Raw genomic sequence first — 144,179 nt, 5'->3', positions numbered from 1 at the left:
GGCCGCCTATGTGACCGGACTGCTAAGGCAAGGTGAGAACAGACAAGCGCTGGCCGGGAATTTCCAGCCCTGCAGACAGAGGGGCAGCAATAGCTGCGCTCCCCACACAGCCTTGCAAAATGATCCTTCCCAGCAAAATACAACTGATTCTTCTTCAAATGAATTATAATGTATGTTCCCTGCTATCTCAATTGACTTCACAAAGGTTTAATAAAGGGTTATGGGTAAAGGGAAATGATTAAGAATAAAATAACAAGACAGAAACCTTCTGAAAATAGAGCCAAACAAGAATGTGCAGCCTTGATCGAACCAGGCAGAGCTATACTGGATAGCCAAAAGCATGCCAACTGAAGGGATTAGAAGACTCAGAAGGCATTTATTTAATATGCAGAGGCACTATGGTGGGGGAAGGTAAGGTGAGGATGAGCTGAGAATGTAGGTAGGCAAAGACTGTAGAGGGAAGTCCTTCTAGCTGCAGATAAGAAGGTAAAAATTAAAAAATACAGGTGCTAAACTTCTCACAGCTAGTTTTGGTTGGTAAAATGGGGGGGGGGGGAATTGATTGAACAGGAATCAGAACAGTTTTGTTTTTTCCCTCTCCTCTCCTGCCCAAAAGAAAGTCAAGCACACCTGTCCTCAACTGTAGATGCCATATTATCTTTCATTCTGCCCCCCACGTGTTTAAAAGATTCCTTCATCCACAAGTCACATCACTCTCCATTTCTGTAACTCCTATCATAGGCAGGAAGTCACCTGGGATTATGTAGCAACTTCCATTTCCCATGGAATTGAATTTCAGTGCACCCAAGCAGAAAACAAACAACTTGGAAAGTTGGCCAGTGGTTTAAAACCTAGTGGCCCTCCCACATTAGGGAGAGTGGCAGTGTAACTTTGCAGACAGCCTGGTCCTCTCATAGTAGCTCTCTGTGTCTCTGACTCACATAAGCTTTTCTGCGTCTCTATTCCAAAGGAAGAGACAGACAGACTTGCCACCAAGGCCAAAAACAAACAACATCACAAAACTCACAGTGTCAAATGAAATAAAGAACAAAAAGTAAGCTAAATGCTAAAATTGTAATAAAAATTGAGTTAATTCTGATTTGTGTAGCATTTCTTTGTAAATTACATATAAGCAGTCTAATATTTATGAAATACCTACCTAAATGTCAGTTTCTTATCAGGGGTTGGGTGTTCTATAGTGAACAAGGCACAGATCTTATACTCAAAGAATTGTCACATACAGGGAACCAGACCATTGGAAAAGAGGGTCAAAATTCTACAGTCAGGATTTTAGCTCAAGATGTGATGTCAGTTACAAAATCCAGTGTTGGTGACTCCTTTCCTGGTAGAAAGGACACATGAAATGGATCTTCAAGGATGGATAGAATTTTGCCATTACAAAAGAGGCAGATGGAAGAGAGGTAAGAGAGTGGGTGGGAAAGACATAAGATTATTCTAGACTGAAGGACCATCATTACACAGGCCTGAAGGTGAGAGAGGTCAGGGCACATTCAGATAATAACAAACTATTAAACTTGACCAGAACTTAGAATGTGAGGAAGACAGTGACAAGCCACAAGGCTGGAGAGTCAAATCAGAGCCTTGTAGGAAGTTTAAAAATATTTGGACTCAATTCTGAGCACGTTTTCAGAACCACAGATGGGTTTAAATAAGGTAGTGATGTAATCAGTGTTGACGGTGTAGGGAATGGGTTGGAAAAGGGCAAACTTGAAACGGACCAATTAAAAAAGAATGTCCTAATCAGTTCAGGTGGCCTGATCTCAGGTGCTGGCAGTGGTGATGGGGTGAATAAAAGAGAGGATACCAAGGTGTGTCTCAAGGAGAAGCCATGTCCCTTGAGAATCTATCTCAAGAGCATATGTCTTATAAATGGGTTCCAGGAAGAACCCCACATGTCTTTGATGCCCAATAAATTATTAACAAATAATGTGTTAAGTAAAAACTTGCTCTTTCGGTAAGTTCTGGGAGGTGGACAACTCCAGGAGACAAGAAATAATAGGTATCAGGTTCGTCTTCTACTTAGAGAATACCACCAGACTATAAAGGGGAAGCTCTATAAGACTCAAGAGAAAAATAGAGTCACAAAACACATGTGAAGAGCTGACCATGCCAGATGGACGCAAAGTCACTTCAGTGGTGTCCCTCTCCTAACCACCGGCTGATGAAGGCAAACTTGCTTGTGCTTGGAGATGAGCAAATCATTTCCCGCAAAACCAGTGTTTCAATATTTTGCTTGGCACTCAAGTCAAATTGGACTGAAGAAGAATGCACTTTGGAAATAGGCTGAGATTTAATAAGTGAAACAGTCTGTGAGAAGTGCCAGTGTTTCCAAAATACGAAGCATGGTCTTTGATAGAAATATTAGTTCTTAGTGTCTTTGTTAATAAATTGAAAAGAGGGATTCTCCTATTGATGCAAATCACAGATGCTTCTAAATTAGGCAGCAATGTCAACACCCAACAGATCACAATGTCCCCACAGAGGTTAGATATGAGGAGCAGGAAATAATAAAGCAAGGTTAAATTTGGCTGAATGGAAACTACAACTGAGGAAAGATAATTTAAAAAGCAGATATTCATTGGGCCAAAGAGATCTGTACCACACTGGTGCCAGAGGAGACCCAGGTGCTACACCAGATGGCAGATGAGGTGGGAGTTTAGAATATGCTAGGACGGCCTGAAGCCCTTTTGGTCCTGGCCTGCCACATCTGATAAAGAAAACTGATAAAGACTAGGTCTGCCCCAGTCTTCCATGCTTGCAGGCCATTCACAGAAGAAATTCAATCCATTCACTGCTTTGACTGTAGTTACTGAGGTAAAACAAAAATTAGCTGTTAGAACTATATATTTATATAAGGCCACTCCCATTATTTCCAGTTCATAGCCAATGCTTTCCAGTTAAAGAAATAAAGCCATGGTGATCTGCATATAGAAACTTCATAGTAACTGAAGATGTGTCCCAAGCACCCTCTCATTATTCTCCCATTGTCTTTTTGTAAAGGCCTTTCAGGTAGTGGCTAGACAGTCATATGGTCTATCTCTGATTTACATGTTAAGCAGCTGAGGCATGGTTGCCAAGGGCATTCAAGAATGCCAGTCATTGGTCTCTCTGCCAGGTGCTTTGTTCATGATAGGGACATGTTTTTTTCTAAATAATTTAGGGTTCTGGATGGAAATAGAGAATTATTATCAAAGCCATCACAGGTCTAAAGGGGGTATTATTGGATGACTCTGTGGGCAGGTGAAGTATGTGGCTTAGGTACTAATTTTAAAAATTAATTGACACATAACAAAATATCAAATAGTCTTCACAATAAAATTCAGAACTTTGCTGGACACTCCTTAGTTTAAGTTTCACTATTAATCTACCTAGAATCATAAAAGGAAATCTAAATACAGCATGATCATAATACTTTCAGTATCTTAAGGTCTGCATCAAATCCAACTAGAAACCTTGGCAGAAAGGGAGGCAAGAAATGAAAGTAAACACTACAATTGCAAAAAAAAAATTGTTTTATGTATATTATTTCCTCAATTTGCTTTCATGACTTATCAATCACACTAAGAGGATATAAATGTTTCTGGAGCAAAAACACAATCTCACCCACCTGTAATGGCTCAGTTTTAAACAGACCCACTGGCTATGTACGTGTTTGGGCACTTACTGACAGGCATGCCCAGAAGTTCTCCCCCAGAAATAAAGTGAGATTTTGACCTTGACTAGAATCAGGGCAGTATGGTTTTGGAGCTTCATTTGAAGTCAGATTCATTTCAGTCATATTATCTGAGTGACAACTCATTACTGCAATTCAAGTAAGGGATACATAGTTGTGGTGTGGGTTTTAGTGAAGGATAGTAAATTTTATAGTGTATATAATTTGAAACATGTCTGTGTTCAGCCCATATGTGGAAATCTGCCCGGGTGCTTATTATTATGCTTTATCTACAAATGACCAGATGGCCTTGCCCAAATGTAGAGAACAATTTAGTGCCATTTTAAACCATTAAGGCTATTAGCTCGGACTCAAGATAATCCTTTGCCCAAAGGGAACTAGTTTTGCTGTCCTTCAAAGTCATCAAATGTAATAAATGCCATATTGAGGAGTAAGCATTAATGGATTAAGCAGACAGCACTGTCAACCAGTGCTGGGTCAACCCAGGCAGAGGGAATATAGAAATAGATCAGAAAAATTATGTATTAGGTAATGTACTGGCTAAGCTGCTGTAACAAAGAATCCCAAAATACAATGACTCAAAAATTCAACTCACTTTCCTTTTCAACAACAACAAAACAGGGATAGATGAGAGGTCCAAGATAGGCAGCTTTGTTCCTTAACATCAACTCAAGATCTATTCTCCTTCTACCTCTTTACTCGGACATCCCTTATATGATTTTCCATATTTGCATGGTTGAAGCTATCTCACCAGTGCCTATACATCCCTATCAGCAATATGGAGAAAAGAGAAAAAGAGGATAGCAAGCCATCTTGTTTTAAGGAGTTGGCATTAAAATTGTACACATCACTTCTGTTTCTAATTCCACTGGCAACAACTTAGTTACTAGAATATTTCATCACCACTAACTTCAAGGAAGGCTGGAAAATGTAATCTTCAATGGGATGGCCATGAATTCTGCTAAAACTCAACAAGGTGGGAAGCTCTACTTCTAAAAGGAAGAACGGGAGGATAGTTACTGTAGTCTCTGCTACAGGTGGTTTTGTTTCAGAACATTTAAAAGCCAAAAATAAGAATTGGGCAACTACCATAATAAGGAGTAAGAAACTAAGAGGAAGCCTGCAGCCAAGAAAAGATGGCACCTAGTCAATGCCACATGAGCAGGACCAGAGATTGTACTGTCCTAGAAAATGCAAGACTCTTTGTATGTATATATGAGGTCATTTATTTGTCAAAGCAACGCTATGAGATAATGTGGTAGCCTACAGCCTCCAAGAAGAGGATATCAAGACAGGATTAAAATGAAGGAATTTATTAGGGGAAATGTCTGTGAGAAAAAAATCCGAAGGGAGTGAGGGGAAGCGAGGAGAGCATGTATAATGCTGAGTGAGGGGGAGAAGGAAGGAAAGAAGGTTGGGGCAAAGCATCTTAGAGTGCAGTGCAGGCCTAAGGAAAGTGTGGAAGGTCTCTCAGGGAGTACCTGGGCCCAAATTGCCCATCAAACGAGACCCACACCATTTATGTCTTGTGTTAAACTATATCAACCATGCCCTACCACACTCAGTCATTGGCCAGGAGAAGCCCATGTGAGATATGGCTTCAATGTGAAGATGGTGATCAACCTCAGAGAGCACCGTCTGCCATTCAAGATCCCAAGGCATGTTTTCCTGTCCACCATGGAGAGGTAGTGCGTTTTTCTTTGTCTATTTTTATTCCAGTACAAAAAGGTTAAGACATATGTCCAAATTTAATAGCTGGTAAATGGCAGAGATGAAATTGAGTACACAACCTATCTTTAAACTACTCAGTAGACACACTACTTTCTAAGTTTATTGGGAGCACATAGTTCATAGTATACAGAAGTCATATCAAAATTACCAAAGGAACAAAAGTGGACATGAGTTCCCCAAATCATAAGCTTAAAAGTGAGGAAACTCCTCCCTCAGGGTGCCTACTGATGGAAACAGCAGGACCAGGGTCCCTGGACCTGGATGTGAGAAAGGGAGGGCTGCACAGAGGATCTGGTCTTTTATAGGGATCCCTATAGCTACTGCCCCAGGCCGCTTTTGTAGACAAAACCACGATCATAGGGCCATGCCCTAAAGTTTTGACTCAATCTCTTGTCCTTTTCTAGGTTCCCCTTGTACACTGATCGCTTCCTAAAATGAACTTCTTGTCTTTCAAACGCTGAACAGTGAAGGGTGTCTGTTAGAATGTACTTATTCTTTCACTAAAACGAGGGAGATTGGGCATCATTTAACTGTGCCTTTGTGTGAACTGTATAAAGGCGCCCCCTAGAGGCAGATGTAGATGCTCCAGGGTGAATGGCTTAGATAAGCAGAAGGCAGTTTGGGTTCCAACTTCTACTCATTCACCAAGGAATATTGGCCACAACTATACATGGTGACCTTGCTTAGGGCCTTGTGATCTGTCAGGTTTAGAAGTCGACAGAAATCCCTAGACTGTTAACATGAAAATTAATGCAGGCAACTTTCGGGGCTAGAATGCCCATAGTAAGCTGTCCCAGTACCTGAGCAGCCTTCATTCTGATTCTCCCTCTCTGAAAACACTGTTTAGCCCTTTCCTTACTGTCTTGCAGCCATCTGGGCTCGCCTCGTCCATCCCCGGCTCTTCACTCCTGTCTCTATTTCTGGGTGGCTATGAGGACTTCTTTTCCTGGTCCATAACCAAGTTTGCAATACCTTAATTTAACAGATTTTAACTGAGCAACAACTAGGTTTATAGAATATAAAGAAAAAATTCAGACCCTGCTCTCAAGAGCTCAGTCTAGTGAGAGATCTGCTCTAACACAGATTTGTTTGTAAAAGTCATATAGAGAAAGGACATGTCATCATGCCCAAGGGAGTCATGAGAGGCCCTGATGAAAGAAGAATAAGAGAGGAAATAAAGAGAGGAGTCATTCCAGGGGAGAGAACAGCATGTGCAAAGGTCCAGAGGCACACAAAGCTGTGTGTATTTAGAGAGCTGGATGATAAAACCTCAAGCTATCTAGAGCAGCAGAAATGAGAGGTAAGGCTAATGAGATATAGAGAAAGAAACATGGTCTTAACCTTCACCTGGGAGACGTCAGTTCAATGTGATATACCCTGTGCAGAAAGGGATCATGGGAGCCGACATGCCCTCAAAGTGATACCAGAAATGTTGACAGGAAAAAACAAAGGCCCACTGTTTTGTTGTTATTGTTGTTTTTTCCTTTCAGGACTAAGACCTCTTCTACCTTATTTCCACAAGGCTGTTGTTGGCTCAGCTCTGCCCCAGTTGTGCTTGGCTCAGAAGACACTGGTCTCTTTTCATACTCCTTTTAATCCCAGCTTCCATCTTCACAGACAATGTCTTCAATGGGGGTGGATCCTCCAAGCCCTCCTCTTGAATGGCTACGACAATAGAGCTTGATGATTTAATCATGTATTTGCCAGGCTGCTTCAGAGACAGCTGGCCAAAGTGAGGATACAATCTGTGGCTATGGAACCCAGCCAAGTAAACTGGGGTTGAAACTATGACCTTGGCCTCCTGAGGATGAATTATAAATCAACTACATTAACTGGCCACATGGATAGCAAGACTGTTATCTATGATGATGATGATAATGATAAAAAGAATACATATTGCATTTATAGACTACTTACTAGGCTCCTGCTGAGTGATTTCATGGGGATTGCCTCCTAGGAGTCTCTCAATTCCCTGTGAAGTAAGGGTGCCTATCATCATTTCCATTTTACATGTGAGGAAATAGAAGCTTAGAGAGGCTGAGTATATTTCTTAAGGGCACATAGCTACTAAATAGTGAAAACAGGATTCAAACCCAGGCAATTTGATAGCAGATTTTACACCAGTCCTATGAGGACTTCCCACATTGAAGACACAACAGATGCAGAGAGGCTGTGTCATTCAAATAAACTAGCTAGCAAGGAAGAGCCTCCTGATTTTTCAATTTGAGACTATTTGTTAGCCTTAGAGCTTTTGATTTGTACATTAGGACATCATTGTTGTTAATATTCCAGAATCCCATCTTTCATACCGGATAATGACAGGCCCAAGAGGAAGTGGCTCTCATTAAACATGTTCACACCAACCACACTCTGAAGAAGAATTTTATGAAAACCCACATTTCCAAAGAGTAAATATTTGATTATTATTAATATTACTTAAACACTGCTAAGAGGATTATAAAGTGGTACTACTTTTCTGGAAGGTGGCTTGGTAATAATGTATCAATAGCCTTAGCTAGGAGTACGTATTTAATTAAGGCATTTCCTTTGGCAAATTTATCCAAAGGAAATAATTTTTGGGAAAAATATGCAATGATGAAATCAACTGAGAATTTTAGTTACACTATTGTTTGTAAACATAAAAAGTTGCAAATAACCTAACAATCTGTCAAAATGGGATTGATTAAATAAATTTTGCTAAATTTTTAATAAAGAAAACTACTTAGCCATTTCAAACAGAAATGTAAATCTACATTTAGGCTTGTGATATGCTGGCAAATGAAAGATGCTTGTGATATACTGATAAACAAAAGAAGCAATCATTACACAGTCTGGATAGTACTAGTTTCCCTGGTCTCCCTTAACAAATACCTCACACCAGGTGACCTACAACAAATTTATTCTCTCAATGTTCTGGAGGCCAGAAGTCTGAAATCAAGATGCCAGTGGGGTTGGTTCCTTCTGGGCTCTGAGAAAGAATCTGGTCCATGCCCCTCTCCCAGCAATCCTTGGCATTCTTTGGCTTGTAGATGCGTCAGTCCAATCTCCACCTCCATCCCCACACATGGCTCTCTCCCCTGTCTCTGTGTCTTCTCATTTTGATCATTAGATTTAGGGCCCATCCTATTCCAGGATGATCTCATCTTGAGATCCTTACTTCAATTACATCTACAAAGACTCTTATTCCATATAAAGTCACATTCTGAGGTTTGGGATGGATATAGCTTAGGAGCCACAGTTCAACCCATTACATATGGTTCTATTTTTGTTTTATTAAAAATATATGCATATACATACATATATAAATATACATATATATATGAGTTTATTATAGTCATATTGGACTTTGTAGTCAGACCAATGCGCTTTTGATCATGGTTCTACCTCTGGCTGACTGAATGCTGGCCACATAATTTGCTGACCACAAGCAAATTATTTTAACTCTAGGGGAGTCAGTTTGTTATGGGGGATAATTCTTATTAATACCTTAGGTGAGCCATAATATTTCACATGGTTATTATAAATTTAAGAGATAACATACAAAAGAGTGTTTAACATAGTGCCTGATTTGTAGAAAGTTCTCCATATATAGTAGTTGTGATAAAAAAATAATAGTTCTGGAAGGATAGGCCCCAAAATATTAACAGTAGTCATTTATGATAGGGGGTAACCATTATAGGTAGTTTTTATTTTTTTAAATTTATTTCTATATTTTATAAAAATTTTTGACCGCACATATATTACTTTTTTAATTCCGGAAAAGGAACAATAAAGCTATTCCTATTTGAAAAAAGAACAAGAATTATTAGGTTCTACATTCTTTGGATACTTACATACACAAATGAATAAGCCAGACATTATGAAATAAATTAGCTATGCAACTAACTTTTTCTTTTTTAATTCTTTCCCAGCCTTGGGAGCTCCTTCCTCTCTCTCACTTCACATTTTTCCACATGCAAAATTCGTGTTGGTTTCACTGACATTCTTCAGGGCTAGAGTTACAATAACGCTGACAAACATTTAAGAACGGCAGCACTTCTGAAAGGTCCACAGCGCACAGAGTGATGCCTGGCATGTTGGGAAAGACGGGCTTCGTCTCAGAAAGGAGTTCTCTTGGAGGCAGGATGAAGGGAGGGACGAAGATAGTAAAATCAAAACCAAAAGGTTAGGTCAGATGTGACATTGTCTGATGGATTTGTGTCATATTTGAATGTCCATTTTTAAGATTAGCTAGCTGCTCTCTGAGAAAGGAAATACCTCACCTGAAAATATGTACTTTTTTTAAAGATTATTTTTTTATTTATTCATTTTAGAGAGGAGAGAGCAAGAGATAGAGTGGGGGGAGGAGCAGGAAGCATCAACTCCCGTATGTGCCTTGAACAGGGAAACCCAGGGTTTCGAACCAGCGACCTCAGCATTCCAGGTCGCCACTTTATTCACTGAGCCACCACAAGTCAGACTATGTACGTTAAAAAAAATTTTTTTTCATGTTAAAAGTAGTATGTGGAAAAAAAGAAATATAGAACACACACACACACACACACACACACACACACACACACACACACACGTCCCTGTCAGCACATGCAGTGCCTGTATGTGAAAAAGAAAAAGGCATCTTACTTTGGGGATCAAATTAGAAAACGATGACCCCACTGGGCAGATGCTACCCGTGTAGCTGCATGTTTTGACAAGTAGAGAGGACTTTTATGCAAATTAGAAAAAGGGCACCTTTTCCTCTGACCTGTAATATTCTCTTACCGGGACACCTCTTGTGTAACCCTGTCAGGCACAACTGGTATAACAGCATGTGGTGGCCCTGACAATGAGAATATATTGCACCTACAGTTTTTAGTGCTTTATTATGTAACATTTGATACCTACAAAACAATACATGTAATGAAAATAAAAGTTAGCAGGTAAAATTTTTTTAAATGGGCCTATCAACCAACTTAAGAACAACATTATTTCCAATCCTACTGCTTCTCCTTCTATGGTCTTCATTATCTCTATTTTGAATTTTGTGTTTATTATCATCTTGACATTTTAAATATCTCTATAGCTGTCTATCTATCTATCATCAATCCATCTATCATCTATCTATCTATCTATCTATCTATCATCTATCTTATATCAGATTGAATCTAGCCAGGTTTCTGACTTGCTTTTTAAACTTTTACTATTTTGTAGTCTAATCTATCATTTAATTTAACAAGTAGGTTTTATGCCATGAAATTTAATTCTATGGTATTGTACAAACTACAAAATATTTCATTATGAACCATAATTTAACTAATTATGTTATTACGATAGTTAAATAGTAATTATGATAAATTAACATAATTTAACTAATTAAAAAAGCTGACATTTATGTTTTTTCCAATGTTGCTACAAAACTCTTCATGATGGTCTAAAAGAAATCTTGGACAGCATCACTGATTATTTTTCAGAACAAAACCTTAGACACAGACTTGGTGTGTCAGGAGTGCACTGGTTGGAAGGCTTCCCCTGTGTATTAATAAAGACGATATTGTTAAGGTAACGAAGAAGCCGCCTAACTGAGAAGTGATATCTAACCCAAGGAAGTTCAGGGTTAGCAGGAACATACAAACACTTTCTAGATCTGTTGATCTCAAAGAAATCCACTGTGCACAAACCCACAGGTTTGTGCTGACTGTTCTGATTCCCAAAGCTCAAAGTGGATCATAATAATCTGAATAATGGTGTCAGTGTGGGGATGGTCATTTGGCGGGGGGGGGGGGGGGGGATTCTCGAGCAAAAATTGATGAGCATGAAGAATCGCAAAACCAGTTCAGGGAACTTCATTCCAAGAGAACCACAGAAGAAGGCAAAAGCATCTGTTTTTGTTGTGGTCAAGATGAAGGTTAACCCAAGAAGAAAGATTTATAAGGAGATTAGAATGTGCATGTTAAAAGTAAAGAGGAAGAGTCTTCCCTGGCCAGGATGCTCAGTTGGTTGGAGCATCTTTCTGAGGCACAGAGGTGGCGGGTACGATCCCCAGTCAGGGCACATGTAGATAAAGATCATTCTTCCTGTTTCTCCTTCTCTCCATTCTTCTCTAGCTAAAATCAATAAATAAACAGTTTTTAAAATACTTGAGGAAAAAAAGCTTAAAGAAAAGTAGAAAGGAGGAGTCTGAATAACCTACCATCACAGCCCAATGTCATCCCACAGGGAGCCCTCACCATATTGAGCGAAGAGGTGAAGACTTTACAAGGGACAGGAGCCACCAATATCAGCTTCAGGCCCAGAAAAGGAAGATGAATAAGTTCTTTCTAAGAACAGAAGAACCTGATTAGCAAAGCCAGCTAAAGTTTACACCAAGAGACCTTCTTCCTTAGAGGACAATGGTTGACTCAGTCATTGCCTAGTTTGGCCTTGATAGATATTTCACAAACGGAAATACAAATTACATATTAATATTGTATATTTGTTGTTTTAAAGAACAATTTTTAAAAGCTCTTTCTTTTTTTCAGGAAGCATTTCTATTTTTCAACTGATTAAATTATTCGAATACTTTGCCTAAAATCTTTACAATTGAAATGAGCACGGCTTCCTTTCTATCATGTCTGGAGATCAGAAATTAAATTTGTGTGGTAAGCAGATTGTCAATAATGCATTTCAAAGGTCATAATGTCTGGACTTAAGCAAGATTATGTTTTTATATTGGGAAATGTCTTCTCTTCTTGTCAAAGGACATGCCAATAGTTTCTTTCTGTTTTAGTTTGTGGTTTGGCCTGCTCTGCTATTTGTTGAAACAGGGTTTGCTCAGAACAATCGAACAATAGCAGCAGTTACCACTCATTGAGCATTTATTACATCTCAGGCACAAGCTAAGCTAAGTCCTAGGTATGTATAAAATAGTTTAATCCTTTTAACAACCCATGAGGAAGCTGTTGACATTTATCAGAGGAGTAAGCTGAGAGTTACTGAAGTCACCCAGACCGACTGGACGCAAGGTGGAGGGAGCATCAGCCAGATCTGAACATGGGATGGGGGCAGGGACACACAACCCTGGTGGGACCTGAGCTGTCACTTGGGAGGGAGGAGTCACATTTTCAAAGCTCAACCCTCAGTTTCCTTCTCTATATGTCTCTCAGTGTTGCTGCCCACTGTTTTCCCTGCAGAGCCTTTCTTTAATCAGAGTCTTAACATTGTCATGTCAATACACTTACCTTCACCTTTTTATTAAAAAAATAACAACCACCTTCAGAGAATATACGTGAGGGAAATGACTGCTCACCTCACCACCACTTTGCTTTCAGTTAGACTTATGATCCAAGTTAGAAATGAAATCAAGCTCTTCCCACCCCGAGCTCTGCACTGGAACCTTGAAGAGTACATCTATGAAAAGTTTTCAGCTATCAGATTCACTATAAATTGAATTTATGGGCTTTCTAAGTTCTGTCAAGGTAGCTTTGTCTTCCTGAGTATTTCATTTTTAATTTAGAAAGAATCCTTGGCCATTCACTATATGCCAGGAACTATCCCAGTTGCTGGGAAGACAAAGACGGATCAGGCACTGACCCAGCCAGAGAAGTGAGAAGACTGTGAACAGAAGTAAAAAGGTTACAGCAAAGCAGGGGCTCTGGCTGCTTTAAAATCATCTGAGGACATGATTTTACAAAAACAAAAACCCCGATGGATCCCACCCTCAGAGAGTTTCATTTAACTGATCCTAGGTGGGCCCAATCATTTTTATAACTTCTCCAAATGATTCTGTGGTACAACCAGGATTCACAACCACTGAAACTGAGGCATGTCTAAGGACGTTGATCTAGAAGGGTCTGAGGAGGTAATATTTGAGTTAGATTTGGAAGGACTGACAGGAACGTGCCGGGGAAGAGCTGAGGAACGATACTGTGTGAGGATGAGAGCATGGACAAGACTCCAACACACGGCTCAGAAGGTGACTTTCATGGAGAGGCTGAAAGCTGAGTCGGTCAGAGCTACGTGGGGAATGGGGCTGAAAAGGTGAAGTGGGCAGGTGGAGGGGACGGTGCAGAGAGGGGTCCGGTAAGAAAGTCGGCATGCCAGGCTGAGGCAACAAGACAATTCTAGAGGAGACAAGTGTCCACCAACAGTTTCACATAGTTCCCAGTTGCAGTGTGTGACATAGTAACATGTAGCATGTGTGTGCGCGTGCATGTGTGTGTGTGCGTGTGTGTGCGTGTGTGTGTGTGTGTGTGTGTGTGTGAGGGAGAGGAGGAAATTTGGTTAGAATGTCCCTATAGTAAGTAAGTGAGCCTGGAGATAGAAAGAAGTCTTTGAGTAGGTTCTTGCAATCTCTCTGGTAAGATTTTATTCAAAAATAAGATAAAAGAAAATAATTAAGGCCCTGGCCAGTTGGCTCAGTGGTAGAGTGTTGGCCCAGTATGTGGATGTCCCGAGTTCATTTCCCAGTCAGAGCACACAGAAGAAGCAACCATCTGCTTCTCCACTCTTTCCCCTCCCCTTTCTCTTGATCTCTCTCTTCCCCTGCCACAGCCAGGGCTCCACCGGAGCAAAGTTGGCCTGGGTGCTGAGGATGGCTCCGTGGTCTCCACCTCAGGCACAAGAATGGCTCTGGTTGCAACAAAGCAATGCCCCAGATGGGCAGAGCATTGCCCCCTAGTGGACTTGCCAAGTGGAGCCTGGTCGGGCACAGGTGGGAGTCTCTCCGCCTCCCTTCAGAAAAATACAAAAAAAAAAAAAAAAAGGAAAATAATTCATAAATTTTTTGTTTGTCCCTTCCTTGGGACTACTGTCCAGTAACTATATCCTATTAAAACAACACGTAATTTTTTGAGATCCTACAGACACTGAGTGAGGCACTGGGCAAACAAAGGTTAATAAGACAGCTGTCCTGTTGCTTCCAATCTAGGGGTCAGTAGAGATGCTGGATTTTCCAAAGACATCTTGAAAGACACAACTTCAAGAAGTGAAGCAAATTAAAAATCATATATACTTATGAATGAGGGATTTGGAACCATGTAATGTAAGGATACTCTTGGGTTATTAAAGAGAAGTTAGAGACATTTGAGACACTTTAAAAGAAAAACCTTTTGTAATTGACATTATGGAGATTAATTATGTCTCCCAAAAGACATTGCTTGGTGCTCATATGAAACACAAGACTCTTGGTTGAAGGGATTGTTAGATACATCCTTACATAAGATTTCTTATATTTAGAATATTTTACTTTAATCATGTGGCTTAAACCATTTAAGAGACTTGAGTTAACCAGACTTCCCCATCATAATTATAAAGTGTTAATTTACCTAAATGACCATTGCAAGTGTCAATGAGAAAGCACTTGGATACACTACCAACTACTTCCACACCTTGTAGCTTCACAGAACCATTATTCCTCAAGTGAACTAAAATATGCAGGAGACTTTTTACCCTCAAGTACTGTGGAATTGATCTTGAATAATAAAGATGCAGATGATAGGTTTATTATGATTTAGTAACAAACATAAATTTAAAATCCACTTACAAATATCCATTTGTATGTAAAAATCGGTGTTCGTTATAGTAAATAATTTTTTGACATTAAACGAAATTAGTGAAAGATTGGGAGAAATATGGAATCAATCAGCAATTCCGTGCCTTTTTTTTTTTTCAACTCAAGCTCTAAAGCTGATGAGGTGTTTTAATTATTTCGTTTCACATGTGGAAAGAATAAATCTGAAGGAAATAGCTTAGGATTCTTTCCAAGTTTGAATTACAAATTATCCCAGGACCCTGGAGACAAGCAACAGCAAACATGATTTTAGGTGGTTCCTTCCCAGGTCAGCCCTCCGATCAATATTGAAAACCTTGAGGACCTAATTTTTTCCTTGTGCTGTTTCCCAGGGTTGAGAGAAGTTTAATCTTCCTTCTGATAGGTCAAGGATATATGTTATTCATGCTATGTGGCTGGTGTCCCAGGCCCAAATCCTGTGAACACTATTTCCTATGGCCACCCCTACCTCAGCTGAGTCCTACGACATAAATACCCCATTACCCCTTTAGCTTGAGACCTGCACCAGAGACAGGTGACATGGAGCTGTCCCTGTGTCCTGTTCCTTGGCCATCTGGATCTTCACATTCAAGACAGAGGAGGCTGGTGCTCCTGTCGTACTCAGAGCAGAGCTGGCTGTATGCCACCCATGGCAGAACTCCCATATCAGAGACAGATTCTCTGATGACCCCTGTCCTAAACTCTACTCTGGACCGGCTCTGACTTAAAGGAGAGAAGGTCCACCTGATGAGAATAACCACACAGGATAGAAGTGTTCCAGGAGACGGAAGACAATGTTGTCCCAATCTAGTTTTATTTGCGAACCCATTAATTCTCTCCTGTAAACTCCAACCCCCATCTTACGGGGGGCCAATTTGATAGCCCTGAGGACTCCTCTGTACCTTTGATTCATAATGTAGACATGAAGGGAAATCTTGAACTTTTCATAAGAAACCTACTTCAGGCCCTGGCGGTTGGCTCAGCGGTAGAGCGTCGGCCTGGCTTGCGGAGGTCCCGGGTTCGATTCCCGGCCAGGGCACACAGGAGAAGCGCCCATCTGCTTCTCCACCCCTCCTCCTCTCCTTCCTCTCTGTCTCTCTCTTCCCCTCCCTCAGCCAAGGCTCCATTGGAGCAAAAGATGGCCCGGGCTCTGGGGATGGCTCCTTGGCCTCTGCCCCAGGCACTAGAGTGGCTCTGGTCGCAACAGAGCGACGCCTGCCCGGGATGGGCAGAGCATCGCCCCCTGGTGGGCAGAGCATCGCCCCCTGGTGGGCGTGCTGGGTGGATCCCGGTCGGGCACATGCGGGAGTCTGTCTGACTGCCTCTCCGTTTCCAGCTTCAGAAAAATACAAAAAAAAAAAAAAGAAACCTAGTTCAAAAATCACATAACTTATTCTAGATGGTGTTAGGAAAAAACAACACAAAAGCTAACATATCACTAAAAACTGTCTATATAGCATTTCCCCCCATAAAAGGCAGTAGAAGACAAAGAGAATTTCAGACACTAACTCGGCCAATGCTTAGGAATTTGTAGCATGGGAAAATCAAAACAAACCCAGACAAGGACCTAGTATTTGAATGAAGTTTGATCTGATTTCTATCCTCCATACTGGTCAGCAGGAGAGGTATTTTTTTGGTGGTAGTTTTCTAAAAGTCTTCCACTCAGAGGATGTTCTTTCCCCCCATTTGCAGGGATGTCTCTTGACTCTAAACTTTTAGTCTGGCACCTCCTCTGGCGCTTCAATTGCGGAGGGGAAAGTCTCAGGCATCCCGGAATACTGTTTAGTCAGAGTCGGTGCCTGGAGCCGCGGTGCCTCCCCGAGCGCCTGTGAACTCATCTCTCTCTCTGCCTGAGCGATACCTCCCCTCGGCATTGACAGAGTCAATTGTTTCCTCTTGTGCGGTGCAGCTTCCACAATTGATGCCCCCAGCGTTCTGCTGAGAAACAGGAGTAAAAGGGAAACTAGCAGCTAAGTGACTGTATCATTTTTTAAAATACTAATTGACCTTGTCAAGATAATTACTGCAGATTGGAAGACACTGACTTTCTCTGGCAGGTTAGATGGAAAACTTACTGATTCTGGGGAGAATATTCTAAGAAAAAAGTTTGCTGTGTTGAATGCGAAGCCTCAGGCTATTTTAAAGGTAAATCATTCTTATTCAGAAATCATGAAGCTGAGGGACATACATTTGCTGTAAATCTGTAAGGAAACTAGATGCTCACATGGATGTTTTTTTCTCAGAACCTCAAAGCACTGCAGTCATACAATCCTTTTTTTTTTTTTTAAAGGAGGGGAGATAGAGACACAGATTCCCACGGGTGCCCTGATCATGATCCACCTGGCAACCCCCGTCTGGGGCGATGCTAGATGCTCAAATCAACCAAGCTATTTTTAGCTCCTGGGGTGGCTCTCAAACCACTGGCTATGGGAGGAGAAGAGGGAGAGAACAGGGGGAAAAAAGGGGGAGAGAAGCAGATGGTTGCTTCTTCTGTGTGCCCTAAGTGGGAATTGAACCCGGGATGTCCATAAATGGACTAACACTCTATCCACTGAGTGAACCGGCCAGAGCCCTACAATCATTTTCTGAAGTGGATAGTATTCTTTTCTATCTATATCAGCTCAGCGATTCAGTCATTAAATATCCATTTATTGAGCATCTACTTTTTAAAGTGCTGTATTAAATGCTATAAGCAATGCAAAGATGAATCACATATAGTGCCTGCCTTCAAGAAGCTTATATTGTCAAAGGAAGGTGTTACATTCATAAATAAATAGAATACAAAATGGAAAAGTCTATAATCAAATAAAAATGTTAGTCTAAATTTTGGAAGGGGTTATATCTGAAAATGACTTTGGAATCATTGAAACCAACCATTTTATTGGAAATTTTAGGCAAATTCACCAATATTTTTCATAAAGTCCTAATCCATTTAAAAATCATTGATACAAACTATGATAATTAGGTTAAGATACATTTTATCAAAAATTGGGTTGCCAAAATAAAATTATTGCATTGGTTTTTCATTGTCAGATTACTTTGTCATCAAGTATACAAACCATATTCATTATATAACCATATTCATCAACCATAGACACATTGGTTCATATGCTCAGTATTCAGTCTGGAATTGGTCAAGGTCCCAAATGGAGAGAGGCCTTTATATTGTTTTCTTTCTTTCTTTCTTTCTTTCTTTCTTTCTTTCTTTCTTTCTTTCTTTCTTTCTTTCTTTCTTTTTCTTTTTCTTTTTCTCTCTCTTTCTCTCTCTCTTTCTTTCTTTTTCTCTCTCTTTCTTTATTCAGTGAGAGGAGGGAAGGTAGAGACAGACTCCCACATTTGTTCCAACCAAATACACCCAGTAAGCCCACTAGGAAACAATGCTCTGCCCATATGGGGCATTGCTCCATTGCTCTGAAACTGAGCTCTTCTTAGTGCCTGAGGCAGACGCCATGGAGCCATCCTCAGCTCCTGGGCCAACTTGTTTCAATTGAGTTGCAGGGGGGGGGGGAAGAGAGAGAGAAAGAGTGAGAGAGAGAGAGAGAGAGAGAGAGAGAGAGAGAAGCAAGAGGAGCAAGAGTGGAGAAGCAGATAGGTGCTTCTCCTGTGTGCCCTGACCGGGAATCAAACCTGAGACATCCACACACCAGGCTGATGCTCTACCATTTATGTTGTTTTCAATGATAATTTGGTTTCCTTATAAAGCAGCTTCTCTTGCCCTGGCCTGGCCGGATAGCTCGATTGGTTATTAGAGCATCATCCTGAAGCACAGAGGTTGCTGGTTTGATCCCCAGTCAGGGCACATACAAGAACAGATGCATCTCTCTCTCTCTTGCTCTCTCTCCCTTCTCTAAAATCAATAAAATAAACATTTATTTTAAAAGAAACTTCTCTTGAAATCTTGTCCTATTCAACATTTATCATAAGCTGCCCAAGGATGTAAATAACATGCTCATCATAGCAGACAACCTCAACCAGCTATAACAATGTGTTTGTTCTAACAGGATGAAAATAAATAGTGAAAAGAGCCTGTATTGAGTCCAGAAAACAAGTGAATGAATTCAGATGTCAGAGATATGGCTGAAGGGCAGCAGGTTACAGACATGACCAACCTGGGAACCATAATTTCCTATAAGCTTATGTGAGGAGGCATCCAAGAAAACCAATAGATGTTTAGTCTGCATTAATAAGGAAAGGCTATTTTTAAAAGGGGGCTGAAACCCACTGTATTCCAAGCAAGTCAGAAACTGTGCTTGGAATATTTTGCCATACTTTCAGAAGACCATAAGTGAATTATAGATCACTAAGTTTGGGAAAGGGAATTGAAAATCATGATACCTGTGGACTGTGTAAATTAATAGAGCATGCAGAGTCTAGAGAAGCATGTCGATGGTGAGAAGTACATTGGGATCAAGGAACAGCTGCCATGTGGCAAATACATTAGGGTATTCTAGGTAGCTCTGATCGGCAAAAATGGGACCCAGTGAAGGAAGCCAAAGAGATAACCTCTAGATCAGTATAAGAAAGAATTTTAAAACACTCAGAGCCACCATATAGAAAAACCTGATAGTCCTGAGTCAGTAGACACTTTGCCACTAAAAGCATTCAGAGAGCATATTTAATGGGGAGATTAGTGTAGGATCACCTATCAGACAGGAAAACAGGACAAATGACTGTCAATGTCCTTGATAATTTGGAGATTATGTGAGTTTATATACATGTTCCTGAAGCATTATCTTGTCCGTATTCATTTAAACACCTACATTCAATCACAACAAATCACCGAGAAAATCACTGAAAAAAGACATTTATTTGTAAAAAGTGCATAATAGAGGACCTATCTTGTCACCATGGCGCATACATAGTCACTCAACAAATACTTGTTGAATGAATGAACATGGCTCATAGTAACAAGCAAATGAAAACAAAACCCAAAGCTTTATGAATAACACAGTATTGGAGTATGTTAATTAGAGGCTACTAGTCACAGTTTTTATCTGTCTTTTCCTAGACAAGAAGCAAAAATGACAAAATCTTACTATCCTTGCTAATTCTTTATTCACTCTTTTTTTTCACTTAGTGTTCCCTCCCATCCTTCCTTTAGGAATTCATTTCTAAACCCTTAAGCATCAAACAACCTTCCCCCAACTGAAAAGAAATTTCTCTCAGTCACATAACCTTGCTGACTGATAGACAGACAGATCAGGTGAATGATTTCCAGTTCTTGTGTCACTAAACCAGGCCTGCGCCTTTAAAGTCTTTCTTAATGACTGTGGCACAAAAGCTCACGAAGTAAACTAAGACCTCAGCAAGAAGGAGGATGAGGCAAAAGCTTAGAAAGGACGTTGGGGTCATTCAGACCTAACCCAAATTTCTCAGGGCTGTAGAAAACTTCTGAATAATGGATCTATAGCGACGGATGTTCGAGGAAAGTAAATAAATCAGCTAGGAAAATAATGAACCATAACTACAATTCTACTTGTTTTATTACAGTAAAAATACACATATACATACATACATAAAAATAAATCACAACCTTTTTTTCCGAGAGAGAAAATTATAACTAAGACAATCTATGAGAATTATGTCTTAACAAAGACCTACTACTCTTGCATCCCAGTAAACTGTATTTTCTTCTTCCCCCAATTTTCTTTTTGGACGTGGGGGGAGATTGGTATTCTCTGTGTGTATGCGTGTGTGCACGTGTGTGTGTGTGTGCACGTGTGTGTGTGTGTGTGTCTTTGTCATTTCAACCTTTGAAATTAGAAATAAGAGTAGCAGAGGGAGAGGGAGCCCCTGTCAGCAAGGCCAGCCCTGAAGGTCAAGCTAATTCTGTCCTTTGCACAAGGCTCAGAATGAATTTTCCCAGCTCTTCCCACTTAACGTGAGCCAGTGGTGTGCAGAAGTTGTGGCTGCTTACAGCCTCTTCCTAGATGTCGGGGGCTGAGACATCCGCTTGATGCCCGCTGACACAAGCTGGCTCTGGCCCTTCTCTCTGTCCTCAAGTTCTTCTTCCTTTCTGAAAGCGGTCTCCAAAGCCTGCAGCCATTGATCTTTCCTTGTCTGTATAGGCTGGGCGCCCCCTTCTCCCAACCTGAATCAATCCCCTTCCCTTTGACCCAAGAGAGTCAGATGCATGTTTTACATTTCCAGCTCATTTGTCGTTAGCTTAACTAATTTATTTTTATAACTCCCTCTTTCTGACATCCGAAGTGCCTCCATGTGTCTCTGTATTACTTCTGCTCCGGCTAACGTAGTTTCTGGTATCAAAGAGGGTACTGCAGTGCATGCTCTGCAATTAGTTGAAGTTTCACTCTATTAATACCAGCCCATCCTCGGACCTTTCAGGACTTCATGCATCCAGGAGAGAGAAATAAAGCTGCAGGGCACTTCACAAACAGCCTTTTGTAAATTCAGAGCATTAGCGCCACAGCACATCTGAGCCCAGCCCTGGACACTGGGGAGTAACTGCTGTAAAGCAGGAGTCATCCTTTCCAGGCACACAGAAGCCCAGAGGTAGACAAGTGCGTGCCAGGTCTGGTGAGCATAGAAATTTAGTCTTTGGTTTCAGGATCAACCCTGCTGCAGTTCTCAGCTGCCTTACCCTAATGATCCTTAATGTCATTGCTATTGCAAGGAAGAAGGCATGCGCTGACATGAAAACATTAAGTATAGAAAAGACTCGGCAACAGCCTTCCCAGCTGTGAGGTGGGCTGGCGAAGTATGCTGTTGACCTGGATACTCACATCTAATAACACAGGCTGATGCCTGGAGTCTGCACCAGAAAGAAGAATAGAAAATTATGTAAAGCTCTGGACATTGGAAATGGAAGGGGGAGCATGCCGACTGAGGCATTTTTTCAAGGCAGGTGGTCTGCATTCTGTGCTAAGCATCCTCTTTGATCATGATCTTTTGATGACCTGCTTTTAGGAGCCAAGGCCACCTGTGAAGTCGCTGACAGAGAACAAATAGCTGAAGAAGCAGAGAGGAAAATTTGTTTCAGTGAGAATGGAATCACATTCAACATTCCCACCAGGCTCCACTTCCCCAGGGACACGGTCCGTGCCTGGCCACATGGCCTTGGCCCAGACACTGCTAATGCCACAACAAAAAGCACGCTGCCACTGAGGGCTGAGGCAGCTGCTGTACATGGACTGAATATACTGGGGCTGAGAACTAGGCTTTCCAAAAATGAGGTGACTTGTTTAGAGCTTTGAGAACTCCCTCCTATTGATTTGAAGATCAACTGCTTGATGTCCAAACAGAATTTTCCCCAAACTTAGTTCAACTGCTGTGAGTCTTACATGAGGGTGTCTATTCAAAGTGGCTTTTGGGTTTGTGTCTGGGGAGTCTTTTGCTCCCACATGAACCCCAGAGAGAAGGCCCTGGTTTCAAGTTCTTACCTCAAGGAGACTTAAAAAAACAGGTAAAGAGATTACCTATCAACACACCTGTCCTGGGAAAGGGTAGAGACAAATAAGATGGAGAGGGTAGATGGGCAAGATTCATTTTCGCCATTTCTAGTTCTTTTCCTAGGTTGTGAGGGAATCTGAGCTATTATAGTAGGATCCTGTTTATTTTTGCTGCAGTTGTGGAGAGTTGGTTACAGAAACTTAGTCAGTCTTCATGAGCCATTACTACCAAAAATATAGAGAAAAAAGCTACTGGACTAACGTAGCATTAGCAGGAGGCATAGTTTCAACACTGGTTCCAGAGTCAATAGCGAGATGGGGAAATCAACCCTCCTCATCTCTAGGTGTGAGAAAGTGAGTCTTGCCATGACATGCTCCCTCGTCTCACACAGGGTTGCACACACAGGCCATCTGATAGTGAAAGAGCTGAAGTCAGAGAAGTAGAATAGCAACAATGGTGTTGTAAAGCATTGACAATTGTAGTGCTTCATGTCTAATGTTCTTCTGTGCCTTATTTCTACACCTCTCCTGCCCCTATATTCAGAAAAGAAAAACCTCTTTCCCAAAGAGTCTGAAGGGTTAAATCCCAAATCTCAACCACAAAATTGGGATTCTCTGTCGATCCTCTTGGAAACTGGCCAGAGTACCTTCTTCCAAGGCAAGTGCAGTCACCCTGGAAATGGTCCACAAATGACTGTCACATTAGTTCAATTTTCCCGGTAGCCATAAAGAAGATCAGTGCCCTAGTACCAGAAACAATAACGTTCAGAGCCAAACCAACCATTCATTTCTTTGTTTATCCCTTTTGGACACCCTCATTCAATCTGACACTTTGAATCTTAAAGCTTGAGATCCATTTGTAATGAGACTCATCAGGTATTTTCAAGAACTATGTGTGGCCAGTTTAGCCAATTGTGATACTACTACTGGACTATAAATAATGATACTACTACCACTACTAACAATAATAACAACAATAATGACATTGAGCTTTTGTCCTCTGCCAAGCAGTATTCAAACTCACTAGGTCTTCATAATTGTCAATAGAGAACATACCTATTCTTTTCCGGCTGATATTTTTGCCACGTGGCTTTATAGGTTTGGACAGAAATGATCCATGGTAACTAATATCAAATTTTTCTGCGAGCAAGGTTTTTTATGAAACATTATATTAGATTAGATTTATTTCTTTATTTTGTTTTTTTATTTTTTATTCAGGACTTGGAAGACACCCCTGTTATCATTGAAGGAGAAGGGCTGACAGTTGACCTTTTACTATCTGCCAGGCACAGGGCTAAATACTTCCATATACATTATCTCATTAAATTCTCATAACAATTCTACTAAATTGATATTCTTATATTCACTTTACAGATAATGAAATGGAGTTTCAGACAGATTAACTACCTTAGCAAAGATGACTCAGTTATCAAGTGGTTGGGTCAGGATTCCAGTCCAGTTCTGTTGGAGCCCAAACTTCATGCTTTTCCCCATACGATTTTTGTGTACTACTCTTGAGCGCAGTCAAATCCTGCCAGATCATTTCTTGTTTGCCCTGACCTGTTTTTTCTCTACCCTCTTCTTTCCTCCCCAAGTGACAAACAGAAATGAGAAGGTGATTGAGTCAACAGTAATACATTACTACTTCCATGCTTTGGAGCTTGAGAGCATTATGCTAAATGATGTAAGTTAGAGAAGAAATATAAATATTTTATAATCTACCTTATATGTGGATCTAAAAAACAGAAATCCAAGCTCATAGATACAGAGAACAGATTGGTGGTTGCCAGAGGCGAGGTGGTGGGAGTGTTGGGGGTTGGGGTCCACAGGGGTGGTGGGGATGGGTAAAGAAGATCAAAAGATACAAACTTCCAGTTATAAAACAAATGTCATGAGGATGTTCTGTACAACTTGGTGACTAAAATTAATAATACTGTGTAGCATATTTGAAAGTTGCTAGTGGTGATGGATGTTAAGTTGACTTACCACGGTGATCGTTTCACGGTATAGGGAGGGGCAAAAGTAGGTTTACAGTTGCGAACATGCAAAACCTCACATTTATCCTTGTATTATTATTTGTTAATTATTATATTATTTTCCATATGAATAACTGTAAACCTATTTTAGCCTCAACCTTTATATACAAATATCAAATCATATTGTTGTATACCTAGAAATAATATGTTACATATCAATTAATTGTACCTCCATGAAAAAGGAATTACAAAAATAAAAGAATCATTCCCTCTGTGTTTATATTTCAGGCCTAGGCCGGGCCCTGAATGCTGCTCTGGGGCTCTGAGACAGCAAACATTTGAGAAGGTCACAATAAGCACTGGGCTTACTGTGGAGACACCCTCTCCTTCTCAGTCACATTTGTATATGGTTGGTCCACCCTAGCCTGGGAAATTCTCATTTGTGTTTTGCAACCCTGTGTGCACACTAAACTGTGTCATCATTAAAAAGAAATAACCCTGATTATTTCCTACCGGTCCCCTGATTTACCAAGTTGACTCATAATTTTGATCATAGATGCCCCCATTTCTGCCAGTTTTCAAGTACTTGTGAGTCTAAGGAGCATTTGTTTAGTGGGTAGTAAGCTTTGGTCAGGTCCTCTGCGCTGCGCCCCTCCTGATGGGTGATCGCACGTACAGTCAGTCTGGTCAATGTCATGCATAAGCAGAGTAGAACATATAAGTGAAATGATTAATCATTATGTTACTTGATGCAGAAATGGAAGAGTCAGCTAACATTGGTTATAAAATTATGTGAGGAACCCAGGCTGTATTTCATCTGACATGTCTTTCAGTCTAAGGGGCTTGGTATAAGCCCTCACTCTGAGCTTCCGACAGGCTGACAGTTCTTCCCCTTGAACCAGCAGAATCCACCAACTTCAGCACATCTCCCATAAGGGATTGAGGAGACTCAAGAAGCTGTGCTCACAGATCAGACTCTGTGGAACATGATAGTATCTTCTAATCTATATCTATTTGGCTATTAGATGCACACTTGGCTGAAAATGCACCCTTTGAGAGTATGATCAAGACTATAACATTTATAGGAAGGAGTAGTATGTACCTGAATACTTTTTTTTTCCCTCACACAAAGCTCCAAATCTCACCTGACCAGGTGGTGACGCAGGGATAGAGCACTGACCTGGGATGCTGAGGACACAGGTTCGAAATCCAAGGTTGCCGGCTTGAGCACAGGCTCATCCAGCTTGAGCATGGGCTCACCAGTTTGAATGTGGAGGCACCAGCTTGAGTGTGGGATCATAGACATGACCCTGTAGTTGCTGGCTTGAGCCCAAGGTTGCTGGCTTGAGCCCAAAGGTCACTGGTTTGAGCAAGGGGTCACTGGCTCAGCTGGAGCCTCTCCCCCCCATCAAGGCATGTATAAGAAAAAAATAAGTGAACAATTAAAGTGATACAACTGTGTGTTGATGCTTCTCATCTCTCTCCCTTCCCGTCTGTCTATCTCTATTTGGTCCCTCGCTCTGTCTCTCTGTCTCTCTCTCTCTCTGAGAGAGAGAGAAAGAGAGAGAGAGCACCAAATTTCATCTTTTGTAAGACAATTTCAGACTGTTAATCCACCTAGGCTAAAGTAATCACCATTAGCACTCCAACATCTGAGCATTACCTTGTGTTTTTCAGAACATTCTGTGTAATGTAATAGAATATAATACAGGAGTGGGCAAATGTAGGTTTACAGTTATAATACAAATAAATTATATAATAATTAATATATAATAATACAAGAATAAACTGTTTTATGTATTCACAATTGTAAACCTACTTTTGCTTCCCCCCCCCCCCCCCGTATCTGTTCAAAGTTTTCTTTCCCTCCCATCCTGTGGAATGAGGACACCTTGGCACCTCATGTCATTGGGCCTGGCTATGTGATTTGCACTGGCTAGTGGCAGGTGGACTGGAGTGAGTGTGTCACTGTCAAGCTCAGGCTTTAATAGCCACAGTAAGGTTCTTACCTGGCCTGGTCTCTTGCATCACAGTCAACATTCATGAGACGGGCATAACCTAAGTGGCCGTCACATCTTCAGCCTGGGTTGTGGAATGAGAGACACCCATGGAGACTGGAGCCCAAGCTCAGCCATGCTCAGCTGAGCCGCAGCTGATCTAAAATCCACGAGGGAGAAATGAATGTTGTTATAAATTACAAAAATTGTGGGATTGTTTGTTTTGTAGCATTATTACAACAAAACCCGAATATACATGTCTATGTATATGTCTGTATTATCTCTTATTTTTTTCTTACAATGGCTCTGTAAATGGGTTGGGGAGGGTCATTATTCCCACTTTATAGAAAAAGCGACTGGCGCTTAGAAAGGCTTTGCATCTCATCTAAAATCATGAAAGTATACAGTAACTTTGGGAGGCTATGGTCCAACCCAGTTGTCCTGATGCAGAGCAGTGCTCGTTCCATTTTATGTGCTGCCTCAATAATGTGGCTCTCCGTGGGAAGGCTCTAACCCATCAATAATCATTTTCTCTTCTGGTCTTCCAGCTAACTAAGCACACACCTAATAGACATGCAGTTATGAGGTAGAAAGATTCTCTGATATAAAAATGAAGATTCAATTTGGTTAAGTTTTATAGGAAAACATGCTGTGAAGTGTTATAAATTATTGAATATTTCCCATCTCAATTGATTCTCACAGTGCACTGCATTTTTCTTCATTTTCTTTTGTAGTTGTTGTTAGAAATGGAAGGATTAGCTTTTCAAATGCTGCCTAGGAAACTCTACTCCTAGTTCTTTTCTTAAATCTTCTTGCTGGACAATTGCATCTCCCTGCTGGGTACTGGGCAACATTACAAAGTGTTCAAGGGCTGTAGCAGCTGCAGTCATTTCTTAGCAAAGATCAGACTGGGTACCAACTGGCTTGCATCCAGCTGTCCAACTGACCATATTAAATAGCTACCCAGGCAGGAGGGTGTAAACACAATGCCATTTCTTTAAGATGTGTCTTATTATTATAGTTATTGACATGTATTAAGCACTTAGCCTGCCCAAGTGCTTAATGCATGTTAATAACAGAGTACCCCATATATGTGAATCAATTTGGCATGTACCCCCTTTCTCCTTCCCTGTCATTTTATCCACATGCATTCTCTGGGTCTGTTGAACTTGCCTTTGGCTCCAAAGCGGGGAGGGGTGGAAAATGATGAACCAAAGGACTCTACTTTGGAACACAGTGAAGGGATGTGAGACCCCATTCTTTGTACCTATAGGTGACAGTGAACTGGAGAATATGGTGTCACCATCACTTTGGGCAATAGAATTATAAATTTAAATTGAATAAGTGATAAGACCCAGATGAAATGAAAGGCTGTAAGGGCAGTGTCTCAAAGTCTGGGAAGCAGATGAGGAACACAAAAAAGAAAAGAAAAGAAAAATAAATGAAAGGCTAAAACAAAATGTATGGAGTAGGCACCATGGAAAACAAGAACCAAGTCAGTGATACTGACCTGCAGAGAAAGAAATGTAGACCTGAGAATTCCGTCCTCCTTCACTGATCATTTCTGATCAGAAAACTATTCTGTTGGCCCTGGCCAGCTGGCTCAGTGGATAAAGCATTGGCCTGATGTATGGACTTCCCAGGTTCAATCCCCAGTCAGGGCACACAGAAGAAGCAACCACCTGCTTCTCTCCTTCTCCCTCTTCCTCTTCTCTTTCTCTTCCCCTCCCTCAGCCAGTGGCTGGATTGGTTCGAGCATTGGCTTCAGGCACTGAGGATAGCTCGGTTGGTCCGAGCATCAGCCCCAGAGGGGTTTCCAGGTGGATCCTGGTTGGGGCACATGTGGGAGTCTGTCTATCTTTCCTTTTCTCACTTAAAAAAATAAAAAATTTAAAAAGCAATACAATCCCATACTCTTCAACTGATCACTTCTGATCAGAATATAATAACCAAAAAGAAAGAGTTACTTTTCACAGATGTAACAGTTCTTTATTGAGCTTATTGTCTTCCCCAGGCTCAGTGCTGAGCAATATTTGCATAAAATGGTGACCGAACAGACAAGATATTTGCATAATTGCTTGATTGGATGTTACAATGTTGTGGAGATGATTCTCACAAAAGCACCAATATAATTGAGTATTGAAAATACACATAATATTAGCATGAACTACCTGATTCACCAAGAGATATAAAACCCAAATCTAGGAGGCACTGGGTTTAGAACAATAAAAAACAGGATTCAAGATAAACAGGAGAGATTAGGTTTGTGACAATGGCTGTTAACGCTGGAGTTACTGAAGAGGTGGTGTTAGTTTCTTCTGTAAAATAGAATAGTCTCACCTGTTTGGGAGAGCTTGAAGCTGGCTTTCACAAACTTCAGTAAGCATCGCAATCGTCCAAAGGGCTTGTTAAAGCACACCCCCTCATCTTCAGATTTAATTCAGATTCAATTTTGGATTCAACAGGTCTGGGGTTAGGCCAAAGCATTACTAAGTACCCAAGTGATACTGACGGTCTTGAGATCACAGTTTTTAAGAGGCACAGATGTAAATTTTTGTTTCCTAAATTTCCCTACTGATGAGAATCACCTGCAAATGCTGAGTTGGGTCACTCTTCCTTTATGTCTGTGGCTAAGCGGGGTCCCCTGGGTCTGCAGCTTTCATCTCTCCCTTTGGAATTGAAGCCATGTCCAGCAGCCCCAGAGAAGTCACGGGCATTCAATGCCCAAGAGGGAGAAGCTGTTTCAGAACCCATTTCCTGGGTACTTCCTCTGGGTGTTGATGTGTAGTAGCTCTCAGGTGGGGTGCAGAAACCTGTGCTATTCTCAGATACTTCCAGACCTTTACAATCAGGTCGGTCTGGGAAACAGTAGCAGATGAACTCTGTAGTTTCCTTCCCATGCTTTTATAAAAACTGGCTGTTATTTATGTAGTATGACAGAATCAAGTATTCTGCAGCTAAGTGTATGAAAAAGATAGATGGACTTGGAATCAGAGACCTAGACAATATTTACCATGCCTAGGCCTTATGACTATGGGTAATCTAAATATCGGGATTTTCTGTAAGATACAGTGTCATCTATAGAAGAAGTCTATAATGCTCATCTCTTCCTTCAGCTCCTACAGTGGGCCAGGTGGTTACCAAAGTGCGCCAAGACAGATAAGGGTCTGTCCTCACAAAACACACAGTCTAGACAAGCAGAACATGAAATAAGTGATGACAGTGATGTATGGTGAGGGGTCCCACTATTGTTTGTGGGGTTCTTGTGAGGTATGAGGAGATAATATAAAAACACCGGAATTATAAAACAAGGGTGGGCATAGAGGACTGTACTTCATCATCATTATCATTAGCAGGGGACTAAATACTGTTAAGGGTCATGGAGGTACGGGTAAGGGAGACCAGACAATGGACAGTGTAGGGCCAGTAGCCACGGCCACCATCACAGCACCTGGCCAATGCAGATTTGCATTTAATCTGGACAGATCATAATGAATCAACAGAGCCGAGAACTGGTGGGTCATTTTCCTTTATTCTAGGCTCATACCAGCCAACAAGTAAAAAACAAACACAGGGGCACCAAACCCATTCTTTCTGTTTTGTTTTGTTTTTTTCTAGAATCAAAGGCTCCCACCTCTGCTTGCCTCTATTTTCGCTGCCTCCTCCCCTCCAACCACATGGCCTCTGTCCCCTGGAACAATGTGGTCTCCTTCTCTCTACAAGAACGTGGTCCCTCCTAAAATGGCCTCCTAGCTTCTCCTTTTGAAACTTTTCTGTGCAAAAGCCCTCCCCCAACACACATTAGCATAACCAAGCCCCTTCCCAAGCATGAAAGGCGATTAGCTGTATCATGTGAGAGCATCATCACATGAGAGCAGCAGCCATCTTTAACAGAGTGAACATAAAATAATTTATCTCCCCAACAGACAGCCTAACCTGAAAGTGTTGACAGAATAAATAAAAGGCCAAGATGGGGGGAAACAGGGAGCCTAGCATTACAGAAGCCAGAAGGGGACAGAAATGTAAAGATTTTTGAGGAGAGGATGGTAAGTAGGGCAGAGGGATCAAGGAGAATGAAAACTGAGGAAAGGCATTTTAAAAGGCTGAGCTAAAAACAACTAGTGACTCAGGAGAGGGATCCAGGAAGACGGTTAAACAAAACAGGTTCTTTTCCATTGATTTTATTGATCAGGACAATGAGGCACAGAGAGGTACCCCCAGGTAAGTCATTTGCAGAAATCAGATCAAAACACTATGCCTTTCCAAATGTCAAGTTATATCGTGTAAATTAGAGTCCCTGTCACTTGTCTGCAGCTTCCACTGCCGCTACCAATGCCGGCCGGGCAGTCCTGGGGCACCAAACAGGCCAAATAACTCTCTTTTTGGAAGTGGCTTCTTACAGGTCTGGTAGCTTTTTTTTTTTTTGGTGCGAGGCAGGTGGCCTGACACTCTTGCGTATGCATCTGTAAGGTGCTTTGAGGTTGAGGAGGCTGGCACACTGTAAATTGTTATATCATTAATAATAAATGATGCTCTGCAAGAAACCTGCATTGCAGACATGCGAGAGCTACCATGAGAGAGAGATCCACAGATGAACTTCCTAGGAGGTTGGTCGAAAGGATGAATTCATGGGGGCAGGAAGACTTAACACAGGGGGCATGTGTTGTTAGTGACATTTCAATATAGACGGACATATATTTTAAAGTTTGGGGAGAAAAAAAATCTGTCTCCAGGCTGGCTCTTCTAATAACGCCGGGCTGGTTCACAAACCTGAGGCAAAGTCCTGAAAAAGTCTGACGCCAGCAAAATGTAGATGAACTGCGGGAACAGACAGGAGGCCACAGTGGCAGATCAAAGAGGCGGCTGAGGGAGCAGGCTCAGCTAAATATGATGAGACATTACCATAATGAATTTTGTGAGTAAGCAACTCGCTTTAAAATCGTTCCTTTTGATCTGTTAAGAAGGTGTTTACTGTAATCAGGAGAGGGTTTACTTGGCAGGGGGAAGAAAAGGGAAGGAGGAAGCCAGAGAGACAGTTTTCGATCTGGTTTTGAAACAGTTTCCTTTGCTCTTTCTGGTGTCTAAGACCCTCCTCCTAGATCCTTTCTTTCTCTGATTTCCTCATTCTTCTCAGAAAAGAAAACTTAATTTTAACTTAAGTATTGGAGATTTTTACTGGGGGAGGGGGGAGGAGCAGATGGATAGGGGATAAACATCTCACTTGAAAAAGTGAATTATGGCTTTGAACCAAATGAAATTATGCCGCTCCTACTTGCTGATACAATGTGCAAAGATAGATGAAGTGTGTTAAGAAAAAGCAAACCTGTGCTCTGGTAACTGATGAGGCTTCCTGGCTTTTAGGGACTGCTGGGCATCTGGGAACGTGTCAGTGGAAGAATTGCTTTTCTGCTTCCCTCTCCTCCATCACAGACTGATTTTACCCTCTTGTTTCAGGGAGAGGTAAAGGCCCCTGCGAAGCTGAATGTGCTTTCCCCTGGGGAGGGAGTGCAGCTTTCCCCCCTGCTAAATTGGAGTGTGTGTAGAAGCCGTTTGTACCATGAATGAACGCGATTAAGACTCACTTTGCCAGACTGCCGGATCAAGCCTCTCTTTTTCCTTTAATTTCTCTCTCTCCTCTCTCTTTCTCTCCCTCTCCCACTCACAATCTCCAGGGACCTGAAGGGAAGGGGCTTTGGTAATAGTCAATTTTGTCCCCAAATTGTTCATCACACACTGTGTCATTAGCCATCTATGTCCCCTTCCCTGCCTCCCTTCACACTGTTACTGTGCAAGGATGACATGGCAAGCTGGAGGGTGGGGACAGCAGATTGTTTCCTGTTTCCACGGGGACCTGGTCTGGGATCTGGGGACAGCGGGTACGAAAGACCATGAGCTCAGAACCAGTGATTATCTGTACACTCAGGTCATGTCAACAGAAGAGGTTCCATTTTTCACTTCTTCCAGAAAAATCTCTTAGGGGAAGCTCTAAGAATGTTGAAAAGTTGCTTTGACAAGACAAAAATCCCTTTTCATCCTCAGAGGATTTTGATAAAGAATGCAGGAGTCTGTACAAGTCCAAGAGCAAAAACCCAACCTCACACCCTGCGCTTCAAGTGAGCAGGCGTGATGGTGGCTGTCACAGAGGGAACTTGAGGGGGGCAGCAGCTGGGTCCAGCCATGTCTCAGCGTAACGCACGCTATGGCACGAGTGACTCTATTTCACATGAAACTCCTCAGAAGGCAGACATTTTGAAGTCCCTAAGTGACCTTATCCCAACATATTTAATGCCTTCCTCAAGAAAACATGTCCGGGGACCCCTATATCTTTTAGCACTTTCCTAAGAGGTGTTTGGCAAGGACCCTGGAAATGGGCCCTGGCCAGGTAGCTAAGTTGCTTAGAGCGCTGTCCTGACATGCTGAGGTGACAGGTTCAATTCCCGCTCAGGGCACATGCAAGAATCAACCAATGATCACATAAATTGGTGGAACAAGTCGATCTCCCCCCACCCCCTGCTTCCTCTCTCTCTAAACATCACTTTAAAAGAAAAAGAAAAGAACCTGGACATGATGAATACTCATATTTTCCAAAGGAATGCTAATGATAAGACCGTTAATCAAATTTCAACTGGGAGAATGTTTTTCCTTAAAATAACTTAAAAATAATAAACTTTAATATTCACAGTAAATAGTGTCTCAAATTGAAGTCAATAGCCTAATTTTATTTTTTTTATTTATTTACTTCTATGTTTATTTAGAGAGAGAGGCAGAGAGAGAGAGAGAGAGACAGGAACATCGAGTGGCTCCTGTATGTGCCCTGACCAGAGACACGAACCAGCGACCTCCGTGCTCTGGGATGATGCTGCAACTCACCATCTAGCCAGAGCTTCATTTCTTCTGATTTCTTGTTTCAGAGAGACAGAAAAAGGAAGGGAGTCAATGGCATGACTTTAGAGTCTAATTATGAATTTACTGGCTTTTAAACACTTTAAAAACAATTTTACAGCAAATTTCAACCACATACAAAATAAAATCAAATACTGAATCTCTGTATGCCCATCATTTAATCTTATTAATGATCAAAATAGCAGTATTTTTGTATCATCTATACCTGTACCTATTCCTTACTTTTCACTTGGTTATTACTAGTATTAGTTACCGTTTCTGCTAAAACTTATGTGCACTGAAATGCACAAATCTTAGCTGTACAATTTTAATAAATAGATATACCATGAAACTCTTATACCTATTATAAATACATTTTTATCTCTTCAGAAAATTCCCTCATGATACTTATAAGTTATCTTAGATATATTTGCTTATTTTAAAACATCATATAAATGGAATCATACAGTGCATATTTTTTATTTTTTGTCTTTTTCCTTCACTTTGTATAATTCATTATTTCTGTATGTATGTGTAGTTCGTTACTTTTTTTTTTTTTTTTTGGCTGAGTACTATTTTATTGCATGAATATACCACAGTTTGTTTATACATTCTTTTCTTGATGAACACTTGGGCTATTGCCAGTTGTCAGCAATTGTAAAAAAAAAAAAAAAAGCTGCACTAAATATTCCTATACGTGTCCTTTAGTAGATATTTGCCTTCATTTCAGTTTGAAAAATAATGAGGAATAGAATCATGAAATCAAAAGATATGTAGGTGTACATACAACTTTATAAGCAACTTTCAAACAGTTTTCCAAAGGGGTTATACAATTTCACATTCGGCCCAGCAATGTTTGAGCATGTTTGGTATTTACCTGTCTTTTAAATTTCAACCATTGTAGTGGGTGCGTAATAGTATCTCATTGTGATTTTATCAACTTTTCCTCTATGACAACGATGATGAATACTTTTTTGTGTGCTTATTGATGGCTTCTTTTGTGAAGTAACTGTCTTTGCCCATTTTAAAAGTCAACTTTTTAACTAGTCTGCACACAAGGCCTTTGTCAGAGGTAAGTTTTGTGAATATTTTTCTCTAGCCTATGGATTGTCAGGTCATTGTCTTAACAGTGCTTTTTTTCCCTCGTGAGCAGAAGTTTCTAATTTTGATAGTGGGTAACTTATCAGATATTTTCTTTTTTGGTTACTGCTTTCTCTTTTAAAAGAAATATTCACTTATCCCTAGGTTATGAAACTATTCTATTTTTTTTTCTAAAAGTTTTTCTTATAAAAGCTATCACTTTAGCTTTCATGTTTAGGTATACCATCATCTAGAATTAAATTTTTGCTATGATATGAGGAAGAAATTGAAATTCTTTTTTGCTTTCCATGTGGATGTCCATTTGTTCCAGCACATTGGTTAAAAATGCTTTCATTCCCCCCACTAGAATTGCTTTGACATTTTTGTTAAACACTAATTTATTGAAGGACATTTGGTTCTGTCCAAAATGTTCCTAGTGACATTTGGACCATGCCAAACAGTCCTTGATATTTGGTCCTGTCCTGAATGTCTACACTTAGAAAACGTCCTGGATTTAAATAGTACATGAGGTTGATTTCTACTTTGGGTTTACAGAATTCATACATAAAAATATTGTCTGGTATTATTGGTCAACAGTTGTGTTGTGACTGTATCGCCAATAATAAATAACCTTCCTTGTCTCTGTACCCTGTCTGGTAATGGCACCTAGGATTAGGTAGGTGGGTTGAGGTTTGAATCATGCTGAAGAATGGTACTGATATTACCTATAGACTAAATGTCTCCATGGACCATGTGGACAAAACCAAATGTCAAGGCTGTTTTGGCGTGGGCCAAATGTTTTTGTGGATGTTTTGGGCATGGCCAAATTTCCACTAATCAATTAATTGACCATATAAGTTCTGGTTTGTTTCTGGATTCTCCATTATGATATATTTGTCTATCTTTATGCCAATACCTACCTCATTGCATTTATTACTGTAGCTTTGTAGTAACTTTTGAAAGCAAATAATATATATATATACCATATTTTTCACTCCATAAGACACACCTGACCATAAGACACACCTAGGATTTTAAGAAGGAAAATAAGAAAAAAAATATTTTGAACCAAATGGTGTGTTAAAATATTTAATAAAATACCATATTTTTTTCTCCATAAGGTGCACAGGCATTTTCCTCTCCACTTTTGGGGGGGGGGGGAAATGTGTCTTGTGGAGCGAAAAATACAATAAGTCCTTGAACTTGATTTTTTTTTTTCAGAATTGCTTAGCTATTTACTCTAAGTCATTTACATTTCATACAAACTTTGGGATCAAATTTTTGATTTCTACAAAAAACTTGGTGATATGATTTTTATTACATTGAGTTTCTAGATTTATTTGAGGAAACATGGTATCTTAACAATACTGAGTTTTCTAATCTACAAATTAGCACATCTATTCATTTATTTAGATCTTTAATTTCTCTCAGTTTTAATACTTTTCAGTACACAGGTTTTGCTCATCTTCTGTCATACTTATTTCTAAGCATTTTAGGTTTTCTAATGCTTTTATAAGTGAAATTAATTTTAAATGTTCATTTTTTCCTAGCATGTAGAAATATAATTGATTTTTATATGCTGTCCTTGTACCATGAAATCTTACTTATTCCTCATATTGATAATTTGTGTTTTCTCTTTTCCCCTTTAGTCAATTTTATTATGGGAGCATTGATTTTACTAATATTTTGAAAGAATTGTCTTTGGCTTCTAATTTTTTCTCTATTTTTCTTCTTTCTATTTTATTGATTTCTATTCTTCATTATTTTCTTTGTTCTGCTTACTAAAGATTTATTTTACTCATTTTTTTCTAGCATCTTAAAAACCATTGAATTCAGACTCTTTAACATAAACATTAAAAATCTTACATATCATCACCCTAAGCAGTGCTTTAGCTACATCACATAAATTTTTTACTTGTTGTATTTTTATTATCATTCAAATAAAAATTATTTTATCTCTTGTGATTTCTTCTTTGATCTATGGGTTATATAGAAATTTATTGTTTTATTTTCAAATATTTGTGGCTTTTCTAGATAGCTATTTTTATTGATTTAATTTAAATTCTTTGTGATCAGAGAACATATTCTATAAGTTTTCAACCATTTGAAGGATACTGACCTTTTAAAAGTTCAGCCTATGGTCTATTCTAATGACTCTGTCAGGTCTCTGAAAATAAATGTGCATTCTGCAGTTGGAGGAGGTAGGGTTCTACAAGTGTAATGAAGTCAAGATGGTTAACAGTGATCCAATCTTCCTTACCCTTACTAATTTTTTGATCTAGTTGTTCTATCAGTTACTGAAAAACAATCGTTAACAATCCCCTATTGTGTGCATTTGTCCAGTTCTCCTTCCAGCTCTGTAAGTTTTGGCTTCAGGTACTTTAAAATCAAATTACATCTATAGACATTTTAAAACTGTTATGTCTTCCTGATGAATTAACCCTTTTTTTTTAAACATATGAAATATTATACTTTATGTCTAAATAATTCACCTTGTCTTGAAGTTTATTTTGTCTCATATTAACATAGCTGCTCCAATTTTCATATGGGTAATATTTTCATGATAAAATTTTTTCCATCCCTTTATATTTAACTTATTTGTACTTTTGTATTAATGTGCATCTTCTATAGACAGTATAGAGGTATATATTTTTAAGTTCATTTTTTCAATCTCTGGCTTTTATTGAAACACTTAGTCATTTAAGTTTAGTGTAATTATTGATATGATTAGATTTATGTCAGTGGTTTTGCTATTTGTTCTCTGTTTCATATGTTTTTATTTCTCCTTTCTTACAGTTCTTGGTGGCAATAGAGTAGTAGTATGTTCTATTTTGTTTCCTCTGTTGACTTTTTAGCTATACTTTCAGCATTCTTTTTTACTTTTTTTGTGTGATTGCTTTTGGGATTACAACATGCATTGTTAGTTTTCATTATCTACTTAGTATATTACTTAACATAAAATATAGTTAACTTGAGGCCCTGGCTGGTTGGCTCAGTGGTAGAGCGTCGGCCTGGCGTGCAGAAGTCCTGGGTTCGATTCCCGGCCAGGGCACACAGGAGAAGCGCCCATCTGCTTCTGCACCCCTCCCCCTCTCCTTCCTCTCTGTCTCTCTCTTCCCCTCCCGCAGCCAAGGCTCCATTGGAGCAAAGATGGCCCGGGTGCTGGGGATGGCTCCTTGGCCTCTGCCCCAGGCGCTAGAGTGGCTCTGGTCGCAACAGAGCGAGGCCTGGAGGGGCAGAGCATTGCCCCCTGGTGGGCAGAGCGTCGCCCCTGGTGGGCGTGCCGGGTGGATCCCGGTCGGGCACATGCGGGAGTCTGTCTGACTGTCTCTCCCCGTTTCCAGCTTCATAAAAAATTCACACAAAAAAAATATATATATAGTTAACTTGAAACACTACAGGTTAATTACCCCCTCATTGTTTGTGTTATTTCATCATTTGTATTAATTTTACATAAGTTGTAAATCCTGCAGTTATATAATTTTATGAAGGATAACATCATTTGTAATTTTTAATTGAGAAAAAGAATATATATATGTATAGTCAATTCTGATTATTCATAGTTTAGTTTCTGTATTTGCAAATTCATCAACTCACTAAAATTTATTTGTAGCCCCAAAATCAGTACTTGTGTCTTGTTCACAGTCATCTGCAAACATGCATAGAGAGGAGACAAATTTGAATCTCCTGTAGTCTACCTTCTTAGCAGAGACCGAGCAAGGTGATACCCTGCCTTCTTGTGTCAGCTTTCTCATCATTTGCATTTTGTTGGTGATTTTGCTCTTTCAAATGAGTCCCCAGTGTAGGACTAAAGTTCTGTCCAGTGTTCATAAGCATAAGGCTGTGAGAAAAAAAAAAGTGTTAGATAAACTTCATTTGGACATGAGTTATAATGCTGTTGGCTGAGTTCAACATTAATGGACCAACATTATATATTAAATAACATGTCTTGAAACAGAAACACACATAAAAAACAAAGTTATGTACTGATCAGTTGATAAAAAGGTTGTGACCAGAGGCTTGTGGGACTAAGTCTCTTAACTTGTGGAGCCAGCACTAATTCCCGACAGTTAGTGTCTGAGAAGTGGAAAATTGAATTGCTGTTGGAAGAGACACCATTTATTGGTGTTGAGCAGGAAATAATCCTCATTTGGTGTCGGAAAGAACCTCTCAGTCACATTTTCCTGCATGTTCACCTGTTTAGTGACTTCACATATTTAGTGACTGGGCATGACATTATTAATGATTTGTTATAGAGACCCTGGATTCTATTTTGATCCTCTGAAAAGGGAAATTTGTTCTGGTTAACTTGGCTGGACTCAACCTCCAATTTCCATCTTCTCTGTGTAGAACAGCAGCTAGAATCTCTACTTAATTTTTCAGTGTCTCGATGCTGGTGGTTCTTTCTGGACTCCCCTAAGGTTTCCCCTTAAAATGAATGTGTTAGTCTACAGCCTAGGATCTGGTTAGATTTTTTATTCAGCTTTTCGGTCTCAGCCTGTGCCTCCCCTGAATGACCCTCCCTGACTTCCCCTGACTCTTTGGTTATTCTGTCATCCACAGACCTGTCAGGCTGTGATTTTCTGTCACCTGAGTCTTTTGTAGATCAGGCAGTACTTTTTTTTTTTTTATAGAGACAGAGAGAGGGATAGATAGGGACAGACAGATAGGAACAAAGAAAGATGAGAAGCATCAATCATTAGTTTTTTGTTGCGACATCTTAGTATTCCATTGATTGCTTTCTCATATGTGCCTTGACCGTGGGGCTACAGCAGACCAAGTAACCCCTTGCTCAAGCCAGTGACCTTGGGTCCAAGCTGGTGCTGGTGAGCTTTTTGCTCAAACCAGATGAGCCTACGCTCAACCTGATGACCCCGGGGTCTCGAACCTGGGTCGTCCGCATCCCAGTCCGACGTTCTATCCACTGCGCCACCGCCTGGTTAGGCAATCAGGTAGTACTTTTAAACAAAACACCAAAAATTTACAAATCTCATCTTACATAGTTCCTTTTTCAATGGCACACTCCCCTCCACTTTCTTACTTTTGATCACTTCTGAGCTTTCAAACAGTTGTGTGTATACGTGCACATGTGTGTGTGTGTCTAATTATTATTTTCCAGAATTTATAAAATTTTTGTGAGAGTTAATTTGACAAACACACTCCACTATTACTCAGTTCACTTGTTTACAATTTGAAAATGTGGTAAGTTCTTGAGAGGAAAGAAGCAGTGTTTATGCACACCAGGTGTGCTCACCCCTCAGTGCTCCCCCCTCTCCACCTGTGCTGTGCCCTTGGCCTGAAATGTTCCTCCCCAGGTAGCCTCATCACTAGTTTGCTCCTTTTTTCAGACGTTTGCTCACAGTTATATTCATCAAGTAGCTTTCTACCTCCAGTCGGTAAAATCACAACCCTTCCCCCCTAAACCTTTTAGTTTTACTTCCGCTAGCATGTATATCTCTCTAACATAGTTTATAGTTTATTTCACTTGCTTAGTTTCTCAATTTATTTATTAGTTATTTACTAGAATGTAAGCTCTACAAATACTAAAATGTCTCTCTCTCTCTACCTTTTTTTGTCGTTGTTGTTCACTATTGTATCCCTAGATACCTCAAATGATACCATACACACTGTAGGTGATAAATAAATGTATTGAATGAATAAATAAACTCCCTGGATATTCTCTGGAATTCTATTAAACATTCACTAACAAGAACTAACTTTCTCAGTTGACTCATATACAAGCAGCTTTTGGTCTTATGGAAGTTTCAGAGCCTCACATTTGTATTTTCAGCTCTGTTCCTATATGGAGAAATGTTGCTTTTTTATTACACAATAGGGGATTTGCACATTATTACTACTAGACAAATACTATTATTATGAATACCACTGAAACCCAACATTTGGTCCAATGAAAATATCTCTATGCTCTGACCAATGGCCCCATGATAATAATACCTTGTTGGTTTTGTTATACTAAAATTTTCTCATCTATATTATGTGTGTGTGATAAATATATAATCTCAGTACAATCACTGTTTTTTCCAGTCTTAGTAGCTTGTAATGATAAACAACATCTAACACTTGAGTGTATGGCATAATACAAACTGGAAAGAAAATATAGCACAGTGGCTCTAGCCAGTATAGCACAAATAAGAAGTAAAATACAATTTTCCTAATAATACCTGCAAGGGATTGTAATTGGTCCAGTTCTCTGGGGATAGGGAAACCCAAAAGGTGAATATCAGAGGGGAAAGGGGATTGGCTTCTGCAAGAGTGCATTTCTGCCTTGAACTGCATGCTTGGACAACTTTAATGGACCCAGGAGGGAGGCTGGCTCCTGCCTTATTTTATGGCCAGTCCTTGACCTTGGGAAAATGCCCTAGTAGCTTACTGGCAATGAGATTTCGAACAATGTTGATTGCAGTAAATTCCAGCCCAGTAAACGATCTTGTACCTTTTTAAAAGTTTTTCATGATGGAATTTGACTCATATTATTTTTACAGATCACTATAATTGAGCATCAAGGGGATATGTGACTTGCACAGCAGGACTGGTTTTTTCTGATTATCTAATCTTTGAGAGCTGAAATTACTTTTCATTTTCTCATACTCAAATGCCCCAGGCAAACCAACCTCCCCTTCCACTACCACTCCCCACACACCCCTGCAAAAGAATTCCCTGGGTCCCAGGGCTCCCTATGCCCTCTACTTGTTAACCAGTTCCTGGACTATAAAAAAAACACCCCCAGGTTTCTAACTTAGTGTCGTACCTAGTTCACATATCAATGTCACTCTACTTTCTTTATCAGGGAACATGAGCATGTAGCATAAACTACATGCTACAATATTCTTACTTGTCTCCTTTTTTATCAATTCACACAGCATGTGTGACTTTATTAAAGGGATTTAGCCAAACCATACATTCTAAACTGGTCAATAGAAATAGTGAAAAATTAATGGATTGACCAGATAATTGAAGTCCAAGATCTGTAAATTGCCACTTCACTTCCCAGCCAACACAATGAAATTTGGTCTCTCTGATTAAGCCTTCTTGACCATCACTCAAATTCTACCCCCTTCCTCAAAACATTGTTTTCAATATTTACTCCCTTTCATCTAGAGGGATTCATTTCTTTCATATTTTTCTTCACCCTGCTTCTTTAATTAGTTACTTAAATATCCCACTCTGCCATTAACAAACATAAGAGATTTCAAATGAAAATAAGCACATTTATGGTATAAAATATGTAATATCCAAAAAGAAAGATATATTTCTATCACTCAAAGATGGTTACATGTATTTTTTTGAAGTACTTCATATATATAATATGAAATAGGAATATATATAATTTATATATGATATAGATATGAAATACTAATGATATAGGAATATATATATGAAATATTGATTATATATGTATTGGTGATAAGATCGTATACATATATCACCACATACATTTTACTTATTGGGTTTCTTTTATCAAGAAAGATGAACAGAGAGAGAAACGGAGAGAGAGACAGATAGGGACAGACAGACAGGAAGGAAGAAAGATGAGAAGCATCAATTCTTCTTTGCAGCACCTTAGTTGTTCATTGATTGCTTTCTCATATGTTTTTTGACTGGGGGGGGGTCAGCAGAACGATTGACCCCTTGCTCAGGCTAGTGACCTTGGGCTCAAGATAGCAACCTTGGGCTTCACACCAGTGATGTTTGGGCTCAAGCCAGCGACCATGGGGTCATGTCTATGATCCTACACTCAAGCCAGCGACCTTGCGCTCAAGCTGGGGAGCCCATGCTCAAGCCAGCAACCTTGGGGATTCAAACCTCGGTCCTTTGTGTCCCAGCACGACAATCTATCCCAGCACTGCGCCACCACCTGGTCAGGCTCATCACATATATGGATATTTTAACCTACTTTCAAATATAATAACCTAATGCCATCTTTACATGAAATTAAATAACCATCTATACCCTAATTTTTAATGTCTTCTTAGAGAGGTAGCATGACCTCTGAAGCCAGACTGCCTCTATTCAAGTCCTGCTCCCATTAGTTACGAGTTTCATTGTCATGGGTTAATTACAGAACCTCTATGTTACTCCACTTCCTTGTTTATAATATGGAAATAATAAAAGTACCTTCTCCATAAGGTTCCTGTGTAGATTAAATCAATTAATGCTTGTAAAGCACTTAGAACTCAGCCAGATATATCATATAGGCATCTATTTGCATCAGCGCCAGCATCATCACCACTATGCCATTGGGGAATGTATTAGTCTAGTGGGGCTGCAGTAACACAATACAGCACACTGGGTGGTTTAAACAACTGCAATTTACTTCATCACAGCTCTACAGATAGAATTCCAAGATAAAGGTTTTGGCAGGGTCAGTATCTGGTAAAACTTTGCTTCCTGGCTGGCAGACAGCAGCCTTCTTGCTCTGCCATCACATGGCCTTTTCTCTGTGAGTACACACTTCTGGCATGTCTTCCTCTTCTTAGTAAAGACATCAGTCCCACTGGTTTAGGGTCCCACCCTTATGACCTCACTTAACCTTAATTACCTACTTAAATCCTCATCTCCAAATATTATCACATTGGGGTTTAGAGCTTCAACCAAGAATTTCAGGGGGACACAATCCAATCTGAAATAGGAGATGTTTTCTAATTTAGTTATTGTTAGACATTTAGGTTGATCTCTGGTTCTTGCCACAAAGATATTCATACTTCAATGAACATTATCCATTTTCTAAGTGTAAATTCACATCAATTGAAATAGCAGAGAGTATGTAGAACTTTAAAGCTTTTGAGATATATTGCCAAATTGCCATTCAGAAAAGTTATACTAATTTCCCCTAGCCACGTAAGACTTTTTTTTTTCAACTTATTGCCAGAAATATAGACTTTTTAGATATCACTGAAGCCTGGTTACTCCCCACTATCCCAGCACCTCCATCTCCCTTCTGCCTTAACACACACACAAGTTACCCCCTTGGAAAGTAATGTAACTGAGGACGAGTTGTGAAGAATACATGTTGGCCTACCAAATTTGCATGAAAAGATTTACATCAATAAGCATCTAATTTCCTAATATAAACCTCAGCAACTTAAATGAAAAGTGCAGTTTCAGAAAACACCAGGGCCAAAGCAGGCCCAAACAGGAGAGGAATCTGAAAGATAAACAGTAAAAATTAAAACAAATGTGTAAACAGAAATGCCAGCTCAATACCCCACACTCATGGGCGGGGGTGGGAGAGGCTTAAAAGGAACACAAAATTAAGCAAATCAAATTTTAAAAAGAAAGTGGAAGCTGAAAACTCAAAATTTCACCAAAGTCAAGTAATTTTTTAATGGAAAAGTAATTTAAGATGTGTAAAAGCCTTGCTATGAAAATCTTCAAACTTACAAAGAAATAGGAAGTACTACAGTGAACACTCTCATATACCCCCAGCATAGATTAGAAAATAGTTAACATTTTGTTAACATCTTTATCTATATGTATGTATATAATTTTTCCTCAATTATTTGCAAGTTGATACTTCACTGCTAGATACTACTATATGCATCTCTGAACATAAGAAAGCTCTTCTAAATACATTATTGAAACATTATCACACCTTAACAAAATTAGCAAATAGTCGCCTGATACCATCTAGTGCCCAGCACATATTTAAATTTTTCAAATTTTCATCAAATACTCTTTATAGCTGTGTTTTAAAAACCAATGTTCCTTTGGATCAAGGATTATTTAGTAAAGACATTATCAGCTTAACATGGTGCTAGCTGTTGTGCAATACCACAAATCATTAAAACGTCCTTGTTCTTGAAACAACATTACTACTGGGAGAAGTAACAAAATAATGGCAATGACAGCAAGCCTTACCATAGAGTGCTTTGTTTTTCCCAGAGCGCCTTCATAGCTTGCTTCTCACTGGCTGTCTGATGGGATAGATGCAGTAAGCGTTATTAGCTCCATATAGCAGGTGACGATATAATCCCAAGGCATCAGATGAATAGCTCAGTCACATGGCTAGTCATCCATTCGTGGTGTTTATTTTCAGCTTTCTCAGGTTCTGTTCTCTCTGTCAAGTACTTACTTCAAGGTTCTGTGTAATACTCAATTTTATAGCCTGGTAGATTTCTTTATATGTATCTATAACAATAACAAATATATTGCAATGCTTTATAGAATATAGAATGGTGGAAATGAAAGGGATCCTGGAGCTATTTTAAAGCCAACCTCCACATTTTGATGGCTGAAGAAACTGAGGTACAAGTAAGCTCACTGATGTGCATAAAGTCCCCTAGTGGGCTTGCAGCAGGATTATAGGAAATACTCTCTGCTATCTGTATCCCTATCCAAATCTTCTCTGGTTTTTAATTCTATCACCGATTTACCAAAAGTACATGTGTTGTCTTCCTGTCTTAGTGTTGGACCTGAAATCACTCAGCAAGTATGTGTGTTCCTATGGTTACTATCCTGGGTGGCTTTGTTTACTCCCCTATTGTTTGAGAAGATTGGGACAGAACTGGCAACACTGTTGTCTTCACATTGGCAATGATCTTTAAGACCCATAAAAGATTAATTACCAAGGGAACCCATCACTTTGCATGATCAAAGTAAAAATTCTGTTTTTATGGCTCCCTGTGTTTTATTCTCTATAAATTTTATAATAACGATTAGCCCCAAAGTATGAACATAATTTACATGCATCAAAACGTCTTAAACCATCATTACAGCCAACAAAACACCTGCAGCAAGTATGAGGAAGCAGAAAGCTCCCGAACTCTCTGAGGCATTAATCAATGGAGCTTCTTTAAGGGACATAAGGGGAGAGAGAAAGAGAGAGAGAGGATGTGACAGTGATGGTGGCCTCCAGTCACCACAGTTGTGTGTCTTCCAGAGTTCACGTAGAATAGTGCAGTCGACATTTGTCAGAAATGCACTTAGTTCAGTTTTTTAAAATCCCTTTCCAAAGTAATCAGCCTTATTTCCCAGAAATGCCTTTTCTCTTACACTGACTAGAAACTCGTTAGAAGTATCAGCACAGGAAGGACTTTAGAGAATGCTGCTATTTCCCACAACTGGTTTCTCCCACCTGTGTCTAGAATAGGTTCAGGTCTGTAGATGAACACAGTGCGCTTCCCCCCAGCATCTGCAGCCCCCTCCCTCTCCTCAATCCTCCCACTTAGTTCCATCTTGGATTGATTTTGCCTCCTAGCAAAGATTGAAAGGTTACCAGGCAGAAATTTAAGTCCAGGCACGCTGGCAGACGTGTACCAAGGCAACGGCAGCTACAAAAATTGTATGGTACAAGCTTTCAGGGTAAACATCAATTTCTCCAATTTGCTATAGCCCAAGAACCTTATAAGCCTAGGGAATGGATTGTGAGTGTGGGTATTGTGCTGGCTGAGTGGAGCAGGGGTTGCTTCTATAACGCTCTGTTAACGTACACCGAGTCTTCAGTTTCAACATGGTGACGGGGCAGAAACTCACAGCTGTTACACTTGCTGCCCTCCTGACGTGTGCCAGTTTCATTCTTCTTGGACAGAGGCTGACTTGCCACCTTTCCCCTGGGTTCAACTTCACCCTGACAGGAGAGGTGGCCAGAGCATGCCCCGGACCCTCGCCCCTCACTCTCTGCCTGTTGAAACCCCATCTCCGCCTTTGAGTCCTCTACTTAGACTTCAACTCAATCTATTATTGGCTGGAAATTGATGCATGAATTGTGCCCTATACTTGGGAATATTTTCTGTTTCTGTGAGAGTCCACCATCGACCATCATAGGGATGGAGAACTTTCCACGTGCTAGGCACTTTACCTGGACTATCTTTTTAAATACTAATTCATCTTTGAGATAGTTGCCACAGTTATCCCCATTTTATAAATGAGGAAACTACACCTGCAGTAAAATAAGTTGCTCAAGGTCATAGGACTTCTAAGCACTAGAGCTGAGATTCAGACTCAGACAGCCCCAGTCCATTCAGAACTTTCACGTTTCTCTCTGGGCCTTGCCACTGGCTATAGCTCCCCAAGACCTGGATGTTAGCTATGTGCCTTTGTTACCTTCCTTCCACGTATTGTCTCTAGAACATTTAAGTATTTGTCAACTTCAGGATCAATGCAATCCTAGGAAAAGCCAGAGAACAATCCGAACTTATAAAACTAGCAGGTTTTGGAATTACAATTCTTCCAAAAGAGACCCAATCATCGTCCTTCTGATGATGGTGAAAGACTACAATCTGATCATTTAGTTTAAGGACAACCTCAAATAAACATTTCATTAATCAGAATTGGAGTTTCCAAAATAATGAGCCCTGGGTTGAATTTTAGAACCCTCTTTATGTTTTGTTAGTAAAAAACTGTTACAAAAATAATTTGATGGGACAGCCTCTTGCAATGGTGAGACTCAACTGTGTAAAAAAGGTCCCTTAGCTTAGTGTCTGAGCACACCCAACTTATGCAACACTAACATAATGGATTATGTATGTTGTATCGAGTTAGAAAGGAAACCCAGTGAAGTATTACAGTAATTTAAAATATATATATCGGGGCTTGTTCAGCACAGATATTTAAAATTTAAAACTGTTTAAATATTCAACTGAAACTAAAATAAAATTCTGAAAAATGGAATTCAATCGAAAAGCTCCATTAAGAGTAAAAATGCTTCTCAAAACCCATTTGGTTCTAATAGAAACCTATCAAGTGAGGTTTTCATTGTTGCAGCATCAGCCAAGGGAAAAATTATACATCCATTTGGGTTGAAGAGAATCAGTCGGTTTCTTTGTGGCATGAGCTTCCCTTATAAAAGTAAGAAAGACAGAGCCTCAGACCAACACTCAGATTAGGCCACAATTTGTTTAAATGGTCTGGAGCTCTTTCATAAGTAACATCTTCTTATTCATTCCCTTGCTTCAGTGAAACCTCATTTCACCTTCTGCATCAGATGTAATTCCAAAAAAAGAAAGAAAGAAAGAAAGAAAAAAAAAAGGCACCGTTTGTTGTAATATCAGGAGACTGACCAATTTGCCTTCTGAGAGCCAAGTTCTATTTCTCTGATAAACATCCTGCAGGATGTTTTTATTCAATTAATTGGAGTGATTGCTTGCACAGAAATGTACCACTTTATCAAGGTCTGCTTGAATATCAGGCTTGGCTGAGCTGCAATTCTGTTGCTGAGTTCTTCTGACGGCAGATGCATGAGGATTCTGAAACAGAATTAAAACCATCAGGAGGACTCAGCCAGCCTGGTGGCTGTGCTCAAACAGCCAAAGCAAATAGGGAGGTGTACGTGTGAGTAAGTAAATGGGGGGATTCCAGAGATGGAGAGAAAACTGTTAGGAGGCATAAAATGTAGGGTATTATGAGAAGAAATATAGGATAATATAAACAGAGTCTCTAATCCAGAGGACTGTAAATCCCTTTTTCCTTAATTGGTTTAGAAACTGTGGTCGGTAATGTGAGAAGGAGGACTCTGGCTGCCTTTCTTCTTTGCTGCCCGGAATCACATTAAGTAGAAAACAATAGCTGGGCTGACAGCTCCCTTTCTGTGGGGCACTTAGAGCTAATCTGCTATTGAGACTAATACAATTACACGGGATTAGAAAGCTGCCAATGATACACAGATTGGGGAATTCTTGGTGGAGGGAGAGTTGGGCTCTTTCAAAGTAGGGGAGGGGGTTTAAGAGGGACAATGAATCAAGTCTACACTGCTCCTAATTATTCTAAAATCAGGAGTAAATAATCATGATTTTGTAATTCACTTAGGATCTTAATTATAAACGCTAATCCAAACAAAATTCTAGTTTGATATTTCTTTTCTGGTGCTTTCCCTTATTTTGCTTATTTTTAAGATGTGTTTATTTAATTTTAGATTTCAATAAATATTTATTCCCTTTGCCTTCCTCCAATTTGAGTAATGGCAAAAAGCCTTTTGAGATGCTAGCTTTATAATTGAATTTAGAGATTTCCTTAAAGAGTTATAGTTGAATTTAGTCCACTTTTCAACTTGTTCCCTGTGTGTGTGTTTCCAGTTTCTCAAGACAGAGGGAGAACCTATATTTAGGAATTTAGAAATCACAACTGGCAGAGAGTCAGTCCTTGGTATCCATTTGCATTCCTCTTGTAAACTTGATGGACAACAGTGTGATTTTCACAAAATGATTATGGAAATCTACCAGCACTAGTGAGCTAATTCAGGATTTCTGTAAGTGTCCCCGAGAACCTGACATTAGTCTGACGTTCACTACACAAGAGAGATATGTGTTACTTGTCAAATGGATACACGAAAATAACACAATACTTTTTTTTTAAATAGCAAGTTCTTTTTTAATATTCCCAATTTCCTTTTTGTGAGCTTAAAATTATCTCCAAAAAACAAGCACTCATATTAGCTATCCATGACTGTATTTCTCAGTTATTCAGTAAATAGTTCCAACTATGTTTATACTTATATCCAATGAAACCCACAACATCAATTCAAAAGACTATATGCACCCCTATGTTCACTGGAGCATTATTTATAATAGCCAAGATTTGGAAGCAGTCCAAGTGTCTACCAGTAGATGAATGGATAAAAAAAGTTGAGGTAGGCCCTGGCTGGTTGGCTCAGTGGTAGAGCATCGGCCTGGTGTGCAGGAGTCCCAGGTTTGATTACCGGCTAGGGCACACAGGAGAAGCGCCCATCTGCTTCTCCACTCCTTCCCCTCTCCTTCCTTTCTGTCTCTCTCTTCCCCTCCCGCAGCCAGGGCTCCATTGGAGCAAAGCTTGCCTGGGCGCTGAGGATGGCTCTGTGGCCTCTGCCTCAGGCGCTAGAATGGTTCTGATTATGGCAGAGCAACGCCCCAGATAGGCAGAGCATTGCCCCCTGGTGGGTGTGCCCGGTGGATCCTGGTTGGGCGCATGCGGGAGGCTGTCTGACTGCCTCCCCGTTTCTGGCTTCCGAAAAATACAAAAAAAAAGAAAAATAAAAAAAAAGTTGAGGTACATTTACACAGGAATAGTACTCAGCTGTAAAAAGAAAGAAATTTTACCTTTGGCCACAGCCTGGATGGACCTGGAGATTATTATGCTAAGTGCAATAAGCAGTCATAGACAAATACTGTATGATTTCACTTATACATGCAATCTACTGAACAAAGTAAAATAAACAAAAAAGAAACTGACTCATAGATCGGAGAAACAGACTGACAGCTGTCAGAGGGGATGGTGATTGGGGGGCTGGGTGAAAAAACTCAAGGGATTAGGCAAAGGAGAAAAAACTTATAGACACAGACAACAGTGTGAGGATTGCTGGAGGGAAAGGGGGAGTGGGAGGTGCGGGGGGGAAGAAAGGGATAGATGGGACGGAGGGAGACTTGACCTGAGTGGTGAGTGAACAATGCAATATACAGAGGATGCATTATAGAACCGAATACCTAAAACCTATATAATTTAATTAACCAATGTCACTTCAATAAACTCAATAAAAAATTTTAAAAATAGACACATCAAATATGGCATGTTTATTACATCCCCCAGCATGATACAACAATAATTATCTAATTTAATTCCAAAGCTGTTGGTCCCAAATAGGGAAGTGCTTTAGTGCTTTCACCTTCTATAAGCTCTATTCAAATGATCACTTTGAATTTTGAGCTGTTTCCTCAAGATCATCCTATAGTATCTTTCTGGTAGATCAGCAGTGTCAAGGAAGGTCTGATCTAAAAATTCATCTGCTCTTTTTGGTTATGATACTTTCTTCAAGAGGCCCATGTTTTAACACTTATGTAACAATTCGGGATGTTAATGGAATATTTTGGTTTGGATCAATGTGAGGCCCAAACTGAATGAGAGTATGGTGATTCTGACCCAGGAGTAAGGAGTGGGGAAGGAAAGAAAGATAAGAAGACTAAAGGAAGACAGAGATTAAGGATTTTAAAAATTAATATGGGTTTTAGCCATTTCTGAGAGTGATATCAGAAAGATTAATTTTAGTTTGCTTTTTTTTTTCAGTGTTCTTGTTCAGTCTTCAGCTTGAACATGATTCAAAGTAGTCTGGAATCACTCCCTTGGGCTTAGAAACGAGCATTCTGAGCTGGGAAGATCCCATTCTCTTTCTCCCCTCGTTAGCAGAGGGCAGGATTTTTATATCCAAGCCTCCTATCCTCAGGCAACCCAAAGACATGCAGACAATTGCAATCCTCATCTGATCACTGAGGAACCTAAAGCTTAGGAAGTTGAAGTAATTTGCCCACAGGTTGATTCCTGAGTTCCAGCAATTCTGTCTTCATTCCACACACTGTTCTGTGCTGCTTCCCACCAACATTGCCATCATCATCACCGTCACCACCACTGTGCCCACTATTTGTGGGGGCTCTCTCCTACGCACTAGGCTCATCAATTGAACATATTGTCCCTTATATACATCACAACTTGCAAGGCAGATAGCTATTTCTGTTCCTACTTTACAGGAGAGAAAAATGAGTTTCAGAGAAGTTAAGAAACTTGCTTAAAGGCACACACCTTCCAAAATATCAAGCCCAGGATTCAAACCCAAGACTGTGAAACTGGAGCTTATTCTATCACACCGTGGTACTTCTTTGGCAGTTGTCTGACTAGTATGAATGTATGATACTGAGTCTATGAGTTTGTCATTACCCGCATCAATTCCTCTGATTACTCATTAGGGAACTCTAACCTCAACCTTAGGAATGGGCACATGACCAAGTCTTACCAGGCAGAACATTTTGTCCCCTGGCCACCATGATTGGAGGGGCTGGCTTCATGGGCCTGTGACCTGTGGAGTTGCACAGGACTCCATCCTCAGAAAGGACCCACCCTTGATTTAATGCTCAAGGGTCACTGTTGACATTCTTAATCATTTTTGAACAAAGTCCTCTGCATTTTCATTTTTCACTAAGCCCCACAGTTGTATATCTGGTCCTGGTGATTGGTCTAGCACTGGACACATTGAACAATAATCCACACCCACGAGACCCAGTTCCAGGACCACGCTGGACTGTTTGAGAATGCAGAGCTCTCTCTGCTGGAGTGCTGATGCCGAGTCTGGAGCTTCGGGGGCCACCCCTGGGCAGAAGCTGCCCGAGAAGGAAGCCAGAGGAAAGCAGATCGGAGCGAAAGAATGTTGTGATTAAATTATTGAAGTCCCTGGGTTTAACTGATTCCCTTTTACTTATTTTGACCAGTTTGGACTGACTGTTCATGCAACCCAAAGAGTTCTAAGCCTGTGGCAGACTGGCTCCTCCAGAGTGGGTTCTGAGACAGGGCTACGGGTGCAGGATGTTTGCTAGGTATTAACATCTGTGAAGGGAAGAGAGAAGAAGCAGAACTGGGCAGAGGAAGAGGTCAAATTGCCACCTCTTGCAGGCTCAGCAAAGCCTCAGCCAAACTGGCCATGAGCTCTGGATTGAATATTGGTCATCTAATATATCCTGTGTCGGGCCTGACATGGAAAGTGTGGGTTTGAGTGAAGGACTTGATGGCCCAGAGTTGTCGCTGACCTCACTCCCTGTAGCTGGGTGGCAAGTCCTTTTTTTTTGAGAGGTCACTGGGCCCACACTTTAACTTGAGTTCTTTAGAAAGCAGAACCCAAGACAAAAGCTTATATGCACAATTCTATTAAGAAGTGCCATCCTCTAGGTAAGCAGAAATAGGTGAGGGATGAGGCAAGAAAGGAGGGCTAGTCAATAATAGGGTGTGTTACAGAGTTGTTCCCTACTTGCTACTCAGCACAACACATTCTTTTTCTACACAGTCTATATCTATACATTGTTTATGGAACTGCCATGGAGATTATGGAACTGCTTAATTTCAGCGTAGTTAACAGTGATCACAGAGCTCTTTTCCTGAAACATAAAACCTCCTTTAAACAATTAAGACTCTCTGATTTGCTGAAAATCTATAATTTGGCTTGCAACACTTAAGGAAAAGAAATAAGTATTAGAAATTCATACAGGCTTGCCCACTGAGAGACAACGGAAGAGATATTCTAATCATGCTTTGTTTCTTCACATGTGTTCATCATATTTCCTGAGTGCTCAAATGTAACCTTTGTATTGAATAAAACACATAAAAAAATGGGATCCTTAAAGATGTTGCTTATACAGGAAATGGGGAATTATAGATTCCAGATCTGGACTTCTGGTTTCTGCCAGAAACTGCACACCTGTAGGTTGGGAAGTTCTGTCGTTTCCAGAAGTTGACATATATGGGAAAGGTTAAGAGGAAAAGGAGATAATTTTCAGAATGATTTCTTTTCCTTTCACATACTTGCTGTGGGTGCTGGCACATCTTTATTCTAGGTGGTCCTGCTAGTTGATGCAGAAACTTTGGTTCATTGGCAGATGGTTTTGTGAAATTATGAATATGACGGTGATTTGGATACCTCTCAAATAGACACTGTGAGAGGTGAACATAAGGTCAAAGTCAGGGATCCGAAATCTACGCCTCAAAAATATTTAGAACGAGACTTGTTTTCTTTGTTGCAGGATAGCAGATTGTAAGGGCCACTTCTGCTAAGTAGTATTCACAGCTGCAGAGGATGGAGCCCTGAACAGCTCATGTCACTCTATTCTCTGATGTAACCCCATCACCTGGTCATTATTTGTATATCATTGGTTTAGAGGAACAAAGAACCAGGCTCTCTACTTCCAGGCTGTGGGAAAGGCACCCCCTTCCTATTTTCATAAATCCCCCGAGGGAAGCCTTCCCTGTATGAGCTATCAAAACCCAGTTTGAAGAGGCCCCCCTCCTCCCACTATGCCATCAGAGGCTGTGTGTGTCCTTGTTCTGTAAGTCACCTTCCTGAGGCAGGGTCAATATTATTATTCCCAGTTTGCGTATTTTGCACAGTGGATCAATTTTCAATTCCCAACAACTGAACTTCCCAAATTTTTATATGATGAAACTTAACTCCAGTCACATGGGCATAAAAAATATGCATACTCACCAGAGCAGTGTTAAATTTCAGGAAGAAATTTTATTTCATCTTAAAAATATCATCTATAGTAGCCTAATTGTGAAAACAATGCATTCTCCATGGGGCCCCTTTTTTGCATATTTAAATATGGAAGAATGTGAGAAACCTTCATATAATTTTTATTCAGCTAAAATCAATCAAGTACAATGAAGAAAACACAACGTTTATAGTGTGATACATACATGCCTTTCATTTGTGTCTATATGAAATGCAGACATTTACAATTACATAACCAGAAGAATAAATTCGAATGTGTAGCAAAACAAGAAATGCATTTTAAATAGCCTTTAGAAACAGAACTGGGGAAGATGTCAGGAGTCCATAGTCATCTGTGTCATTGGTTATTTTGCTAGTTGGCCACTCAGATGGAGACCTGGCAGGCACAGGATTGAATTGGGGCTGATGGGCATGGAAGATGGAGTGAAGGTTTCCTGGAACAGCTTGAGATACAGCAACACAATAAACCAGGAGCACATGGTAAAGCCAGTATGGGAAATTTCTCCTGCCCATGTGAGGCATTCTTCTTTTTTTTTTTTACTTTTAAAAGAACTATTTTATGATTTGACTTAGATTGTTGATCATAGTGCTTTTTTATTTCAAATATCTCCTAGCTGTGTCTGTGTCAAATTTACAAAAGATATAACCATTATTTCCACAAAATATTGGAAGATTGGCCATTTGCTTATCAGTGTCTCTCACTGCTAATGTAACTCCTTTGGGCATGGATTATAGAAGCCACTTTCAAGCCCCAAGTGATGTGTGGGAAAGGGGGTGTGGGAAAGAGTATTCCCTGCTGTGACGGGCAGCTGCTGCTGTTGACTGCCACGCAGCTCTTCCGCTTGTCCTAACGAAACATAGCATTGCAATTGGAAACTTGTATCATGTGGTTTGAGTGGAGATGAATCTGTTCTCCCTCTAACACCAGCCATGGGTGTCACGTGATCCAAACTGGGCCAATGAGGGTCCTCCTAAAAACTTTTCCATGAGCGCTTTAAGGGTAGACTAGTTCATTCCAATAGTGTTACTAAGCTAGGGGGTTATGAGCTGTGGACTGCTGGCAGCCATTTTTATTAAGCACATGGAGGAAAACCTCCTAAAAACTAAAGCCAAGCAGAGCTGAGCTCAGAGATGGAAAGGAACCAAACTCATTACCCAATTTGAGTCTCTAGATCCAGCCAAGCTTGTTTTCAGTAATAAACCCCTTTTTTTTATTTTTGTGAGCTAGTAAACTTCCTTTTTGGCTTGATGTAGTTTTTGTCGAGTTTCTCCTATTACTTGTTACACCCCCAAAAGCCCCAATACACCTGCAGTTTATAAGGAGACAATACATATTGCCTATATTTACCAGTCCTGCTTATAGCCTAGGATGCAATCATACAACTAATTCTTGTCAATAGACTGTGAACAGATTTGCTCAAATGCTGGAGAGATGGTGTGTCTCTTCCAGCTCTCCTTCTTCTTTTGTGGAGACTGAAATGACATGTCCACAAGACCCCATGGCTAGAAGATGACAGGGCCTGCATCAGCCGGCCTCACACAGATTGTGCAGATCAGAACCCACTGTCAACCTTTGCTGTGCTCCACCATTAAGGCTTCAGGAGTACTTTGTTACAGGAACATCGGGGGCTTCTGATAGAAATTAAATTCAGCCTTAAAAAAATTAATATTTTTCTTTATTCCTCTGAGATTGAGCCTAGGATTCATGTCCATCAATTAGCATTTTTAGTGCTTCTTTCCAGCATAAGAAGCAGAGGGAGGAGATGCCAAAAAGACATAAAAGAGCCAAGAGTAGGGAGACAATGAGCATGGGAGGCCTCTTTATTATTGTGCATAGAGAGAGAGTGGGAGAGATCTTAACCTCAAAGGAAACCAACATATACTGAGTCCAACGGTGGATTGAGCACTTTACCTACATTATTTCATTCCATCCTCACCAAGAAACCATGAGATGTTATGATTTTCATTTTATTGACAATGCATCTGAATTCCAGAGAGATTAAGTAGAGCCACAGATTCCTGGCTGGAAAGATGCGGCTTTGAACCCTGTCTGTCCAGCTACATAGTTTAGCCCAAATTATTCTGGCATTGCTATTAATAGTAGTATAAATATTACTTACAGGTAATTCATTCCAGATTCATCCGAAATCCCAGTTTCTCTCTTAAACACAGAGAAAGCAAGATCCAGACATGTCTAGTCTGAGTCCTTGCACTCAACCACAGCAGGGTTGTAGGAGCAATCAGTATGCATACCTCCCAGTGCCCTGACACCGATTTCCCTGTCCCTGGATGCCGCTATGCCATGTCTTTCTCCTCTACACCTGGCCTGGGACTTGTCCTTAGCTTCGTCACTTCTTTGCTTGGGCACACAGTCAATCCAGGCTGCATAATCCCTTGTTTGCAGTTCCCCGTATTCTCTAAGCTATTTCTCTCTGCCTTGACATATTTCCTGAGTTGTTGGTCACCATTTCTAACTAATTTTTCCCCTAACATCCTCCTTTCAGACTAACCTACAAGTTTCCTAATCTAGATCTAATTATTTTTTTTTCAGCACTTATGGAAGACAGCCCTTCACCCCCCCTGCCAATTATCCTTATCTCTTTACAACATTAGCATTCTCAAAAAAAAAAAATTACTAAGCAATCATCTGCTGGGTTCCTAGTATACAAGATTTAAATTTCAATTCATAGTTATTTGATAAAGGAGATTATTTCTTCTCAAACTTCTTATTCTAGGCTCAAAAAGTGTCTCTTATTTTAAACCCTATGTGTTTGTGCCAAATATACACTGCTATCCAAAATGTAAAATAGAAAATTAAAGAGAAAATGGTCATTGTGGAATTCTTCTAAACTAGACACCAAACATAGGAATATCCCTGAAAGTCTGAAGGGAGTCAGTGGGCCTTCAATAATACAGAATCAGGTGACGCTATCCACTGCCTCACTGCCATAAGCTAAAAACAAAAACAAAATCTTGCAGATAATTACATAACTTTTCCAAAAGAAAGTCTGGGGAAGAGACTGGGATCAATTTTCTGAATTCCCATAAAAAGAAACTAGTGCTCATGAGCTATCATGGCATTTATGCAGTCACACTTAAGTAATGTCATTGTGCTGGAGCACAATCAGGGCTCCTTATGGCCTTGTGATCACTTAGATTGGTATTTATGAAGGCTCAGGCTGCAGACAGTGAGCCAAATCTGACCTTTTACCCACCAGCGGCTAAAATAATGCATAAAAGCCCATTTAGTACATCTCTGTGACCATCATACTGTCATGAACTCATCCCCACGACAGTGAATTCTATAAGCATTAATGGGTTTTATTCAACAAACACTCATTTTGTAGCCAGACAACTTTTGCCACTGACACCTGCCAATTTATAGTCTAAGAAAAAAATCACTGAGCTTATAGAGTTGTCACTTTGAAAATGAATATGGCTCATTATCTTTATTTATATCTTTCTGACTGTTCTAAATGATCAATCTGGAAGACCTCTGAAGCTTTCTGGGGAACAAAACTGGTTTTCAATCAAAATCAAACACTGTACTTTGCCAATTAACAATGGGTTTATTTCTGCATTAAGTTCTTACTAATTTTACTGAAGAGGAAAGGAAGCAGAGGTTTCTACCATCTGAACCTGAGCGATATCCCAGCATTGAAAGGTTGCAGAAGGAGATGGATGAGAGAAAGGCACCAGGTTTCTAGTTCCTTTCTGACCTGCCACTCTCTAGCCATCAAGTGATCATAACTCTTTGAATTTCTGTTTTCCTCAACTGTTAAACATTGTGGTTCGATCCAGAGTTTCTCTAAGGTACTGTCCTGTTTTGAAACATTCTTGTCCTCTCTAATGATTTCCTTCCTTCAGTCAGATAGGATATCATTGTTTTCCCTACACAGACTTCTGATGTCTCTAGCAGGCAAACTCCTTTTCAGCCTTTAAATCCCAACTCAAACATCGACCCTTCTTTGGTCCTCACTAGACTTAAGATACCTTCTCCTATGTTTACATTTACTTTATAAAGAGGACACTCTTTACACTATACTATATTACACAGAATAACAGTCCTCTAAAGATGTCCAGGATCTAACCTCCAGAACCTCTTAAAATATTACCTCACAAAATAAAAGAGAATTTTCAAATATGATTAAGTCAAATATCTTCAGAAATAGAGATTTTCCTGGATTATTCAGGTGAAGCCAATGTAATCACAGGTTTTTCTTTAAGAGGGAGGTAAGAAGGCCAACATTGGGAAAAGGAGATCTGATGTCAGAATGACACAATTTGAAGATGGAGGAAGGGGCCATGACCCATGGGATGTGAACCTCTAGAGACTAGGATAGGTAAAAAAGCAAACAACAACAACAAAACCAGAGTCTCTTCTGAAGCCTCCAGACAGAACACAGCTCTTTTTAACACCTTAATTTTAGACTTAAGACCTCCAAAACTGTAGGAGAATAAATCAGTGTTTTCTTAGCCAAAAACTTTGCAGTAATTTGTCACAGCAGCAGTTGAAAAAAGAGACTACAAAGACTACAATAGAAGATATAGTATACTATATTATAACTATTTTTTTTGTTTAACTGACTTCTTACCAGCCAATGAACTTCTTAAAGGCAAGGACCATGCATTTTTATCTTAATGTTCTCAGTCCATTGGCACATGGTAAATAGTCAAAGGCATTTCTTGAATGAATGAATGAATGAATGAATGAATGAATAGAAGAATAAATCTTGTTTTACAAAGATAATGTTAGGATTTAAGGGATAAATGACATGCCCAAGGCTTCACAGTAATAGGAGTGCTGCCCAAAGGCTGTGTTTTCTCTGGGATGTAGTATTTTTGTGACTACTATTTTCACTGAGAGTATAACGCCAAAAAAATTTAAGTATCGTTGTCCCTATCACTTTATATGAAACCACACTACACAAATCTGGACTCCTGTAGAGACTGGCTTTTATTTATTTATTTTAAAGATAATTCTTGTGATTCCCATAGGGAAAGAAAACTATTCAAACATTGGCAGAGTACTTTATATTATACAGTTTTACTTGGAGCTCTTTCAATGATTCCAATTTAATGCTAAGTAGTCCAGATTTTGAGTAGTAAAAATATTATGTGCACTTCATCTGTTTGTTTAAAATGGGTGCTCTAAACAAAAGCTACACTTAGCTGAAAGTTACCAGTGTCAGTGGGTGTAAATGCACGTATTTACACAACACATAACAGAAAGGAGACTGGAGGGAAGAGGGCAGGCAGAAAAGACCACCCACCCCCATCCCTTCCAGAGTGAAGGGACAGCTGAATTCCCGCTGGTCCCTCGTGATGGTTCCGTGCAGGCCATGACAGGAACAAGAACACATTTTTGAGCACAAGTCCTTGGAAGAAAGCACCAATGTGACTGCCATTTAAACTGCAGATGGTCAGAGTTGCCTCAATCTTTGTGCGAACAGCTGCTTGTTGTCTTCTCACTCTTCTAGGAGAGAGAGTTTGTTCTGGTGTCGGAGAGTTCTTTCGTCCAAAATGTACTCCTATTGGAAAAGGATCGGAGTTGGCTTAATGTCATTTTGTACAAAGAGTTCCATTATTTCAAAGCAAATTTCACTGAGAGAGAGAAAAGTCCATACACGTCCATTACAGGGACACACATTAGTTCAAATGGTTTGATTCTGCCAGGATTGCTCAGCTTATTATTTTAGAAGTTCAAATTCTGCTTTTCATCAGAAAATGCATATTTAAAATATCATTTATATTTATATCTAGAAAATCTTTAGGAACCATCAACTCTCAGATTTTTTTTTGAATGCCTATTCCTCAAAGGTGAGATAAAAGAATAGAATTTTGTATGTTCCCACAAATGACCTTCAGTCTCACTGAGGAGATGTCACCCACAGCAGTGAAATATTAGTGTACAAGGCACACACATGCATTACATATTTTCATTAAAAAGATATAATAAAATTATTAATTTTGAAAACAAAATATACATATTCTTTGACCATGCTGACAACCATTTTTGACTATTTCTTGCTTGCCATATGTGATCACAAACAGGAAAGCAACATGAGAAGCAGTATGTTTCAATGCTGCCATTATGACCCACAGTTTGGTTTTTGCTTCTCACATGGTATGGGAAAGTGGCACTCAATATATTTGGAAGTTTATGAATACATTTTTATAATTTAAGCAGTATAGTGGTTAAGAATTTTATTGTCGTGTATTTCTGTGCTTGCTACCTTGTCACTCAGGTCTCAGCTCAAATGTTGCCTCTTCAGAGAGAATTTTTGTGACAACCCAATATAATGTAGCAGTCTTACCTGTCACGGCTATATGATATTGTTTAATTTTCTTCACAGTCCTTATTTCAATTTGAAAACTTTCCCCCACTTATTTTTTTCTTGTGTGTTCTCTTCCAGCCCTCATTAGAAAGTAAGCTACGTAAAGCAGTAAGCTTATCTGCTTTTACAGCTATTCCCCAAGTGCCTAGAACAGGACCTCACAACTAGTAAGATCTCCTCCTCTACCTGGGATTGTATCAACAAAGCTATCTGTCTTTTGTCTAATTCGTGATGAATATTACTCAGAAAAACCCCCACTAAATTGACCATGACTAAATATTGCACACAGTAAAATTTATTATAAGTGAAAAATTTGACTAAACAATCGATTTTGTTGGGTAACATTGAAGATTCAAAGATTAATCTGAGAAAAATTATTTTGGTTGAAATAATAAACATAAATAAAACAGACAGTGGCTAACCACATATGGAAAAATTTGCTCTTGACTAAAGAACCAAATCTTCTAAATAAAATCTATGTCTGTAAAATTTGACTCTGAACAGTTATATTTGGTAGAAGTAAGGGTCATAAAAGAAAACTTAGAAGAGTAGAAGATATCATAGGTAACATTTGATATGTATGGGTGTAGGGGGAAACCCTGAAGGATAAATCAAATCTTCATCATAAAATTCATGAGAAAGAATTGATTTTGAGAAAAGTAATTTTAGTTAAATGAAAATGGAAAAAAATAGAAACTGTTTAAATGGTTTATATAGAAAAATTGATCAAATAATGAAATTGGTTCAATATAGTTTGATTCAAAAAATTCTTTCTCGTCAATGGTGATATAATCCTGATTAAAATGATTGTGTTCATAAATATGAAATCAATATATTTTTATGGTCAAAATGGTGGGATAACAATTTTCTACAATCTGGCTTTAGAGCAAAAGAAATAATAAACCACTAAATTGTCTATCATAAACATCCATGAAATAGACCAGTGTATAATGTGCTAAGAATAAAAAAAAATTATTGTACATTCTCAAGGGAGTGTCTTCAGAAAGAGAGTAGACACTAATTATCTGGCCAGCCTTAGTAAAGTCACTCTGCTCCTCTGGGTCTTTGACATATTTGACAAGAATTTGAAATTCCCATTTAGACTAAAATCAAGTACCGATAAAGAACTGATAAAGGAAAAATGTGTACACTAAGGATGGAAGCAGAACCAGTAAGAGGGTATCTTGGGCTAGCCTTTAGGGGCTACCAGTATTTAGGAGATAAGATGACAAAACACTGGAAAAAGAGGCAAAAGGGTTGCAAATAAATTATAGAATTGTGTGATGTGAGATGGCCTGAGGATCTGGACATATTTGAAAGCAGACGATCAAATAAATGCTACTGGGAGATAAGGAACAGAAAGAAGGCTCTTGAATTTGTCTAGAAGGCCAACTTTGCAATGGAAGCATTGGTGGTGGAGAATCATAGGAGAAAGTGGTCACTGGGAATAAGAGATTACTAGAAGGGTGAAGGGCCTGTTGCTTAGAGCTTTTTTGTTTCCAGTGACAGTATCTGAATTTGAACAAGCATAGGCAATAGTGTGATTTTATTGGCACACTTGTTCAATCTGCAGGTGGGCCATAGGTGTGGAAACCAGAGTTAACCAAAGCTGGTAACTTGAATTCTGCCTGGACTATTTCCTTACTCCATTTCTGTTTCTCTTTGAGTTTTGGCTTCATTTTCTCATATTACAGACTAAGTTCTAATAATCAGGCAGAAAAATTGTGGCTAGGAGTTCTTACACCCCAGCATTGCCACTGAAGAAGTTTCATTGATTCCAATGTTAAAATCTCAGAGCAGAATGACCAATCACTCTGAAGGTGCAAAAGGGCAAGCTATTCTTCAAAGCAAAGAGGATTATTGGTTCCCAGAACATGGAAGAGATATGGGGCAGAAAAAAATGATATGTTCACTGTAAGCAATTAGGAAATGTAAATGGTATTAAGATTGAAAACCAAGAAAAAGAACATGTCCAAAGATAGAGAGGAAGAGATAAAGTTAAGGAGAAGAGATAAAAACAAAGAAGAGATGAAAGTAAAAGATGAGAACACCAAAGTTGATGCTCCTCAACTGAGAAATTAACCAGAATGGGGCCTTGCACTCACAAGTAGCTTAGAGTAGTCCTCTTTTTCTACTTGGTTTCAGTCTTTTCTTGATTTCTCTAATTTCTACTCTTCTAGTGTGGTAAACTCATGGACTAGCCCACCTCCTTCACTCTTTGGTCCAGAATTTATCTTCTCCTCTTCTGTTCTGGCCTTTAATTCAGACTTCTCTTCCATAATGATTCCCTTGGAGCTGCACACCTGGGTCTCTGCCTCCTCCCCAGCTGGGCTCTGGGAAAGCTGGGCAACCACACAGCCAGGTCTCTTAAGACCCAGGATCGAATGAGGCCTGGAGCACAGATGGAGAACTCAGCTTTTGCAAAGAAGGGAGAATGGGCATATTTCTTTTAGACAAACTAGAAGAAATAAATGGATCTATTTCTGCAAAGATGGATTTAGGGAAAGCAGGAGATAGGTTTGAATAAAGAAAAGGGCAAATGAAGGATTTTGGTGTGGAAGGGGGCTCAATCTCTTCAGAAAAGGCAAAATCAACGCTATCTACTGCTAGAAAGGATAGAAAGTGTAAGCGCATAAGGAGTGTATTAGTCTCCCAAGGTTGCTGCGACAAATTACATGCTACAAACCAGGTAGCTTAGGACAACAAATTTATTCCCGCACAGTTCTGGAAGCTGGAAGTCTGAGATCAAATATGGTTAGGGCTGCATTTCCTCTGAAGGCTCTAGGGGAGAATCATTCTCCCCTCTCTGCTGTTGGAGGCTGTGGGCATTCCTTACTGTGGCTGCAGTATTCCAACCTCAGCCTCTGTCTTCACATGGCCTTCTTCTCTGTGTGTATGTTAACTCCCCCTTTGTCTCACTTGTCATTCGGTTGAGGGGCTACCTGGATAATTCAGGATGATGTCATCTCAAGACCCTTAATTTAATTACATCCCCCTCCCAAAATAAGGTAACATTCACAGAGTCTGCGATTAGAGGCATGCATGTCTTTTTGAGGACCCCAATTCAACACATTATAAGGAGAGAGGAGAAGGTTTGGATCAGCTGGTACAGAACGGCAGCCTTAGAGCATAGAATAGGAGAATAACTATGATTACTGAAAATAAATTATGTCCAAGTCGGAGTTGGACGTGGATTTTTCACCAGCCAACCCTGCATGGCTTTCCAGCAGCTTCTGGCAGCTTGGCAGCAGGAGCAGAGCAAGCAGGTAACAGAGGTAGCTCAGACTGGGGCGTCTATAGGTGGGCTTCACCTAGGGGTAAGGAGATGAAAGATCTGCCCCTTCCCACTTCCAGCTGCAGAACATGGCACATTGGAGTGAAATCGTGCCCTTTAAATCATCCTGTAAACCATTTAACAAAATAGTTATCATTTCTATTTGTCCCTTTCACTTGTCCCTATCTCTTCTTCTTATATCCCAGATATATTCTTACTATCCAACTCTACCTTCCTTCCTATACTCTCCCAAATCTCATATAAATAAAGCTTGAAACAAAATCTCTTTTCCGGTATATTCCAACATGTTTTCCCTATGAATGATGCCTGCAGTGACCATAGGACCAAGCACACGAATCACTGATAAAGACTCCCGACATCTCCTGGCTCTCTAACACCCTGGTGGCAGAGTATTGTCTGTATCACAAGGCTCTTAAAAAAAGCATTACAGAATTTTCATTTATTGATGAAACCAGAAATATCTCAAAAACCCAGCCTGTAGGTCATATTTCCAAGGCAGCGCTCGATAGTTCACCTTATCCTGGAAGGCTAGCTGGGGAAGTGAAAAAGCGCAGGTTACTTCACAATCTGCTAGATCTGGGATTTTTAAAGTTCATTTATCCTCTTTATCGTTTTCTGTCTTCTTTTTAAGAAGCAGAGCTCTCGCCTCAAAAAAAAATTATATCAAACAGATAAAAGTAGAGCTGCTGGGGTTGGGGTGGGGGAGGGAACTCACCATTGCCTCAGCCTGCTTCTCCAGTCCCCAGTGTCTTTCCCTGCAGGCCCCTGCTCTGATGTCCTCTGAGAACTTCTCAGGGATAATTTGTGAGTAGCTGCACTAGCTAAGTGTGGAGTAGGCTGAAGAGTGCAGAGAACAGAAGCAGCCTTCTGGTCCAGAGAAGTTCAATGTGTAGTCAAATTGCCAAATAGGTACATTGTGAGTGACTTTAAATAACACCTAGGCCAATTCTGATCTTTTGGGTCAGTTCTGGGGGTATCCAGCAATAACTAACTCAAGTTCAATTGCTCTTCCAAACAGAAACATGGAACTTCTTTTTTTTTTTTTTTCTTTCTCTGTGACCTTTGCAAGAACACCATTAAAAATATCTGGTATAGAAGTTTCCAAGATAAATGGTTCTATTTTCATTCGTGTTGACACCTTATCATTTTTGAGAAGGCTTATAGGTCCAATTAGGCCTCCAAAGAAAGGGTGAGGCCAGGCTCCATTCCATTCTGATGCCTTGTCTCCATCAAGCAACGTTATGAAGAGCATCCTAGACTATTTCCCCGCCCATTTTTTTAAGATTATTTTTTTTCTTTACAAAACTTCTTTCTTCTAATCTGAGGAATTTTTTTTATTACTTTAAACCTATTTATTTCGTAGCCATTTGACATGCTCAAAATAACACAACCCTTGCAAGATCTGCTTTTACTGCTTTACAATCTGTGATGCTCCCTGCTTGAACAAACTTGCACACATTAAAAATTTTAATAGAGGCATGAGGATTGCAAGGAGGTGTTAACAGGGCAGGCCTTCAAAATGAACCAAGTACAAAGGTATTTGTCAGAAGAAAAATAGTTCACTATTAACTTGAAATGGCAAGTGAAACAGTCACTGAAGTTAGATTTAAATGTTATTATTTGATAAAGTCATTCAGTAAGTCCTTTACTACAAACCAACAAATACTTATCCAGGACCTCCTATGTGAAAGAAATTATGCCAGGCTCAGTTATGTGGGCCCAGGATACAATGATAATTAAGACAATCTCTTTTACACAGAAATGACCATGTTACTGAAAGGATTAATCAACAAACGGTGGTTCCACACAAGGAACTAATTTAAGATAGATTTTGAATATTGAGGAGTAAGTAGTTCATCTGGGTGTGAAGAAGGGTGGCTAGCAGTGAGAATGGAAAGAGAAGACATTCAAAACTTGTTGCAGAGGCAAACTACGTGTGTGTGTGTGTGTGTGTGGTGTGTGTGTGTGTGTGGTGTGTGTGTGTGTGTGGTGTGTGTGTGTGTACAGGGGGTCCTTGGGTTATGACAGTCTCGACAAACAATGTTTCAAGTTTATGATGCTCATTCCCATAAAAAGCTTTAAAAAATTGAGACATGTGTGTTTTGGCTTATGCCATTAGTGTCGTACTTACGGACTACGTGGGCGAACTAGTGTGGCTGTGCGTGGTGGAAGAATAGGCAGTGATGTGGTATGTGAGTGAGGAAGACAAGAGACCCCAGAACCCAAGAGATTTACTACCAAGGGTTTGTCAGAAGGTTTTTCTATGGTAGAGGAGGGATTGACAAAATTTCAGGCTGAGGACCCCAGCGATGACAGATTCAGTAAGGTCTACAGAGCTGTTATGGATGCTTTGCAATGCTAAAGGCAGATTTTGGAAGAGAAAAAGTCATCTACCTGCCAGACTAGCCTGGAAAAATTCTTTAAGAAGGTAGAAAGGTCTGCAACAGATCCTGCACCCTCTACATTTGCTGTTTCTCAAGATGAAACACCTGTAGTACAGGTAGAATCACCTCCAGCGTCTCCTGCATGTTCCTTAGGCAACCCTAATTCACCTGACCCAGTATCTCCAGCACCTTCTGCAGGTTCTCCTGCCTCTCCAGCTTCCTCTTCCTAATAAGTCACTCTCTCCTTATTTGAAATGTCCCTTTCAATGTGCAAACCAACCACAGGAATAAAGGTAAGGAATTTTTTTACACTCATTTTTTTCTTTAATACAGTACAGTATATAGTACAGTATATTTATGTCCTTTTCCTTTTTCAGTGGCTTAGTTGTGTTTTTATGTTCTAGATTATGATTTTACAACTATGTTAGGATAGGTAAGTGACTAAGGCTAGGGTGTGTTTTGACTTACAGCAAAATTTGGGCTTAGTCACTGTTGCAGGAAGAAAACTCTATCATATCCCGAGGGCCCCGTATGTGTGTGTGTGTGTGTGTTTGTGTGTGTGTGTGTGTGTGTAACTAGCTACAGACAATTAAGGAGAAAAAGAAATAAAAGATAACTTTATGATTTAAAGCCAGTATTAATGAGAGAGTAGAGTGTCATCAGCAAGGGAGGGAAGGATAGCTATAAAATCATACCGTTTGCTTTGGATGGGAAAAGTTCAGGGGGATCAATATAGTTGCCAATATTGATAATCAAAAGATCAGAACAATAGGATCTTGGGTTCACCCAAAGTAAGAGATCAATATAGTTGCCAATATTGATAATCAAAAGATCAGAACAATAGGATCTTGGGTTCACCCAAATCATCTCATATAGTAACTCACAAAAGAGAAGATGAAATCCTCAAAAAAAATTAACAACACAACAACAATAAAACAAAAATAGAAAAAGAAAGAGGGGTGACAAAGCTCTGGGAGAAGAGAGTTTCAAAAGAAAACACAAAAAATATCCACAGCTACTAGAAAAGGAAGAGGAGGAGGAAGACTGATATGTTATTGGAATTGGTAATTAGCAGCCCACTGGGGATTTTACTGAGAGCTATTTTATGAAGATGGTGGTTTTTCATTACTTCATTGCCCCTGTTTATTCTTTTTTTATTATTATTATTCAGTGAGAGGAAGGGAGACAAAGACATAGACTCCCACATGTACCTGGAAGGATACACTGGGCAAGCCCTCTAGGGAAATATGCTCTGCCCCTCTGGATCATTGCTCCATTGCTCAGCAACCAAGCTCTTCCTAGCACCTGAGGTGGCGGCCATGGAGCCATCTTCAGTGCCCAGGGCCAACCCATTCCAATTGATCCATGGCTGCAGGAGGGGAATAAAGAGAGAGAGAGAAAAGCAAGGGGGGAAGGGGTGGAGAAGCAGATAGGTGTTTCTCCTGTGTGCCCTGACTGGGAATCAAACCCAAGATATCTACACACTGGGCCAGTGCTCTACCACTGAGAAAACTGGCCAAGGCCTGCCCCTGTTTATCCATAAGTTCTGCTACTTCAGAACTTGAGCTTGCAATCGCTTTAACTTGCTCTCTTGTCTTTATGTACCTTTTCAGTTCCCTTTGTTAATTGCTTTTTTATTTCCTCAGAATTTTCAATTCAATACCTCAAAGAAAGAGCTCACTAGTTCTAGAAGTTCATCTTGCTTATGTGCAGGCATTACAAATTGTTGTTCATCTCATGGATTATTGCCTCTTCTGCTGCAATTGTCTTAACAGGGAATGGCCCCCATCACCAGTGTAGGACTGGCCCCCCAGTAGCAGCTGGGGTGAGGTCAGCACCAAAGGTGACATGTCTAGTGTACTATGTCCACAATATGATGCTCTGTGTCAAAATGTTAGGACTCAAATTCTAAATGGTTCTTGAAATTTTAAATAATACCTACCAGGGAAGAAAAGTTCTCTTTACACCAGCATCTAATTAAGTCACAGGTCAATATTAATAACACCTTATGTTTGCATAGCACTTTGAACTTTTTAAATGCCTCTATAAAATGTTATTCTAAAGAGGTTCCAGCCTGACCAGGCAGTGGTGCAGTGGATAGAGCATCGGACCAGGACATGGAGGACCCAGGTTCGAAACCCTGAGGTCACCACCTTGAGCACAGGCACATCTGGTTTGAACAAGACTCACCAGCTTGAACCCAAGGTCGCTGGCTTGAGCAAGGGGTCACTTCCTCTGCTATAGTCCCCTGGTCAAGGCACATATGAAAAAGCAATCAGTAAACAACTAAGGTGCCGCAATGAAGAATTGATGCTTCTCATCTCTCTCCCTTCCTGTCTGTCTGTCCCTCTCTCTGTCTCTCTTTGTCTCTGTTACAAAAATAAATAAGTAAGTAAATAAGTAAATAAATAAATAAATAAATGGGTTCCAAAGGCAGAACAATATGTATAAACATATTCTACAAGTGCAAATGAACTGATAAAAAAATATATGATGACTATGTCTGATCATAACAAATTGTCACAGTGTTAGGTGTTTAACAAAAACAATAAAATCTACCAACTGCCTTAGTTCTCTAACTTCAATGACTCTTCTAGCAATTCTACAGGTCAGCGACAGTAATTATTAATTTGGAAGCCCAAAGACTTCACCTCTCTAAATTCCATTATTACTATAGAAATTGATATTAGGTTGTAAGGATCCATGTCTCTTTCCCTGGATTTGGTGCCTTAAACATAATGTTGAAAGTGGGAAGAAAGGTCAGGCCCATACAAAACAAATTCATCCAGTTCAAAACATAGCAGGTCTTCTGAGGTTTACCGTGGCAACAAGAAAATTGAGGCATCATGAATTAGTTGAGGTCATACCATTGCTTATGGGTAGCAGCTGGACAAAAAAAAAAAAAACCCTATCTCCCAAGTCTCAGCCTTTAGAGCCCTCTCCCCAATACCCCATCATTGAATAAGTAGTGTGTTATTAGAAGATGGAGCAAGAAGAATGAAAGGAAAGAAATATTTTGACTTCTGACCTCCCCATCTCCTTTAATTTATTAAATGTTACCACTCTCCACCTAATTAGTTAAGCTGGAAACATTTTCTTTTTTCTCCACCCATCCACCAACAATATAAAAGAAATCACCAAGTTCTGTCAACTTACCTCCAAAATATACCTGGAAAACATTCCCTCTGCCCTGTCTCCATGGTCACCACCTTCGTCCAAGCCCCACCCCCTGGGACTGAAGACTGCTGTCACAGCTTCCCAGTCGGCCTCCAGGCTTCCGCGCTGGCCTGCCCAAAATTCACATGAACAGACTGGCCAGCGTAATCTTTTTAAACAAAAATCGTATCGTGTTTCCCCCCCTCTATTTTGAATCCTTCATTGGCTTCTAGTTTCTTTTAGAGTAAAATCTAAACACCGTACTCAGGCTCTGCACAGTCTTGGCAGCTATGCTGAGATCACTCACTCTCCCCTCGTTGACAACTCCAGGCACAGCAGCCTTCTGACAATTCCTAGGAAGTGCCAAATCCGTCCAGCCTCACGGCCACCATGCAGTTTCTTCCATCTGCCTGGATCATGATTCCCCAGCTCCTTGCCTGTCTGGCTCCTACTCATCCTTCAAACCTCGCCCTCACGGAAGGCCACTTTGTGACAACCTAATTCAGGTAGCCACCTACTCCCTCCCCCACCCCAATTGTTCTTTGCTGCATGACTCTGTTTATTTCTTTCCCAGAGATCATCCCAATCTATATAGATTTTATATGTATGTGGTTATTTATTGTCTTTCTTCTTCATTGCAATATATCCTCCACAAGCGCCGGAATCTTATTTGTATTATTTTTCACTACAGCCTCAGGGCCAAGCCCAATGCCTGGGCTACAGCCCATGCTGCCACTACTACCTCTGAAATACATCGTACACACATACTTTCTCTTCCCTGTCTCCACTGTCACCATCCTAGTCCAAACCACCATTATCTTTTCCTTGGACTAATACAATACGCTCCCAGTGGACCTTCCTGCTTCAGCTGTAGCTCAGCACTTAATATTTGTGATGGAATAAATAAGCATATTGTTGAGGGGATCGTGATATCTAAAAGAGATGGAAACCCACACCCTATAGAAAAAAACCACTTAGTTTTTTCCAGACTCTGAAAGAACATCAAACAAATCACACTAGCTTTTGCTACTAAGTGAATAACATGAGGCATTTTATTCAAGCTCAGGCACAACTCAGCGAAGAGCAACATGGGAAACAGAGAGCATTCGATTTTTCCATGTGTGAGTTACTCTTCAAGTCATACACATGGGACTTCTAGGCTCCAAAGTAAGAGCCATATGAAAACAAAACAAAACAAAACAAAAACAAAAAAAACAAAACCCCCCACAAATGCCCAGTTTCTCAACCACAAACACTCACAAGAAAAATGGTAACCTAAAAAGACATCCACAGCCCCAACCCTGACCTGGACTACATCAGAAGAAAATAACCCGGAGACTTTTCTCTAATATCTATATACCTAAGCGGTTGGGGGCAGAGGGGTTGTAGGTCCCAGATGAAAATATAGAAGCACAGTTAACTAAAAAGACAGCTCAAAAGCTTTCAGCACAGCTTTGAACTAGTAAGAAGAGAACGGTAGCTCCTGATAGCATTTCCACATCGTCAGCCCCAGAAGCAGCCCCTCAGCCGGGAGGGGAGAGAGCGCAGCAGAGGAAGCACGCAACCCCTCCCGTCAGGGTACCATCCCTATCACGCCAGGCTTGTGCCACCGTCTCAGCTTGAAGCCCACCAATTTCAAGACACCCCAGGCACTCTCCACAATGCACGCTCACAAAGGAAGCGCAAACGTGTAGACATATGGACGCTGCCAGCTGGTTGGGTTGGAGGCGGAGGGTGCTTCAAACTGGTGGGTCTAAGACAGGGAGCACCTGCTACTTGCCTCATTTGAAGGGACTTGGAGGGTGGAAAAATCATCCCGAGGTGACAGAAACAATTATGGAAGTTTGTCTGGAACTGACAAAAAATGCATTTGACTGGCACAAGCAATTAAGGCTGCCTTCTTCCGCATTGGCACCAGGCGACCGCCCCAGGTCAGAATTCAGCAGATGCCACCGCGAATGCCAGCATCGTCTTGATCACACCTTTCTCTTTGCCGGTCCTCACCACCTCTCATGTTAATTCAGTGCAGTCCTGTGACACAGCCTCTGAGGCTCGATTGCATCCTGATGGAATATTCTACATGTCACCAGTTAGCTTCATCCGGGGTCTCTTCCCACCTCCTGCATAGACTTGTAGGCTGGCGCTGACCTGAAATCCTTCCTCGTGGTGAAACCTCAGAGCTTAATCCATTCTAGTCGGTCTGGCTTTGAGCCCCAGAGAAAATGGGATTTCTATAAAACGTTCACTTTCAAGAGAGATTTGCTCCTTCACAGCTCCTTCTCCGCGTCACACACCATTTACTCACAAAATGGTGGCTATCGTCTGAGGCAGAGGCTCGGGCTGGTTATGCGTAAAAGGGCAAACTCCCGCATTTGCTATGTCTCTTAATGAGGCTCCATTGGGTTCACGCGTGCTGGGAGTCTTCGGCCCTAAGCATCTGTATCACAAAACATACCAGTTCACTCATTTCTTGCCTCCTTCAACTATCATAATTTGACACAGTGACAAAAACATGGACATGCCATTGTGAATTGGGCACCCCACCATTTGTCCATGTTGCAAAAGCATCAGGAAGGACCCCCTCACAGCCCAGCACAAGTGCATGTGTGGAACCAGGAGCCCATGCCTTCTTCTCTGGGAGTCTATGCAATGTGCCTAAGCCCCAAGGAGCATTTCAGAAACAGCACTGACTTGACATTGAAGGGCCCTTCCTCTCCACTTGGAGAGTATGGTGTTCCTTTTCTGTTCATTACCTTCCCCCAGTCATTCTCTGCTGTTCTCGGTCCTGCCCCAGAAGAATGACTCTTGGTGGATAGTGTCCCCCAGGCTTTGAGTCAATAGGCTTCTGCTTAGGGGAAGCCCTGTCAGGAGGTTGGAGGTGGGGGAAGAGCCAGGTCAGGGTAGTTCTTCCTTCATTCCCTCTCAGCTTTAGTCTTCAGTCTCTTAGAGTAGCTGTATCCTTCCAGGACTAAAAATACACACCAGAAAATCCTTCCTGCTAGGCTCCAGGTCTTAGGTCTTACACCACTATTTCTCTCCTTGACCTCCAGTGCTAGCTGTGCCTTCCCCCTAGTCTTTGGGTGCCTCACCATCTTTTAATTGCCCCTTCATTCTGTCCACACCTATGCAAGTAGTCCCACCATTAAGGGCTCTGCATTTGAACCTCTGTGTGAATTGTTTTTCCCTCATACAGATACAAGCACCTGTCTGGCTGAGAGGCCCATCCCTGCCCCTGGAAATCTGGTTTTAACACTCAGAGATCTCTGCATCAAGTCACTCTTGCTACTGGTTTGGTTTGTCCTTGGATCACTGCCCTAATAAAACATTTCAGCATTCTTTTGAGCTCATGTTGTGGCTTCATTTTGCTAACTAGAAGTGTTTCTTGTGATTGAAATTTTGGTTCCTGGTCTGAATACCCTGTCTGGTAACTTAGACTTTCTAGAGCTCAAATGTTATTTTCCTCTTGATAACTTCCCCTGCCCCAAATCATGGCACCTGAATTCCTGCTGAAAACTTTGCTTCCTAGTATGCTCACCCAGTTAGATATCTAACTAGTGTTTGCCTTTTGTCTCCATTCTGCTGTGCTTTATTACTGTTGATTGCACTTCCAAAAAGACAATGGCTTACCACATCAACCAGGAAGAACACCTATTGTTTTTTCCATATTCTCCACATTGCATGTACCTAATCTGCTTCACTGAATCTCCAACCCCAAGTCTACCTCCTAGGACCAGGGGTCTCCCCATGTGCACCATCTTGCTGATGTTTATCTACACAACTCCAAAGATAACTGCCTGCCAGGACAACCACTTTCTTTTCCCATGTTTACCGCATATTATGTCTTACCTGCAATTTGATTAATTGATGACAACTCCCCACAATCTAGTCAATAGCTACCTACTTCAATGAACCCACATCTGAGTGCCAACCAATCAGAAACAGTCTCATACTTTTGAGGCCAACCAATCAGTAGTGGAGTCACTCCAGCGGCAGTTCTGAAACCTAACCAATCTGGTTTGCATGACCTGGTCTTTGATTGCTTCTCTAGTCTCAACCAACATTTACAAACCCTCTACCTCTGCTTTTCATCCACAGAGGCTTTCTGTTCCTTCAACCATCTATTCCTCCACCCCTCTTAGTTTTAAGACTTCACATATGTTTTTCCTTCTGGAAGCTTTTCTCCCCAACACCCACACTTCCTCCCAGCTCTTCCCTGTTCCTCAGAGACATCACTTCTCTGGAAAAGCCTCCGTAGGCCCACCAGCAGAGGTCAGACCCTGTTATAGCTCCCTTCACTTAGTAGAGCTTATAGGTATATATCTATGTGTATGATTATTTGACAACTCTGTCTTTCCCATAAGACACTGAGTTCCACCAGACCAAAACCATCTGTTATATTCACCATTGTGTCTTCAGACTCTAGCACGGTGCTTGAGCATATGATAGATTTTCAGTAAATGCTTGATGAATTCATGCTTGAATGAATTCATTCCTATTTTCTGATGCCAGCCTGGACATGGGAAAGGTAACAAAACATTCCTAAATTAGCTCCCCTGCCATGATACTTGAGGAGGAATTTGCAGACTCTCACATGCCCCTGAATGTTGGATGGCTTCCTCAGACCCCCCATGCTGTGCATTGAGGTAACAAGGCATCCGCCATCTTTGGCAGCTTGCATCTTAGACTGGAGAAAGAAGCATTGGTAAAGAATGTACCGATGTATGAGTGCTCTGAAAAGATATATGTTTGCTTAGTAAGTGCTATCTGAGTTTGTTTTCCCCTAAAAGCAGAACACAAGACAAGAACATGTGTAATTTACTTGGGAGATAATCACAGAAGTAGGAGTAAGGAAGCAGAGAAAGTGAGACAGGGGTAATGGAAAAGCCAGTATAAATATGTGTTAGCACTGGCTAGGTAGCACAGTTGGTTACAGCGTGTACTGCTGTGCCAAGGTTTTGGGTTTGATTCCTGGTCAGGGTGCATAAAAGAGTCAATCACTGAGGGCATAAATAAATGAAACAACAAATTGATGTTTCTCTGTCTCTCCCATCTACTCTCTAAAATCAAACATTAGAAAAAAATATTTTTGTTTTATTTTTTAGAGAGAGAGAGAGAGAGAGAGAGAGAGAGAAACAGATAGACAGACAGGAAGGGAGAGATGAGAAGCATCAATTCTTCATTATGACACCTTAGTTGTTCATTGATTGCTTTCTCATATGTGCCTTGACTGGGGGATTCCAGTCAAGCCAGTGACCCCTTGCTCAAGCCAGTGATCTTGGGTTCAAGTCAGCAAACTTGGGCCTCAAGCCAGTGACCTTTGGGCTCAAGCCAGTGATCATGGGGTCATGTATGTGATCCCACACTCAAGCCAGAAATCCTACCCTCAAGCAGGTGAACTTGCGCTCAAGCCGGCGACCTCAGGGTTTGGAACCTGGGTCCTCAGCATTCCAGGTAAATGCTCTATCCATTGTGCCACCACCTGGTCAAGCGAAAAAAAATTTTTTAAAGGATGCATTAGCAAGGTTGCCACTATAGGTAATTGGGGGGGGCAGATTCCATTTGTCTGGGACTTTGGGAAGTATAAAGAAAGCCTCCTAGAATTATCTATCAAAGGACAGAGAGTAGGGCGTTTATCTGCAGGCTCCCATCACCCCTTGGTTCAGAATAACTTCATGGGCGTTAACTCCTTCCCACTTCCAGGCTGCACAACTTCTCAGGCATTAGCCCGAGTGCCACCCACAGACATTCAACATGATGGTAATGGGAGCAGCAGTGAACAAGTGGCTCTGATATGTAATTTCAACCTAACTGCCAGGAAGACAACTTCTAGGACAGCACATTTCATGCAATAATCAGAAATTCGGAATAGAAAATGCAGGCACTAGATAAAGACACTCTTCATCTGTGATGATGATCATGGTTTTGTTCAAACTGACAATTTAAGTTGCCAATGCTGCTAACTACAGAGCAGGCTATCCTGTATTTCTTACCAAGATGCATTGATTTTAGTTCTCCCACGAGCTTCTTGACTTCTTTTTCCTCTTATATCAAGGGGAGTGACAAGTCACAAGCGTCCCTGTGAATAAGGTCAAGAGGGAGAAAGAGAGGCTATTTCCTGCCAAACTTCATATCCTTCATGTGCAGTTGTATGCTGCCGGATGACAGCTCCTGCCAAAATGAGTGCAAGCACACAGCCGGGCTTTAAGAATTACACAATGTGTAATGTGGTTTGAACGTCTTATGGCTCACATCTGTATCTCCCCTGCCTCCCTTAATCTCTCCACAGCCCACTGCCCCCTTCACTGACTGATTGCAAAGGCAGCCAGCCAAACTATCAAACTCTGAGATTTAAAGATCGACTGATGACACTGCAGGTCCATCCTTTCCAATCTGCGCTGAGCCGTCCACCACCAGTCAGGGCGATGGCCGCCCTCACTCTCCGTCTCACCTCCCCACCTCCCCCAAAGCCACTTCAGCCCCCAGGGGACCATGAATCCTTAAAAACAACAACAAAACAACAACACGGGTTCATAACCTGTTTGTGTTTGCAAACACTTCTGGAGATCTCTATCTCATTGTCTTGTGTTACTCAGTTGACAGGTATTAAAACCCACAAACGCATCCTTTTCCCTCGGGTGATTAATGTACTTCTGTCTTTCTACAAGCACAAAGTACTCTTCCTTCAGGCCACAGCATTTGATAAAGAAATAAATCCTTGACATTATTAATTCTCTGGGCTGAGATTTTGTTTAATAACTGTTTTGTCAGTGATAGATCTGAAGAGGTAGGTTGAGTGTGTGCATGAGAGAGAGGGAGGGGGAGGGGGAGAGAGAGAGGATGGGAGAAGAGTGGGGGAGAAAGGGGAGGATAATTTGATTGTGGCCTAGAGAGTAGGCAGGCTGATATTTCAAAGCACCTCTTCATCCAGAATTGGAGCGCTGGTGTGACAAATAGTGGCTTTCTCCCGCTTCCCACCATTCTATCTGATCAGGTCCAAGCTGGCCAATCACAGCACATGATTGGGAAAATATTTTCTTCGTGACATTGAGGAGAACAATCCCTGGCTAAGGGGGGGGAGGGGAACACATTATAAAATAAATGGAAAAGCATCAATCAGCTGGTTGGAGGCAAGTGATGTTTTTATTTAAATGATTTTTTACAGAGATACCAAAGCAGTTCAGGGGAGTATTTGCATAACAGCTATTGCCTTTTCCCCTAGATGGTGGGTTTAAGCAGAAAAATGAGCAATGGATAGTTATCTGTGAGGCAGGTCACACGGCAGCTGATAAATCACTTGTCTAATTTGGTGTGATTTGAATAAAAGTACAAAAGTAGTTTCATCACACAAATATACTCACGCACACTCTTCTGATGAAAGAATGGTCAAATTGCAGAAGAGAAAATAGTTTCCCTTTTGGGAGGAGCCTCATTCAAGGTTTTAGCGATTGGCTGCATGCTTTTATACGAGAAAGGAGACAGGCCTGATTCCTGAACCATCACATGGAACAGACTCTACCAAGACCCAGAGCTGCTCAGTGAGGCCCTGGCATAAACTTCTACCCTCCTGTTGTTCCCAAAGATAAAGGAAGACATGTGTTTGTAGGACTCACAGGTCCACGAACTCAATCCAGATGGTACATAACTCACTGAATGAGTGAGATATGTCATTTCCAGACTATAAAAATAATTCACTGCCTCACCTTTTTCTAAAGGGGCTCCATAATGTGGTGCTTTCACAACTGCCCCTGCAGCTGCAGCCCCTCAGCCTCTGCAAGGCCCCGTCAGCCCCACTGGTGCCTAGCGGAAGACGAAGGGCTTACGCTGCTCTGAATGACATGTGCTTCCTCTTGGATCTTGAAAAAATTTTTCTAATATTTATAAATATATATACATATAACTATATCAATTATATATATATAAATATATTTCCTATTTGTGATACCCCCAAATACTTACAGAGATAATTTTTTCAAATGCACTAATAATAAAATGCAAATATGCTACAGTTTTTGTTTTCCTTTCTTAAAGGACGGAAACTTTCACAACAGAATTCATGGATTACATAGTAACCTGAACTGGACCCGGGTGAAATAGTGCAGAAAGCTACATTGCTTATCAGTTGCTCTTCCCTCTGTCTTTCTCACCTTTCATTCTGCTACCTCCTTACCCCCAACCCAGGGTCACCATGCGCACGAGCACACACACACGCACACACACTCACACTTGCAGACATGCAATTTATCTCTCCAGTTCAAATCACCATTTACCGCTTTCATAAAATGGTCCCTTTGGTTACCTCCCTGAGGTCTGCCCTCCCTCCTAAGACAACACAGACAGCCAGCCTTTACCTGATTCCTTCCATCCACCCTAAGACAATCCAGTTGTCTCTTTGGCTATATTTGCTTTCCACCCCTCACCCCCTGGCCAGGAAAGATTCCCTCTTTCCATTTCGAACTACTTAAAATCCACCCAGATTCTACCTCCAACATTCCAGTTTAAGTACGTTCCCCTCTCAGCACCTTCCTTCTTTCTGCACTCCTCAAGTTTTCAGACAAAAATTGTTTTTATTGTTTTTGCATCTGCATTTTTTCTGCCAGGTTCTAAGCTCCAATAAAGGCAAGACAGGTGTCTGCAATTACATTGAATAACACATACACATACACACACTCCATCCAACATTGTTTCATTGCACAGAGCCAGTACTTTGTAAAATCAGAGACGTCTTCTCACGGCAAGGGATATGAACCTCACTCGTCACACCCCAGCCTGGAAGCGGTGACTTTTTCTGCCTACGTCGGTCCACAGCAGGGGTCCCCAAACTTTTTACACAGGGGGCCAGTTCACTGTCCCTCAAACCATTGGAGGGCCAGACTATAAAAAAAACTATGAACAAATCCCTATGCACACTGCACATATCTTATTTTAAAGTAAAAAAAAAAAACAAAAAAAAAAAAACGGGAACAAATACAATATTTAAAATAAAGAACAAGTAAATTTAAATCAACAAACTGACCAGTATTTCAATGGGAACTATGCTCCTCTCACTGACCACCAATGAAAGAGGTGCCCCTTCTGGAAGTGCGGCGGGGGCTGGATAAATGGCCTCAGGGAGCCGCATGCGGCCTGCGGGCCCTAGTTTGGGGACCCCTGGTCCACAGGCTTCCCAGGGAGGCTTTTGTGTGACTCCTCCTGGGTCTGAAGTTCCATTGCGGAGCTCAGGGCCATAGGGGACAGTCAGGGCTGCACGGGGCCATCCCCAGATCTCAGGGCAGCTGTGGTGTCCACAGCTGTTGCCATGTGCTGGGAAGTCCTGCTGGCCCGAGGTGGGGATAGCTTCTGGAACTTAGCCCCAGAGTGATTTCTGGATCGGTCCTTCCCAGGGGAAGAGAACCGCTGCCTTTATGGCTGAGGCAGAGCAGCCACTTCCTCACCAGACCTGGGAAAACGGCCTTCGGACCGTCTGCGCATGGAGGCTCTACAGTCAGAGGGCAGGCCGACCTTTGCGGTACTTAAGGCCACGGTGCCTGCAGTGCCTGCTCCAGGGCAGAGAGCTCTTTGGTTGGTAGAAAGAGCCAGGTTAGGGTCCCGTGCTATTTGGGGTCGCAGCCGCTGATCAGAGTGAGGTTGGCGTAGGGATTCCGCCCGTGGTTTATACCGTGGGAGGAGCCAGCTGCTCCTGGAGTTCGCTCCCTCCTTCACCCGTGGGAACTTCTGGGTCTCACTGGTTCCGGCTGCAGCAGAGGCTGAGGGGCTCACACAGCAAAACGACTTCTCAGTTACGGGGACAGAAGTCTGAGATCAGGGAGCCACCTCCTAGCATCATCCCGTTAGGGGAAGGAAGGGTGTCACCACATGAATTGGGGGCACGTCAGTCCGAAGCACAGAGACAGCAGACATGGAGAGCTCCTGTCTGGAAAACTGAACTGCAAGATGTTTTCGCTGGTGGGAAGTGCCTGCCGCACACCTTCAGCCTCCAGGTCTCCCCAGACATGAAAAACCCAAGAATAGCCCTCGGCTGACAAGAGGGCTTCCTTCCGCCTGCTTCTAAGGGAGGGTGGCATCTTCCCCTTTAATAAAAAACCCAGGGCAGGCATACAATTACCTGACAGGTGAGACATTCACCACTACTTAATTAAGAGCCCTTAATCCTGCCAACAAAGAAAGGAAAATCTCTCCATTTAAAAAATATTGTAGTGGATCAGTGGGTGGGTGTGAGTATGTGTATGTGTGTGTCTGTGAGAGTACACACACATGGACAGCATGTGGACAGCATATGCAGGGCACGTGACTATCACGGGGATAGCATGTGACCAACACGTGGAAAGCATGCACTGTCACATGACCAGCACATGACCAGCACATGGACATCATGTGACCAGCAGCAGGACAGCATGTGACTGACATGTGGACACCACATGGACAATATCTGACTGTCACGTGAACAGTGAGCAAACAACACATGGTCAGTTTATGCAGGGGTCTGTGAGATAGTCTTTTTACCTTATAGATTTTACATCTAATGTATTTCAATGGTGATCTTAGGATGTAGAGTTAAAAATTGTTTTCACTTATTTGGTTTTTAAATTTTACTCAGAATAAAGATGGGTCTTTGAAATTTCCAAATGAACTATAATAATGTTCAAGTCTTCTTAACAAAGGAATTAGGAAAACTGAATGCAATAAGAATCATTATGGTTTCAGGTTTTTTGAAAGTAAAATATTGACTTAAAAATATAGGCTTAAACTGGTTTCTTTCTTTTTTTCTTTTTGTGACAGGCACAGAGAGAGGGATGGATAGGGACAGACAGACAGGAAGGGAGAGAGATGAGAAGCATCAATTCTTTGTTGTGGCACCTTAGTTGTTCATTGATTGCTTTCTCACACATGTGTTGACCAGGGCGCTACAGCAGAGCAAGTGACCCTTGCTCAAGCCAAAGACCTTGGGGTCATGTCTGTGATCCCACGCTCAAGCCAGCAACCCCACAATCAAACTGGTGAGCCCGCACTCAAGCTGTCGACCTGGGGGTTTTGAACTTGGGTCCTCTGCATCCCAGTCTGATGCTCTATCCACTGCACCACTGCCTGGTCAGGCTTGTTCCTTAATTCTCCAATCTTCCAGTCTCTATGAGAATGAGAGAATTTTTACAGGTCAGCAGTTTTCATGATGACCAACTAGTGAGCTAGCATAGAGCGGTAGGAATGTTGCTTTTATTCTCCTCCACGCATAGCAATCAGGTGCCCTCACAGCCACCGCTGCAGCCTGTTACCTAATTCCTGCAGGAAGCCCGAAGAACATAGTTTGACTCTTTAAATAAGAGTCAGGTTCAGCAAAGCAGGCCAGTGTGACACTGTTTTGATACAGAAACCCAGCCAATTGGATAGTAACGGTGGCCTCTCAGAGTGCATATATGGGTCACTCTGTATTCTAACTGTTGTATTATTTCTCATCTCAGTCCTTTCTAATCTGAGTACAGTAAGTAGTGCACTCTCCAGTGTCTTCAGAAATTATTTTTCATGAAGCACTGGTAAAGTGCATCAGATTTAAAGATTTCCCTTCACATTTTGTGCTTTATTTGATATCCTCAGTTTAGCTTTCTATTCAGAGAAAAGACTAAAAGACTGCATGATTTTACTTATATAGGATTTTAGGGAAGGCAAATCATAATAACTGCAATCCATAGCAGTGGCTGTCTGCAGTTATGGGGGAGGTAGGGAAATGAACTGACTACAGAAAGGCGAGAGGGAATATTGTAGAGTAGATGGAAAAACTCTGAGCATTATTGTATTGAAAATTACAGAATGAGAAATACTGATCAAAACTCAAGAATTAGTACTGTAAGTAGAGGTGAATTATATTTCATATACACTACCTGATAACAAAAATTTTTAATAATCCATTTGAAAGTTCATTTTTACAATTTATAAAACTGCCAGAAAAGGCAAAAAGAACAGCCAGTGAGGCATTCTCTTTCTGTCTTGTGTAATCACATTATTTGGGTACGTAGGTGAATGTTACATGACTCAGATAATGTAAGTAGGTAGGCATAAGCACCTAATCAGCACGTGGACAGCTCACGACTGTCATGTGGACATCACGTGACCATCATGCGGATGGTTCATGACTGCCGTATGGACATCACGTGGACAGCTCACGACTGTCATGTGGACATCACGTGACCATCATGCAGATGGCTCATGACTGCCGTATGGACATCACGTGGACAGCTCATGACTGTAATGTGGATAGTGCAAACAACTCATTGTCAGCTTGTGCAGGGGTCTGTGACAGAGCTGTTTACTACTCACATTACAGGGGAAGCCCAGTGATGCCTGTCAGGCAAGCAAAAACCGCGCCTAAGTAGCTCTCTTCCTCTTTTTGTACAGTGGAGGAGGGAGGGGAAGCACTACTCAGAAGAGCAGAAAACACTGGCCTGTGCATGGGAATGTCTGACCTTCCCCTCAGTATACAGTGTGGGAACTTCCCGGGACCAGGCTGCATCTCCCCTTCTTTATGGCTGCTGGCCAAACAGCTATCTAGCATCTTGGGAGGGAAAAGGCCATGTACAGCATGAAACCCACAGATGGGCAGGACCCCTGGGCTTCGCTGGCCCCTGTCCAGTCCCCATCCTGCAGCCAGTGTCTCCCAGTGGTGGGGGTCCCGTGGGAGTCAAGGCCGAGCAGGACAGCAGAGGGTGGTGGGCTCAGACCCAGCACACCCGGAGCTGCAGGGGCAGGAGGCAGCCCCACATCCTGCTGCTGTCCCTCCACGTCTCTGAGGCTGACCATGTGTAATGCCGGTGGTCGAGGCCAGGCAGGTTCACATTGGATTCAGGCAGACGGTAGAGAAACTGCGGAGCCGGAAAGTGTCGGGCCATACCCGTTTATTGGAGGCTCGCAAAGACAAGTGAGCAAACAAACAACAAAAGGGAAAGAGCTAATAAACAAAGGAAAGCTGCTATTCACAGTAAGAGCAAGGGAGCAAGGAAAACCGCACTTCACAGTGGCGGGAAAGCAATCCGGGAGAATTGCTGCCCAGGGGTAGCACCCACAGCCTTATATAGGCTGGGCACACGTGCCTCTGCCATGTGCTCACGCACTAATCAAGCGAAGTGCTTGCAGCCGGTAAACCCTCAAGCAAGCCTAACAGGGCTGCTCCACACCATGCGTTGTCTCCCTGTCTGCATGTTAATCCTGCACCAGTAAGTGAGAAGGCACAGGCTCTGTGCAGGGGACAAACCCTCCTCCCATAAGGCAGCCTTGAACAAGAGGGAGCCATGGTTGCCGCCCAGGACTCCAGAGGGGCAAGGCCATCTTCCCGGGCTAGAACTCAGCAAAGGGAGGGGATGTTTCCCTCCAAAGATGGGGCATGAAAGCAGGGCCTTTCTCCATAGAGGGTCATCTCCACTTACCAGAAGGTCTGACTCCAGGAAGGTGCGTGTCCAACCTGGCGGCTGCCGGCATTTGTTCTCGGCTTCCCTGGCCTGGACTTTGTCTGGAAGATCATCCATGGACGTAAGTGGGGTGTGAGTGTCCCCAGCTGATATTGTTTATTACCGTCTCTTTCCCTGTGTGTCTGTTAATATTTGCTTCACATGTTTAGGTACTTCTACAGGAACCCAGGCAAGCTTCCCAAAGTAATTATCTTTTTCTATTACTTTTTAATCTGGGCAATTGCTTGACATTCCACAGAACCTGCTTAGAAAAGTGGCAACTGCTCGCTTCTTGAGTGAAGTCACTTCCGGGTGGCTGTGTTCTAGCTCAGCTGAGTCCAGTGCTGCATTCTGGCCCCTCCGGCATTCCCGAGCTCCCGATGTCCATACAAAATACCTGTAGACCATGTGCACTCGGGTCTGTCTGGTCTCATTAGATTTCTCCTTCTTAGCATAATGCTGTCATGGTGCTGTGCACCAGCACCCCAGATTAGTGGCTTGTCAGAATGGTGCCCCACTAATGAGCTAATCCACATAATGCTCAAGTCCCAAATCAAATTTAAGACGATCCAGTCTGGGTAGAATTAGAGAGTGAGAAACACTGGCTGAAAGAAAAATTGTTCATTCTCTTTGTTTTGCCTTAAAATAGGTGGAGTGCTGTGGAACCCGGGTTGTTCTGTTTTTGGGGTTTTTTTTTCCTTTTGCACGACATTAACTTCCATTACACAACTGGGAATAATAAACAGAAAAGAGTACATCTGTATGGATTGGTATAAATTTCCCTTAGAGGATTGGAAAACACACATATGCAAGCTTAATATATTCAGCAGATCTATATCCTTCACAGCTTCTAGTTTTCCTGTGAGGTTGGCCTCAAGACCTTGCAGATTTTGGATCTGATGTATTTCAATGATGACCTTAGGATGTAGGGTTAGGTCAAAAAAAGCTTTTTTTAAAGCTTATTTGTTTCCTTATTTTCCCTCAGGGTAAAGCTGGCCTCCAGAAATCCCAAAATGCATAATAGCAATGTTCAGGTCAAGCCCTTAACAAAAGAGCTAGGAAAACAGAATGTAATCAGAATCATTGTGGTTTCAGGTGTTCTCGAAAATGAAGCCGTGGCTTAAAAATTGATGCTTAAATGGGTTTCCTATTTCTGTAATTTTCTAGTCTCTTTGAGAATGAAAGAAATTATTTCTGTGAGCAATAGGCAGTTTGGGTGATGACCAACTAATGGGCCAGCAGAGAGCGATGGGAACGCTGTCTCCACTCTCCTCCAAGCGCAGTAACTCTGGTGCCCTCGAGCAACAGATTCAGTCCTTTACCTTGTTGCTGTGTGGAGTCTGAAGAATATAGTTTGACTCTACAATAGTCACGTTCAGCAAAGCAGGGCGGTGTGACGTTGTGTTTTGATACAAAAAGTCAGCCAATCTGATGTGGGAACGGTGGCCTCTCAGCATGCCTAGACGGCTCACTCCGTACTCTGACTTTTATATTGGCCCTCATCTCAGTGCGTTCTAATCAGTGTACAGCAGTCCGTTCTCCTGGGTCCTCAGAAATTATTTTTAATGAAACATTGATAAAGTGCTTTAGATTGAACCATCTCTCCTCACTTTTTGCACTTGAATTTGATATTATGAGTTTAGTTTTATATTCAGAGAAGAATCAGAAAGAGGCCAGACTCAACAGGCTATACATGATTTCTTTCTTTTCTCTCTCTTTTTTTTTTAAATTGAGAGGCAGGGAGGCAGAGACAGGCTCCCACATGCGCCCTGACCAGGATCCACACAGCAAGCCCCCTATGGGATGATGCTCTGCCCATCTGGGGCCACTGCTCCATTCCTCAGCAACTGAGCCATTTTAGTTTCTGAGGTGAGGCCATGGAGCCATCCTCAGCGCCTGGGGCCAACTTGCTCAAACCATTTGAGCCATGGCTGTGGGAAGGGAAGAGAGAAAGAAGAGAGAGAGAGAGAGAAGGGAAAGGAGAAGTGGAGAAACAGATGGTTGCTTCTCCTGTGTGCCCTGACCAGGAATTGAACCACGGAATTCCACACGTTGGGCCAATGCTTTACCCCTGAACCAACCAGCCAGGGTGCATGATTTTATTTATGGACAATTTTAGAAAAGGAAAATTATAATAACTGAAATCCAGATCAGTGGTAATTTGGGGTTTGGATGGGGGTAGGGAAAGGGACTGATTGCAGAGAGGCAAGAGGGAACTTTTTTAGGTAGATGAAAATATTCTGAACATTGTTATACTGATAATTACATAAAGGTACATATTTATCAAAACTCAAAATTGTACTCTTATATCAGGTCAATTTTATTGCTTATAGATTATACCTCAATTACAATTTTTTTTTAAAGAATCTCTTTTCAATGAATAAGTTTTTATATTTTATAAAACTGCCATAAAAGGCAAACCCAATAGCCAGTGTGAGCCATTTTATGTCTGTTTTGCCTATATCCCATTAGCTTTGGGGCTGCAGTTGAATTTAAACAAAATTAGAATGCTGTAAGTAGGTAGATATAAAACGCAGGTATAGATAATAATAGCACCATGTTTTGTCAGGCCTCCACAGCCTTCCTACGTTTCTTTACACAGTGCTTAGGGCACACGAACCTGTTCATATTAACTTACTAGAAGCCAATAACCTGAGCTTTCTCTGTTAACTGCACCCAAGGCAGCTGCCTCTGCATTTCTTCTCTCCTTGGTCTACCTGGACGCTAATGACAATAGTAACCGTAGTCTGCCCCCTCAGCTTGCCCTAGGAACAGGGTGCAAATTGATGATCATTTTTCTTTGTGAATTATGACACAAGCACATGGACTCACTCCTGGAAGAAAGCAGCCCCTGCCAATATTCCAAAATAGCCAGGAGAGGCCTGCTAGGTCCTATCTGCTTCCCTGCTGACTCTAATTACCCAGTCAGGAATTTTACAATTCCTCCTCTCCTCCCTCCCCTCCCCCTCCAACTCGAATGGACAGCTCCGCACTCCGCAGACTTTGGCTGGTTCTTTTGTGTGCCCGCTGCTGCTGAGTGCATTGGGCTCCTAATGAGCTTTGACACTAATGGAACTGTGAGACAGTGTGATTATGGATTCTCCCCCCATGCAGCACAGACCTGGCAGGAAATGACCCCAGACTCTGCACCCTTTCACCCTCCGAAGAATTCTGTTGAAACCATCTTCAGCAGCCAGCTGGAGCGCTTCCCCCATCCCTCTCTCAGTTCAGTCTCCTCCTCCCTCCATCATCCTGCAGGTGGCTGGAAATAAGGTTTTATGGCCTGCTGCATGGTGGGTTGGTTGACAACGCTGGGGACCTTCTTTCATTCAGGGAGGCCATGGAGCATAGAGGTGAGATTGGAAATGGGAACTGGGGCCCATAAAAAACAAAGACTTTCCCAACTTGCTTTTAAAAAAGCGTTCCAAGGAGGAAGGGGACTAGGGACTGTATGGTTGTTTTCTATTAGATGCTTAACAACGTGTGTAAGTGGAGGTGATTTAAGAAAAAAAACAACATGTGCTTCTGTAATTTCCACATTGCGTGTGGTACAGGTGTAAAAGACTGGAGCTAACTATTGAACTGTGAGCTAATTATAGTAAGGAACAGCTGTTGTCCTCTAATGAGGAGACGGAGCCGCAAGACGCTGCTTGGCTCGGAAGCCAGAGGGAACCTGTTGCAGGGCGTCTCGGAGATTGCTCCTTCCTCACGGAACCCTCCCTGCCACACACTTGGTCACTGGCCCGTTCTCACATCCGCTCCGGCAGGTGATAAGTAATTTTCACCTCACTGTGTCTGGAGACAGGAATACGTCCCCATTCTATTAACCTCTATGCTCCCCTTATTTTTATTCCCAGCAGTGTGTCATTCCTGACCCCTGGCTGTGTATTAGTGAGAGGGGTGCCCCCAGTCTAGCCCCCTTTGATTTCTTTCGGGCCATTCCCAATTTTCTGTGTTTCCAGAACAATCAGATATTCCCAGATCTGTCAACTATTTATCATGCGATAGAGATGCTTCCCTAGACCACATTTTCTGTTTCTGGGTGTTAGAGTGGTCTCCCCAAAGCCCCTTAAATGTGACTACACAGCCCTACAATGTCATGGAATGCAGAACTCAGAGGGTGTGTTGGTGAGCATAAATCCAACTTCCCAAACAACAATTTAGATCTCATCCCAAACAAACAGGGGTAGTGTTCATTTAAAATGATATTTTTAGAAGTGCTAATCACTGGTTTTCACACTGATAGAAGTATTCAGAATGTGTTAAACCTCAATACCTTGCTGAGACGGAAAGAGTTGAAATTCAAGTAAGCTGAAGAAGCAGGTGCTCTGTCACATTACTCAAAGCCTAAGAATGTCCCTTTTGGGCCACATGAAGAGTACGCAATTTTAAGTGACCCTTCCCCAACCCCCCCCCTCCCAACTGTGTATAAAGTATTATTTACTGTGCAATTGAATTAAAAAACAAGGGCTCACTATAGCAACCACCCTAACAAGAGGCGCTATTCATAAGCCGCCACGGAGGCCCAGGGGCCAGGGGCCCATGAAGCACATTTTTGAAAGCACTTGTGGGCCAACGGTTGGCATATGCGTCTTTTATAGCGCATATAGGCGGGGCTTGTACCATAAAAGGTTTCTCTGCAGACTGTATTGCTTTTGGAAGGGACCGGGGAGCGCCAACAGCTATGTTTTTCTCTGTAGTTTAGGATTAGTGGAAATTTAATTGAAAGTAAAACACAGAGCAACTGTAGTGGCCACTAAAAGGGAGAACAAAGAGTTCTTCAGTGAGCCAGCCCACCACATGGCAGCTGAGTAGGCTGCTGTTGGCCTCATCTGCTTGCTTTCCCGCACCATCCACAGCCCGGGAATGAGCCACTGTGTAATCACCCATCCTGCAGTGCCTTCTGCGACCCAAGCATCCCTGAAAGAACCAAGGAGGTTTCCTGCAACAGGGCCAGAGAACGGTGTGTTTCATTTATATGCTGGTGCATGTGTCCACTTAAGGTCAACGTCTTATTCCTTCTTGTCCAGTAACCTTTCTTATGTCTTCCCCCTGTACATTCTAGAGCCTTCTTTGACCCAATAATATCTCGAAAATCTTTATTTCACTGCCTTTTATTTCACCTCAGGGGAAGTGATCTCTCTCTCTCAATGAGTTTTCAAGAAGATAGAGACTAATTACAACATACTGTAGGCAGAGATTAGGTAGGAATGAAAGGCTGAGAAGAGTTTATCCTCCCCAAAATAGTGACCCAGAGTATCTGGCTAATTGGAGAGGGTGTCTTATAGCTTCCAGGTATTAGAGAGGAATAATTCCTTTGTGCTTTTTTTCATCCCTTTTTATTCCCAAATAACAGCTTCGGTGGTATTCTGGCACAAACTCCTCCAGCGCTGAGCCTCTGTGTGGTGACATAGGTCCAAGTGTCCCTTTCCCTCCGCTTTCTTCTTTCGAGTGACAAAAGTTATCCCACAGTAATGTCACTGCTTCCTGACTGTGGCTAGACGTCAGAGCATCTTCCAGTTTGTGATGTCTGGGGAGCTTGAGAGTCCAGGTCCCCAGTTTGTGTGTCAATTATGTTAGCTGCCCTTACTCAAAGTGGCAACCTCATAAGTATTGCTTCTTCATGAATATTATGGTTGGTAGTTTAAATCCATACCATCCAGTGCTTTTACTCCCTACAACTTCCACATCATTCAGAGGTTATGTCAGAGCCCAGCATGGTGTTTTACACATATTGAGTGTTAAATAAATGTTTTCTTAAATGCCTGCATGCATGCATGCATGAATGAATGAATGAATGGATTGTTTTGCATTGGAAAATAGCAATTTGGTTTAACCTATTTGCAGATGAAAGAAAGCAGCTTAAAAATATAACTTCCTAAAGTGCCAACTAACTCCTTCCAGGAGGTTATATCTAAAGGAGACTTTGATTCACCTTGTCCTTTAAAATATTTCAGTATTGGGAAGTAAGTAAACCAGCACAATACAGCATTTCTAACTGTGACAATCCTACTTTTGGAGGAGAAGGACATATTCCATGCAGAGAACAGGTCCATGCATAGTTCCAGAATCCAAAGAGCAGTGATCAACAAAAGTTTTCAATAACTTATTTGGCAGGGGACCCAATTTCAACTGACATGAGGCTGGTTAAAGCCCTTGTTTATATTTATCCTCCCAACTGGGGCTGTTCACATGTACTTCTGCAGAAATATTAATGTTTGATTATAGGGAGCTCCAGATGTCCCTGGAGTGTTAGGTAATAGATGGCATATTCACCACATTTATTTTCTTTGTAAAATCTGAAAAACCCTAAATTTTAACACATATGGCCTCAAGGAGTTCAGAAAAGAGATCAGGGATCTATTTTAAAATGCTTTAATAAGTCCAGGTTTATTCAGTAACTTGAACAGATTGCCAACAAGACAAGGCATTCAGAGGTCTTAAATATTGTTTATATAAAAAAAATCTCAGTGCCTATGACTTTCCAACATTACAGTTTTAAAGCACAAATTCCTTGTGCAGCATACAGATCATGAACACAGGCCAGACAGCCAGCGTTCTCACGTGATAAAGACCTCAGAGAGGGTGGCTACCCCTCCTGTCCTCAAGGAGCTCAGCCTCCTGAATAATTTTATAAGTAGCAAAAAAATTACTTACTGGAGGCTTTTCAATGTGCTTTCATTGCAGGTCCATTTGAAGCTCTCTTTGCTTTTTAAAATTTTTCTCCATTAAGACTTGCAAAAAATCTCAAAGTGATTTCTTCCTTGCAACCACATGAACTGATACCAAATTTTAAAGTCTGGGACATTTTCGATCACAATGGGGACCGGTCCTGGGGCTTCTATCACACAGTGTTTTTTGTGGACAAACAGCACCACTGATTACTCAGCACACCGACTGGGGACAGCAGATACTGGCGAGGGCTTGGATCAAAGAAACTTTGAAGTCACAGTTCAAGATACCAGCTCTGGCAGGATGCTTTTCTGCCTCCCAAAGGCCGGTGATTCCTGAATGTTAAATGGGTTTGTAAAACTCAGCCACCAGCACCAAGCCCCAAGTCGCTCGTTCCAACATGATTGGGAAAACAAATGGGCAAAAGCCTGCCAGGTGGCGGCGTTGGGAGCCCGGCTCGCTCAGCATATCTCGGACAGAAGTCTTGGCTTCATTTGCTTAAGCCTTCAGAGCCCCACTTATTAATGATTCTGTTAATGCAATAGCTACTTATTTCACTGCATCAATAAAAACTGATGTTAAGCAAATTATGTGTCTGATAGGTAAATGCCAAACACTGCAGCCTGAGCTACATCCATTAGAAAGCATTGTGGCGCCATGGTGCTTAAATGTGAAAAGGATTTGGACAAAGGTGACTTCTGTGCCCGTGTTAAGTCCAAATTATGGATGAGCGTTGCCATAAATTTATCGATTTTGCTGCACTGCGATTCCATGATCTTTTTAGGAAGGGCCTCTGCCAATGTGTTTTCTGTGCACTTCCCTTACAGCAGTAAAAAGGCCCACAGAGCTTACAAAGCAGGGTAAAAAGAATCAAGGGCTCCTCTCTTCTTTGGCTTAGGCACACATTTGGGTCTCCCCATGGTGTCCCATGGATTCTTTGTTAATGGGAATTTTGTTCCAGTCATGGGACCTATGCAGGCTGCTGGCACTCGTATCTCCAAGGGGACAAACTCTATTTCAAGAAAAATAACACCTCTCTTCCAGCAGCTCTGTCACCACTGCAGAGGTGCAGAGGCGCTGCTCACAGCCCCGGGTGGGAAGGGGCTCCCTGAGCCACCGGCCCCACAGAGTGTGAATGGTGCACAGTCATTAGGGTGATGGCTTCCATGCGAAATGACCTGAAGAATCCCAGTAATGAAATTCCACGCAGGAGTCTTGAAGAGCCTGTGAGCACCAATCCATTCTAGAGTCTGAGCTCATAGGAAAGGCCATCAAGCATGAAGTGGAGTATTTCAAAGCACGCCTTGACATGGCTTTAAACAAAGAGGAGCAAGTCCCTGCCTCTGACTTGTATTCATTCGCGTCAGATCTCAAGAAAGAGGACAGACTAATCTCCTTTGTTGTTGCTGTCACTGTATTGAATTTCTGACCAGCCAGAGGTCACTCTGGTGACTTTGCAAGAGGCAGGCAGTAAAGATTCCTAATTCGCGAAGCTTTGGAGAGAAAAGGGGGCGAGGATTCTGACTGTTTTGTTTTGTTTCCCAGGAAGGCGGCAATCCAGACTTCTGCTGTAAATAAACGTTGTGACCAAAACCAACCGCAATTGCATAATAGTCCTTCCGCTGGTTTTCTGTATCCTATTTTCTTAATTGGGTGGGCGGGAGAGCACATTTTCACATGGCACAACTTGGTGGGCACAGGCTGTGTGAGTCCCATCCTTGCAGTCCTTGGCAGGGACGCAACTGCCATTGTGCTTCTAAATGTGAGCTGAGGTGGAAACCGGTTCCAGACCCGAGAGGTGCCAGACACCTGCGCTCTCGGCTCCAAGACTTGTTTCTGTGAGTCGGTCGCCCATACACAGCCCTTTCTCAATGCACGCTGGTCCTCTGAACCCAGGAGCAACTTTGAGGTCTATGTATGTTTCTATTCCCCTCTGTTCCTGACACCCACATTTCTCTCCCTCAACTTGTTTTCTGAGAGGAGGCTGAGTTGGGTATCATGCTTTTTAGTTGGTACCTAAGTTCTCAAAATCCCCGAAATACTTCCATGCTTCTCGTTCCGTCTGCTGAGAGCTGTGACCTTTCAAAGGCCCAAGGTCTGCGTGCCTCAGTGAGGCAGCAGCAACTCTGGGGACAGCCTTCCTTCCAAGAAAAAGTTTTAACCTAGAAGATAAGCTATGCTGGTTCACCTGCCTTAAGAAGGCGAAGCCCAGTTCAAAACCCTGGCTTGCCTGGTCAAGGCACATATGGAAGTTGATGCTTCCTGCTCCTCCCCCTTCTCTCTCTCTCTCTCTATCTCTCTCACCATCTCCCCCCTCCTCTCTAAAATAAATAAATAAAGAAGGCGAAGCAATGGGACTGACTAATTGACAGTAATCATCTTCTGGGTTATTTTTATTTCTTTCAGTCACAAGTTACTTTGCTAAATGGTTTTGTCCACTTACTTCTAAAATTGAGTTTGGGTGCAACTAGGTCTAAAATCTAATGAATCCAGCAATTTAAATATAGTTGTCAGTAGTCTGGCACCCAGAACTTTGCTTTTGGATTGTGGATTCTTTGTGATCACTTAAGCCCCCAAATCCATCAAGTTGGGATCTATGGCAACAATAGCTAACATTTATTGAGCGTTTACAATGTGCCAGACATCAATAGATGAAGGGTATCACCCTGATATTCAGAATAGGCCTATTGGGTAGGCAATATTATTCCTATTTTACCAATAAAGACATTAAGAAACAGTGGCAAAGAGAAGTTAACTAACTTACTAAGAGTCACATAGCTGTGTACTTATCATAGCAACATTCATAGAGCGTTGACTTTGGGCCAGATGCTGTTCTAAGTGATATAAACGAAAGCACTTAACATATGTAAATATATTAACTCATTCATTTTCACAACAATCATGGATGTAGGAAGTATTATTATCTTATTTTACAGGTAAGAAAATTGAGGTACAGAGAAGTTGTCACTTGGTAACACAGAAAGTGGGAGGGGTGGGATTTAAATTTAGTCTAGTTCCAAATTCTATACTCTCAATCAGGGTGCTAAATTGCCTCTCCAAGGGTCTTTAATATTGTTACTTTATCTTTATTTTCCTTAATAAATGTTTCATAAGGTTATTATTAGGACTGCATGTACTCTGTGTGAAGAATTTTGCACAGTACAGGGATCCTTGGGTTATGACAGTCTCAACATACCACATTTCAAGTTTACAATGCTCACTCCCATAAAAACTTAAAAAAATTGAGACGTGACTGTTTCGAATTACATTGTTAGTGTCGTACTACAGACTATGTGGGCAAACTAGTTCCAGACTAACCTGGAACAATTCTTTAAAAAGGTAGAGAGGCCTGCAACACATCCTGTACCTTCTACAACAGCTGCTTCTCGAGATGAAACACCTGTAGTACAGGTAGAATCAGCCTCAGCATCTCTGCAATCCTGATTCACCTGACCCAGTATCTCCAGCACCTTCTGCAGGTTCTCCTGCCTCTCTAGCTTCCTCCTCCCAATAGGTCACCCTCTCCCACCTTGCAATGCCCCTTCCAGTGTGCAAGCCAACCACAGGAATAAAGGTAAGAAATTATTTTATATTCATTTCTTTTGTAATTTTTTCTGTTACTATAGTACAGTCTACAGTACAGTATATTTATGTCCTTTTTCTATGGCTTAGTTGTGTTTTTACCTTCTAGATTATGATTTTACAAAGGTGTTAGGATAGGTGAGTGACTTAGGCTAGGATGTGTTTTGATTTACATGCTAATTCAGGTTACATCACTGTTGTAGGAATGGAACTGTGGTCGTAACCCAAGGACGCCCCTATACCTGGCATACAGTAATACCATAATAAATATTAGTTACTATTATTATTAATGGTAAAATTCAGGCTGCATGACTTTTTCCCATCAGGAAACAGAATGAGAAGGACACGTTTTCATCTTAAAGCAATTGTGCAAGAGTGCCCAGATCTTGAGAGTTAATAAACCTTTCTGGTGAGGAGAAATGCTGATGAACAACTATTCACTATCCTTCCTATGACTGTGAAGCTTTGCCGCCATTTCTCTCCTTTGGAGAGCTCATTCACGGCAAGCCTTCAAGTCAAAGAGTCAGGGGGAAACAGTAGGGAAGTTCTATGAGATTTTAAGTAGGAAAAAAAAATTTAAAAATACATCTCTAAAATACAGATGATAACCCCACCTTGACTAGTTCTCAGAGGGGGTCTGAGGCTCCGGTGAGAGAGCAAACCTAAGACCCTTTAGAAAAGGTGCACCCTATTCCCAGCAGTGCCATTAATATCAGAGGACAGCTGGAGCCATCTCAGACCTACGCAAGTCCCAGACACCGCCGTATGGCGATCCTCGTCTGGGGCTCTGACACAATGTGAGAAGCTGCTAGGAGAAGGGAGACAGTTTGGGGGAGGGAAGAAGAGAAGTGGTGGTTTTGGAAACCAAAAGGGAAAATCCAAAAGGGAAACTCCGCGGAGTAACAATAGTAGGAAAAGAGGCCAGTGCGTAGGTAGCAGGTACTGGGAGCACCCCTGCGTTAATGGCGTGCACTTCCTCTGCACAGCTGCAGAGGGGCTGCCCTGAGATGGCCCTGCCTGGCAGGTTGGCCTTCCCTGTAGGGGAAGAACAATACCTCAGGGACAGTTGCTATAGCAAGTCAGTGACAAATCCCTTGTGTATGTGGTGGTGAGGGAGGGGGGGTTCAACAGGCCACACATTCCAACCAGTCTTACCCTGCCACTGGAGCCACCTCTAAGCAGGCTGTGGAATGTGGGACTTCAAGGAAGGATTAATGTGTTTAAAGCCACAGGCAAGCCGGCCACCAGGGGACTTATAAAAGAGCTGAGAAAACACCAAAGAGAACCCACTCGCTCAACCTCAGCAATGGGCCGTTTTCTTTCGGCTTTTCACCAGGTGTCGCCACGTGACTGAGACATGTAGATACCTATGCGACTCCAGTGCTGGCCAGGTCACATGGAGGGACAAAGGATCTGCAGAAGGAGACAATTCAAAAATATTTTCAATAATGTCACCTACTAAAATATCATCCTGTGGAAAACTCCCTCCAGCTCGCCCTTAGAGTCAAGTCTGCTAGAGGCACTGGGTCAGCCATCCCTTAGGGTGTTAGAGGATTGTAAATAGGCTCATTTGTTAAAATGGAAAATTGTGATTTAGTATCCTTGGAACTAGCCAGGTTAGCCAGATTAACAAATGTGAATGCTTTCTAAAGATAGATTGTGCTAATTTAAGTTTCACTGGTCAAGTGAGATGTTACTCTGTATTTTACAACCAAGTCTGACAACAGGAGTTACCGAAGACAGTCCAACCACGATTTTGGGGAGTGTATCTGCCAGGACTCAAAGCCGTTCAGTAATAACAGTTGTCTCAAATTTTATTTTAATAAACAGAGTATTTTGGCATGTTTATGTGTTCCTTGTGAATTTTTGGAAATCAGTTTTAGTTTATTTGGATAAGCTATTTTGTAAGGGCTCAGGAATATCAACACATAGATGATAAACAAAATAGGACACTGTATATCACACGTACTTTTCAAAAGTTGGTTTTTTCCCACTTTCAGGAGAAATACATGCACATTGTAGAAGATCTAGAAATTCGCAAAAGCAGCAAGATTAGTCATTATTTGTTTGGTAGTAACAAAATAACAAAAACCCAGCTTGAATCAACTAACTGGCTCATATAAGGAGAAAATCCAGCTGGAGGGGATGGCTTCAGGAATGGCTGGATCCAGGAATTTAAGCAACGTCTCTTGTGTCATATTTTGTGGGAGGGGCAAACAAAGAAAAACTTCTGGCTGCACAGTCCACTACAGATAGTCCATATTTCTGTCACTCCAAATAATCATGCTTCATATTTTGGTATATTTTCTTCCTGACTCTTTTTCATGCATATTTTACTATATTCATATGTAAATTTTAAACTGAGCTGGCTATTAAACCCTAAAAAGAGCAATGAAAGCAAGAATGCATTTGTATCAGCTTCATCAATATAAGCATACTGACATAGCACTCAGTGCTTGCAAGTAGGGAACAGTGCCTTCCCAGGCTCTCTCTGGCTGCCAGCCTTTGGTGACAGTACCATCCAAAAGCACTTTCTGCAGTGATAGAAATGTTCTCTATCTGCACTGTTCCATGCACCAGCCATTAAACCCATGTGGCCTTGACACATTTGAAATGTGGCAAGTGCCACTGAGGAAGTCAAGTTTTAATTTTACTTAATTTTGATTAACCTAAATGTAAACAGCCACATGTGGGTGGTGGCTACTGTATTGGTCCACAGGGTCCACAGAACAGATACATGAGTAGAAGCCACAGCCTGAAGACCAGGGAGGGGTCCACAAACTACGGCCCGCGGGCCACATGCAGCCCACTGAGGCCATTTATCCGGCCCCCGCCGCACTTCCGGAAGGGGCACCTCTTTCATTGGTGATCAGTGAGAGGAGCATAGTTCCCATTGAAATACTGGTCAGTTTGTTGATTTAAATTTACTTGTTTTTTTTATTTTAAATATTGTATTTGTTCCCGTTTTGGTTTTTTACTTTAAAATAAGATATGTGCAGTGTGCATAGGGATTTGTTCACAGTTTTTTTTTTATAGTCCAGCCCTCCAATGGTCTGAGGGACAGTGAACTGGCTCCCTGTGTAAAAAGTTTGGGGACCCCTGCTGAAGACAAATAACGTGTCCACCATACCCTTTAGGGATAACAGAAACATCCTTGAAGGCTCAGGCCAGAAAAGTCTAATTAGAAGACACTCCAATATGCTTCAGTGGCGGTTCCTTTTTGTTCTGGAGGAGAGCCCTTAGCTCTGGTGCAGAATGAAGCATTGTTCTCCCTGATCACCCAACTGGCAGTCTGAACCGCTTGCCTCTCTCCCTCACGGAGCAGAGTTCTCAGGAAAATGAGCAGGCTTACAGCACTGTCTCTGTTTGCAGCTTCCTTCCTGTTTTGTTCTGAAGAAGGCGAATATGGTGCGGGGGATAAAGATGGTAAAGCAGGAGCCGGTCTGGATCGCAGACCATGTCTGTGAATTCTCTCAGCCGTAAAAAATAGCTTTCTTCCACATTTTCTTTTTGTGCTCATGAAGGTTTGCAGTGTTTTGGCAATTTAAATACAGACCTTATGTCTGTCGTGGTAGTATTTATTTTATCAGCTCAGAGTTGTAAATACCCTAAGCGGTGCAGCAGAAGACTGGAACCTTCAAGGAGTGTCAAACACAGGACTTTGACAGTCCACATATGAGCCAATATGTTAGCCTGGAAAACACAATAGCAAAACCACTTCAGGAAGATCCACGGTAATGTGAAATCTGTTGTGTGCCTTCTGTTCTAGATTTGAAGCTCTGAAGAGGCTGGGGTCCATCTGTCCGCCGCCCGAGATGGTAGGAGGCCTCAGGAGCCGGATAGCAGGGCACTCTGGCTCTGAAGACTGCGCTTTCCCAACACCAGCTGGTCATGTCTCCCGCAGGATGACGCTGCGTTGGGAGAGGCAAAGAACTGAGAATGTTCCCCCAAAGAAAGCAACCAGGGTCCTCAACTGGCCTTGCTCCTTCTCCCCCAGTATCTTTACCCCAGCAAGTTCCTGAAATACAGCATCCGTGAAGTCTATTTAATGAGACAGTTTGGTTTATGGTTTTGGGGTTTTTTAGTTGTAATGTTTCAAGGCTGTCTGGAGGTGCCAGGTTTATGCTAGTTACCTGTACACTGTGTCGTGTTGCTCAGGTTGCCTGACATGCCACAAGTCTTTTCCAGGTGAACTCATGCTTACTTACCTTTGTGGGTGTTCCTGCCGAAAGGGAACCAGAGCACTCAATCTCTCTCAGTCCCTCTAACCCTTCATCTTCCTGTCTACAGGGGATATAGCATACCACTTACCTCTTTCAAGGAGTTGGCGAACTACATCTGTGGACGAAAGCTGGCCCACCAGGGGCCAGATCCAGCCAGGTCAGTTTGTTTATGGGCTGCCTCTGGCTGCTTTCAGAATACAAAGGCAGAGCTGAGGAGTTGTGACATAGGCTGTGGTCTATGAGACTATATGGCCCTTTACAGGAAAAGATTGCTGACCTTTATAAGAATTGAACAGTGCCTGGCACATAGTAAGTGCTCAATAAATATTAGAGGCTAATATTATTGTTGTCAGGCACTCTTCCATCTCAAACCTTTGTTCTTCTTTGTTTCTCTAATTTCGTCCCTTGCTCCAAGTTGATCTTTTTTTTCTCTTCCTCTCCCCCCAACTTACTCCCATAAGAACTAGTTGAACATTCTTCTTGTTGTACGTTTCAATCTATTCTTTCTCTTCAGATCAAAACTGCTTTCTCAACCTGAATTCTCTGACTCCAGTGGAGGATGCCTATCTTTATCAAGTAGGGCTTGGGGTTTCCTCACCTCTGCTGGAGCCATTTCCCTATCCAGCCACCCACTGCTTTGGCTTTACCTTCTTAAGGATGTGCCAGGGCACTCAGGTGTGGCTGTGAAGATTGGACGTTGCTCAGCCATGTGCAAGGGCTCCACGGGGCACATGGCTACCAGCCCCAGGCTCCTTGTTGGCTCTACTTTCACTTCTGCCTGACTTCCTGTCTGCTTTCTTGCTTGGAGTGGAAACCACCATGGCCCTTATGAACTTTCCCCCTTAAAGTTACATCTGCACCGAACAACTGCCATGTTCTCTTTCCCTGTCACCACTCTAGTGTGCTTTTCCCTCCCAACCTGAAAGCCTTCTTAGAAGGAAGTACATCCAGCCTGACTTTTACCTAAGTAAGCATAAGCCATGGAGGTGAAAAGTCTTCCAGAGGAGGTGGGAAGGCAGTGTGAGCCCTTCCATTCATTTTTAAGAGCTCCATTCTCCAAGACACTGCCCCAGTGGTAATTCACGGGCTTCAGCAGTGATAAGAGGTAGTGTCCTTTCCTGGGAGTAGAATGGCGAGAGTAGGAAATGGTAGCCAAGAGCAATATCTGGAGCTAATTTTAAAACCCAACCCTTGGCTTTCCCTATGTTCTATATACATGCAGAATTCTCTATCCTATGGTTTCAAACCATTTCTGGAATGTGTCTCAGTTTAACAGGCAAAATGACATATTCTAATTTATATATCATTGAGTATTCTATCTTTTATTAGTCTTTCTTTCATCCTATTCTCAGAATTCAATTTACATTTTTTTTCACCAAGTGTTTTTTGGGACAATAAAGATTTTGAATAGTGATGTTTCTTCAGTAAAACCAAAGATGGTCTTCACACTTCCAAGTCACACAGGGGCAAGGTTTTTGACAAGTTAACTTTTGGCCTGACCTGTGGTGGTGCAGTGGATAAAGCATCGACCTGGAACGCTGATGTAACTGGTTCGAAACCTTGTGCTTGCCTGGTCAAGCCACGTATGGGCGTTGATGCTTCCTACTCCTCCCCCCTTTCTCTCTCTCTCTCTTTCTCTCTCTCTCTCTCTCTTTCTCTCCTTCTTTCTCCTCTCTAAAGTGAATTTAAAAAAAAGAGGTCAACTTTCACATTAAAGATGTTATTTTGGAGGAGTTGTTTCCAACTGGTGTGTGTTTGGGGGTTGTGGATGGAAGAGGTGATAGGGAATGACTTGGGGGGCTTTTGCAAACTCTGTGGATACCCAAAGTGCTGATGTACGCCTGTCTAAATTAAAAACCCTTATAGATCATGAAAATGCATGGACTAGGAATTAAGTCTGTGAAAAAGCTAAGTATTGTTTGAGCAGCTCTGGGTTATCGGAGGTTGTTTTCAAATCTAATCCGTCAGGAGACTATCCCTACATCAAGGTGGCAGAAGTAGACAGGGGGATCAGAGCTGCACCACAAGCCTGTTTTGCTCCATTAAGGGAACCTAAAAACAATAACAACAACAATAACAAAAATCTTCCAATTATGAAATCCAATTTGGTTTAATTGTGTTACAATTTGTTAGGTGTCAACTCAAACTTAGGCACCAGGAGACAGCCAGAGAAAGTAAGATGTGTCTCAGCCCTCAAGGAGCTTGCAAGCAGATTGAAAGTCATGTCCAGTGGGAGAATGTCCCTCCTCTTCTAAGAGGTATAACTAAACTTGTGGAAAAAAAATTTCTAAATATCCTAACAGTTTATATTAAAGTTTGTTTGCTCATAGAAAGCATTTAAATTGAAGCAATATTTAACAAATTTTTACTAAGGGGATTTTGGCCCTTCAAGAACTTCTAAAACCTGACTCCACACAATAAGAAATTTGACCTAACTTAACATTAGTCTTGACAAACCCAAATCCAATTTCAGTCTGTGCAAGATGTGGCCAATGTTCTCATCCTTCTAAATCCCTGAATAAGACTCCAGAAGTTTAATCAAGAACTGAAAAATGCTCCTCTGGCCACACAAATGCTCTAGTGATTTCCATATATTGACTATCTATGTTTTTTTCTCCAATAAGATTGCAGATAGCTGAGGTGGAGAATTGCATCTTTTAACTCCTTTTATTGTGCACGCTCCTCTTCCTAATATCCCAAACTCTTGGCATATATTTCTTAACGTACATGTAAGTACTGTTTAGCAGGCTTTATGCTAGCTGGTTTACTGGCATTACTGCATTTATTCCTTACAATTACTCTTGAAGATATGAAAACTGAGCTTTGGACAGATTAATTAATTGCACCAAGACATAAAGCTGAAAAGTAGTAGATCGAGGACTTGAACCCAGGCAGTCAGAAACCAGCATCTACGTGTTAGAGCCCCAGGCTGCACAATCTCCTGCAATGCTCTCTGGCTAGGCTGACCAAAATGCCACAGATACGTGATGACTGCTTGCGGAAGGAGAACACTTCTCCCAAGAAGCTTTGAGAGGTGTCACCAATGAGCTTCCATGATGTGACAATGGAGAGGTGCAGCCTCCCTGTGCACCAGCCGAATGCCCCGCCACATCAGTCTCACCTATTCTATTGGAAAGTGCTCAATAGTATTCTTATGGACATGCATTTTCTTTCACAGTTACCCAAGGAGGCAAACCACTATCGATTTTCTTTTTATGGATAAATAAAAAGCAGAGAAGAATAAGTCATACAAGTTTAGGAAAAAAGTCAGTGGGAAAGCCAATGTTTGCCTCTGTAGCCCTTAAATTCTCAGCAGTCTCTTAATCTAGGCTTTTATTTTCCCTTAGAAAAGACCCCCAGGTATGTAATGTTGAAAACATATGGGTATGAGACTCCCAAAAGGAAACAATAAAACCATGAGACAAATAAAGAACAAGATAAAACTATGCTGGAGGAGAAATTACAAGTCTTTTACTAGTAGATTGAAAAAAAATATTTTAATGTTGTTTTCTCTGTATAACATTACTGAATATGAAACATTGCATTTTAATGAGTCAGATTAGTTATTTGTTACATATGCTAGAAATGCAAGGAAATGTATTCAGCCCTGAAAATTAATCCAGGCAGCCAGTCATGAACAGATGAATAAAAGTGACCAAAAGCAAGTCCTAAGAATAATGTTATGTTGAATATTCTTGGGATTCTAATTCCACATTAGTTCTTTGTATTTAATAGACTTTCTAATATATAATTTAAAAGAGACATAAAAATCATTCTTTTTTTTTTTTCTTCCAAAGAAACATCTGTAAATCTGTTTCCAAGTTCCTTCTTGGAAATACTAGATATTCTTTAAAAATGTCCATTACACCCAGTTAAACACTGGTACTTACACACATTCTTTACAACTTATCTTTTGCATCTTATTTAGAGTTATTACTCATAGGGTCCAACCATCACTTGATTTAGAAGGTCTGTGTTGAAATGTAGAATATGGAAATGATCCTAGAAAAGAAATGATATATTTAGGATACTTTAAACAGTGTTAGGTATATTTAGTATAACCACTTAATGCTGTTTTGGGTGATTTATAGTCTGGGCTCTGCTATGCTTCTTAGAAATTATTCTGGTTATATTTCAAATTTTAATTTGAAAAATATCTTAAGAAGTACAAAACAAACAGAGACAGATCCCAGTTTTCTTGGCTAGCTGGAGCAGAGATAGCAAAGATGCTGATCCAAATTCTGGACACAGAGTGGCTGCAGCGCCATCTCTCCTGCCTCATCATTTTTCACCATCTCTGGCCGTAAGAGGGAAAAGACAACTTGCTGAATTTCAAATGTCCTTCAGTAACTGGAACGTTGCATTCTAATGCATTTTGATAAGTCAGATTAGTTATTTGTCACATATGTTGGTAATGCAAGGAAATGTATTCAGCCCGGAAAATTAATCCAGGCAGCCAGCCACAAGCAGATGAATGAAAGTGACCAGAAGCAGATCCTAACAATAAGCTGAGGAAGGTGTTTTTAAAGAGAGGATTCAGTAGCCAAATCCTTTTTAATATTGAGTAATAGGCTTAAGGGGTTGAAATCTCTACCTTTTTGTGAAGAAGGCAGAAATCCTTTCCGTGTTTGGTGGGGGAGGGAAGCAAAGATACTGGAATAAGAAGGCCTATATCCTTTTCTCCTACCCTGACTGTATATGTCTCTCTTCTGGGACACATATGTATGCCAGTAACCTGTGGAAGGAAGGAGATGGGGGAAATCTTCGTTGCCAGCAAGCTGTTTATTAGAGATTAGGGAAGTGCTCGGATTCCCTGACACGGCTGGGTAGGGACCCCTTGCCGTGGAGATCAACAGGAGAGTGAAAAGTCTAGGCTAAATTTTTCTCTGTTGCTGGTTAAATTTCTCCCAGAGCTGAAAATGACATTGCCCTTCCCAGGCTGTTGAAATGAGATAATGTCACATCCCAAATGAGATCACTAGGTCATAATCTCATCCTCAATGTGATTTTCTTGGCATGTGTGAGCATTGCTGGGAGAAGGGGAAAGGATGAGCATGGATTGAACAAAACCATTCTTTTAAGGAAGCTCATCGCCATGTCACCCTCTGCTCTGATCACATCAGATAGCAGCAGCTAAGCGGGGCCGGGCTGGGGGTCAGCAATTACTCTTCATCTGTGGCATGTACTATTAGAAGCTGAAGAGTTACACCCCTGACCAGGTGTGTGCTGCTATGTGAGCTTGCAGAAAAGAACATAAACGGGGCAACAGTCCTAATGTGCCTTGGGCTTTCCCAAAGGTTCGCATGACATAAATGAAGATGGTGCGTTTCAGTGACAACATACTGATTCCCCAGTGAAGAGATCCCTGGAGACAAAGCTTCGGTCTGATTCACCAAATTAGACAGGACCTGTACTCAACTGAAAGAAACTCCAGCCTTCTCAGATGTTAGGAGGGTGGGAACAACCATTAAGATTTAATATTTAGGGTGTTCTCTGGCAAACAAATCCCCAATCTTGCTTGAGAAGATGGTTGAACTCTTAGAGCTTCCATACCATATTTTAGTCACTTAGGTGTGACAGAAACTTGCTGAGACTGACTGTGGATATTGCAAATTCCACTCAACAGTTATTTACCTATGATGAAATTTTGCTGACTGCTTGTCAGGGTCACCTCCTCTTTTAGACAAGGAGTCTTCTGCCACAATCAGCCCTGGCTTCGACCCTGACCCTCAGCAGGAACCCTTGGTGATTGAAGGACCGCTTCTGCTTGGCTTGAGGCAGATTTAGAAACAAACCATGCTGCATCTTACTCCCCACACCTTCACACTGGAATGGAATGTGAAGGCAATCTGAAAAATCACGGTCATCATTGAGGAGAAAAAAGAGTGAGGGAGAGTATCTGTTAACTGCCATCTCTATGTCCTTTATCTCCTCGCTTCTTTTCCATCTCCACATTTCTAGAAGTAAACTCTAGAGTGAGAGTCTATCCTCATAGTTTGATTTCAAATCCCTTTGTTCCGTTCAGGGAAAACTGCAACGGCATTATGGTTCAATAAATATCCTTGCCCTTGACCCTTGCTCATCCTCACAAGAGAAGTGCAGAGGAAGGAGAGGCCAGGAAAATGGGAAGAAAAGGTGGGGTTGCATTAAAGACGCCATACCCCCTGACTTTACTCCCAGTAGTCCACCAACGCCCTGTGCACAGAAAACAGGCAACTAGAAGACACTCTCCACTTCACTCTTCCGCTTAGTTGTTCCTAATCCATTTGGGTCCTGCCTTTCTTCTGGCCTTAGGCCTCGCTCTTGATTTAGCTTTGGCCCTTTGGATGTCATTACCAGAACCAGGAGGGAACTGATATAGAGAGAGGGCTGTCTGATAAAAGCTAGGCCTGTAATATAGGAATTCGGTCTTCCTCAAACTGAGACCTGATAAGCAAGATAGACTCTTATTCTGGAATTTTTATCCCAGGAATCTGGAGAGGTCAAAGGTGAACAGAGATGATGACGATGATGATGATGATGATGATGAAATGATAATGATGATGAAATCAAACAGAATAAATACCTAACCTCCCTCTCTTCTTACTCTCTGATCTTCTATCAGTGATTTTCATTGGCTGAAGCCAACCAGGAAACACAGGGCAGGGAGCCCACAATGCAGTCCCCCTTGGGTGAGGAGTGGAACCGAGAGAGGAGCAGACGGAGACTATCAGTAGAGTCCACACACACTGTGGGCTATTTTGTTAGTTTGATTTTTGAATCTGATCTTAGATTCAAAAGGCTACATTGAAAGCAAACACAATCCAGAACAGGAGGACAGTTTTTATTACTCCAAATAAGTCTATTGGTTTAACACCCGCTCAGTCAAAAGCCCAGTGGAATCGAGGCAGGGAGAGAAGGGTGTACTCTATAAAGTTAGCCTTTGTTCTTTAGAAGTATTCCTTTCTAGTGCAAGTTTGCCTACAAAGCTACTTTTACATTCTAAAAAGTCCCAAATGTCTGACCACTAGCTCCAGATGTGTTAATAGTGCTAAAGCAGCTCACAACAGTCTGCTTGACTTACTGAATAAAAGAACTCAACAGGCAGCTAAGCCTTCCGACCACACTCTTTCACCTTTACGCGCTCTGAGTCAGCTTTCAATAGGCATTACATTCTCCTCTTGTTTTCATTCTTTGCTGCAGCAGCATTAGTGGGGGCACATGAATAGCTGGGCTACAACTAAGTGGCCTTAAATATAGGTATTTGAGAAATCTCTGCGTGTAGGCAAGTTCCATGCATAAGTAATGTCCGAAGAGGAGGTTGCAACACTGAAATATTGAAATAAAAGGCGAGATGTTTGAGTCCTACTCCTGGTCTATTATTTTTGACTAGCCCCACGAGGTCACCTTGGACAAACATCATTTACCTTTCTAGGATTCATGTTTTGCTACTCTGAAATGGAAAACAGAGACCTGTTCCCAGGTGGTCTAGAATAGGTCCACCTCTGTAACCCCGGGCTTTGCCGAAAGCAGGCAGCCCTTCGGGGCCAGGAAAGATGAGTTTGTTAAGGCGTGTGCTTCTAGACAGTTGCTTCCAGAGGATTCATGAGTTCACAATTTAAAAGACAACCAAGCATGAGGATAAAATTTCCATTAAATGGTGCCTGTGTTTCTGCTACTATGACAACCCACTAAGCTGTGCTCCCTGGCTTGGTTTATTAATTTTCACATCTGAAAATTTTTACATTGCTCCATTTCCTACTGCAGTTTTGAGTCTTCCCCTGAAAGTATTTCACGGTGAGTTATTTACTTAGTGTGACAGGAAAGGGATTAAAAATGCTCCGTGTTACAAAAATCACATCCTCCTCTTCTGCAGGTCCATGGAAGGAACCAGAAGCAACAATAACATGATAGCTCTGGGATGGCATCCAAAACAGGGGAACCAGCCCTCCTTTGCCCGACATCCAAGCCTCAAGCTGCCGAAACCCATGTCCTACCCCTCCGATGTTTGTCCGACTGGTGCATTGAGAGACACAACTCTTTCAAGCTATGCTCAAATAACCAGAAGCATTCAGGGGCTTCCTGGATCATTTGAAATTTTTCCTAATTAATTCAACATCTTCTGTAGAAAAGAAAAAAAACAAAACCCAAAGCGTTTATATCTTTGTTTTAGGATAATATTTATAAGTGATTTTGCACTTATAGTTTTTATTTTAACTGGGATTAAAGGTTATAATGATAGATCTGGCATGCTACTTCACCAACTGCAAAAGGAGAGAGGGAGAAGGGATAAAATAGATTCATCTAGTGTTAAATGAATATCAACGCACCTGCCTCAAAGCAGAAGCTGTTAAATAGGTATTCAGTACACCTGTTGTTACACCGCACAGTCTTCAGGAGCTTATCCCCTTTAAGAAGCTCTTATTATTCAAATGATAGCATTGTTTTTATTCATTAATGCTTACCTCCAAAGAGCTTCTCAGCTGAATAGATAGAAGACCAAATTAGCAAGCCAAAAGAGTAGAAACACTTAAGCCAGGCCTTGTGGGGGAAACATTAGAAGGTGAGAAGGGAAAGAAAGCAATAAAAGGAAAAGAAACACTGGAGAGCAGCTTTGTAAGGAAATCTGCCTGACCTTCCTTGTTCCTGTCTGCGGAACAAGAGGGCAACCGTGTTTGTAGTTCGAATTTTAAGGGCAAGCATCTTAGAATAACGTCAGTGGTAAACGTGTTTCCCAGCAATTATGACAGGGCCAGGCTTCCAATAGTTCAATCATGAATTTATTGCCTTCATAAGTTTGGTTATGTGTATATGGTGGTAACCATGAGAATGGGCCCCTCAAATCCCCAATTTCAGGGAGTGCATTGATGGAGCATTCTAGCTGCTGCCTTCTGAAATTCTCAGCCACTTTTGCAATGAGCCAAGCTTTCCATGGGCTCCTCCTAGCCAATGACTAAGTGCACCAAGGATATTAAGGCAGACCCATTTCTGGAGATGCTCCGAGGAAGGTCACGCATACCAGGTGGTAGGTGAGTCCATTTCAGGTACTATGTTGAACGCCTAGTTTTGATACTTGCGTACTTCTTTCTATGGGTGATTTCATAGATGGTATGGTTCAGGAAGGGCTAATCATGGGTCTTCCTTGAGGGCAAGGCAAAGGCTTGGCAGGTTTGCTTGGATAGTATCCCAAGAAGCAGAAATGGGGGTCTGGAAAGGTGAAATAGAAAAAGAAGGAGACTCATGATTGAGTTGACCTTTGTGGGAATTGGGCTTGAGGGATACAGAGACAGCCTTGCCAAATTCTCCCTAGTACTATACTTCAGTCTGATGCAGGCCACAGTATCTCCTTCCCTCCCTTTCTCCCTTCCCTCCTTCTTTCCTATCTTCTTTCCTCCTTTCCTTCCTTCCTTCCCTCTCTCAGGATCAGCCCTGATGTGGCCCTGATGGTTTGTTCCCAGTCTCTCTTAACTCCTTCTCCATTTTCTCATATAGGCATTTCCCCTACTAAATATACTGCACATTTCATTCCATCTTTATGTCTGCTTCTTGGAGGACCTAGATTAACACATAGAGGTAATATCACCTACATAATGTATATAATCATACATAACTATATATATTTATATGCCATTTTGTATATAACATGCACATATTTATAATACACCTACAGTGGCATAAGGGTCACCTCTAGTTCATCATCATTCGGTTTCTCTTGGGCCCACCTCTTACTCTAGTCTAGACACTGTTGTAGCTACTTCCAAATATATAGTTCTCAACCCGATTTGCAAGTACGGGTGGTTTAGCACCTCAGACCCTCTGCCGGAACGACCACTCATGTTCACGTAACCCACCTCATGGGCCCATATTTGATCAGTGGAGAATAGATATCAATGGATAATACTCTCCCCTTTCACTCCCTGAGACTCCTATCGCACGGCACCTCAGAAGGGGCTGTAGATCAAAAGTTAAAGGTCATTTCAGTCATGAATCTGTCTTGAACTCCCAAGAGTCCTGTTTTTTGTTGTTGTTGTTGTTGTTTTTTAAGATTTTATTTATTCATTCTAGAGAGAGGAGAGAGACAGAGAGACACAGAAAAGGGGAGGAACAGGCAGAATCAACTCCCACATGTGCCCTGACCAGGTAAGCCCAGGGTTTCAAACCAGTGACCTCAGTGTTCCAGGTCATGCTTTATCCCCTGCGCCATCACAGGTCAGGCCTAGAGTCCTGTTTTACTCTCCCAACCCTCATTTGTGTTTCTTGTGTGTGACACCTTTCCAAGTGAACTCTCTTTGCTATTTTCAGGGAAACCCAAACTTAGCATCGACTTCAACCATATTATTTACAAAATCACACATAAAAATAAATGCATAAGTATCAAAACTAAAAATATTTAGCACAGTATTTAAAATTAACTCACATGCCACCTGGTATTTGTAGTCCATTTTAGGAAACACTACTCTGTTCCCATGGCTAGAGTTAAAATAAAATCCATGTTATACCATGGAGTAAAACTGTCCTGTGAGATCAGAAATAACTAATGGAATCCAGAGATCCTTGGGATCTTATGCTGTTGTATGTTTTGTATACACTCAGTGGCACTGGGCTTCTCTGTACGCATTTGGTTCTGTTGGGCTTTGTATAATCTGGGTACATTGTGGTTTAGCTTCTTACTATCATTTGGTTACAGCTTAGTTTCTTGGAAGGATTTTCTCAGGTAGCTGAACTTATGGCCCCTGAGCTTGGGTGGTAGGCAGAATTCTAAAGAGGTCTCCCAAGATTCCCAGCCGTGGGTTATTCAATCAAATTCTAATTTAGGAACTGTCAGGGGACTTCGCAGATGGAATTAAGGTTCTTAATCAGCTGACCGTAAGATGGGGCAACTCTCCTGGAATTATCAAGAGGAGCCCAAGGCAATCACATGAACCCTTAAAAGCCACAGAGGAAGGCAGAGAGAAGTGTCAGGAAGGGAGAGTGGACAGGAGATGGGCACAAGGGGAGGTTGAAGGTGTAGTTGCTGTCCTGTGATCACCAAGCGCTGAGCAGGAGGACTAGGTGCAGCGTGGTGAGAGCTGAGGGGAGCGGAGGCCGCAGAGTCTGTCTCCATGATGTCGGGAGGCACTGCTCCAGTCCTCTGCCCCTGCCAGAGTCCCCATTACCCAAGGAAAACAAACACCTCCTTGGCTAAGCCACTCTTAGTTAGGTGTTCTATTTCTTACACATCTCTTAAGCAATACAGCCCCTTCCCAAAAGGGTTCAGTGTTACCCAACAGGAGTCTCTAATAGTTTTGTCAGTAAGATGCTTTAATCTTTGCTTTGTTGTACAAATAAATATAATGGGCAGTGGGTTGCATGGGCCTGTATTCCTCGGTTTGGTTACCACACAAATGAATGACAGGCTGAGTATTTCTTGCTGTGGAATTGCAACTTCCAGCTCCAAATGCTCAATGATTACCCCCATGGAGGAATCACATGATAGATGGGACAATGCAAATCCACATTATACCTTTATTTTCAGAGCTGCACGTATTTACAAATATATTCAGTTCATTTACAAAGGCCAAAAATAGCTGGCTCAAAGCAGAGCTCTGAACCCCTGTCAAATCCCTGAAATCATTTGCTTGCCCATATTGCTATTACTTAATTTATCTTCCCAGCCTCAAGTTTCTAATTGGTGACTGTACTTTATTCCTCTTGCCCCGGTGGTCTGACACCATTAGGACTTGGCCCATGTGCGGGTTACCTCCTGGGTAAAGTGTGCACATTTGGCGCAGCGTTAAATCAGTGCTGCCTCGCTATCTCCAGAACAAAAGCACTTCCCTTTGTGGTAGCAGTCACCCCATGTGGTTATTTGTCAGCTAGCTGCAATGCAGCTGACAAATCCTGAAATCCTGTTGTGAAAGACGACCCTCTCCTGACTTGTTCGGCACTTTTACTTTGCAGCCAAACTGTAAATGCCATCCCAGAGGTATTAGGTGGCTCTTTTTCTATGTTCATGACAAGAAACAAGAAAATGAAATGTTGCACGAAGCTGGGAAATTGCAGAAACCTGGCAGGGGATGACTTTCACCTGAACAATTTGTCAGGTCCAAAGGGACATCTGAAGCAAGTTTTAAGAACAAGTATCCGGTATCCATTCCAACCGGTCTGCCTGGTCATAATTATTGCAATATGGACTAACATCCTCAGCCTTCCAGTGCACCTGTGTAGTCTCCATAAATATAACCAACTCGCAGTATTAATTAACAGTGATGACAGAAGTCAGAGAGGTCCTTATTTATTGCTATATATTCTCTTTTTTAACTGGGGACATATCATATTTTCCTAGCTCCAGCCTGTCAAAATACACTCACATATATACTGCTTTTACCTCAAGAGGAGGAACTCAGTGTCTTTCATACTCCCATTGCCAGACCACCCTTCCCCTGGGCCACGAGGGAACTAGCCCAACAATGGTGCAAAGGGGTGTATGCCCCTCCAATGATATGAATGTTATGGCAGTCAAGTTGCTTGGTAAACACATGCTTTTAGACTGAGAAGTCTAATTTTAAGTTCCCTCCAACTCAGTCCCCTGGTCCTACTAGATTTGTCAGGACTTAACAGATTAAGATAATACCCCAAGTGAAAGGTCAATGAAAAAAAATGGTCGTAGATTTGAAAAGAATTCAGGGTCAAAAATCTACAGATTTTAATCCTTACTCAGTCGCTAGTTTACAGACCTCTTCAAGCCTCTTAATTGTTGTGCATTTGTGTGCAGAAGAGCTGAGAAGATTGCCCTTTCTTACTCCAATGTTCTGAGGATTGTAAATAAGTGCTGGGAAATCCCTCGGCAAATATGAAATGTAAGGTACATAATAACAAGCTACTTGACCAAATAGTACTGAAGAGATCTTGAGCCAACTGGCCCTTCTGACTCTGCTCACCACTTGGAACAGCCACACACACACTGAGACACACACACAGTGGGTACTAAAGGATTTACCAGTGACCACTCTCATGGGGATGGATGACTTGAGTGCACGCTTATCTCATGGCTGCAGCAAACACTGCTTGACCTCTTGAGGTCCTTTCTAGACCTATTAGCTTATAATTTCATGTTGATGGTGCTAAAACTAATGAATATAGAGTGAGGGCCATATATAAATTCACCCATGGCAGTAAGGACATTTATCAGTATTACTGAGCTTTGGTCTTCATTTATAAAGTGTATTAGCATCAACCATTTTACAAATATATATTTCCCAGAACTATGCAAATAAACAAAAGAATTCTGGAAGAATCAGTGAGTATTATAATATATGGCACAGCGCTAAGGGTACTAAAACAGTTGTATAATGATTCCCGCATGACGTGTTGATGCACAAAAATTTTGGCTTCTTCTGAATAGTATCTGTCAATTTACCTATATCAGCATGGGAATCACTGACATGCACAATTTTATCCATCAGTATAATGCCAAATTATTTGAAAAGGGTGAAAATTTTATGCCACTTTCCTACATGATGGGCATAACCTTTAAATACTGGCAATTGCTGAGATGTTTTATGTTGTAAATTTTTTGAACATATTCATTTTCTTTCACCATCAGCTTCACTTTCTATTCAGATTATGAAATATTGACAAAGATTGTTTGCCTCTCTTAAGATTTAAATTTATATCCAGAGAGGATGAAGTCTGCTTTGGGAGATATTTTAAAACAAGAGTTTCCTTCTTGTGCCTGAAGACAGAGTAGAGTGTCGCATGTATTCTACAGTCCTATCTGGATCTGTTATTCAACTTATTATTCTCACTCAAAACTAAGATATTATCACATATAAAAGTAGATGTTTAGTTCCATGTTGGCTTGAAAGAGTTAATAGTCTTTCTCAAATGATATACCAGACTCCCAAAATGTAAATTTGTATAGCAAATAATAAAAGCTGCTTTTTGCATATGCCACATAATTTGAATATGCATTTATATGCTCTGATTATATATGCAAATGAAATTCATTTTAAAATTCCAGGACATGGATGACCTCTCAACTGTAATAATACCCAATGGCTTTTTTTCTTTTATATTCTCCCACTTCTTTTGTTACAAAAACATTTGGTACTCTTCGAAATTGTGTCTACCCTTAGTGACCTTGCACAAACATGGATTCGTTTATGACTCTATGATGGACATTTATTGTTCCACCTATATCTTAATTCCTTTTCTTGTTTAGAAACACCTACTGCACACGTAGTGAAAGCCAAATACTTATTTTCTAGGTCCTGGCAGCGAGGGTAAGGGCACATAACCTAAACTTAGCCAATCAGCTAGCTTATCTAGAACTTTGAACCTGGAATGATAGGTGCAAAGAAGCAAGAGCAGATCAATACCCACCGTGGCGGCTGCAGCACGACCACGAGTATCTGGAGCAGTGTGGCCATGGAGTCAAAAGTTCAGTAGCACCCACTGGGGCAGCTCTAGGGTGGAGGGGGGATCTAAAGCAGACCCTTGGCCTCTTCAACTGCCCATTTTCCAAGCCTGCTTCTTAACCTTCTTGTTGATTCTCTGAACTACCAAGTATACTTCTAATAAAGCTTTTTTAAACTTAAGTTAATCATTTTGTTTGTTTGCAAACAGTAAGTTGCAGTGCTAATTATGTCACTACTCTGCATGAAATCATGTTTCAAATCATGTGCTAAAGTAAATACCTACGCATCCTAACAATTTAGGAGCTTGAACATCTTTCTCAATTGAACTTCTATCACTGTCTTTACATTTTCCGTTCTCCAGTCCGATGAAAGAGTCTTCACTCTTCCTACTCTCCAGTCAACATTCGCTGACCACAATTTTTTTCAGTCAGGTGCCTCCATTTGTATTGAGTTCCTTAGTTATAAAAAGCCTACCTATCAATCTGGGTTCATGTCCATCTGGCTAAAAATCGGGCCATGCTTAAAATCTGCTGTAGTTATAGGTACCAGAGGTTTCAGATTCCTCCCGTTTCCAACTCCTCCTATCAAGACTTCCTCAGTTGCCCACAGCCCAAGGAAAACAGATGTGACCTTGATCTTACTTGGCGTCTTACTGCATTTTACATCATTCTTATGTCAAATATCATATTCCATGTTGGAAAAAAAATGGTCATTTGTTTTGGTGTTCAACATCTTCTAGATTGTGAGCTCTAACTAATGTATTAGAGGATATATCTTATTTGTTTTTGTATCTGTGTATTTTCTAGCAGAGAGCTTGTGATTCATAAATGTCAGGTGAAAAATGGAATACGCATGCCCACATCCTTCTTACTGAAGTAAAAATTAATAGAGTTCTTCAAACGTACCACTTCTTATGTCTCTAAAATTTCATAAGCCCACTGACTAAAAATAAAAAAATGATTGTTTAAAGTATATTTTATCATCTCTACCTAAAAAGGAAATAATATATTGAAAAGTAAAAAAAAAAAAATTAACAGGCGCGTTGAATAAGTATATCAACTATATTTTTTAGAAAAATTAAATATAATAGGGGGACATTGATAACTATTTTTATTTTGACTTATTTAGCTGGCTGTTTAAGGTATTTTTAAAGAGTTGATGTCTATAGGTATAGTTTTGGGGGCACACAGTCTACAGTCTACATAAGTGAGTCAGCATTGTTCTCATGGCAAAAATTTGCCATGATAAGATTATGCCTAGCCAGTAATGTTCACATATTCTTTCATGTACAGAGAGTTTCAGAGAAAGGAATGAAAGGACATTAGACAAATTTAGGAAAGAAAGTCAATTATTCATGTTCATGTGTTTTATTTCTCAGAGGAAATAGATTTGAAGAAAGCATGGTTTTATGCCATCAACTCACGTAGCTAAAATAGAGTTGCTAGAGAGCAAAGAAGAGCTCGAAGCAGAATCCTTGTATCTAAAGAAAATCTTTGCTCAGATGGATAACTATGGCCTGTTTGCAAATTACCATACATATCATGCATTTCTCAACAGTTTTTGTGCAAAAGTCACTTATTTGTGGGTATTTTGTTTTAAAAAGGGAACAGGTTTTTTTTTCTGTCAGTTTTTTCAAACATAAATACATTTAGAAAATATAAGAGGATAAATGCTTTGGGGCACTGTAGACATGTTCAAATCTGGAGGATCTTGTCTGCTACTTCATCACAATACATCAATGATAGCGCGAGGTTAGATGATCTGATCACACGTTGAGAAGTTTCTATAGTGAAACCAGTACCTGCAATTCATAGTTCACACTCTCTCTCTCTCTCTCTCTCTCTCTCTCTGCACTCCAACTGCAAGCTGTCTTTGCTCTTTCCTCTCAGCACTGCTTCTGTCCAGAGCCAATTACAGAAAACAACAGTTCCCCAGCACTATTGCTGACAATAATCTCAAGGAAGGAATTGCACCTACTCAAGCCTGAGAACGTATTCAAGAAGTTAATTATTTTCCTTCCATGGTCTTTGGAGCAACTTCTTTTTAAAAACAAAAAACAAAAAAAAACCTTATTTCACTAGAAATTGCCATGGGGTATTATTCCTGTGGAACATATGGAGTATTATATATATAAAACCAAGTTTTGATGATTTTACTTAAAATCAGATTTTATTTCTTGTTTTATGTCTACTTGTTTACAGCATCTTGAAACATCTCCTGTTTGTTTGCTCAGTTCTTCCATTCAGCACTTCTACCTGGTTCCTAGGTATCACACTTCGGGGCACTACGTGACCCCGCAGGCAGAGAAAAGAAGAAAAGAGGGGACGCCAGAAAGTAATTTTCAAATAAAATGGCAACATGATTGAAATGCATTCCTCTAAATTCAGTATCAATTAAGTTTAATGGTCACAAGTCTTTCATCGATTTATAGAGCTGTGTATATCATGATTTTTAGAGAGAACATTACTCCCGAGACAGCTCTCTAATTGAGAGAAGGATTCTATAGCGCAGAGACCTTCAATTAATGTTCTGTAGAGATAATTTGTAGCTTTTTGTTCTGTTGGTCACTGGGCCAGCCATACGGACACTTCAGTTAGCAGGTTTGGGAAATTTAGCTGCAGCCACTGCAAACAAAGTCTAATGACTATATCCTCCCCGTGACAACAGAAATCTAACAAAGCATTAGTAACTGACAGGGCTTTTGTTCGTGTCTCGTTTTCCATTATGGGCAAATCCTCAAGGTAGTATGGAAATTGCAAATAGAAGACATGGAGTCCTGTCCCAAAGGACAGAGTAGCAAAATGGACTGTGACATTTGCTTTATTCAGTCACATGGAAACAGAAAACAGATTTAGGACTTAGGTCTGGGTTCAAATGCTGGCTCAATGACCCATGCCATGTGGACAGTACAACATCATTGGTTTTGAGGAAGTGACTTAATTTTCCGGATGCTTAGTTTTCTCACCTAGAAAATGAAGGCCTAATAATTAACTTATGTAAAGCTGAAATACCTGTGTGCTCACACTGTTAAACACTGAACCGAAGGAGACTTCTCTGCCTACTCCCTAACATCTGAGAGTCAGATGTTTGCGACGCTGGTGGGATGCAGCAACTGCACTGTGACCGGGTAACCAGTTAGAAATCTCAAGAATGAGTGAGGGTGGGGAGGGGTGCCCTAAACCACCCACAATTACATTCTAGCGCCTCTTGGCTTTCCTGCTTTTATTAATCTTCGGTAGCATTCGTGCTAGTGCTGGACTCAGTGATTGCTTATAAACTCAGCTTCCCCCAAGAACCAACAAGCTAATTTGAGCTTCCCAAGAATACGGGGTGGTGATTAAAATGCCAATGGCAGGAACCAGCCAAGGCTGCAAGAAATCCAAACAGAAGAAAGCAAGAAACTGAGAAAGATGGAAAACCTGGTGACCCCTCAGGACTTCACATATGTTTTTTGGCAAATCACTTCTCCCTCCCCATGTCCCCAGGCTGCTAAAATTCTGCATGGCTCTGACATTCTGCAATATAAGCAGCAAATGGCTTTCTGACCGGGGAAGTTAGACCAGCGACCCACCACACAGCACCCTGGAAAGCTGGTGCTGAGAAAGGCTGTTTGATGCATCAGAAGGAGCTGGCCTTGGACCTCCTCTCTGCCACTGGATAGCTGTATGAACCTGAAGTTATTGAACCTCAGGGATTTGGTTTCCATCTGCATAAGGAGAAGCACTTTCTTTGCTGGGTTGTTGTGGGGCTTATGTGAGAAATGCATTTAAAACAAAGAGCCTAATGATGTGCAAGACATTAAAATTAAGATCATGGGCTTAGAGAGAGACAGAAAGCCTCTCCAAGGTTCCATCTCCTCCTCTGTAAAATGATTATGATAATAGTTCCCACTTTTTAAGACTGTTAGGAGGATTAAATGAACAAGTCTAAAAATAGCAGGCACAATAGCCCTTGGCACATATTATGCTTAGATATTAATATTCTCCTTTTTGTCCCATTCCCTGGACTCTGCCTTTTCCTTTGTTTACCTGTCCCCTAGCACCAAGCACAACTCTTCTAATGTCCAGACAAAGTTCCCCCAAAAGCCGTAGACAGCAAACTTGAAATGAACACCGTGGCTTCCTCGTGAGGTATGCTACCTGTCCCTTTGTCCTGATATTCATGATGAGTCTCTTTGAAGTTAACCTCAGCCTTTCCTAAGAGCAATAGCCATTCTCCAAGTAAATGGGACATCTCAATCTTTTTTATCAAAGTGAAGAGTGCTAACACTATGGCTGGTTATTTCACAGTTAATTGGCTTCCCCTTGAAGAGGTGGCATGCCTCTGTCCTTGCAGGGAGTCTCACGTTCCCTTCTGGTCACCTTGTTTCGGAAGTGGAGTGAGATGGAAAAATACTGGAGAAGGGCCTGATCTCGTTCAGAGGGTGCGGATGATTTATGGACTGTGAGAAGCAGCAAAGAATAGGATTAGCTGAAGATTAGGATGAACTTGATAGCAGGACTCAGTGTTATGAGGGTTTAATATAACAGCAAAATATGAGCACAAGCAAATGTTCAACCATATCAAAGGACACCAAGTGAAAAGCAATACTAAGAAACAGTTATTTGCACAAAATGTTTACTTGTAGGAATCTCTCATGTCCACGACACCTCTGTAACCAGGATGTATTCCTATATTTTAAAAGACTGGACATTTTTGTGCACTAAAAATCGGTGATTATGCAACTACGTCCAATACAGGGAACTAAATTTCATGCTCCAGAAGACAAATTAGTTGTTGAGGAATATCCAGAGACCAATTCTTTAGTATCTATGTCATCTTACAATTAGCCAACTTCCAACTAGCTAGCCTCTTTTCTGCTGGGAAAAGACTCGGGGGGGGGGGGTCTGTTTAGAGGAGCATTTAACATGGCGCTTTCCTTTTCATTGACTCTGAACATCTCTTACCCTCAGTTTGAGTGTTTGCTAGCCCTTGGGGTCTGAGCATATTCTAGGTGGATCCTAAACTAAAAAGCTTTAAACAGACCAGGTTGGTACTTGTATTTATTTTCCAGAGGTGTTTGCTATATCTACCCGGACGTCCCAAACTAAAATCTTAATATGACCCTGGGAAACTTCCATTTTCCCTTAAAGACCTTTAAGCCTGCATGCATCAGGCAGGGACTGTCACTGGGGAGCTCTGATTCGCGAGAATGGAGGTCCAAGAAAAGAGTTGATGATAACTGGATTGTGAGATTTCCAAAGTCTTAGTTACGGCATCAACGAGGAATGCACGTTTTTATTTAGTTCCCCTTTGCTGGAAAAATATACTTCTTCATTAAAACTGGAGAGTGAATTGGGAAAGAATTGGCAACAAGATTTTATTTCCCATGAAGGAGAATCATATCTTTTGAGGAGAAAATATCTTGAGAAGTCTCTAAAATATAGCTATTCGTAGGGGAGATATTGCAGAGATTCCAAACTAATCATGTTTGGTCCAAAAGATTGTGTTTGCAAACTAACTTATACTTATCGAACATAAGTATTAGAGAGTTGGGAAACTTTGAGAGCATGACATTATTTGGATAAATTGCTTCTTCTGGTATCTATGTGTGAATATTATTCTAGAGGGCTGTAAAGGACAGAGCCATTGTCACTTCTGAACCAACTCTTGTTGGTACTGAACTTAGTATTAAACTAAGATTAGTTCTCAGCACCTCATGTGTCCTTCCAGCATTTATTAAATTACAATTCGCTGATTTCTGTGAATATATATATCTAAAGCATACCAAATCCTGTCTGCTGGTGGTCAGATTTGAGATCTTGTCTCATGCGTGTTAAGCGTTACACTGTGTGTGCCCCGCTATCCAGGGAGAAATGGTGGCCGTAACTCCAGCAGTCACAAACGACTCAAAGAGAGCCCTGCAGGAAAGTCAGGGAACATGAGAAAGAATGCTGTTCTCTTTTGGGTTAAGATCTTTATCAAAATCATTTATTTTTTCACTACTGCCCATGATAGGTGTATTTGCCTTCCCATTTTGTGTATGAAGAGACTAAAACTTGGCTAAAATCACACAGCCAGTTAGTTACAGAACAAGAATTTTAACCCTCATATGAATGGCTTCAAAACCCATGTTCTGTTCAGACTCAGATCAGAGCAGAAAGGGGAAAGTGACAGTAACAGATCATATATTCAAAACATGGCCACAGGGATATTTTCCAATCCTCATGTGCCGTTGCAACCTTGCCCCTTTTCATCAAGAGGTAGAGTCTGTTACTACCCCTCCCCTTGAAGGTGTATGGCCCTCTGTGACCTTCTTGAGGAATAGCGGCAACAGAAGTGATGGCCGAGGATTTCAAGGCTAGGCCAGGCAGCCAATCTGCTTTCTGCCGTCGCCCTCTGAGTGAGCCTTCAGATGATTCCACTTGCAGCCTTTGAGCTGCTCCAGCTGACACCACATGGAGCAGAGACGAGCTATAACTGTCAGGCTCAAATTACAGATTTGTGAGCGCAATATACGCTACCCTTGTTTTGAGCCACTGTGTAATGAGATGATTTGTTATGCATCCGTATAATAGTGACAATCGCAGAAAATCTATCAACGCCATACTTAGAATCATGATTTTAGCATAAGGCAAGATCATCTCTGTATGTAGATATGCATATGCATGTGTGCATAAATGCGAGTACACAAATGTGGAAACCCGGGACATAGCACTGGTAGGACTCATGACAAGGAAGCATTAGCATATGCTTCCTCCGCTTGCTCTCCCCTCCCCTCAGCAGGAACATTTCCAGAAGAGTGGAGGAGGAAGGACTCTCTTGCATGTGATTGTTCAGACCCCTTTTTCCTTTACTGGACAGTAAAAGTGATGGTTCTTACCTGCTAAACATGCTTTTTTCACGTCCCTTCTTCTTCCTTCAGAGAATTCCCTCTATACTTCATGTGGTCCTCGGGGGCTATCAGCTGTGCTGTCCTGTTGTTCCAACATTAATACCATCTCCATAAGATGCACTGAATCACTGGGTCACTCAGCTGACCATTTGGGTTATCATTCCATCCCAGAGATTGGGTCATGGATGGCATGTCACTCAAATCAGGTTGATGGGTGTGTCCCCGAGACTGATAGTTAGAATCTGGGAAGGAGAGGTCCTGTATTAGTTCCAGTTCTTCACCTCTCTTTAGGTCCACACCCTTTGCCATGTAACTCTGTAGTTCTTCCACTAGAAAATGTATAATAGAATATTTCCTTGCTGCTGGACTTCAGACTTGGCCATGTGGCTTTTGGTCAATGGGCTATTAGTAAACATGATGCAAGCAGGGGCTTGAAATACACTTGTGCTTTGGACTTGGCCATGTGTGTCTCTGCTTTTGTCTTGAGAAGAGTTTCCGTGGGCAGCTTCTGCCCCTTCATCCCAGGCTCAGGGAGGAACACATGTGGAACAGAGCTATTCTGGCTGCCTCAGACTGAGCCATCTCCTCACAGTCAAACTTCAAATTGATAAGAAATAAATGCTTTGTACTGCATGCTATTGAGATTTGTGGTTGTTATTCAGCAGTTAAAAAAAAAAAAGCAATAGCCAACTAATGTATCTTCTTTCCATGGAGTTGCTAAACCAGGAAAGCATAAATTCAGATCACTAGTGTCGATCACAGTGCAGCTGTGAAGGTGGCCAGGCTGCAGCTAGCTGGGCCAAGAGATGGAGAGAAACAAATCCATTTGAGCCTCTGGATCCAGCTGCTGCCTCGAATGTCTGGATCTACCTCTGGAGTTTCCAGTGACGAGGCAACAAATTCCTTTTTTGGCATTAAGTAGTTGGAATAGAGTTTCCATCGCTTGAAAGAATAGCTTAGACTGGTACATGTGTCACGTAAACCGTGTCTGATATGTTCCCTGCTCTCGAGTTCACTACTCACTGCTACCCACGTTGCCTTTCTAACACCTGAATAACTGACTTTTATCTACACACTTTTCAGAAGGTATAAAAGATTTTACAGTTGAATTTTCCTCAAAAACTTAAATTGTCATATCTGTCCTCCCATCTCCTGGACAAGATGCAGCAGGGCTTGACCTGCAAAGGACATGGCTTGGAGTCCGGCAGCTGGGGCGGGGTTTTGTTGTCACGTGACTCTCCCGGGTGCTTGGCAGGACAGACTGCCATCGCTGAACGCAGGAGATTTCTGGCTTCCCTTCCCGGGGTGGGCTGCAGGCAGCAGCCAGCCACAGTTTAGCACGTGGGATTGGCAGCTTCACGCTTGATTTACAGGTGCTGAGCCTAGCTTTATTTATGCACCAATGGTATACTATTTATGCCTTCAAGGAAGAGCTTTCCAAATCTGTACACACGTCTATTTTTCTGCTCTTTCCCAGCTCTCTGGGTACTTGAAAAATGCAAGCTACAAGATATTACAAATAACTCCACCCCTGAGTGAACAGCGTGGGAAGGTTTGAAGTGCCGCATTTTTCTTACTAGTGCAGAAGATACAGTTTAGCTCTTCCTGGGTGACTCTTTTCTCACACGTCTCTTTCACCTCCCCCCTCATCCCATTGCCAGCCCTTCTATCCTACACCTCCCCCACAGTGGTGGGATTCAGATAATTTAACAACCGATTCTCTGCCCTACCCTAATGACTGTTTTAAGTATAAAAAAATGATATACCAAAAGGTAGTACATTCATTCATGCATTTAATACTTAAATAAGAATAATAAGAGGTATACAAAACTAGATTATAAGAAAGAGTTTTAAAATATTATTGAAAAATATTAAATAATGCCTGACCAAAGAAAAAAAAAACCCAATAAAACTGTTATTTAAAGGCCCTGGCCGGTTGGCTCAGCGGTAGAGCGTCAGCCTGGCGTGCGGGGGACCCGGTTTCGATTCCCGGCCAGGGCACATAGGAGAAGCGCCCATTTGCTTCTCCACCCCGCCCCCCTCCTTCCTCTCTGTCTCTCTCTTCCCCTCCCACAGCCAAGCCTCCATTGGAGCAAAGAGGGCCCGGGCGCTGGGGATGGCTCCTTGGCCTCTGCCCCAGGTGCTAGAGTGGCTCTGGTTGTGGCAGAGCGACGCCCCAGAGGGGCAGAGCATCGCCCCTGGTGGGCATGCCGGGTGGATCCCGGTCGGGCGCATGCGGGAGTCTGTCTGACTGTCTCTCCCCGTTTCCAGCTTCAGGAAAAAAAAAAAAAATCTGTTATTTAAGATATTTCCATATTGCTTCTTGATTGGTGTCCTCACTTGCAGTTTTTTTCACCTATAGACGGAATGAACATTACTACAGGTGCTTAGAATACACTGTAGTCAAGATAAACGTTCAAAAAGAGTAAGGAATATAATTTTGTGATTTCCACCTTGGGAAGCTGCCCAGGCGCCCACCTTAGAGAGAACCCTGATTACAAGTGCCATTTTAACAACCGGTTCACCAAACTCAACAAAAAGTTAGGTGTTGGTTCTACAGAACCGGTGCAAACTGACACGAACTGGCTGAATCCGACCACTGCTCCCCCATGAGGGCAGGAAAACAGTACCTCACACACATATATTTGCTCTATAAGAAGTTGGGGGAGGGGCCCTGGCCAGTTGGCTCAGTGGTAGAGCGTCGGCCTGGCGTGCAGAGGTCCCGGGTTCGATTCCCGGCCAGGGCACACAGGAGAAGCGCCCATCTGCTTCTCCACCCCTCCCCCTCTCCTTCCTCTCTGTCTCTCTCTTCCCCTCCCGCAGCTGAGGTTCCATTGGAGCAAAGATGGCCCGGGCGCTGGGATGGCTCCTTGGCCTCTGCCCCAGGCGCTAGAGTGGCTCTGGTCCCGGCAGAGCGATGCCCCGGAGGGGCAGAGCATCGCCCCCTGGTGGGCAGAGTGTTGCCCCTGGTGGGCGTGCCGGGTGGATCCCGGTCGGGCGCATGCGGGAGTCTGTCTGACTGTCTCTCCCCATTTCCAGCTTCAGAAAAATACAAAAAAATAAATAAATAAATAAAAGAAGAAGAAGTTGGGGGAGGTTGGATCGCCACTTTGGGCAAAGGCCCCAGGCCCCTGCCAGCAAAGGGGGCCCGGCCCAGAAATCAAACAATCAAACGGGACATTGCCAGTGTGGCAGCCACACCACACACTAACGACAGGCCCAGGGAGCTTCTGTTCTGTCGACTTCAATTCTGAAGCGGGAATGTAATGAGACTGTGTGGCCGAGACTGCTTTGGAGCTTGACAGGATATTTTCTCAACATATTATATTCCAGCCTCAGCGAGCCCAGAGGATGAGGCAGTGCTCCCAAACCAGCAGAAGTCTTGGCAGACCCACCCACGGGTGTGCCATTGGAGAGACAGGCTTACCCACCCTGGAGAGGAGAGTCCTCGGGTCTGGAAAAGGGGGTTCGCAGTGTTGAAAGAAGGCATCAGAGTTCAGTGGAGCCCATCAGTGAGTGCTCTATTTCTTTCTAAATGCACACAACTGCGTCTGCATGAGGGATGCGGCCCATCAAAGTCGTGTTGCTAAGGGACCTATTACCAAGCACCTTGGGTGTGTTTGGCACCCTACATAAATGTCTCTTTTAATCTTCACAATGACACTGAACTAGATTGATGTGAACGCTGTTAAGGCCTCCAGTATCCATTCTCAACTTTCTTGTACCTGAACTGACAGCAGGCTGCTTTTGTTCATGTTGACGATGTGCCAGCTAAACAAACAAACGTGATTTCCAGGCTCCCTTGCAGCCACGGGAGACCATGTAACATGGCTCTGCCCAAAGAGCGAGACGTGGGAGTCTACAGAGGAAGGGTCTCAGGAGAGCTATTGTTTTCCTGAAAAAAGATGGGTTCAGCTGGCATATCCCTTTTGCCTGATACCTACCTTTGTCTTTTCTTTCTGCATAGAAGGAGGTCAAGATGCCTGGATAAGCAGCAGTCCTCTCACAAGCAACTGTGAGAGAACGGTAGAGCAGGAAGCTGGAGGGGCCCAGAATCTTAACTAATACTCTAGTAGTGTCTCCATTACACAGGTGGGAAAACTGAGGCTCAGAAGGATGAAGCTATTTGTACAAGGTCGTAGCATAAGTCAAACCTCTACCTCTCTAAAAGTCCTGATTCCATGCTCTTTCCATAAGTTCTGTTTAGAGTGTAGTCTTAAAATAAAAGACTTTAGAGAACATACAGTAGATGCTTGAACTACATGGATTTGAACTGCATGGGTCCACGTATATCCGGTGTTTTTTTTTCAATATATAGCTATACTGTTTTCAATCCACCATTGTGAGTCCCCTGGTGCAGAGGAAGGGCTCATGCCCCGACCTATGCCATTTTATACAGGGGATTTGAGTGTCTGTAGGTTATCTAGGACCCAGGGACAACTTAAGTTTTGGGGTAAGTCAAAAGTTATATGTGATTTTAACTGCAGGGGTGTGGCCCCCTTAGCTCTGCATTGTTCAAGGGTCAACTGTAAGCATGAATTTGTTCTTAACTCTAGTAGAAGGTACAGAAAATATACCCTTATTTTTAGGTGGTGCTAAATCATTGGGAGAGGGAAGGTAATTAATAGATATGAAAGGGAGGACAGTGATCATAGATGGCTCAGAAACTGCTTTTACAGTAAGATTGAGAATTCCAGGGCATGGCCTTGTGATGTGAACATGCATATTAGTACAAGGTTGTGTGTGTGTGTGTGTGTGTGTGTGTGTGTGATTAAATAAAGATACCACAAGAGAAAAGGAGGGGTGTCACTAAGTAGAAGTTATATGTAAATCTGAGGTAGCAAGTGAACTCCTAATGGTGCCCCAGCAATAACAGACAGGATTTTTCCTTTCTTCTCTACTCCTTTCCTCACCCCATTAAAGTTACACCAGATAGGAAAATTAAAAATTGCATTTGTGTCCAAGATACTGGATTTTGATTTATTTATTTATTTATTTATTTATTTATTTTTGCTATTCAAACGCAAAAGAATTCTGTGCCCTTTACACCCAATTGGGGATGAAGTTGTCCTGAAAAGTCACTGTCTTACTACCTGTAAAATGAGGGTTTTAAGAAAAGAAAAATGGGAGAGAATCTTGTCAGGGTCTTCTTTGCCTTTAATGACTGTGGTTTCTTGATACAGCCTGGATCTGATTTAAAAGCTTCCTTATTCGCCTGCACTTGAACTCAAGGAGAATTAAGCAGGTCAAACACAAACAAGTTTTTCAGTTATACCAAGAATAAGTTACTTTCTCCTAGAAGTGCCTAGAGAAGAAAATTCTAAGGAGAGATTTGATCCTAAGCCTCAGCATCTGTGAACCCTGAACTGTATGGCTATTGTTCTTGCTTTGATCACAGATATATGAAAGAAAAGAAGAAAAGAACTAAAGACCCAGTATGTTCTTAGCTGTGTCTTGCCTTTAGATTAGAAAGACCATATTGAGTTTCTCCCAAGAAGTCAAGAGATATATGCCTCATTTAAAGGTATTTTTTGTAGGAATATATGGCTTAGTATCTACTTGCCCCCAATCAGCTGTCTTAGTATCACCTTGTCCACATCAGGTGGCTTAGTACCACCCTATCTCAACAAAACTGCCTGCCAGTAGTCTGAAAATATCCAGTAGGTATTTATCTAAATTACTATAGTGCAACTGGAATACATTTAATGCTATATGAAGAGCAGGATGACTGAAGATATATTATCATATGTCAGGATTTCAAAGCCAGTCTGACCACCAGCATCAGGCACACCAAGGGATGAGGGCCAGAGCAAGCCGATCTATCTGGCCCTTTTCTCCACTGTAGAATTTTTATTCAGGTGAATTCAGGTAAAAGCCAAACACAGCCTGAAATGATGAAATCATGAGTAATGGCAATAAGCAGAAGTGATTCAGAGAAAGGTAGTGGTAGGGGCCACAGGGGAATGAAGGCATGGCCCCTGCTGACACATGTTCATTTGTTCAGACATTTTAATGACAGCACATAGTTGCTGAGCCCTACCTTGTGCCCGCAATGCGTTAAGAACTTTACCTGGAGTGCCTCATTTTGTCTGTTCAAGACTAACTGTGGGGAACCAGACTGTGAGACTCTATGGGGTAATCTCTATGGGGTTCTTATTAGATCCTTTAAGGAAGAGGAGACTGAGGCTTGAAAAAGTTAAGTAACTTGGCCAAGTCATATGGTAGTTAGTTGTTGAACCCTGATTCAAACATGGGCAGTCAGACCCCAGACTTAGCATCTTTTTTTTTTTTTTCATTTTTAGAGAGGAGAGAGAGGGGGAGAGAGAGAGACAGAGAGGGACAGAGAGGAGAGAAACAGAGAGAGAGAAGGGGGGAGGAGCTGGAAGCATCAACTCCCATATGTGCCTTGACCAGGCAAGCCCAGGGTTTCAAACTGGCAACCTCAGCATTTCCAGGTCGACGCTTTATCCACTGCACCACCACAGGTCAGGCCAGACTTAGCATCTTAATGGCCACTGACCGTCATGTCTACCTCATGCCACAGAGTGCTTGGGCATTGGGACTACCAAGATTATCAAGACATTTCCCTCTGGCTTATGGATTTTTTTTTCTACTTAAAGATTTTAAAAATCTAATTAAGTTTTGAGATTTTCCAATGCTTGAAGGCTTACCTTACCTTCAATCCCCAAATTCTGAAGCTGCCCTGAAATCCCCCTGTCTCATTAGAGGTTCCAAAGCGTGGCTGCAGAAAATTCTCAGTTACAATTTCTGGGGGTAGGTAATGAGGTCAGAGTGTCACATGAAGGATGTGGTGATAGGAATGAATCCTTTAGGGGTAGTTCCTAAGCACTTCGTGCATCTGTGGTCAGGGCCTGAGTAACTTTTGTAAATTCCCATGTTATCCAGTGTTTGGCCAGAGTTGGGCACCTTTGCAGCTGTCCACGGGGGAGCAGACCTTCTCCTTTTCTAACTGTGCTTCTATATCTCTGCGACCTTCCTACCCTCAGTTTTATTCTCATGGTAGCTGAGCCATGTCCATATACACAGGACCATTCTGAACTATGGGTTCAATAGAGCCCTGCTCTCTGTTCAGTACATGGTCTGGCAAGGGCCCCAGTATGAATTATTAAAAAGTTAGTCTGGAAGAATTGGCAAGGCCTGGCTCTCACAGTCTGGTTCCCCGCAGTTAGTCTTGAACACGAGCAGGGAATAAGATTTCAGGTTGTTAATAGAAATCCCAGGATTTTACTTCTATTGAACACCCTGGGAAGAACCGAAGAGCCAGTGGAAATGAGATGACACCGTTTTAAAAGGGTCATTTGGTCCTAATGATAAAGATAAAGTCAGAAATTGTTTCCTATTTAGAGAAAGATCACTTGGGTGATCTTGTGAATAGGTCTTTTGAATAGATTTTATTTTTTACTTCTATTTTATCTTTCTTATCACTTTTCATTATAAAAAATAAAAATTCTATGTGGAATATATTATTTCCCTTTTTCAAAAAGCTTTCAGTAGTCACCTCTGACTAGATAAATGAATCAAAGTATGTGTGAGCTTGGGGTCGGGGGAGTATTTTGGTAAAAATTACCACCAACAAAAAGGCTGTGCTTATAAGCTGGAATCTTAGATCTCTGCAGCCCTTTTTTTTTTTCCAATTATCTTACCCCAAACATGATGCCAATGGTCTTCAGGCCTTTAGCTGATTGTCAGGTGCCAACTTGAGCCCCATCACTAGTTATTAAGTGACTGTTCCCTATCGTCCAGTTAAAGACCTCTAGACCTGTGACCTACCCAGCCAAGCTTAGATGTTTAACAGATGCACGAAGTGCTTAGGAACTACCCCTAAAGGATTCATTTCTATCACCACATCCTTCATGTGACACTCTGACCTCATTCAAGGAACACCTGTAGCTATTTCTCAAGGAATTCAGCAAGAACATGAAATGGTCTCAAGTTCAAAGTTTTCCCATAGTTTCTGTTCTTTTATATAAAGCTGCTTGACATCTTGGTCCTATTCGTGTGAATTTTACAATAATTACTAAGTCAATGGCTACATATAAAATGCAGGAGCAGATTCAAAGAGCTGTATAAAGTCTGTGCTTGAGCGGACCCATGTCGTATTATAATAAGGATGTAAGAAGCACGTGAACTATTAAATAATTAATGGCGTTCTGGACGCTTCCACCCCGCAAAATATCAGCGAGTCACTTTCAGACAGCTTTTTGAGATAGAGACTTTCTCAGCCCAAAGAAGTGAGTCTATTGGATACAAATAAAGATATTTGAGAAGGCTTTTGCCAAATATCTTGCTGTTCTTCGTAAGGAATTTGGCATTTAATTCACTAATTATCCATTCAATCCCTAGAGCATGTTGTATGTCTGAGTGCCAGGCCCAGGCGCATCATCAGAAAGTATTCAGTGTGGGGAGGGGGTGCTGGCCAATCCTAATGAGGTTTGGTGGTTTCCACTCCTTTCCAGAGCCCCCGCTCCAATAACAAAGGCTCCTCCCCCTTCCCTATCCGGTATCTCAACAGAAACTTTGAGTTATGTGGGAGAAGGCAGAGAGACAATGAAGGGAAAACGAGGCCTAGGAAAAACAGAGAAAGGAGTATGGATTATTGAACCTGTGGAAGACGAGGCGGCGGAGTTATTTCACAGCCTTCAGCACTCCTCTGGAGCACTCTCTCACGCAGAGGAACACGGCCAGCTGCTCAGCATCTCCACTGAAGACTGACCCGGAGGAAGCCGGTTCAAGCTGCAGCATTAGGGATTTAGAACACAGAAGGATTCCTGACTCTGAGAAATGTTCAACATCGGGAAGAGTTACCCGCAAGGGTTGAGGAATCTCTTTCTCTCGGAGCATCTAAAAATAGGAGATTTTCCTTAGCTGTCTTGAATGATTAAAAGGTCTTGGCTAACACTCGCGGGATGGAGAAGATGTGCCCAGATAATCTTTCTCAAAGTATCTTTTGGTTTGAAAAATGAAGAAGGCAGTTTAAAACTGTTCTCTTAAAAAGATCCTTAAATGTAGGCTTCTATTCTCCATTGAACTTCTTTTCTCAATTTAGTATAAAATTTATGTTGAAGTCGAATTAAAAAAAGGAGAAAACATCAGGACATCTCATTTACAATTTCACCTTTTTTTAAAGCTATTTGTGTTTGAGAAGAGAATTAGTTCAGCCTAGTTTCCTTATCTGTAAATTGGAGCCCAGAATACCTATAATGTATACATCACAAGGTTACTATTTTAATAGTGAAAATAATAGTGGTGTACACATGTGAAACATCATTGTGAAAGCGCATTTTTATTTAAGCGTCTCAATATTTCCCTTTCTCTCATTTCTCTAAGAACTAAGAGTCAGTCCTGACAGAGGAAATCCTAAACTTTCAAGGTACAGCTGGTTGTTCTTGCCACACCTCTGGCCCACTGTCAAGAAAAAAAAGTTTAGAAAATTTTGCTTTGAAGTCTGGCCTTGGAATACTTCCTGATCGTCTAACAAACCCAACGGCTTCCAACTAGAATTTCAAACTTGGGCAAACATCTGAGCTCCCAATCAACCTCCTGGCTGGGTTGGATCCAGGTGAATGGGCTATCATCCCGTTCCAACCATTCCCCAGTGATTTTCACAAGGAAAGCATTGGGGTGGATCACATGGTTTAAAGAGCAGCTAGGGAAAATTGCCAAAGAGACCCCCAGAGCAGGTTCTGGAAAACGGCTCGAGTTACAACATGTCAGTGCCATTTGCTTGGCTGGGAAGCTGTTAGAAGACACTGCAGATGGGCCCTTGGAGGCTCAGCCTTCTCCTCCCTCCTCTTATACTGTTTCCTTAATTTTGTGAGTGTCAGCTAATTGGGAGAGTGTTGATTGTAAACCACATCACTATCTGGGGGCCTGCTCCCTGGGGGCCTGGGTTGAACACAGAGGGAACGCCTCTCTTCCTCCGTGGTGTGTGTTCGCCACCTTCTCCATTCCCCTGTCATTTTCTTTTTTCCAGACTGTCTCCCCTGGTGAGCCAACTTCCTGGAGTCCTGGACTTGGCTGTTGCCAAGGTATCAGTGTTGTTTTACAAAAAGAACTTTGTTGGGATTCTACTCAGGAATGATCCACTCTCGGTCATTTTCAGGCTTTCCCCTTGTTCGTAGAAAATTAATGTTATCTCAAAAATACCAGGCAAAGAAGAGAGAATAAAAAAAAAGTTGTTTGAAGGAAGGAGTTGGCCAATAGCTAGAGAACAGTAATGAGAACTGTCATTAAAACTTCAAGCTAAGGAGCACTCTGCTTTTGAAAAGGTGGAGTAAGAGTCACAGGGCAAGGCCTTGGCCGGTTGGCTCAGTGTTAGAGCATCGGCCTGGCGTGCAGGAGTCCCGGGTTCGATTCCTGGCCAGGGCACACAGGGGAAGCGCCCATCTGTTTCTCCACCCCTCCCCCTCTCCTTCCTCTCTGTCTCTCTCGTCCCCTCCTACAGCCAAGGCTCCGATGGAGCAAAGTTGGCCCAGGCACTGAGGATGGCTCTATGGCCTCTGCCTCAGGCACTAGAATGGCTCTGGTTTGCAACAGAGCTACGCCCCAGATGGGCAGAGCATCACCCCCCTGGTGGGCATGCCGGGTGGATCCCGGTCAGGCGCATACAGGAGTCTATCTGACTGCCTCCCCGTTTCTAACTTCAGAAAAATACAAAAAAAAAAGAGTCACAGGGCAGCATTTATACGATAGCGACTCTGTGACATAACCCACCAGATCCAACAAGCCAGCAGTTAGCGGGGAAGAGCATTCATAACCACACCCCGAAATGGGCAGTAGTATAACTCACAACACCCCCACTCCCCCCCACCCAGGCCCCCAATATCAGAATGCTTCTGCAGCCAATGAATCTCCAAAGGGAACACTACTGAGTATTTTCATTTCTATCACCCAAATAGTTTCACTTTTTCTAGGCCTGACTCTTGGAGTGAGGGGAAACTTTTCTTCTCTTCCTGCTATTATTCCTTGGCAACTTTTTGGGTGTGAGAAGAACCAGAACTAAAACAAATGCTACTTTCGGGGGAAAGCCACATTCTCGATGAATTTCTGTTGTTTAGTTCACTACCACTCTTCCCTTCTCCCTCAGTTATAGAGCATGTGCCCCCGTTCTGTGCATAGTTTCAACTTGACACCAAATCAAGTGTGAGCAGCACAAAACTGTGATTTCTTGAGGTGTGCCATTTTAACTTTTAAATTAATACTTGTAGGGAAAAACAGGATGCCCCCCACCCCATATAGTTAGATATCATAGCAGGTTGTTGGAAGGAAATTACATTGATGAAGCGGTTAGACAGTGATTAATATGCACCATAACTCATCGCAATATTCCTGCTTCAGCATTCTCCTCTTCCCAGAGTGATGTCCAATTACTCACTATTGATCAGCGATTGCATTGCACAGAGTGGAATGGCAGCCTCAATTCATTTTGTCCTATTGAGTTTCAGCCAATAGCAATTGATATCTGGCACATGGTTTCCAGAGACATTTGTCTGCCATCAGGGAGTTGATTAACAGGTTGGCAGTTTGTTTGCGAAAAGGGGAGGAAAAGTGTAAAATCTGCTTATGAATTTGTTCTCATCCCTGATGTGGAGAAAAAGGCAGTGTGCTCCCCTCCTTATCTAAATTTAGCCTCTACAGTTGCCTGTCTGCCCCTGGCAACCTGTTCACATTCAACACTGTTCTGGCCTTATTATTTATTGATAATCATGTGAATAATTAAAGTCCAAGTACATGAAACCCACATAAATCATCTTCAATGGGCATGTAATGGACCTGGGCTCAGCCATTGCTCATGGCATGTATTAAGGCCAAAATATTCATGATGTAAACTAGGCATATCATTGCCTCCTGCAGAATTCATAGTAACCTGATTGTCACTCAAAACCTGCCACCTTTGAGGGAGTCAGCAAGCAAAAGACCCATCTCTCCTCAACCATCATGGGGACCACTGCCTACTTTTGCCCAACGCTAACGTCACATGGATGTTACGTGAGTGGATGATGTGCTATTTGTTTTGAAAATCCCCCACTTGCTTCACTTGGCCATTCCTGCTGCAACCTTAGCATTTGTTCCGTGCTTACTTTTCAAAAGCACCGTCCAGAACTTAACCTTTTGCTAATGTCATCAATCATGTGCTTGGCACATGGGCTCTTGCTAGACAAACCTAACAACATCTGCCACACATTCTGCAACTTCCTTTTGATTCCTCACACTTTATTTTCACCTTTGTCTCTGCTTGTTGGTGAGATTTATGCCTGATCCCGCTCGGATGCCAGGGAGCTGGGAACATGCCATTCTTCCACAAGACAGCATGCCTCGTGAGGCACTGGGTGACCACTAGTGAGCGGTTAGCAGGCAATGCTGGTGCCAGCACCCAACGGCCACTGCAGCATTTCCCAGGGAAACTCCTTGATTCGGAGAACACTGCATCTCAGAAACCAGTCATATGTGGCACATATATGTAGCTTATTATACACATCTTTGGAAAGAATAATTTTATTTGGAATATAGGTTACACATTTCCTGCCTAGACCTAAGAAGCATCCGTGTTGGCCAAAGCCCTGCTCTTTGTTCTTCTGAACCCTCTCCTTTGACACCCTCGGAGCAGAACCCCATCCTCTTTTGCTATCATCATCATTCTTAAGACCAGCCATTGCCTGGCATCACAGGGTCATACCAGCCACCTGCTTGTGGCTTTCAAACACCTGAGAGCACACCAAGCTGATTGCTCTGATTAAAACGTCCAGGAGCCCAAAGATCAGTGGCTGTAGCTCCTCCTACAGGTTTTAATGCCAACCCCCAATCTATTCCCTTTTTCCTTATGGGCAGACATGTCCTCTTTCCAGTGTTCTTAGGACTTTCAATCAACAATCTTAAGGGGGGGGGGGAGGAACAAGGTCTTGAAATATCCATCGGGCTATTATTTTATTAGTCATTTTGTGAAAACTTGTCCTCTGCCTTTTGTGATGGGAGATGAAAAGCCTGCAGAAGAGATAGATGGACTGTTAAATAAAAAATATCCGCTTTCATAAAAATGTCATTAGTAATGAAGAATGCATTGGGAAGTTCTCTACGAGGCATCCAGGGCTATTTAAATGATCAAGGAAAATGAGCACTCATACCTCAAAGGTCTTTTTATCTATTCTTTCTTTTTTTTTTTAATATTTAGTAACTTCACTCTTGGCTTACTTAACCTAATATTTGTCTTTCTCAATGAACGTCATAAGTTGTAACTCTTTTTTTTTTTAAAGAAAAATAGATGTTTATATAGTTTACAAGCCCATTTATCTTCACTGCATCAATTTATTTTTTATGATAAGGCTGTAAAGTAACGGTTCTCATCATCTTAAAGAAGTCTGGAATTGCCAATGTTTGGGCGAAAGAAAAGTGCGAGAGCTGATACAGTCAACACCAGTGCAAGTGCATCCTAATTTGAAAGAGCTCTCAAATATTAAAAAAAGAAAATCCATAACAAACTTAAGTGAAGAAGGCAGGAAGACACACATCATCTAATGCTTGTGATACAGAGACTTATATTATAATTGAGGTCCATGAGAGAGCAGGTGCCACCCGCAAATTCACTGATAGTAAATCTTCCCACCTGGGTGCCCTCCACATGCACACTCCACGGATCCAAGGAGGAATAATCCACGGGCATCCCACTTTCTGGGAAAAATTTTTTCTCTCTCCTAAATGAGACATTTGTTTGTGAAGTTTTATAAGTATTAACTCTTTCTCAGCTGAAATGGTCCTCATAATAGACAGGTTAATACTGGCACTAACAATTAAGGTCATCAAATAAAAAAATCTAGTCAGACACCCTCAATTTCTAGCCACATCCCCTCTTGTCTAAAAAAAAAAAAAAGCAACAAAAAATAACAAGAGAAACTGTGGTTTTCCAGTAAAGCAGAAACAAGAATACTTCAATACTGGACTCACAAAAATATTACAAATAAGAATGGATAGGAGTTCCATCAGACTCTGGTTCTAAGTACTTTTTACTTTGAAAATTTAGACCCAGAAAATTTTATATACACATAAAACTGGCAGTTCACTGATGTGTCTGGATTGTCTCAGTCCCTGGGATGGATGTGACTTATGTTCAAGCTGAGACACCCTCCCCTCAAGTATGATAATTGGGGACATGATATAAAGAATTTCTTAAGGAGCCCCATTCAGTTACCACAGCTAAGAAGAAGGTCTTATGCATTACAACCTTTAGTTATGAGAGGTGGGAAAACAAATCTAAGATAGATTTTTTTAAAAAGGGAAATTTGCTGGTGTATGTAATTAAACAGTTGAAAAAAAATCCCTGTCTGCACAGCTTGATCTAGCTCTCAGACAATGGGATCACAACCCATACTCTAACCTTCATATCTTGACCTCACTTTCTTGCTCTGTGGTCAGGCAGGCTGGTACCAAGGGGACTGACAGCACATCCTCTCACTCTATCATTCTTTGTGGACTACCAGCAGGAAAAAATCTCCTCTTTCCTAGAATCTCTGGAAAAATATCAGTTCTGTCTCAATGGTTGTGCATGGGGTACTTTGTTGAGCCATCATGATGACTAGAGTTACATAATACTGAGTGGCTTAGGGAAGTGCCCTGTTCCACCCCTTTATCTGGGGATAGAGTCAACTCCACCGTCACATGACTGAGAGTAGGTAAAAGAGCTATTTCCCAGAAGATAATCAGAATACTATAAAACAAACAGGGAGAGATAGAAGCTAAGTGGCCTAAATTAAAAAACCAATATTACACCACATTTGGTGTTCCTAAAATATTGTGGTTGTGTTGGCACAAAGGTGATTTAACAACCTGGAGTAGAGTTCTTCACACTGTTGAGAGATCTTGATGAATATTAGCATTGGGTTTCATACTCACTGACAGGTGGTGGGAGTGGACAAAAAGAGACAGGCAGCTTGAGCAGAGAGATTCACCTGGGGCTTTGGATACCTGGGAGGACATCTCCTTGTGAATGGGTAGGTCTAAAGCCACTTGAATCAATCAGAGACCATAGAAGAATCAGTCATAGGCCAGTCAAACCATACAAGATAAAAATGGTGAACTTTAATGTAAAAAATAAAAATTATTTCAAGAAAATATAGGATACTACTCATGCAATCCATGGATTGAGGAGAAGTTTCTAACTAAGACTAGGAGTTCAGAAGCTACGTAAGAAAGGATAGGCATATTTAAGTACAAAAACAAAAAAATGAGAGTATTTGTATGACAGAAACCCAATAAATAAAAATCACACACAAGAATCAGAGCTAGAAAGAGTGTATTAGATTTAAAAGGATTGATATCTGTAACTTACAAAATCCTTTCAAAATAGTCATGAATAAGTTAAGCAACCCAATGGGTAGAAGATACAAAGAGACAAATCACTGAAGAACATATTGAAACGGCCAAATGCATTTTTTTTAATGCTTAAATTCACTAGGAGTCAAGAAAATGCAAATTAAAATAACAATGAGATGTCATTTTATAGCCATCAGATGGACAAATTAGTAAGAATTATCACACCAAGTGGTGGTGGGCTGGTGGGAATGCAAGCAAGGGTATCCTTATATATAATGGTAGAAATGTAACATTTTATAGCTGTTTAGGAAGGCAATTTAGCAATAATTATAAAAATTGAAATTACATTTACCATTCAACTCAGCAACTCCACTCTTGAAAATTTATCTCATAGAAATAAAAGTATCAATGCATGAAGATATTTGTGTGTGTATGTGTGTGTGTGTTTGTGTATCAGCATTGTTCAAAGAGGCAAAAAAATACTAGAAATAATATAAATGTCCATCAATAAGTTAACAGTCAAACCATTATGGAATATTCACAATCTAGAGTTTGAAGGACAATAAATCAGAGCTACATCAATTGACTTGATTGTCTTTGTACGAAGAAAAAATAGTGGGAAAGTCAGGATGATTAAAAATGTATAGTGTAAAATAGAATAATAATATATAAGATAACAAAATATAGGATATAACCTCATTTTATAAAACAATAACAATTATAAAACCTATATTATATTCATACAGAGAAAAATATGAAAGACGCACATCAGATGTTTAAAATTGATTATTTAGGGAAGAAACATTAGGGTATGAAGGGGGAGGTTTGCCTGAGACTACGGGATTTTCTAGGAGGCGTGGTTTTTACTGCTAAAACTGGGAGAGTCTGAAGTAAACTGGGATGTTTGGTCACCCAAAGGGTACCAATATATAAAATCGAGTGGAGAAGAAAAGGCAAGCAAAAAAAAGGGGAGGGAGAGTATGACTAAAATTATGTACTTATAGATACATTCATGTGAAATTATTTATCTGGATTGATATTATAAAAGTAAGCTTTAAAAATACTTATTTTAACAAGTTTCTATATGTATACAATTTGAGGAAAGTTTTAAATCCTGCTCACAGACTCCTGGGTTTCAGAGGAATCTTTGCTAGAGATATGAGGGCTAAAGGCAGCTTCAATTAGCAAAGAAACATCACTTATTCATTCACTCATTAAATAAGTGTCCATTCTGTGTATTAGTTTACTTATTACTAACACAACACCCAGAAGGCAATCTAGAGATGTGTTGAATGAATAAGAAGATGTCTGACCATAATTATGATACATACATGATACTATAATAACCGTAATTATGATACATATATGGTTATTATAATAACCACAACATACTATAACATATATACAACCTGATATTTTACAATAACAAATGTTTTCACAGAGATAAGAACAGAAGCCCATGAGGACACAGCAGAGGGGCACTCACTGACTTTGCTGAGCTGAATCATGGAAACATAACAGAAGAGGAAGATTGAGGGTTTGTAAAAACAGCAGAGAGTTTGCAGAATGGAGACAGGAAAGGAAAAACCGAAAAAGCAAGAACACCCTGTGCAAGGCCAAGAGCCATGCAAAAGCAAAGTGTATTTGGGAAAGAGGAAGACGTGTCCCTGGAACTGATAGAGGGGTCAGGGAAAGGTGGCGGAGGGAAGAGGAGCAGGTAACACTCCACAGTTAGGGAGAGGTGAGACTGTTAAAGGTTCTGTGCATCCTGCCACGGAGTTTGAATTCACTTGGAAGGCACAAGGAAGACAGGAGAAATCTCACATTAGGGAAGAGATAAAATCGAACTTAGTTTTTAGGAAGATAAAACTAAGGAGCAGTAAGATGGCCAATTGACTTTATGTCAAATGCCAGTTCCAACTGATTGACCATGAGAGCTTGAAGGACAATGTTAAGAAAGACTGTGGTCACCCATGTCTAAGCTCAGCAGTCGGCGTGCCATGGCCAATCAGCGATGTCTATTACGGATAAAAGAGAAGGAGAAGAGTGATACAGATGCTGTGTGTTTTCCAGCACGGCCCCTACCAGAAATGAGGCAGAGGAACCACATGGAAGAGACCATAGTCAGGGAGAGCAGGTGATTCACTAATTCATACAAGAGCTGACGGGTGTTACTGACATCCCGGAGATAGAGTGCAGGAACCAGATTCAGGAGAGATTTCAAAGGTTTCAGTAGGAACTGCTGGAGGAATTCAGGCATGGATGAGATCCAAGCACTAAGGGCATCTCTGGCTAACAAGCAAGTTTCAGATGAAAATTGCTTTATGATATTGGAACCAAACCCACTTGGCTTCCATGTATGCCTCAGAGAGAGCAGGATGACTCAGCAGGCCCAGGAGCTGCCAGGGCGCAGCCAACAATTCTTGCCACCAGATCACTTTCCAGTGTCTGTGGCCCCGGCTGCTTACCCCAGCAGTCCTTGTGATTTATTCTCCAGAGCAGCTCTCGGAAGTTGAAAGTTCCTCCTGGAGCTGAAAACAGGAAGCCTCCCCCACTCACCTGGCCACGGGGCCAGGAAGGAATATGTGTGCTCTGACACACCAGTAGGGTTAGTTCCCATTATGTCAGCAGTGTTTACCATCACCAGGCACTTCCTGTGACACAGGAGCATGGCTCAATCTCTAAACCAGCAGAGAGGAAATGACTAACTTCAGGAAATCATCCCTTCACCCTCCACCCGCCACCCCCCCAAAAATGGAGATGCCGTTGGACTTTCACTAAAAATATCAATACTCTCTAAAAATAAGGTTCATCCACTCTGCCCTTGCCCCAGGAAATCCTGACCAGAGCTCATCTTACTTCACTACTCGCCCTTGTCAAAGCAGCCTCTCAGAGGTACACCCTATCTGTCCTCTTAGCTTAAGTTCATTTCAAAAATTAATCTTCACCCGCTTTCTACACCAATGAGAGAGTGAAGAATTGCTGGCCACAACTGTATCCAAAAAACAAGTATCTTCCCAAGGGACAAAAGGTCTTCCAAAACTTCCACCAGCACACGCACTCGAGTGGGTTTATTTCCTGTCTAGTTGACTTCCTCCAGGCTCATTAAGGTTTCAGTGTCATTTTCCAGAACAGGAAAGAGAGTTCAGCAGCATGGCCTGTAGCAGTCCCGAGTGGACACACAGCGGCTGACCTGGAGGAGAGCGAGTCAGGAAAGCCATTTGTCAGGAAACCATTGACAGGCACGTGAAGTATTTGGTAATGGCACTGCTGCTGCTGCTGGTTCCTGGGCCACTTGGTTTGCCGCAGAGTTTACATTCTGTCTTGCTCCAAGAAGCCACTGCTGAAATTGGGCATTTGCCTTTTGGGGAGGGGAGAGGAGGCTCCTGATGGGCAGTACTGATCTAGGGGCAGAATTGGGAAGAAATGTCTGAACTCTAGTCTGAGATGGAAGAATTGGAGAAATAGAAAATAATTCTTGATTTAGCCTTTAACTCCTACATCACTGGAAGATTCCCTAATAACTGAACCAGGTTATTAGTTTTCCTTCCCAAACATGGAGGTAGGAGGATCTCAAACAAGGACCTTGACTCCTAGGGGCAGTAGCAAAGCATGGTGGATAAAGGCTTTGAAGTTTGACTCCTACGTTTTGATTTTGTTGTCACTAAGTACAGCTGTGTAATGTTGAGCTAAAATTACTTAGGTTCTGTAAGACTCCTAACAACAGGGGTTGTAATGAAGATAAGTTAAAATAAGAGCAGTGCTCCATGCAGAGACAGTGGGCCATCAAGGTACCTGTCAGTTTTATTGACCATCTTGCGATACGATGGGTACTCACCTAGTTCAGAAGATCCCATAGAGAACAGCACAAGGAAAGCCAGCACACAGCAGGACACAATGTGCAATTAATGGATCAGGAGTGTTCGGTTGACTGGAAGGATTGTAAACACAGCATCCAAAACCAAACAGAACTGTGCGGTAGAAAACATTCCTTCATTGCAAGTCCTTAGGCCCAGTACCAGAGAGCCCTGCAGGAGGGAGAAGGGAAGTGTGGCGTGCAGGTGCATCCAGGGTAGTGTGCGCCCGTGAGGCCATGCCGGGCTGGGTGATGTCCCCACAGACCTCACTGTCTGCTTGAGCGCTCTCTCAAGAAGGGCTCTAGGGAAGGGTTCAGTGGCCTTAGTAATCCTGGCCCCCAACAACTTTACAGGCAATAGAACCCCAGCCATCTTCACAGCACACCCACAGCAAAGGGTGCCTGGGCCGTGTGCCTCCAAAGTGGTGATGGCGAGGAAATGATGAACTATCAGGAGGCACGCCAACACATGCTAACTTGATACTATCGTTCTCCCAACATCTTGTGTTTTAGGCACGTTTTATGGGGTATAAATGTGTTATTTTCATATCAGTAAATACAGTGTAGTTAAGGTTTCATTTCAAATGCAGGTTGTCACTTCAGACTCTCATTGTTGTCAACAACTTTATTCCTAATATTAGAGGGAAATTAAATTCAAGTCATATGTGTAAAATGTTGCTTTGTAAATTCTAGTGACCCCCGCACTGGTGAAGATTATTATTACTTAACATTCAGAGTGGCCCAGTAGTAATTTTAAAGCTATACAAAACAAACTGTCAGAGTCAAGGGCTCAGCCCCTTTGGCTGAGCTAACTACACACACACTGATTTGGTTCTCAGTTTTGAGGGTCATGACAGAGTTTATCCCCTAGGGGGCAGTGTGTGCACATGTTTCAGAAAAGCAAGGAGCTCATTTTATGGCCTTTGAGGTAATCGCCACAGCGACAGATCTGGGGGTCTGAGAAAGGAAACATACTCTATGAAGTTGTTCTTTAGGTGGAGCAGAATAAAGGCGGCCTGAAAGAATTGCGCAATGGAGGAAAACCTGGTGACACAGCAGAAAATTGGGGGATGGTAACTTTAAAGGCTCTAACCGCTGAATTGCTTAAGGTTCACTACAGGAATGATTTGACATGCTCCTTAACATTTGCTAAAGGGCTTTTAATATTTTTATTTATTACCTTTCACATTTCATGTTTCTGAAATCCATGCAGAATTGTGTTTCATTTTCTTATCTAGTCTGGGTGGCCGTTCAAATTTAATTAAAGTTAACTAGTTTTACTTGAGTAATAATAGTTCATACTGTATTATTGAGGGCTTCTAATGTTCTGAATGTTACCTGACTTTAATTATTTATATTACATTATTTAATGCTCCCACATCCCTATGAGATGAAGAGTATTCTCATTTTATTGATGGGGAAACTGTGGTGTAGAGCAGCGATTTGCAACCTTTTTTATCTCATGGCACATATAGACTAATTACTAAAATCATGTAGCACACCAAAATATATTTTTGCTGATTTGACAAAAAACAGGAATGGTTTTGATTCATTGACACTGAATGGCTATCAGTGTGTTGGCTGTTGTCATTATTTTTATTTGACAATCTAAGGCAGGGGTAGTCAACCTTTTTATACCTACTGCCCACTTTTGTATCTCTGTTAGTAGTAAAATTTTCTAACCGCCCACCAGTTCCACAGTAATGGTGATTTATAAAGTAGGGAAGTAACTTTACTTTATAAAATTTATAGAGCAGAGTTACAGCAAGTTAAAGCATATAATAATAATTACCAAGTACTTTATGTCGAATTTTCGCTAAGTTTGGCAGAATAAATCTTTATAAAACAACTTACTATAGTTAAATCTATCTTTTTATTTATACTTTGGTTGCTCCACTACCACCCACCATGAAAGCTGGAACACCCACTAGTGGGCGGTAGGGACCAGGTTGACTACCACTGATCTAAAGGAAAAGAGGTTAGTGCCCCTGAATAGTCAGGAATTGCATGTTTTAAAAATTATTATGACACACCTGTTAAAATTTGCTCATATAGAGAGTTTACATAGCTCACTCAAGAGCCCAAGCCTAGAAGACGAGTCCAGAACCCATTCCCTTTACTAGTTTGCTATTTTGCTTTCTAAAGCAGTGCCTCTCAAACTTTAATGTGTACACACACTGTTTGGGGATTATGTTAAAATGCATATTGGAATTTAGTAAGATTAGTGTGGCCTGAGAGTCTGCATTTTTATTTATTTATTTTAAAAAGATATATTTTTTTAAGATTTTATTTATTAATTTTAGAGAGAGGTAAAGAGAGAAAGGAATGGGGGGGGCAGGAAGCATCACCTTGCTTCTAATATGTGTCCTGACCAGGCAAGCCCAGGGTCTTGAACCAATAACCTCAGCATTCCAGGTTGAACTTTTCTATACTTAACCCACTGTACCACCACAGGTCAGGCAAAGTGTGCATTTTTAAACAGCACCATGTGATACCAGTGCTGGTCCATGGGCCACATTTTGAATAACAAGGACTTAGTGGAATGTGTTACAGTGGTGAGATTCAGCTGGTTTGCACCGGTTTGGCAAAACCGATATTTAATTTTTTGTTGAGTTCCACGAACCAGTTGTTAAAATGGCATTTGTAAACAGGGTTCTCTCTAAAATGGGGGCCTGGGTAGCTGCCCAGCGTGGAAATCACAAATTTTACATTCTTTACTCTTTTTTAATGTTCATCTGTGCAACAGCATATTCTAAGTGCCCACAGTAATCATGTTCAGTCTGTCCATAGGTGAAAAAATTTGAAGGAACTATGCTTATAATATTTAATTATTCACTTCATAAAACTCATACTTTTGATGAAATACTACATTTTAATTTCCTCATGTTTGTTAGTTCAGTAAACAGACATATAACATAAAGAGAAAAAGTGCCAACCAGGGGTGACAAGCTGTCATTGGAAATATCTTAACAGTTTTATTGTTTTTTGTCAGGTGTTATTTAATATTTTTTCATTAATATTTTAATACTTTCTTATAACAATCTAGTTTTGTATACTTCTTTTATTCTTATTTAAGTACTAAATGCATGAAATAATAAACTACCTTTCGGTATATAGCTTTTTTATACTTAAAACGATCATTAGGGCAGAGAACTGGTTGTTAAATTATTTGAATGCCACCACAGTGTGTGTGTGTGTGTGTGTGTGTGTGTGTGTGTGTGTGTGAGAGAGAGAGAGAGAGACAGAGACAGAGAGAGAGAGGGAAAATGGGGAGGTATATAGATGTGCATGGTACATACAATCTCTACCCTCAAGAAGATTAAACATAGTAGGTAAGGTTAAGACAAATACACAAAATGACACTATTGTGAGAGATTATGTATGTCAAAAGCCGTAAAGAGACAAAGGCCGAACATCTCAACAGGTACTATAAGAGTGACTTCTAGGGTAGGACAGTGCACCCCAAAGCTTTGGGAGGGATAAGGAGGATGAATAATAACACAGAGCTTCTACTTACAAGCTACTTGAAAGCTGGTGAGGGAAAAGCAGTGGGCACAGAGGTAGCCATGGGTACAGGCACGGGCTTTACACAAGTGGCTCCCAGGAGGGTATGGGAACAGTAAAGAGGGAGGAGGTGAGGTTGGTGAGTATCTCAATTGAGACTGGAATTAGCTTGTAATGTACTTTAAAAATTCAAGAAATGATGCTCTCAGGTGACCTTGCCCCTAAGAGGAAGGCGATGGTTTATCCAGATAAACCATAAAAGACAGATGGAGTTTCGACAATAGATAAAGAAGGTTATTTCAGTGAGAAAACCAATTCAGGACAAAGTTCCAGAATATAATGTTAGTACAAAGCTAGTTTGGGGCCTAGCACAGTCTTATTTTTCCTTTCTGGGAATATGGAAAGTTAACACTGAAACCATGGTTTAGCTCAATGATTCTCAATTTATATTAAAAATCATTTAAAGAGTTGACAAATACTTTGGTGCGGAGGCCCCACTCCCAGAGATTCTGATTTCATTTGTCAGAGGGTAGAGCCGAGAATCGGTAAGTTTTCAATTCTTTGTATTTTAATTAGATGTGCATGTGCAGTCAGGGTTGAGAAGCATTTCTGTTAGAGTTCTCAAAGCGCGCCCCCCCCCCCCACCCCCGGGCCAGCCACATCAGCATCAACCGGGAACTGGTGAGAAATGCGCATTCTTGGCCCCACCCTCCCAAGATCTACCGAATCAGAAACTCTGGTGGTGGGGCCCAAAATCTTTGTTTTAACAAATTCTTCTGGTGATTCTAATGCAAGTCAAAGTTTGGAAACCAGTATTCTAGAGACTTACTTCTCCAAGCGTGATCTATAGACAACCTGCGTGGCTATCCCCTGAAGCTTATTACAAGTGCTGAATCTCGGGCCTTACCCTATGGCTATTGAATGAATCAGAAGTGTAGGTTAGCCAGATCCTCAGGCGATGGGTATGTAAAGTTTGAGAAGCGCTGTAAATTTTAGGGTGAGAAATTTCCTTTTTTTTTTTTTTTTTAGATAGTAAGAGGATATAGCAGGTAAAGGTTACAGAGTGATGACATAACTCACAGGAGTGACAGGAAAAGCTACTTGAGAACGGTAAGTAAAATGGGTTAAATAAAACATCCTCCACAATACGCCTCATTTGAGACGTAATTAGAGAATTTAGATTCTCCAAGATAATATAGAAAATTTGCTTTCCACTCTACACGCCCAGGCCTTCTTCCTCCCGTGCATTCCTTCTTCGAGGCTCCGGCAGAACAGTGCTCTGGGACCTTGGGTACAAGCTTGCCTCTCTGCTCGGAATCCCGCCAGCCATTGATCCAAGAGTGAGAGCTGTCTCAGCAGGACCACTGCACTCGGGCCCCAACTCCAGCTTGTATAATATTTCTGATAATAAGAGAGCCTAAATGAAGCATCCTTTAAAAGGCCTTCACTGTTAATTTGGCCCAGGGAAAAGAGCCAGCACATTATACTGGGTCTTCCAGTCATTCTGCTTGTGCTACATGGGCTCTTTGAATAGATGTCCATAATGAGATTACTCAAAATGGAATTCATTACCTGACTTAAGATTTATTGCTTTTTAACTAGGAATATAAGGCTACACATACTCCACTCCCAGACTTGGCTGTGTGACCACCCGGCTTCTCTGTTCCAGGCTGGGTACGGGAAACCCGGGCAAAGGAAATGCCAGGCGAGTGCAGGGTCGGGAACTGAGAAGCGCGTGGACAATGTGGCTTCATTAGGACAGGCACACGTGAACTCCAGGACTCTTGTTACTAAGTTCTGCTTCCATGGTCTCACCATGGGCACCTTGATGGGCCGGTCACCTCCCTACCAGTGTAATTGGAAAGACCCTAAGGGGCCCTGAAATGCTGAAGTGCTGTAAATTAGCAGTGTTCGACGCTGATGAACATTAAAGGGAGCGTGTAGTTAATTCCTCCACACATGCTGATCACCACGTCTTCCCACTGTGGGCTTTTGGCTTGGAGCATTACAGGCCTATTTGTTCTGCCTGGCTTCTCCATCAGGGCAAGGGCCTCAAGGTGAGTTAATAGGCTTGGCATCTCAGCACTTTATTTTAATCTGTATTTACCATCGTCATCTGTATTTTAAAGAAACCTCTAGTGCACGGCACGCCACAGAACACTGCAGAAGACAGATAAGAGACGCAGGGCAGCAGCTCCATTCAGGGGGTATTGACAATGTCCTGCCTATGATGGTCTTCCATCTGCCACGTCTTCCTAGGTCTTTGCTCCTTGATACTATCTGGGGCCACCTCCGCTGCAGTGGGGGGAGCCAAGGGAGGTCGTGTCTGTGCAGTCTCCTCTTTGGACCACTGTAACTACTGCCGTTCTGTTTCTTCTGTCCTCCCCTCACTCCCACTCCTCTCCTCAAGCACTCTCCCTCCGGCCTGCCATGTAAAAATATTGCTGATGGGGACTGTCCATGAGATAATAATCTTAAATAGATGATATTTCCATGGGTAATAGGATAAAGTAAAACAGGATGGGAAAATTGGTAATTGCAGATTAGGAGGAAATATAATTAGCAAGCCAAACAAAAGCCAAATTTAGGGGGTAATAGACATGATGTGTAAGAATTGTGAAGAATGAGATATTTTCATATACACGTCTTTATCCCTGAGGTGAAAGCCTGCGCCGCTGCTTTATACGTTCCGGAAGTGTATCTGAAATGGCATGTTCCATTTGTTTAAAGATTTTTCATTCTAGAAGCAAAAGGAACTCTTATTACAGATACTTATTTTTCCTCATAGCTTTCAGAACTAACAAGAAGGAAACTGTCACCTGAGGTTATAATACTGCTCCAGACAATTGCAGGACAAGCCACTAGCCTGAATTCTGGTTATTATTTTAATTTGTGTATAAATCTTGTCAGATAGCTAGACATATTTTTAAAAATGTGAACTAATAACCATCATCATCTGATCTTCCTGAGACAAAAATGACAATAGCTACGTGCTGGTAAAGGCCATGCTTGCACTATCAAAATAATGAGTCCGTGGCCCAGGCTGAAGGATCATTTCAGCGATGTTTTAGTCAATTTGGATCGTCACTTGAGGAACACTATGGGCAGAGCTGGGATCAGCTGTTCATATAGCTGGAAAACAGTATATTTTCCTCTTGTCATTGAATGCAACATGGTATAAGCTTCGTTGTGTCCCACGACCCTAGTACTGGTTGGGATGCTGGGACTAGATCACATGATGCACTTATCTTGGCTTGAAGGCAAAATGGCCAAGTAAATATTTCCCAGTGTACCAGATGCCCATAAATATGGATTCTGTGAGTGCCCAGAGCAGAGTATTCTAAGCCATGGCGTTCCTTCCAGAAAGGCGCCTGTCTTCTACCTCCTCTTTTAATTACGGCTCTTCGAAGATCCAATGGATACTTTTGGGGTCTTTAGCGAATTTCCTGCACTCTCATACTGAAGTCTCAAAACACAGGTCAGTGAGTCCCTACTCGATCTTGCCTGGGCTGGGGGCTTCTAGTGTCAGCAATATGACGTTCCAGTGGCCTATTTAGTTTGTGGGATGATTGAACAGGGGACCTAACCTTGCTGGTTTTTATTATTGTTTGAGGCTGTTCTAATTCCTACATGGTAACATGTCACAGAGCAAAACAAAAACTCTTCTATGAAATAATTATTAAATATCCATTGCCGAAATATGCTTAAAGTGCAGAAATTGGGGGAGGGCTGGTTAGGGACAGGGTAGTTGAAAAGGTTTAATGAACAAAACCTATAAAGAAAGGAAATGTCCTACACACTAACATGTCTTAAAAGCTGATGAAAACACAAGCACATCTCCGCCAGGTGACTTTAGTTGCTAACATGTCCACTCTTTTTTGTTTTTTATTACATAAGTAAATAATAGTCCTTTCTC

This window comes from Saccopteryx bilineata, chromosome 5 (genome assembly GCF_036850765.1).
Source record: "Saccopteryx bilineata isolate mSacBil1 chromosome 5, mSacBil1_pri_phased_curated, whole genome shotgun sequence".
NCBI classification, from domain to species: domain Eukaryota; kingdom Metazoa; phylum Chordata; class Mammalia; order Chiroptera; family Emballonuridae; genus Saccopteryx; species Saccopteryx bilineata.
This window is presented reverse-complemented; position numbering follows the sequence as displayed.